This window comes from Rutidosis leptorrhynchoides, chromosome 5 (assembly GCF_046630445.1).
Source record: "Rutidosis leptorrhynchoides isolate AG116_Rl617_1_P2 chromosome 5, CSIRO_AGI_Rlap_v1, whole genome shotgun sequence".
Lineage (NCBI taxonomy): Eukaryota > Viridiplantae > Streptophyta > Magnoliopsida > Asterales > Asteraceae > Rutidosis > Rutidosis leptorrhynchoides.
The window spans coordinates 461,200,747-461,344,925 of record NC_092337.1 but is presented as its reverse complement, the minus strand read 5'-3'; the positions used below and the strand labels follow the sequence as shown (position 1 = coordinate 461,344,925).

At 34.2% G+C, this 144,179-nt stretch overlaps 2 protein-coding genes and 1 pseudogene across 2 annotated transcripts; 2 read left to right on the top strand and 1 right to left on the bottom strand.

Annotated features, from left to right (window-relative positions):
• Window positions 1-28,739: 28,739 nt before the first annotated feature.
• Window positions 28,740-30,108, bottom strand: LOC139850225 (uncharacterized mitochondrial protein AtMg00810-like). The gene is made up of 3 exons (XM_071839810.1): window positions 30,105-30,108; window positions 29,551-29,847; window positions 28,740-29,482 (listed from the first exon to the last, which is right to left on the bottom strand). The coding sequence occupies exons 1-3, from the start codon at window positions 30,106-30,108 to the stop codon at window positions 28,740-28,742; spliced, it is 1,044 nt and encodes a 347-aa protein (XP_071695911.1).
• Window positions 30,109-48,889: 18,781 nt separating this feature from the next.
• LOC139850224 (UDP-glucuronate 4-epimerase 5-like) lies at window positions 48,890-108,600 on the top strand (annotated as a pseudogene).
• Window positions 108,601-115,872: 7,272 nt separating this feature from the next.
• LOC139847275 (uncharacterized) lies at window positions 115,873-139,303 on the top strand. Its single transcript, XM_071836946.1, has 10 exons — window positions 115,873-115,881; window positions 116,169-116,248; window positions 117,438-117,513; window positions 117,653-117,743; window positions 133,308-133,555; window positions 136,042-136,128; window positions 136,435-136,514; window positions 136,814-137,115; window positions 138,257-138,357; window positions 138,965-139,303. The coding sequence occupies exons 2-5, from the start codon at window positions 116,231-116,233 to the stop codon at window positions 133,435-133,437; spliced, it is 315 nt and encodes a 104-aa protein (XP_071693047.1). The 5' UTR covers window positions 115,873-115,881; window positions 116,169-116,230; the 3' UTR covers window positions 133,438-133,555; window positions 136,042-136,128; window positions 136,435-136,514; window positions 136,814-137,115; window positions 138,257-138,357; window positions 138,965-139,303.
• The last annotated feature ends 4,876 nt before the right edge of the window (window positions 139,304-144,179 follow it).

Genomic DNA, 144,179 nt, shown 5'->3' with positions numbered 1-144,179 from the left:
TAATAGCCACTAGAATTATTAAAACAGAGGTGAAATTATGTACAAGGACACACTTGGCATAATTGTTAACAAAGTATTAAAACCTTGGGTTACACTCAGTCGACATCCTGGTGTAATTATTAAACAAAGTATTAAAATCTTGTTATAGTTTAAGTCCCCAATTAGTTGGAATATTTGACTTCGGGTATAAGGATAATTTGACGAGGACACTCGCACTTTATATTTATGACTGATGGACTGTTATGGACAAAAACCAGACGGACATATTAAATAATCCAGGACAAAGGACAATTAGCCCATGGGCATAAAACTAAAAATCAACACGTCAAACATCATGATTACGGAAGTTTAAATAAGCATAATTCTTTTATTTCATATTTAATTTCCTTTTTTTATATTTAATTGCACTTCTAATTATCGCATTTTTATTTATTGTTATTGTATTTAATTACACTTTTAATTATCGTACTTTTTAATTATCGCAAGTTTATTTTATCGCACTTTTATTATTCGCAATTTCATTATCGTTATTTACTTTACGCTTTAAATTAAGTCTTTTATTTATTTAATATTTTATATTTTGTTTTAATTGCGACTAAAGTTTTAAAATCGACAAACCGGTCATTAAACGGTAAAAACCCCCTTTATAATAATAATATTACTTATATATATATTCGTATTTTTATAAATTAAACTAATATAGCGTTAAGCTTTGATTAAAAGATTTTTCCTGTGGAACGAACCGGACTTACTAAAAACTACACTACTCTACGATTAGGTACACTGCCTATAAGTGTTGTAGCAAGGTTTAAGTATATCCATTCTCTAAATAAATAAATATCTTGTGTAAAATTGTATCGTATTTAATAGTATTTTCCTGTAAAAATTTAATAGTATTTTATACCCCTTAGCTTTAACTATCAAGTATTTTTGGCGCCGCTGCCGGGAAACATCTAGCTTAAAAGCCGGAAGCGCAACGCTAATAAATATATAAAAAAAAGATTTTTTTATTTTTAGTTTACTTTTATAAAAATACGCTTTTGTAAAAATAAGTTTTAAATATTCAAAAACATAAAAAGAAAAACAAAAATATAAATATTTTTAAGAGTTTGTTAAATATTTAAGTTTTATAAAGTTTCTTTATTTTTATTTTATATAAAGTTTATTTAAGTTTTAAATATTTTATTTTTATTTAAAACATAATAATAAAAAAAATATATATATATAAATAAATAAATAAAAATCCGAAACCTGTCAAACGAAGCTACCTTATCTGAAATTTGAAACCCCTCGACTCTCGAAGTTTTCCAGCTTCGAGCACCGCAACTCGCGGAGCCGTCTGACACGGGCCACACAGAAACCCTAACAGCATTTATTACGGTGTAATTATTATTTATTATTATTATTAACCCTAATTACTTAATTATTATTATAATTAGTTTTAAAATTTTAAAATAAATTGTATTTTAAATTTTAATTAGTTTAATTAGTTTATAAAATTAATAGTTTTATAAATTAAATAATATAAAAATTATATTTTTATAAAAATTGTAATTTTCACAACTTTTAGTATATTTTTATATTTTGTCCCTTTTTAATTGTTTTAGCTTAATATTTGTATTTTTCGCTCGTATTTAGTTTTAAACTTAGTTTTTGCCATAGTTATTTTTATTTATAGATTTTTAGGCTTTGCCGTAAAATCCCTTAAGTGCTTTTTCTTTAGACTAAGATCTAAGTGCTTTAGAATTTTGCGACGCCTTTTTAAGTTTTAGTACATTTTTAAGTTATTTCCATTTGGGATATAGTTTTACTTGTAAGCTTTAATATTTTTCGACGCCTTTTACCTATGTATCAATTATCATTCCAATTAGTAATCTCAATTTGCGATTATAATTTTAAGTTAGTGATAGCAATAAGGTTGGGTTAGTCGAGTGTTTTTAAGTTCTATAAGTCAATTTTTTTTCTTTCTTATTTTTTCGACGCCTTTTATTTTTCAACCCTTTTTATTTTTCGACCTTTTTCGACGCGCTCTTTTTCTTTCTTATTTCTCGTCATTCTAGTTTTTAGGACTTAGAATTTTTTCTACTTCTTATCTATATTTCTTAAAATTACGAAAATTTATTTTAAGTAGTTAAATTGATAGACATCAAAATTTTGTGGTTCGTAGTAGTAGTTGGATTTGTACGTGGACCGGGTTATTGGAGCCAAACAGTCCTCAATTATATTGAGACCAAACGAATCATGCCCCTCTGCTGCATCTTTTGGCTATTCGAAACGTGGGCAAAATCAGAAAAGTCTATTAATTGGATAACTTATATAATTTTTCTTTCCTTTTAAAAACTAATAGGATATTCAATGAATGCATCGAGCAAGACGTTCACCACCTTTTGTACGTTCACCACCTGTAACTAGATCAAGACATTTAGCAAATATTACCGCCATTGATTTTTCTTTAGAATCGTCATCCAGTCGACCAAGTACTCCAATTCAAATTTCCGATAATCCATTTTTTGAACCCGACCTCACAATTGAGAATCCGGAGAATATTCAGGGACGATTCATAGATCCTGAACCCCTAAATTTTCCTCCGGAACCACCAATCATTCAAACAGAGATTGTTGAGGAACGAACCATTAAATCAGAATCCTCTAGTGATTCGGATTCAACAAATTCAATTATGGAGAATCTGGAACCTTTAAGTATGGAAGACCGAATGAGAGCTAAACGCACTGGCCAAGGTCACGCAATTACTCATCTAGACATTAATGCGCCAGATTATGAAATCAAAGGACAAATTCTACACATGGTGACTAATCAATGCCAATTTAGTGGTGCGACGAAGGAAGATCCAAATGAACATCTTCGTACCTTTAATAGGATCTGCACTCTATTTAAAATAAGAGAAGTTGAGGATGAACAGATATATCTCATGTTATTTCCCTGGACTTTAAAGGGAGAAGCCAAAGATTGGTTGGAATCGTTACCTGAAGGGGCGATTGATACATGGGACGTTTTAGTTGAAAATTTTCTTAAACAATTCTTTCCGGCATCTAAAGCCGTAAGACTTCAAGGAGAAATTGTTACGTTCACACAGAAACCAAACGAAACTCTATATGAGGCGTGGACAAGATTTGGAAAGTTATTAAGAGGATGTCCGCAACATGGTTTAGACACCTGTCAAATAGTACAAATATTCTACCAAGGATGCGACATCACTACAAGGAAAGACATCGATATAGCAGCTGGTGGTTCTATTATGAAGAAAACCAAAACTGATGCTTATAAAATTATTGATAACACTGCTTCCCACTCACATGAGTGGCACCAAGAAAAAGATATCGTTAGATCATCTAAAGCAGCTAGAGCTGATTCTAGCCATGACTTAGATTCCATTTCCGCAAAGATAGATGCTGTCGAGAGACGAATGGAAAAGATGACTAAAGATATCCACTCAATACGAATTAGTTGTGAGCAGTGTGGAGGACCACATTTGACAAAAGATTGTCTCAGTATTGAATTAACAATGGAACAAAGAGAGAATAGTTCATACATAAACCAAAGGCCTGGAAATAATTATCAGAATAATTATCAACCGCCAAGACCGATTTACAATCAAAATCAGAATTATAACCGAAATATTCCATACAACAACCAACAAGGTCCTAGCAATCAACAAGTATCCAATAATACTTACAACCAGCAAAGACCTAATTTTCAAAACAAACCACCACAACCCGATGATAAAAAGCCAAATTTAGAAGATATGATGACAAAGCTAGTTGAAACTCAAACGCAGTTTTTCACATCTCAGAAACAAACTAATGAAAAAAATGCTCAAGCATTTAGAAATCAACAAGCTTCTATTCAAAATTTGGAACAAGAAGTAAGTAACCTAGCAAGGTTAATAGGTGAAAGAAAACCGGGAAGTTTACCTAGTGATACAAATGCTAACCCCCGGAATGAAACAGCTAAAGCCATTACCACAAGAAGTGGTACAACACTTAAACCACCTAAAATACCTGTAACTTCTGATGAAGCTATTTCTACTCCACAAGAACCACAACCTAAACAAGATAAGGAAAAAGAACCGGTAGTTGAAAAGGTTAATGAAGATAACATAGTTAAGGATAAACCTGATGTTAAACCATACCAACCACCACTTCCTTACCCAAGTAAAATGAAGAAAGAGAAACTTGAAGCCGAGCAATCCAAATTCTTGGATATGTTTAAACAGATAAATGTAAATCTTCCTTTCATTGATGTGATTTCAGGAATGCCTAGATATGCTAAATTCTTGAAAGATCTAATCTCGAATAGAAAGAAAATGGAAGAACTCTCGACTGTTACTATGAATGCTAATTGTTCAGCAGTGCTGTTGAATAAGATACCAGAAAAATTATCTGATCCAGGAAGTTTCACAATTCCATGTTTTCTGTGTAGTCTTAGTTCAATAGAAGCATTGGCAGACTTAGGTGCTAGTATAAATTTAATGCCGTATTCACTATACGCTAAACTAGACCTTGGAGAATTGAAACTAACAAGAATAAGCATACAACTAGCCGATCGATCAATAAAATATCCTAGAGGGATAATGGAGAACATGCTAGTTAAAGTTGGTACTTTAGTATTTCCAGTAGATTTTGTTGTTCTGGACATGGAAGAAGATTCTCAAGTTCCTCACATATTAGAAAGACCATTCTTAAACACGGCTAAAGCAATGATAGACGTGTTCGGTAAGAAATTGACCCTAAGTATAGAGGACGAGAGTGTTACCTTTTCAGTTGATAGAGCAATGCAACAACCGCAATCTGCAGATGATACATGTTATTATATTCAAACTATAGATTCACATGCAGAATTTTTAAAAGAATTTCCAGAATTACAAGGAACAGGAGAATGTTCTTTAGGAGAAGGTAATGAACCAATTGATGAAGCTGAAATGTTAGCTACACTAATAGCTAATGGATATGAACCAACAACAGAAGAAATTCAAATGCTAAAAGAAGAAGACAGATATCGATATAAATCATCAATAGAAGAACCACCGAAATTAGAGTTAAAGCCACTTCCAAACCATTTGGAATACGCTTATTTACATGGTGAATCTGAATTACCTGTAATAATATCGTCTTCTCTTACTGAAAATGAGAAATCACAACTCATTTCTGTGTTGAAAGCTCATAAACCAGCCATCGCATGGAAGATTCATGATATAAAAGGAATAAGTCCTTCGTATTGCACACATAAAATCCTTATGGAAGAAGGTCATAAAACGTATGTGCAACGCCAACGAAGACTAAATCCGAATATACAAGATGTAGTAAAAAAAGAAATTATTAAACTACTAGACACAGGTTTAATTTATCCAATTTCTGATAGTCCATGGGTAAGCCCAGTTCAATGTGTGCCTAAGAAGGGTGGCATGACTGTTATCACAAATGAAAAAAATGAGCTTATTCCTACAAGGACTGTAACAGGATGGCGTGTATGTATTGATTATAGAAAATTAAATGACGCCACCAGAAAAGATCACTTTCCCTTACCTTTTATTGATCAAATGTTGGAAAGGCTAGCCGGAAATAGTTATTATTGTTTTCTTGATGAATTTTCCGAATACTTTCAAATTCCAATAGCACCCGAAGATCAAGAGAAAACCACGTTCACGTGCCCTTATGGTACTTTTGCTTACAAACGCATGCCATTTGGACTTTGCAACGCCCCTGCAACCTTTCAAAGGTGCATGATGGCGATTTTTCACGACATGATAAAAGAATGCATGGAAGTTTTCATGGATGACTTTTCAGTCTTCGGTGATACATTTGAATCATGTATAGTTAATCTGGAACGAATGCTTATTAGATGCGAACAATCAAATCTAGTACTTAATTGGGAGAAATGCCATTTCATGGTTAAAGAAGGCATCGTTCTTGGACATAAAATCTCAAAGGAAGGAATTGAAGTGGATAGAGCTAAAGTAGATGTAATTGCTAAACTTCCACATCCCACCAATGTTAGAGGAGTTAGGAGTTTTCTAGGGCATGCCGGTTTTTACCGACGTTTCATAAAAGATTTTTCTAAAATTGCCACTCCTATGAATAAACTCCTAGAAAAGGATGCTCCATTCATCTTTTCAGATGAATGTATCAAATCTTTTAATATTCTTAAAGAGAAACTCACTAATGCGCCAATCATGATAACACCAAATTGGAATCTACCGTTTGAACTTATGTGCGATGCAAGTGATTTTGCAATGGGAGCCGTTTTAGGACAAAGGATTGAAAAACGATTTCAACCTATATATTATGCTAGTAAGACGTTACAAGGAGCACAAACAAATTATACAACTACTGAAAAAGAACTCCTTGCTATTGTCTTTGCTTTTGACAAATTTCGTTCATATCTCGTTCTAGCAAAAACGGTGGTCTATACCGACCATTCTACTCTTAGATACCTATTTTCGAAACAAGATGCCAAACCAAGATTAATCCGTTGGATCTTACTCTTACAAGAGTTTGATATTGAAATCCGAGATAAAAGAGGAGCAGAAAATCTCGCCGCTGATCATCTTTCTCGTCTTGAAAATCCCGAATTAGAAGTTCTAAATGAATCGGCCATACAAGACAACTTTCCTGATGAATATCTATTGAAGATAGATTATAATGAAATACCATGGTTTGCAGACTATGCAAACTACTTAGTATGTGGACTCCTTGAAAAAGGATTATCGTACCAAAAATGAAAGAAATTCTTCAGTGATATAAAACACTATTTTTGGGAAGATCCACATCTGTTTAAAAGTTGTCCAGATGGAATAATACGCTGATGTGTATTCGGAGATGAAGCTAGTAAAATTTTAAACCATTGTCACACATGACCAACAGGAGGGCACTATGTGCCTCAACTAACAGCAAGAAAAGTTTATGATGCTGGATTCTATTGGCCTACAATTTACAAAGACGCACACCTTCTTTGCAAATCCTGTGATGCTTGTCAAAGGGCCGAAAAAATAAGTCAACGTGATGAAATGCCACAAAATGTCATCCAAGTATGTGAAGTATTTGACATTTGGGGTATTGACTTTATGGGTCCATTTCCAAAATCTCATAATAATCTCTATATTCTCGTAGCCATTGATTATGTATCTAAATGGGCGGAAGCACAAGCTCTCCCAACTAACGATGCACGAGTTGTAGTCAACTTTTTAAAACGTCTTTTTGCAAGGTTTGGAACGCCGAAAGCTTTAATAAGTGATCGGGGTACTCATTTTTGTAATAATCAACTTGAGAAAGTTCTCAAAAGATATGGAGTAACTCATAAAATCTCCACCGCATATCATCCACAAACAAGTGGACAAGTTGAAAATACCAACCGAGCTTTAAAACGTATTCTAGAAAAAATCGTAGGATCAAATCCAAAGGAATGGTCCATTAAATTGGTGGATGTACTCTGGGCTTTTAGAACAGCCTACAAAACTCCAATTGGAACCACACTTTTTAGACTCGTTTACGGAAAAGCATGTCATCTTCCAGTAGAAATTGAACACAAAGCATTTTGGGCTTTGAAGACATGTAATCTTGATTTACATGAAGCTGGACGTCTACGATTAAGTCAACTAAACGAATTAGAAGAATTAAGACATGAAGCATACGAAAATTCGTTAATCTATAAGGAAAGAACGAAGAAATGGCATGATAAAAGAATCAGAAGTTTAAAAGAATTTAAAGAAGGAGACAGAGTTCTTCTTTTCAATTCACGCTTCAAGCTATTTCCTGGAAAATTGAAATCAAGATGGTCTGGACCATTCATAGTCAAAAGAGTTTTCCCATACGGAACGATAGAATTGATAAATTCAAATGGGATTGAATTTAAGGTTAATGGTCACAGAGTTAAACACTACATAGATAGTCCGATGGAATTCGACAACGAAGTTAATCACAATTTCGATACCACAGCTAACTAAGTGTGGGAAGAATCAAGTCTTTAAAGGATAATATGTATTTCTGTTAGAGTTAGATTGTCTGTTTTCATGTAGTTCTCGAAAATGGAACCCGAATGGTCTTTCCCTAGCAGACCCTAAAGAACTAGTCTTCTCCCCCCATTCTGAATTTTTATTTTTTTAGGAAATGAAGACTGCCTGTGAACTAAACCATGGTCTAATGCTACACGCTTTGATCACTAAACGTAATAATGACACACTTACGAGTGAAATAGTATCAGTAATCAGAGAAAGATTGGACGGAGTAAGAAAAGAATCCAGATGCGAAGATAATAAGTTACAATTTGGTAAAGGAAAATCAAAATCCGCAGCGAAAAGAAGAGCACGACACCTAGAAAGATGTCACAAATGCGGAAAATGGTCACATGGAGGTAAATGTTCAAATAATCAAACCTATTCAAATACCGAATTTGTTACTTTATGCAGAGACGGACCGTTCATATGTTTAGAAGAAAAAACACTGAATGCTCGAGGTTACGCCTATGTAGCTATGCAAAACCAATTAAACCGACTATCTTATGAATGGGATAGATCATATAACTAAGAATACTATCTCACAGGTAAGTCTGTACAGTTTTTATTTTTTTTATTTTTATTTTTAACCTTTTGATAATAAACGCTAATTTGTTCACTATAAAGTATTAAATTGGTATTGAATAAAATTAGGTTTGGCGACCGAAATTATTGATATCATATAAAAATTTATTACATCACTGCGAAATTTAACGTTTATTCTTAAGGTATAAATATCTTTAATCAATCAACCCAAAATATTTCAAAAATTCGTCATGAGTTAAATTAGGTCATAGAACCGAAATTACTCTACCGAAAAGAGGAGCGCATATTTTTGATAATATTTGATTGATTAAAATGGGATAAAAGCCAAAAAGATTTTTAATTTTATTTTTACCATGTTTTTAAAATTAATATATAAATCTTAAATTAATATTGTAAACTTTGTAAAATCAATATATTTAAGTTTGTCAATATTTGAAAAATTAATATTTTTAATATAAGTTTGTATGTATAAAAATAAAAATATAATACAAGTTTGGTGTGAATTTTTAATTTTATGCATTTTAAATTTAAGTTTGGTGTGAATTTAAAAACAAAAATTTACTTTATTTTGCTAAGTTAAAAATATGATTATTAAAATTCGACGTAAGTTGAAGACTAGGTCTTTGAACCGAAATTGCTTTACCCGAGGGAGGGACGAGAACTTTTATTATCATTATTTTTAATCTTATTGAATTAAAGTATGCCAAAAAACATAAAAAAATAAAAAAAAAAACCCAAAAATCTAAGCATTTAAAACAATCGCTTGAAAAAGACAAATTTTAAAATTTTGTCGAGGGATGGACTAGGACATCGTTCCAAAACGACCTCGTCCTAAAACAAAGGAAAACAAAATTTTAAATTTATTTTATATTTGTTTTATAAGTTAAGGATTGTTAAAAAAAAAAAAAAAAAAAAAAAGAAACCGCGACTCGCGGAGTTTGTAAGCTCCAAATACCGCGACTCGCGGAGGACAAAATTTACAGAAAAAAATATATACGCTTGAAACAGATCAGTTGAACACACCCACAACACAAAACTGCGAAAAACCAACCAAAAACACACACGAAAATCGAATTTTTCACCAAAAATCATCACATTTTTTACTAAAATCATGTTGAGAAGGATGCTATCAAGGAATTACTCAAGAAAAACGGTAAATTTCTACACCTAAACACCATTTAATCTGAAAATTAGTGTTCTTGAGCAATTTTATACCCAATTCGATTTTGATGCTTTTTAGTGTAATTATGCTTAAATTGCTTGTGTATTATGCTTGTATAACCTAGATTGATACTATTTAACATGATTAGAAGCCTTAAACTTCAAATTTTGAGTAATCCAGGGTTTGTGTTCTTGAGCAAATTTGGGGCTTTTTGATATAAACAGGTTATGGCCGATTTTTGTCATGAATTGTTGCTAAATTAAGTAGTGTAACATGTTTAGGTAGTTAAATGATCCAAACTTTGAGCCTAAACATGATTTTGAGAATTAAAGTGGACTTTTTCAAGTCTAAAATTCATGAACTTGATTTTTGAGAGATAATGCCATTTGAAACTTGTTTAATTGCTAGTAATGATTATTTTGACATGTTATTTGAGTTGAATGCTTATGAACTTGGTGAACATTTTCGTATATGCTTATTTGAAAAAGTGTAGATTTGATAAAAATATGAAAATGAGCTTATGTTTGATATAAATTGAACATGTCATTGTAATTATTTTGATTGATGATTTTGCTGACACTAATGCATATTTGGATGCACAAAAATTGTGTTAGATGTATTTTGCAGACTGAAAGGGGTGAATCTTCATCCCAAGCTCGCAATACTCCTGCTGAGAATGCGGAACAACAGGAGGTGGATAACTACTACAAACAAGATATACCTCATCCAGTTATGACATTTTCTGATATGCACTTGGAAGATTTGCACCCGAACTTGAGATTTGACAGACGTTGGATAGATTATCCAAAATACCAAAGGGGTTTGCATACTCTTCATTCTAAAGCTGTTGAAGTACCTAGAGTAATAGAATGGGCACCGTTTGAAGCTGTAGAATTAGCCGGGCCAATTAGGGAATTACTTACACAGAGGTATGGTAATTCTACTTTTAACGATTGGGTACGTTTATTCAACATGACCTGTATATAAAGTATGGTGTGAAGAATTATTATGTAGTATAGAAATAAATGATCGGGTAGTTAGTTTAACCGATCGATCTTTTATTAGATTTTTGTTAGGAGGTTCGATGCGCTACATGTCTTTACTAGACATGGCTCAGGCTTTACGTATATATACGCCTGAGGAGTTAGCATCTGCCGATTGTAGAGGGTTGATACTAAATGGTAGAAAGATAGACGAAAATTTTGATACGCATGGTGTATGGAGTCAAATGACTAGCCATCACCGATTTAAAGGGGGAAATTACTCTTATTTGGATATAGATAGAGCAGAGTTAAGAGTAATTCATAGGTTTTTAGTCAATTCGATTACACAACGAGGTAAGAACAAGGAAAAGGTAAATGAACAGGATTTGTTTTACCACATGTGTATTCGAGACCCACAAAGCGCTGTAAGTATACCTTATTGTGTGGGTTATTATTTATCAGCTATGGTTAGGGGGATGAGACCGCATAGCATAATAGGAGGTGGTATATTTATTACTTTGATTGATGAATATCTCGGTGTGGATATAAGTCGGGGGGATTATTAGTCGAAGAACCAGAACCCCGCGATACAATAGGTTTAAATGTATACCATGGTGCGAAGGTTTTGAAGAGGCGAAATAACGCCGCAGTACAATACCATGGTAGACATCCACAGGTTGAGAAAAACCAACAGCCAGGTAATGTGGGAGGAGGAAATGAAATGACAGAAATGCAAAGGTTTATAGCTTCACAAGAGTACGAAAATGCTAGACATCGAACATTTGAAGATTGGCAAGTTCATTAAAACCAAATCATAGCTTATTGCCAACAAATAGGTAGAAACTATATTCCTACTCCATCGCCCGTATTTCCTCCCTGGTCTATAGAGATACAACCACCGTATCCTACGTATAACCCAGCCGAAGCATTTTATAACACATATGGTTATGCATGGAACCCCTACTGGTATCAGTATCATCCCTAGTCTACTTAGTTTTATTTATTTTATAATTTGTAATGTTGATACATTTAATACTTATATTGGAATTGTATTAGTTTTTATAATTTACAAATTTTTATTTTTAGATTTTAATAATGTTTGAATGTGGGGTAATATACCAAACTTCAAAAATATGTATATATGTTTGCAGTTTATCTTATGTACACAACAGGGTAAAACAACGCATTTTCAAAGACTGGCATTAAGTTCAGCAAAAACAACTAATTTTGACGACAAGATGCAAAATAAATGTGATATAACAACAAGACGGAATGAACAAATGATATGCACCATTTATCATTCAGCAAACAAACGCCAATATGTTTGGAAACTTTGATAAAATTTAATCATTTTCACACAAATCACCCTCAATAATTTAAATTGTTACTGATTTCTTGCAAATGAGGGCATTGCAAGATCTTAAGTGTGGGAAGGGGTTAAATTCTTTCAGATTTTTAAAATTTTTACTTTATACACTTGGTTACCATTAAAAATACTAGTAAAGCAGTAGTTGTATTAGAATTTAGTGCTCTCTGATAATAAAGAACATCCCTAGTCTTATATACTGACTACCCAATTCTAGTAAAATTTTTCAAAATTTTCAATTAAATGAACTCAAAATCATGTTTATACATATTTATGAACGATAAAACTAGGTTTTAACACCGAAATTATTGTTACCTCGGAAAGGACATAAATTGAGAAACAAATCAAAATGTTAAAATTCATTTAAAATGGAATAGAGGACAATAAAAAGGAAAATAAAAGCCAAGTGTGGGAAAATTTACCAAGATATTTTAAACATATGTCACATATTTCTGTAACAAATAACTGAAAATACTTTTGCTTTGGACTAAACTAAACTGTTTTACCCGATGAAAGAAAAGAAGAGATGGATCTACACGATGAATCAATTCCATCTTTAAAAGAAAGTAAAGTCTTCCGAAAAAGAAACGCGCTTCTTGATTTAGGTCATGAAGTTGTCGTCCAGACCAGCTGTAGGTTGACGAAAAATCTAGAAAAGTCATCACTAAAATCAGCAGGAAATCCACGGACCTCAGCATAAAACAGGGTCGCCAAGTGGTCAGATTTATCCTAACCATGAGAAGGATTTATCTCGTAAAATGGGGGGGCACCGTGCAAATTAGCTGGATAAGACTAATGAATCAGATCCCCAGAAAGGATAATCTCCTTAAAGATTAAAAATCAGCTTTTAAGACTGATATTACTCAATCCTAGAGATTGACCTTAAAGATTAAGAATTACAAACTCATGGAATTCAATGATATCTAAACTCGAGCTTGAACGAGAAAATATTTTGATCAAATTATAAACCGATTTGTTTTCTGAAAACTCATTTTCAATGCGTTCATTACCATTGAACGTAAAATCCTAGGAATTCATCTGGAATTCATTAGGTCATCTGAACCAAATCGGGTGTCAACCGTAAGAACGGTGGTTGCATAACATGGTCAAAGACAGGACCTTGTGCCAGACCGAAAAATTATAAGGGTGAGCTTTACTATTGCTCCTACAAAGGATAGTAATTGCGTCCGACACGTTATAGACCATAATTAAAAGCATGTCAGGGGACATTGCCTTAACAGTTGCTTGTTCAACGCTTTCCTTTACAACCGGGCGGTAGTTTACCGAAAGGTAATATACGGAGCAAGTATACTGGACGTGTTGCTTTCCTAATACAAGGTTAGCAAGTGGGTGACACAAAACCGCAAGTTTTGAGCTAAAATTTTCAAATCTGAAACCCACCAAACCCACAAAAATATTTTGCAAACACCGGTGAAGGGTTATTCCGGAATACTTATCTAGGGTAAAAACTAGATTTAAATTTTCAAAAGATCAAATGTTTTCATAAAGATCCAATTTCCTTAATGGATCTAAATTTTATAGTCATGTGGGACTGTAAACCATATCGTTACTACCATTGTTTATATCGCCGTATAGAAATCACTGATGTACAAAGTGTGAAGAATAAAGAAGTGATTCTAGTATTTCAAGACTATATTTCTTGAGGACAAGCAACGCTCAAGTGTGGAAATATTTGATAATGCTAAAAACAAACATATATTTCATAACATTATTCCTCAAGAAAGACAAGCTTTTAGTAGCAATTGTTCAATTTACAAGTGATATTCGTTTAAATAATAAAAGGTGAAGACAAAAGACAGATTCGACGAATTGAAGACGCAAACGACCAAAAAGCTCAAAAGTACAAAATACAATCAAAGAGGTTCCAATTATTGATAAGAAACGTCTCAAAATTACAAGAGTACAAGATTCAAAACGCAAAGTACAAGATATTAAATTGTACGCAAGGACGTTCAAAAATCCGGGACCGGGACCAGAGTCAACTCTCAACGCTCGACGCAACGGACTAAAAATTACAAGTCAACTATGCACATGAATATAATATAATATATAAATAATTCTTAAAAATTATATATATATTATATTAATATTTAAAATCGTCGGCAACAAAGAAGCCAAAGCTGGTGAGCTGGAATTTCAAACTCCGCGACTCGCGGAGTTTGAAGAAGAAAAAGGCCGCAAGTCGCGGAGATCACCTGGACTCAAATCCCTATAAAAGCAAACGCAGTTTGATCGCAAAAATATCCATAATATATCAATCTCTCTATATCTATACGTAATATTTATATTTATAATTTATATTTTAATTTTAATTTTAATTTTAATTCTAATTCTAATAATAAGGGTATGATAGCGAATGTTGTAAGGGTGTAAGTCGAAATTCTGTCTGTGTAACGCTACGCTATTTTTAATCATTGTAAGTTATGTTCAACCTTTTTAATTTAATGTCTCGTAGCTAAGTTATTATTATGCTTATTTAAAACGAAGTAATCATGATGTTGGGCTAATTACTAAAATTGGGTAATTGGGCTTTGTACCATAATTAGGGTTTGGACAAAAGAACGACACTTTTGAAAATTAGACTATGGGCTATTAATGGGCTTTATATTTGTTTAACTAAATGATAATTTGTTAATGTTAATATAAAGATTTACAATTGGACGTCCCTATAAATAACCATATACACTCGATCGGACACGATGGGCGGGGTATTTATATGTACGAATAATCGTTCATTTAACCGGACACGGGAATGGATTAATAGCCACTAGAATTATTAAAACAGGGGTGAAATTATGTACAAGGACACTTGGCATAATTGTTAACAAAGTATTAAAACCTTGGGTTACACTCAGTCGACATCCTGGTGTAATTATTAAACAAAGTATTAAAATCTTGTTACAGTTTAAGTCCCCAATTAGTTGGAATATTTGACTTCGGGTATAAGGATAATTTGACGAGGACACTCGCACTTTATATTTATGACTAATGGACTGTTATGGACAAAAACCAGACGGATATATTAAATAATCCAGGACAAAGGACAATTAGCCCATGGGCATAAAACTAAAAATCAACACGTCAAACATCATGATTACGGAAGTTTAAATAAGCATAATTCTTTTATTTCATATTTAATTTCCTTTATTTTATATTTAATTGCACTTCTAATTATCGCATTTTTATTTATTGTTATTGTATTTAATTGCACTTTTAATTATCGTACTTTTTAATTATCGCAAGTTTATTTTATCGCACTTTTATTATTCGCAATTTCATTATCGTTTTTTACTTTACGCTTTAAATTAAGTCTTTTATTTATTTAATATTTTACATTTTATTTTAACTGCGACTAAAGTTTTAAAATCGACAAACCGGTCATTAAACGGTAAAAACCTCCCTTTATAATAATAATATTACTTATATATATTCGTATTTTTATAAATTAAACTAATATAGCGTTAAGCTTTGATTAAAAGATTTTCCCTGTGGAACGAACCGGACTTACTAAAAACTACACTACTCTACGATTAGGTACACTGCCTATAAGTGTTGTAGCAAGGTTTAAGTATATCCATTCTCTAAATAAATAAATATCTTGTGTAAAATTGTATCGTATTTAATAGTATTTCCCTGTAAAATTTAATAGTATTTTATACCCCTTAGCTTTAACTATCAACCGGCTCAAGAGGCATCCATGTAATGGAACGTGTGATGACTTTAGGTTTAGGACGCATTGTAAAGTCTTGTAAGAGCTAAAGACCCTAAAAAATACTACGTATCAAAGTTAAGTTTCATGGACCTATCATAAGGACAAGCAAAAGTAACTTAACAATGTTCAAGTAACACCTATCACGTAACGTTTTCTAATCTTAGAGAAATAGTCATCTTGAAAGAGTTAGATCTAGACAATAAACAAAGGAACAAGAAAAATAAAAACTCAAACGCTTTTATGTTCGGGGGTATCTATCCCATGTCCTCTTAAGTAAATTAAAAAAAATAAAATAAATAAGAGAAGAGAAGTCTTCTTCTAAACAAGGTTGAAAAAGACGCGACATAAGATCGAGACAATCAAGAGCTTAAAAGGTCAAGACGGGATTTGAGACGGACGTTGACTATTAAAAATTGACAAATGTGCAAATTTAATTCAGATTAATTGAGAAATTGACACGTAAGATTATTGACACGCGCTTTATAATAATGTATAGATGTGTGTGTCTGTGTGTGTATGTGTGATGCCCCGTACAAAACCATCGTGTACGATTCATCAACAACAGGATCATTACAAGGTTAAGTACTACATGCTGTAATAAAAGAAGTTGCATTCACGATAAAAAGATGACATCATAACCAACGTCAATTGTTTTACACCAACAGTATGCTTCTACGAATAGCAAGCATGAATAAATGTATGTGACCCTTAGGTCGTTACCAAACATAGTTTCAAATGTAATTAAGATGCAAGATAAAGTAGTTCATGCGGTGATAACAGTAGAGCAGCGGGTGTCTACGGCAAGACTAGCACGACAGCGGAAGCAAATAACCTTAAGCACCTGAGAAAAACATGCTTAAAAACGTCAACACAAAGGTTGGTGAGCTATAGTTTAAGTATAACAATATGTAAGGTAGGCCACGAGATTTCAGTGCTACAAAGAGCGTTTCAAAACAGTATGATAAAGATATGTTAACTGTGGGCACTTGGTAACTAACTTAACGTTTATACCCCCTGAAAGTACACTTGGCAAGTGCGTATGTTTACGAAGTATTAAACACTCATTAAATTCTAGCGCTACTAGCCCGAGTGAGGATGTCAAACCCTATGGATCCATATCTAAGATTCGATTTCACCGGTTCAAAAACCAATGACTAAACGTTACCGGGCTAAAGGGAATGTTTCTGCCGTTATATAACCCACACATATATAAAGTTTAAGTATTCGTGCCTAGTATGTAAAACATAAAATCCGCATGTATTCTCAGTTCCCAAAATAAGTTAAAGTAAAAAGGGAATGCTATAACTCACAATGATAAAGTAGCGGTAAAGTATGACTCGGAAAGTAAGCAAGTAATGAAGGTTGTCCAAACGGGTCCTCAACCTAAGTCAAATAGTAGTAAGTCAGTAAATTGTCCGAATTGGTTTAAAAGTATGTAAATAAAGTCTTAAAGGTCATCATCATTCATCATTAAACAAAAGGCGTAAAGTAAGTTTCGTTCGTGAAAAGAGTTTAAAACAAATGCTGAGTTCGGTCAGTCACCACGGCCTCTACCCTTACTGAATTAAGGTGAGACCAGTGGCCATGGCTCCGTATATGAGTCCTTTAAGTGTGGTAAAATTTACAGAAGCAAACTTGTCTTCGTTTGACCGTGGCGACGGTCTAAGTGGGAGTAGGTCAGAAATTTCTGCACAACGTTAAAAGGACATAGTGACGATCGGAGGGCCATAAATCCTAAACCGTAACTCGGATTAAGACGAGTCCTATATGAAAAATTATCTACTCGAAAATTTCTATCTGAAAATAAAGGTTACAGTAGCCTAGGTGTACTGGTATGTTACAGAACCCAGAAAACAGTAGGCAGAAGACAGAAAACAGAAAAATAGTGGGTTCCGGTGGTCTTGGTGCTCGATGCTTATCACGGTTCTCATCCTTGATGCATATAGTTTCAAGTGTACAACTCGTTGATGTGTTTGCATCATTTTCACCAAGGTTTGACCATCATAACCCAAGTGTAAGTCTAAGACATGAAGCACAACTCACTTAAGTGTTGCAAGTGTTTTGATGAACCAAAGTTACATCAAAGTCTTAGATTCAACACATACATGAAATGTAAAAGTATTATTAAGTTACAATTTGAAAATAAACTTATAAAATCAAGATCTTAAGTTGTAGAACATAGTTCTTAGTTTGATCTTGAAGATCCAAGACTCAAAAGTCTAGATCTAACATAAGTGTACCAAGTTATAATAATAGAAAGTTTACTTACATGTTCTTGAACTTTTAAAGTTAACTTTAGTTCAAGATTAATGAGATCAAAGTTAACTAGTAACATTTGACCAATAACAACCAAAAAACATGAAATTAAAGTGCATAATGTAAAGAAATAAACTAAGTAAACAAGTAGTTAGTTCAAGGTTGTCCATACTTTAAAGATTCAAGCCTAAGTCTTGATCTTTAGAAAGTAAACTTTAAAGTTTACTTCATGAACTTCAAGTATGATTTACAACCATGAACTTACAATCTTTTGAAGCAACATGTGTAGAACATAAACTAGTAAGTTTAGTTCTTGTGTGTTCTTGAAATTACAAGATAAAAGAAGAATGAAACTAATGAGTTTGATTCTTGTATTTGTAAGTAAGTAACAACAACTAGTAATTACAAGTAATCAAACATTAAACAAGAACAAGTATTGATGATGATGAGATGTATTAGGTTCGGTTTTTAGACAAAAGAAAAGGATGAAGAAATTGTTCAAGTTGCTTACAATTTGAGAGAGAATGAGAGAATGTTGGAAGTGTTTTTGTGTGTGTGTTTGAATGAGAGAAAATATGAGTGAGTAAGTAATGAAAAATGAAAACCAAACTCTCCCCATATGCCTGCTCAATTGACGGTTTAGGGATCAAGAAGGGGGAGGGAAATGTTTGATGGTTACTAGCATGTAAAGTCTTAAAAGTGTGGATAAAAGATGGGTTTACATGGGGATTATATGTTAACTAGATTCCAATTGTTCTTAACTAACTAGTTTCCATTTACAAGTAATACGTACAAGTGATGATGGGCTAATTAATCCATATAAATGGGTAGGGTGGGCTTATAAGCCCATGTTCAAGAGTCCATAACATTAATCAAAGCCCAAGTTCAATTAATTAACAAATAAGTCCAATTAAAACCCAAGTAACTAACTAATAACCATAGTTAATTAAAATGATTAATAAAACTAATCATGAATGTAAATAATACTTGAAAATATTATTTGTGTAAGTTTCGTGTGTCACAAAGACGTTTCGGGCAATTAAAATCAAGTACGGGCAATCATGGCAACATGTAAATGTAATAACATACATTCGTTTAATCACACGTATTAATAATAATAATTATTAATAAATAAACGTTGGAAAATCCAGGGTCGTTACATTACCCACCTGTTAAAGAAAATTTCGTGCCGAAATTTCAAGCTGAGGTAGATGGAGGAGTCGGGAAAAGGTGAGGATACTTCCACATCATTTGATCCTCTCGCTCCGAAGTAAACTCAGGTCCTCGTTTGGCATTCCATCGTACCCGAACGATCGGAATCTTGTTGCGTTTCAAAGTTTTGATCTCACGATCCATAATCTCAACAGGTTCTTCCACAAAGTGGAGTTTGTCATCAATTGTAAGTTCCTCAAGTGGTATTATAAGTTTAGGTGCAGCAAGACACTTCTTCAAGTTTGACACGTGGAAGGTAGGATGAACTGAGCTCAATTTTGCTGGTAGATCCAAACGGTAAGCAACGGGTCCAACACGTTCCAAGATTTCAAAAGGACCAATGTATCGCGGGTTTAACTTTCCACGTTTTCCAAAGCGAATCACACCTTTCCAAGGTGCCACCTTCAACATTACACGATCACCAACGTTGAATTCAAAGTCTTTACATTTAAGATCGGCATAACTCTTCTGACGAGCGCGGGCAGTCTTAAGTCTAGCTTGAATCTGAGCAATCTTCTCCGTTGTTTCATGGACTACCTCGGGTCCGGTGATTTGCTTTTCGCCTACTTCGGCCCAACAAATAGGAGATCGGCACTTGCGGCCATACAACGCTTCAAAAGGTGCAGCATTAATGCTTGAGTGATAACTGTTGTTGTAAGAAAATTCGGCGAGTGGCAAATGCCTTTCCCAGGCCTTTCCAAAATCAATGACACATGCACGCAACATATCCTCCAAGGTCTGAATCGTTCGTTCACTTTGTCCGTCAGTCTGTGGATGATACGCAGTACTCATGTCGAGAAGGGTTCCCATGGCTTCTTGCAAAGAACGCCAAAATCTAGAAGCAAAACGGGGATCGCGATCGGAGATGATCGATAAAGGTACACCATGACGAGATACAACCTCCTTGATGTATAGTTGAGAAAGTCTTTCCATTGTATCCGTTTCCTTCATCGCTAAGAAATGTACAGATTTGGTAAGGCGGTCAACAATAACCCAAATAGTATCATATCCGCCCACCGTCTTTGGTAGCTTGGTAATGAAATCCATTATGATCCTTTCCCACTTCCATTGTGGGATTTCCGGCTGTTGAAGTAAACCAGAAGGTCTTTGATGCTCGGCTTTAACTTTCGAGCAGGTTAAACATTTACCAACATAGGTCGCAACGTCCTTCTTAAGATTCGGCCACCAATACTGTTCTTTAAGGTTGTGGTACATTTTGCCCGCACCGGGGTGAATTGAATATCTCGATTTGTGTGCTTCATCAAGTATAAGTTTCCGTAGATCTCCATAAAGAGGTACCCAAATTCTTCCGGCATAACATCGGAGTCCAGACTCCCTAACCTCGAATCGAGAAACAAGTATGTTCAAATGCTCGTGAGATATGTTCTCCTCCTTGAGGGCCTCATCTTGGGCTACTCTGATCTGGCTGTTGAGGTTCGAATGTATGGTGATGTTCAGAGCCCTAACACGAAGAGGTGCCGTCCTCTCCTTTTGGCTTAAAGCGTCAGCTACAACATTGGCCTTGCCAGGGTGATAACGGAGTTCACAATCGTAGTCATTGAGCATCTCGATCCATCGACGCTGTCTCATATTCAGTTGCTTCTGATCGAAGATGTGTTGGAGACTCTTGTGATCGGTGAAGATAGTGCTCTTAGTTCCATAAAGATAGTGTCTCCACAATTTGAGCGCAAAGACAACGGCTCCAAGTTCAAGATCGTGAGTAGTGTAGTTCCGCTCGTGAATCTTCAATTTTCCGGAGGCATAAGCGATAACCTTTGATCGTTGCAATAGTACACAACCAAAACCACTTTTCGATGCATCACAATAAACAACAAAGTCGTCACTGCCCCCAGGAAGTGATAGGATAGGTGCGGTGGTTAACTTCTTCTTCAAAGTTTGAAATGCTGATTCGTGTGCGGGTTCCCAAATGAACTTCTTGCCCTTGTGAGTCAGTGCGGTCAAAGGACGCGCAATCAGAGAAAATCCTTCAATGAACCTTCGGTAGTAACCGGCAAGACCTAGGAATTGGCGAATATGCATCGGAATAGTGGGGGTCTCCCACTTGCTGATGGCTTCAATCTTGGCGGGTTCAACTTTGATACCCTGGTCGCTCACAACATGACCCAAAAATTGTACTTCCTTCAACCAAAATTCACACTTGGAGAATTTGGCGTAAAGTTGCTCTTGTCTCAGGAGTTCAAGTACTAGTCAGAGGTGTTGCTCATGCTCTTCTTCGCTCTTAGAGTAGATGAGGATATCATCTATGAAGACGATAACAAACTTATCCAAGTACGGCTTGCAGACACGATTCATGAGGTCCATGAACACGGCAGGTGCATTTATCAAACCGAATGGCATCACGAGAAACTCATAATGACCATAACGAGTTCTAAATGCAGTCTTCATTACATCGCTTTCTTTCACCCTCAACTGGGGATAACCGGATCGCAAATTGACCTTTGAGTAGACGCTCGATCCTTGTAGTTGATCAAAAAGATCGTCAATTCGTGGAAGAGGATACCGATTCTTGATTGTCAATTTGTTGAGTTCACGGTAGTCGATACACATACGGAAGGATCCATCCTTCTTCTTCACAAACAACACAGGTGCGCCCCATGGCGAGAAACTTGGTTGGATAAATCCTCGATCTAATAGCTCTTGTAGTTGACTCTGTAATTCTTGCATCTCGGAAGGTGCGAGTCTATAAGGTGCGCGAGCTACAGGTGCAGCTCCTGGCACTAAGTCGATCTGAAACTCTACGGCTCTCGGCGGTGGTAATCCAGGCAATTCCTCAGGGAAGACATCGGAAAATTCGTTCACAATTCGAACGTCATTCACGCTCTTCACCTCAGTTTCTATCGCTTTCACATGTGCTAGGACAGCAAAACGTCCCTTCTTCATAATCTTTTGCGCTTCCACGCAACTAATGAGGTTCAGCTTCGAGGTACATCTCTCTCCGTAGATGATCAGTGGCTCACCGTCCCTTTGTGGTATACGAAGAGCTTTATCTCTACAAATAATATCAGCCTTTATCTTGGTCAACCAATCCATACCAACGATCACGTCAAAACTTCCCAGTTTGATAGGTATCAAATCAATTTCGAAATCAGCGCCAGCTATGTTGATAATAGCTCCTCGACTAATATGGTCAACTTTCTCAAGTTTTCCATTGGCGACCTCGACAAGCATACTCTCTTTTAACGGGACTAACGACCAATTAATCTTATCGCAAAAATGTCTACATAGATAACTTCTATCCGCACCAGTATCAAACAAGACAGAAGCTAAAAGATTGTTGATTTTGAATATACCTGTCACCAAGTCAGGGTTTTCGCATGCGTCCCTTGCATTAACATTGAAAGCTTTAGCGCGCGGTGGTCCGCCATCTTTTCTCTTATTTGGACACGCATTTCTGAAATGGCCCGTCTGCCCGCATTCGTAACACTTCCTTGGCCCTGTGGGGTTCGGCTTCCCATTCAAAGTGGTGACCTTGTAGTCTTTTCCAACATGCCCAGACCGTTGGCACTTCTTGCAGACAACATTACAATACCCAGTGTGGTGTTTGTAACACCTCTTGCATTGAGGTAAGGTTCCCTTGTAGTTCGGGTTGGAGTTGGTGTTGTTGTTGGGGTTGGGTTTTCCACCGTTGTTGTTTCCTCTGAAACCCTCATGTCGTTTCGCCGGGTTTTGTTCAAAGTTTCTTCCCCTGTTGTTGTTGTTGTTGTGGTTATCCCATTTGCGCTTCTCACTAGTACCCACTTCAGACTTAGTTTTCTCCGGTTCATCGATGGTTATTTGATTCATTAAAGTATGCGCCATGCGCATCGCTTCGGGAACATTTGGTGGTTTGGATGAGGTGACGTTTCCCTTAATGCTCTTAGGGAGTCCCCAGAAGTATCTCTCCATTCGCTTGAATTCTGGGGTGACCATTGTCGGACACATCAGGGCTAGTTCCAAAAATCTCTTGTTGTAACCATCAAGGTCGTTCCCAACGGCCTTTAACTGCATGAATTCCATTTCCATCTTTTGGATTTCGGTTCTCGGACAATACTCCTCAATCATGGCACATTTAAATTCTTCCCATGGCGTAGCATACGCCTCATCAATGCCTTGTGCCTGTGCCATTGTGTTCCACCACGTGAGCGCGCCGTCAGATAGCGTGCAAGAAGCAAATTTGGTTTTTTTGTCCTCCGAATAGTTGCTAACTCGGAATACTGATTCAAGTTTCTCGAACCATCTGGTGAGACCAACCGGTCCCTCAGTGCCGCTGAAGTTATGTGGTTTACAGCTCTGGAATTCCTTGTAAGTACACCCATTTCGAACGGGTTGAATAACCGGTGGTGGCGGCGGTGGCGGTGGAGCTTGGGGTTGCATTTCCGCAATGGCTGCGGCTACACGTTCTTGGATCATCTCTTCAATTTGAGCAGCAGTAGGTGTGGATCGACCGTTAGCCATGGTGTTCTATACAAACATTTTGACTCAAGTCAAAATCCAGCATTCAATATATACTAATATAGTATATAGTAACCAACATGGAATCAAAACATCACATGTTATTAAATAACGCATGTAGGTACAAATACCACAGAATCATCGTACAGTAATGTAAATAGAACATCGTGCAAGAATTAAATAACGCAAAGTTCCATTCATTAATAATAATAAGTTTCATACATCTGAATAAGTTCGTACAATACATAAGTGAAATATGAAACTACAACTAGATTACATCATGAAATCTAATACAAAGGTCCTACGGTGAAGGTGGGTGTAGGATGTCTAAAACCTGAGCCAACTGCTCCTCGAGCTCAGTAACCCGAGTTCGGAGGATTCCTACCTCCCTCCTCAGTTCCTTGTTAGAGGGAGATGGTGGGGCAGGCGGTGCAGGTGGTGCGGGTGGTGCATACCGCACGAAACGGGGTGCAGACGTTCCGGCTCCAGAAATAGTCAGTACGTAACGGGGTGTCTTACGCACTTGTGGGTCGGCAGGGTATGGTACAAGCCGCTTACGGGCGGTAACCCTACGACGTCGACCAAACGCGTCAGTGAAGGCTCGTCCTCCGTTGATCCCGTGAATGATGGTACCGTCGAAGCGATACCGCTTCTTCGGCGGGGTGGAGGGTGGCTGAATAGGTACATCAGCAGGGTCCTCATCATCACTGGGGTCGACTGAGGAAGAGTCATCTGATGAAGAATTGGCGGATGATGAGTCATCCGAATCATGTGGTGGTGGCACTGGTGGCTGAACTGGCAGTCCGTGGGCGGCCATCATCTACTGGTAACGAGCGGGTCTGATCGGAATGAGACATCCATCAGGGGCGCGTCGGCACCAATGGCGATACCGGTTACGAAAAGGACCTTCCCCGAACTCCGCGGGAATCACAATCTCACCAGAGCGGGGCTGTGATCCTGAGGGTCTGGGGCAGATGGAGCTGGAATCTCCGAAGGGTCCTGGGCTCCGCTAGATGTAACCAATGGTGCAGGCGCCTGGCTGCTAGTCTCGAAAGATGAAGCGCCGGGGTCACTCGTGGGTAGCGAGATCGGTGTGTCGGCATCAGCAGCAGGTGGGGTGGCTGACGAGTCTAAACTGCCCAAAACGATAGCAGGTGGAACATCCGACATCTGAACAAGGAAAAATAAATTTTTCATGTCAGTAAGTTATAAAGCAAGCACGTATTAGGCCAACAGTTTAAATCATGTATAACAATAAGTAGCATGACAATAATAGCGAATCGTACAGAAGTAGCATGCAATCGAAAGCAAGTGATATTATACAGTAGTGAAATCATGTAGTAGCATACGGCATATAGCAGTAAAAGTAAACAGCAGCATGTAGTAAGTTCAGCAGAAACACGTAAACTAGCAAGTTGTAGATTAGTCCTATTAGTGAATCCTACTCGGGTCGGTCTTAGACTCACTAATGCAACCTAATTCCCTACAACCAATGCTCTGATACCAAATGTGATGCCCCGAACAAAACCATCGTGTACGATTCATCAACAACAGGATCATTACAAGGTTAAGTACTACATGCTGTAATAAAAGAAGTTGCATTCACGATAAAAATGATGACATCATAACCGACGTTAATTGTTTTACACCAACAGTATGCTTCTACGAATAGCAAGCATGAATAAATGTATGTGACCCTTAGGCTGTTACAAAACATAGTTTCAAATGTAATTAAGTTTGAATGCAAGATAAAGTAGTTCATGCGGTGATAACACTAGAGCAGCGGGTGTCTACGGCAAGACTAGCACGACAGCGAAAGTAAATAACCTTAAGCACCTGAGAAAAACATGCTTAAAAACGTCAACACAAAGGTTGGTGAGCTATAGTTTAAGTATAACAGTATGTAAGGTAGGCTACGAGATTTCAGTGCTACAAAGAGCGTTTCAAAACAGTATGATAAAGTATATGTTAAGCGTGGGCACTTGGTAACTAACTTAACGTTTATACCCCCTGAAAGTACACTTGGAAAGTGCGTATGTTTACGAAGTATTAAACACTCGTTAAATGCTAGCGCTACAAGCCTGAGTGGGGATGTCAAACCCTATGGATCCATATCTAAGATTCGCGTTCACCGGTTCAAAAACCAATGACTAAACGTTACCGAGCTAAAGGGAATGTTTCTGCCGTTATATAACCCACACATATATAAAGTTTAAGTACTCGTGCCTAGTATGTAAAACATAAAATCCGCATGTATTCTCAGTTCCCAAAATAAGTTAAAGTAAAGAGGGAATGCTATAACTCACAATGATAAAGTAGCGGTAAAGTATGACTCGGAAAGTAAGCAAGTAATGAAGGTTGTCCAAACGGGTCCTCAACCTAAGTCAAATAGTACTAAGTCAGTAAATCGTCCGAATAGGTTTAAAAGTATGTAAATAAAGTATTAAAGGTCATCATCATTCATCATTAAACAAAAGGCGTAAAGTAAGTTTCGTTCGTGAAAAGAGTTTAAAACAAAGGCTGAGTTCGGTCAGTCACTACGGCCTCTACCCTTACTGAATTAAGGTGAGACCAGTGGTCATGGCTCCGTATATGAGTCCTTTAAGTGTGGTAAAATTTACAGAAGCAAAATCGTATTCGTTTGACCGTGGCGACGGTCTAAGTACGAGTAGGTCAGAAATTTCTGCACAACGTTAAAAGGACATAGTGACGATCGGAGGGCCATAAATCCTAAACCGTAACTCGGATTAAGACGAGTCCTATATGAAAAATTATCTACTCGAAAAGATCTATCTGAAAATCAAGGTTACAGTAGCCCACGTGTAATGGTATGTTACAAAACCCAGAAAACAGTAGGAAGAAGACAGAAAACAGAAAAATAGTGGGTTCCGGTGGTCTTGGTGCTCGATGCTTATCACGGTTCTCATCCTTGATGCATATAGCTTCAAGTGTACAACTCGTTGATGTGTTTGCATCATTTTCACCAAGGTTTGACCATCATAACCCAAGTGTAAGTCTAAGACATGAAGCACAACTCACTTAAGTGTTGCAAGTGTTTTGATGAACCAAAGTTACATCAAAGTCTTAGATTCAACACATACATGAAATGTAAAAGTATTATTAAGTTACAATTTGAAAATAAACTTATAAAATCAAGATCTTAAGTTGTAGAACATAGTTCTTAGTTTGATCTTGAAGATCTAAGACTCAAAAGTCTAGATCTAACATAAGTGTACCAAGTTATAATAATAGAAAGTTTACTTACATGTTCTTGAACTTTTAAAGTTAACTTTAGTTCAAGATTAATGAGATCAAAGTTAACTAGTAACATTTGACCAATAATAACCAACAAACATGAAATTAAAGTGCATAATGTAAAGAAATAAACTAAGTAAACAAGTAGTTAGTTCAAGGTTGTCCATACTTTAAAGATTCAAGCCTAAGTCTTGATCTTTAGAAAGTAAACTTTAAAGTTTACTTCATGAACTTCAAGTATGATTTACAACCATGAACTTACAATCTTTTGAAGCAACATGTGTAGAACATAAACTAGTAAGTTTAGTTCTTGTGTGTTCTTGAAATTACAAGATAAAAGAAGAATGAAACTAATGAGTTTGATTCTTGTATATGTAAGTAAGTAACAACAACTAGTAACTACAAGTAATCAAACATTAAACAAGAACAAGTATTAATGATGATGAGATGTATTAGGTTCGATTTTTAGACAAAATAAAAGGATGAAGAAATTGTTCAAGTTGCTTACAATTTGAGAGAGAATGAGAGAATGTTGGAAGTGTTTTTGTGTGTGTGTTTGAATGAGAGAAAATATGAGTGAGTAAGTAATGAAAAATGAAAATCAAACTCTCCCCATATGCTTGCTCAACCGATGGTTTAGGGATCAAGAAGGGGCAGGGAAATGTTTGATGGTTACTAGCATGTAAAGTCTTAAAAGTGTGGATAAAAGATGGGTTTACATGGGGATTATATGTTAACTAGATTCCAATTGTTCTTAACTAACTAGTTTCCATTTACAAGTAATACTTACAAGTGATGATGGGCTAATTAATCCATATAAATGGGTAGGGTGGGCTTATAAGCCCATGTTCAAGAGTCCATAACATTAATCAAAGCCCAAGTTCAATTAATTAACAAATAAGTCCAATTAAAGCCCAAGTAACTAACTAATAACCATAGTTAATTAAAATAATTAATAAAACTAATCATGAATGTAAATAATACTTGAAAATATTATTTGTGTAAGTTTCGTGTGTCACAAAGACGTTTCGGGCAATTAAAATCAAGTACGGGCAATCATGGCAACATGTAAATGTAATAACATACATTCGTTTAATCACACGTATTAATAATAATAATTATTAATAAATAAACGTTGGAAAATCCAGGGTCGTTACAGTATGCCCTAGAGTAGAGAGAGATGTGCTTTTTCTTCCCGTGGAGTATTCTTTCTCTACAAATCGGTCGAAAGAGACACTTCATCTATTCTAGGATAAATGAAGTATTGTGTACGTCTCACATCTCTCATACTTTTTAAGTGCGAGATTGAGTATTGTTGTTATATATATATATATATATATATATATATATATATATATATATATATATATATATATATATATATAGTGTGTGTGTGTGTGTGTGTGTGTGTGTGTGTGTGTACTTCTCATTCTCATTAATCATAACCGTATATATACACAAGAGTTTAGCCTTATCACCTCCTACAAATATGGAATACAAATCCTAACCATATTCAGTTTGATATGGTTTAGACAAATACAATATTGAACAAATCTATTCTAAATATAATATACGACTAATACTCCCCCGCAGTCGAAACGGGAGGTAGACGAACGTGCAGACTGTCTCGGAAATCCTTAAACAATACGGATGGTAACCCTTTGGTGAAAATATCCGCAACTTGATACCGAGACGGAACATGTAACACGCGAACTTGGCCACGAGCCACCTTCTCTCGAACAAGTGAATATCAAGCTCAATATGTTTCATTGAATAGGGTTACTAGAGAGAAATATAGCACTAACATTATCACAGTAAACAATAGTGGCTTTGTGAATCGGACGATGAAGTTCCAATAACAAATTACGTAACCAACACGATTCAGACACCACATTAGCAACACCACGGTATTCTGCCTCAGCACTAGATCTCGATAGATTCGGTTGGCGTTTGGAGGACCAGGAAATAAGATTGTCACCGAAATAAACACAATAGCCAGAGGTCGAACGTCTAGTATCTGGACAACCAGCCCAGTCGGCATCAGTGTAGGAGATCAAACTGTGAGATGTCGAACATGTCATATGTAAACCAAAGTTGATAGTCCCATGTATATAACGTAAGATGCGTTTTAGAGCACCCATGTGGCCTTCACGAGGTGCATGCATGTGGAGACAAATTTGCTGAACAGCATGAGCAATATCAGGTCGTGTAAAAGTCAAGTATTGTAAGGCACCAGCAAGACTTCGATAATAGGTGGGATCAGAATACGGGGCACCTGCGTTTGCACTCAGCTTCGAATTAGCTTCGATGGGTGTAGTCGCCGGTTTACAAGATAACATACCGGCTTTTTCTAGAAGTTCACGGGCATATTTAGACTGATTCAAGAAAAGACCAGTCTTTGTATGTTCAACTCCAATGCCCAGAAAATAACTCAACCTCCCTAAATCCTTCATAGCAAACTCCGCAGATAAATGTTGAATAATTCGCCTGCGTAAAGTATCAGATGAAGCTGTAATAACGATATCATCAACATATAATAATAAATAGGCCATATCACGTCCATTACGATAAATAAACAGTGAATGGTCACATTTTCTATGAACAAAACCAAGTCGAAAACATATTCCGCAAACCGCTGATACCAAGCACGAGGTGCTTGCTTTAAACCGTAAAGAGACTTATTTAGATGACACACATAATCCAGTCGATGAAGATCTCGAAAACCCATGGGTTGGTGCATATAAACTGTTTCACTTAACTTTCCATGAAGAAATGCATTTTTAACATCCAACTGATGAATAGCCCATTTATTTGAAAGAGCTAAGCTGAGTACAACTCGTATCGTGGCGGGTTTCACCACTGTCCAAAGATCTCCTACAAACAATTTTAGAACCGGATACAAATGCTAAAAAGGCTTGGGATCGTTTGAAAAGTATTTTTCATGATAATAAACACTCATGAGCATTGGCACTTAAAAATCAATTAGCCAATTTGCAAGCTTGGCAATTTTCCAAACGTGAGTGCCTATTGTCAAGAAATTAAAATGTTAACGTTGATTCGAAAGTCGAGCCTGATCGACTTGTGTTGCACCTTCTCGCTGGACTAAATGAGAACTATGCAACAATTCGAACCCATATTAATTAGATGGGACCCTTACCTTCCTTTTATGATGCTCGATCCAAGCTGATTCTTGAAGAATCCATGAAAAATCGACAAACAACAATGACGATTGCACCAGTTACGGACTCTACTGCCCTTGTAGCAACAACCGAGAACAATGAATCTCAATCGCAACACTCTGGTGGCCGTACTGTTGGCACAAAATTATAAGCTATGATTCAGTACAAACAAAAAAAAATCAAGTTACGGTTTACTACAAATGTCCTTACAAATTTCCATTCGTTTGAAACGATCCACAACTCCTTTATCCCTAACTCTAGCTAGTGCTTCTGTTTACAACTATATCATACATTTATACGAATATTTATATTATAAACAACAGGCTACAATACATAGATTCCTTGTTCTTTAAATTATAAACAAAAAGGTCCATTATATGATATTACAAACTGTACCACAAAATTTATATGGAAGCTCAATAAAATTAAAAAGTCAATGTACAATAAACAATTGATAAAAAGTTAAACAAATAACAAACAAACATAAAGAATTGATAAAATAAATAAATAAATAAATAAATAAATAAATAAATAAATAAATATAAACAATCGAAAAGACTATAAACCTGGATGTTAAATGTCAAACAAGATGCGACTTTTAAGCCTATTTACACTTAGTTTAAAGCAAGGTTGCAAAAGACGCGAGACGGGGTCGAGACGGTCGGGTCCTAAAAGGGTCGAGACGGGGTCGATACGGAGGTCTAGACGGATGTTGACTAACGTTGACTTTTAAATAAAAATGTTATATATTATATATATATATATATATATATATATATATATATATATATATATATATATATATATATATATATATTGTACATTACATTATTCCAAACATAAGCATTTCACACATGTTTAAATACTTCAACATTTCAAACATAAAAAAAGACACCCTAAGTAATAGCACAATGTTTAATATTAAAAAAAAAAAAAAAAAAAAAAAAAAAAACTTGAAAAAAATCAGAAAAACCCGTTTTTTCCCGTCTCGGACCGTGTTTGACCGTCTTTTGACCGTTTTTTGGCCGATTTCCGTTTTTTCAAACGTTTTATGTATAAACGGGACGGGGCACTCCAAAATCCGTCTACACCCTCGTCTACACCCCCGTTTTTTCCGTTTTTTACAACACTGGTTTAAAGCCTACTTATACTAACTTGACTTGTGTCACGAGCCACCATAATTTATATGGTATAGCTCCACCCCTATATATATATATATATATATATATATATATATATATATATATATATATATATATATATATACCCCCACACACACACATATACATATATTTTAAATCTAATGAATTTCATTGATCAGCTTACACATATAATTGCTATTACCGCTAATATAACACAAAAAGTAACACTAAACTACGTCAATTTTGATTAATTTAAACGACTTTTGACTGACTTTAACCGAATTTTTTACTTTTGACTGGCGTTGACCCGATATTTCCGACCTTTGACCCTACTCTTGATCGTTGACTGACTTATTAAATTATATCGGTAGTCCTTGTGGTTTCATAAATGCACTTCATTAGTCCTAAAGTTAACACCAGTTACTTTTTTACCGTTAACTAATTACATTGCATTAGATTTAGGACCAAATACTTGTATTTCTCTAACTACAGGGACTATTGGTCCTAAAGTTAACACCAGTAAATCATAGGGACCACCACCACTACCACCACCATTATTAGGATTTTGTAACGACGTTCCATAAAGCTGTCGTTAACGCGTATAAAGGTGTTGTGCAATTCTGTAACCGTCACATTAAAGTCAACATATTAACGTTATGTATGCTATTTATATACATTTTAATGATAGCCATCGTTATTAAAAAATCCTTAATTAATCTATTATTATTATTATTATTATTATTATTATTATTATTATTATTATTATTATTATTATTATTATTATTATTATTTGTTTTTATTAATAATAATATTATAATTATTAAAATTACTATTATGGTTATTATTATTATATTATTATTATAATAAAAAAGCATCCTATATATCTATTTATTTGTCCTTTCATAATCGAAAAATAAAATAAACATATAGTTGTATAGACCATCACTAACAAATGTGTTATCACTATCGTCATTCTTAATTCTTGAAGGCTAACAGATGGCAGTGCCACTTCCTCACTCGTCCTCGATCACTCTTAATGTTTACGTTCACCTCTTCATTATGAAATAATCTGTAACATATTTGAGGGTGAAGCTCTTGAATACATGACTTCTATATTTTTTTTTAATACTTACAAATGATTTAATTAATTTGACAATGCTAAGGGTTACGTTTAAACAATTATTTCAGAGTATTAGTTTTCTATATTATAATGAATTTTTCATACTTAAATTCAGGGGGTCAATTTATTCATGTAACTAGGGGTGTTCACGGTCCGGTTTGGTCCGGTTTCGACTAAATCTCAAACCAAACCGGCATTCACGGTTTCAACATATATGAAACCAAACCAGACCAAGAAAGTTGTCTTACCTCCTGGTTTGGTCCAGTTTGGCCCGGTCCGGTTTGATCGGTTTAACGGTTTCAAGTTCTTTTTTTGGTCTTTTATTTTCATATAAGATATAGTATAATTCAATGAAACAAAATCTATCATATACATGCTTGTAACATATAAGATATAATATTAATTAATGAAACTTACTTTCTTGCTTTATGAAAAAAAATCTATCATATACATTATTGTTGTTTATATACATATAACAATATATGATATTGTCAATAGTTCGGTCCGGTCCGGTTTAACCGGTCGGTGACCTATTAAAACTGTAAACCTGACCGAGTTTCGCGGTTTGGAGATCTTAAAATCGGCGACCGGATCGCTAATATCTTAAACTGGACCGAACCAATAAATCGGTCCTATTCGGCCGGTTTTCGCGGTTTAATGGTTTTGTGAACACCCCTACATGTAACTATATTGTTTTATATTAAAAATATCATATTTGCAGTTAATGTTTAACTATAACTCTAGAGTTATGGTTATAATTTTCTAATGACTTAATTAAGCCCTTGGTCCCTAAAGTTTTATCTTTTATTCATCCTTATCCCTAAAGTATTTTTGTTTCATCCTAACCTTTAAAGTTATAATATGGTTTCATTTAAGTCCCCAGTTAACGGAATGAGTTAACCATGGGGACCTAAATGAAACCATATCATTGCTTTAAGGGTTAAATCCTATGGCGTCTTAAAAACCCATGGAAATTTGATTCTACCATTTCCATGTCGTCTTGTTTTTATTTTTTATCTTATTTTATTTATTTATTTATATTATATTTATTTTGTATTATTGTATTATTTTATTATTTTTTTGACCGGAGGTCCTCACGGAAGCAATCTCTAAATCCTGAAGTAGAGAGATTGCTTTCGTGAAGACCTCCGGCCAAAAAATAATAAAATAAAATAAAATAAGATAAAATAAAATAAAAACAAGACGTCATGGAATATGGTAGAATCAAATTTCTATGGGTTTTTAAGCATACCCGAGATTCAATCTAGGCTCTAAGTGGCAGTCAAGTCTCCAATAAATCAATGTTTGTTGTTGCCTCAAATAATAGAGTCGAAAGACATTGATAAAAAGAACTCAAAAGGCATGCAAGGTGGGAGTTGTTGCGTAAGTAAAGAGCCAACCACATGTAACAGAACAAACACCACTCATGCGCCTTTACGGTTGACATCCTCGTATATAAGTAAGTACGAAGTAATTGTTTTTTATATCCCTAAAATGTCGTTCCCGCTTGACTTAATTACGTCGTTGGTCTTTAAAGTTTTACTTTTTTTTCATCATTGTCCCTAAAGTTTTTTTATTTCATCCTTGTCCCTAAAGTATTTTTGTATAATCATTGTCCCTAAAATATTTTGTTTCATCCTAACCCTTAAAGTAATGATATGGTTTATTTAGGTCCCCATGGTTAACTGCCGCTAACTCAATCCGTTAACTTGGGACCTAAATGAAACCATATCATAATTTTAAGGGTTATGATAAAATAAAAATATTTTAGGGGCAACGATGAAAAAAAATAAAACCTTTAAGTCTTTTCTAATTAATAGTTATTTTTTAATTTTTTTAAGAAATCAAGATGACAGGGGTTCAATTTTCTTTCATTTTCGATAGAAAACGTGATCACGTGATGTTGACAGGGGTTCAATCTAACAGCTAGTATATTCATATGTTCCTATTCTAAGTAATTAATAGTATACGCATCTTGTGTGCTTGTGATGTACAATTCTTAGCCTTTTGGCTTCTTTTTATAGTATCAGTTGCTCTTCAAAAAAAAAAAAAAAAAAAAGTAATCATAAATTATCAACCTCGATTTGTTTAGATAAAGGTAAATAGGGAAGGTGATATTTACAACAATGTTTTTATTAAGTTCACTAAAATTTACTAAACTACTCTTAAATCCTTTTAAATCCTATTAAATCATGTCTTGCACATACTTTATATAGAATATATCGGAAGGTTTTCTGAAATATCATCAAATTAGAGTGGATTTCTATCAAAATTAATTTTGAAAATAACACTTCACAAAATATGAGTAATTGTTATAATTCAGTAGGCTTATAACTACCTTTAGTGGTTCTTGACTGTAGAAGGTATATAGAGATAGAGATACTGTAAAACTGAGAAAACAAAGGTTGAACAAAAGGTATGAGTAATTGATTTTTTATTTATAGAAAAATGTACAATGAGAGTTTGGTGGCATTTGGAATCTAGAGAGAGAGTGTTTTTGTTAACCAAAAAAATACATACCATAAACTCTAACTCAACACACCTATTTATACTCAAAAAAATATACTATGCAATATCTATAATAATAATAAAATTAACATCCAATCTAGATATTTTATAATACAATCTAGATATTTTATAACACTCCCCCTTGGATGATAATTTTATTAGTGAATAACTAGTACTGCCTCGTTAAAAACCTTGCTAAAGAAAACCCTTTGGGATAAAACTTTAGCTAAGGGAAAAAGAGTGCAGCATAGAGTTGACTCCCCCTCAAATAGGCAACGCCTGAGTTGTTACATCTTCTGAACATGCCTCATGCCAATATTATGAACGTGTGTTCTGAAAATAGCAGTTGGAAGTGCTTTGGTGAAAAGGTCAGCAGAGTTTTGCTGGACTGAACATATCTCATTTCAATCTGGTTGTCCTTAATGAGATTTTGAGTGTATGAGAAAAATCTAGGGGGTATGTGTTTTGTTCGGTCACTTTTGATATACCCTTCTTTCATCTGTGTTATGCAAGCTACATTATCTTCATAGATAGTTGTTAAACTTTTATTGCGTTCTAGTCCACAAGAATCAGTAATGAGTTGTGTCATTGATCTCAACCAAAAACATTCCCGACTGGCTTCATGTAATGCAATTACTTCGGCATGATTTGATGATGTTGCAACAAGTGTTTGTTTTTGAGAACGCCATGATATTGCGGTACCTCCATTTAGGAATACATATCCATTTTGAGATTTAGCTTTATGTGGATCAGATAAATAACTTGCATCTGCATAACCAACCAAATCTTGTTTTGATTCGTTAGAATAAAATAATTATAAATCAGTAGTTCCCCGAAGGTATCAAACTATTTGTTTGATCCCATTCCAATGTCTTTTGGTAGGGGCTGAGCTGAACCTTGTCAACAAATTAACTGCAAAAGAAATGTCAGATCTTGTATAATCTATAAGATACATAAGAACCTCAATTGCACTAAAATATAGAACTTCCGATCTGTTAAAATTTTCATGATCTTCGCAGGGATGAAATAGATCAGTGTCAATATTGAGTGATTTAACAACAATGAGTTTGTCTTTAAAAAAAATGTTTTAAAATCTTTTCGGTATAAGTTGTTTGATGTACAAGTAAACCATTAGGCATATGCTCAATTTGCAATCCAAGGTAATACTTGGTTTTTTCAAGATCTTTCATTTCAAAATAATTCTTTAGAAGTTGAATGATTTCATAGATCTCTTTATTTGTTCATATGATGTTAAGAACATTGACATAAACAACTACGATCTCATATCCGAACATTGTTTTTATAAAACATACGTGCAAAATAAGTTTATATTTATACCCTCTTTTTTTTATCAAGTAGTCATTTAATCGGTTATACCACATACGTCCCGTTTGTATAAACCCACTTAGAAATCTTTGTGATTTAATGGAATATATTCCCTTGGGTTTTACATTAGATGCTTATGATACCTTAACTCTTTAGGTATATTCATATATATCACTATCAAGTGATCCATACAGATAAGTAGTAACAACATTCATGAGATGCATTTAAATAACTACCAGGTTGATTAAGTATCTAATAAGTAATTGTATCCATTACAGGAGGATAATTTTTCCTCCTAATTCATTTCTGGTCTTTGTGGGAAATATTGAGTTACAAGTCTAGTTTTGCCTTGTAACTTCATTTGCACATTTCTTTTCGGATAAAAATTCATTTGTATCCCATACGTTTCACATCTTTAAAAGTGATAACGATTGATCCGAAAACTTTTCTTTTATCGAGCGATTCTAATTTAGCTCTTATTGCTCCTTTCCATTGAGCTCAATCATGTCCATTTTGTATATTCAATGACAGATTTTAGTTCCAGATCATCATCTTTATTCATGATGTCATTGTAACATTATATGAAAATATCTCATAGAGATTTTAGTTTCATTTCGGTTCCATAATATTGCATAATTTATCGCAATTTTAGTATTTACATTTATCAATATCCTCTGCAGAAGGAATATTGATTTGTGGTTCTTCTTGAACACTTTCTCTTACCTCATTATCAGCTGATTTTCTTTTTCGAGGATTTTTTTCTTCGGAACCAATTGATCTTCCACGTTTGATGCGTGGCAAAGACTCAACAGTGACATTATTGCCAGCTTTTGAAATTTCAGTTCGAGCTGGAGCATTTATCGATGGTATATATGATTTAGTCACTTTTTTATATCTGTAAATGCATAAAGTAATTAATTTGCAAGTTCTTGCATATGCATTATTTTTGAACTTTCGTTTCACATTCTTTTGTGCGAGTTCAATATACCTTAATTGATGTTCACATCTTGAAGCATCATTTTATTTTTTATTTTTATTTCTCCCCCTAATCTAGGGAACAATGTTTTATTAAAATGACAATCAGCAAAACGTGCTGTAAAAACATCACCCATCATGGGTTCAATATATCTTATGATTGAAGATGTTTTATATCCAAAATATATTATCATCTTTCTTTGAAGAACCATTTTATTGTGTTGTGGTGATACAATTGGAACATACACTGCACAATCAATGTTTTAAGGTAGAAAATATTTGGCTCTTGGCCAAAATCAAGTATTAAGTGAAAATATTTACGACTTCCACATGGTATAATGCGAATTAATGTCGCAGCATGTAAATTTACATGTCCACATATAAATATTGAGAGATTTGTACTCATTATCAATTGTCTAGTTATTAGCTGTAAGCGTTTATCTATTGATTCAGCTAAACCAATTTTGTGTATGCACATGAGCAACTGGATGTTCAACAACAATCCCTGTAGATATATAATGATCATTAAATGCTTGAGATGTTAACTCACCAGCATTATCAAGTCTCATCCTTTTAATGGTGTAATCAGAATAATGTGTTCTCAATTTAATAATTTGTGCAAGAAACTTTGCAAATGCCATATTACGGCTTGATAACATACAAATATGAGACCATCCGCTAGATGCGTCTATTAGAACCATGAAATATCAAAATGGTTCACATGATGGATGAATTGGTTCATATATCTTACCTTGAATTCTTTTAAGAAACATTTGTGATTCTTTTTCACAATATACTTTTCATTAATCACCATATGTGCTTTCCATTAATCACCATATGTGTTTTTTTTTTTTTTTTTTATAAATCACCATATGTGTTTTTTTTTTTATCATATATCCTTTTCACCATATACGCTTTTAATCATATGCGCTGTGTTTTTCACCATATGCGCTTTTAATCATATGCGATTTTCATCATATGCGTTGTGCTTTTCATCATATTCGCTTTTTATCATATGCGCTTATCATATGCGATGCGCTTTTTATCATATGCGCTTTTTTATGTGAATAGTAAATTAATTAATTTCGTTTTACTATTCATATGAATTAATTTAGATTTACTATTTTGTTAATTGAGTAATATATATATACATCATATACTTGTGACTCCGAAGGCTCAAATGATTTTGACCATATAGTTATACGTTGTACCTTGCACATTAATTTTCAGTAGAAGCTTTAGATGCATATTATTTTCAGTAGAAGCTTTAGATGCACTTTTTTTTTTAATCACCAAATACCACAAACACTTTGTTTGCGTTTGTTCATAGTCATCAATGAAAACCATTTTCTTTAATTTTATTTTATACAATAAAATTAACGCATCATTATTCTTTTTAAAAACAATAATCTATTGTTATTGTTCACTTGTGCCATGTTTAACAACAAAAGTCAACAACCTCTGTCTTGTTTGTTGTGGCAACCAAAAACAACCTTTGCTTTTGTTACCGAGAATCCAAGACCAAAAAAACAATTAATTTTTAATTAATCTTTTATCAAAACCATAAATGATTTTATTGATCTACGTTGATATGGCCATAAAGAATTGACGGCTGACCTACTTTTGTAAGTGTATTTCGGCTATCATCCCGAAAATGCACAACGACCTTTTTTTTTTTTTATGAACTATTTGTTTCATATCTAGCTTAGGCAATTATTGTGAACATTTGGTCCCTATAAGAGCATTTATTTTTTAGACTTTTAGTTGATTTGTACTTGTCACAATTAGGGATAGCACCCGCGGGTCGTGGATGCGGATCCATTGGATCCATCACCCGTACCCGCGGATTTTTTTTAAGAGACATCCAATTGAACCCTTGTTCGTTGAAACAATTTGACTATATTTTTACTCCCCATTATTAAACGGGCCATTTTGATGCACACTCTTAAAAAATAATTTGTTTTTTAAGTTTTATTATTCAACCTCCTTTTTTCAACGGTCACGTTTTTAACAAAACATTTGACAAGTTTGGAAAAAAGTTTTTTATTGATTATCATCAAAAGTTTTCTATTGTCACTCTACTGGATGGAATTATGGCATACAACCAAAATTGCAACCCAACACTACATAAGAACAAAAAGGTTGTTTTTAATTAACATATGTATATGTGTTAAACTCGGAATAATAATAACTTATTTTAGAAAATTAACATAAGACATGTTGAAACATTTTTGTCACATTTAGCTCATCAAGTCTAATACTTATCATTGATAGATTTTATCACGTCTAGGAGATGTTTACTTTTTTCTTGTATTAAGTCCTACTTTCATTTATCTTTGTTTGGAAAAAAGTTTTTTTTTTACTTTGCTTTCCCCCTTTCTGTAAAACTCATTTAAACACTTTCTTTGTTTTTTTTTTTTTTAAAAAAAAAAACTTCCTTTTTTTTACGTTACCCGTAAATTATAAATATATAAAAAAAACTTTTTGTTTAAATTTTTTCTAGTTTTTAAAAGGCCACTTGACCAATTTTTTAATTCTTTCACAACACCTGATATCGTGATCGTGACCTTTCACCAAAGCAAGAGATATTCTTGATAAACTAAACACGGACTCGTGTTTGAAATTGTTGGCCACAAAAAAATTCATTTGATAAAAGTATATATTTTTTTTAGTTATAGAAGGAGACCACTTCATTTTCAATACTTCATTTTTGACAAAAAACTATTTCATTTTACCATCCCCTTTTTTTTCTTACTTTAACTTTTAAGATATACTTTTAATAAAAATACAAACTACTTTTTCTTATTTTAACTTTTAAGATTTACTTTTAATAAAAATACAAACTACTTTTTGTATTTTAACTTTTAAGATTTACTTTTAATAAAAGTACAAACTACTTTTTCTTATTTTAACTTTTAAGATTTACTTTTAATAAAAATACAAACTATTTTTTTATTTTAACTTTTAAAATTATAAATTTAAGAATAAACATTAGTATGCATGAAATAAATAATGATTAATTGCATAAGTAATCATAAATGTTAGATAACATATAAAGACCCCGTCGTATTCGTATTGATCGGAATTAATCTCGACCCATGGTACCGTGTTGTCAAATGACGTGGTACCCATGGTACCCATGTGGGATTTGCCTAGGGTGTTACATAAAGTACCGTGTTGTCAAATGACGTGTTGCGTACAATCATGAGGTCTTATTAACATAAATATAAATGTTAGTGAAGTTAATAAGAGTTAGATTACAGAAAATATAATTCAAGTGGTATAACCGACCATATATAACTTAAATAACATAAATATAAATGTTAGTGAAGTTAGTAAAAGTTAGATTACAGAAATATAATTCAGGTGGTATAACCGACCATATATAACTTAAATAACATAAATATAAATGTTAGTGAAGTTAGTAAAAGTTAGATTACAGAAATATAATTCAGGTGGTATAACCGACCATATATAACTTAAATAACATAAATATAAATGTTAGTAGTTCAAAATTTGATATATTCGAGTCTGAAAATTATTAATAATTTCATACCTTGATCAGTGACTCGTGATCGTTTGAGATATCCTTTGATTACACTAAGCTCTTCGTGCTGATAACGTGTTATAATTCAGTAGGCTTATAACTACCTTTAGTGGTTCTTGACTGTAGAAGGTATATAGAGATAGAGATACTGTAAAACTGAGAAAACAAAGGTTGAACAAAAGGTATGAGTAATTGGTTTTTTATTTATAGAAAAATGTACAATGAGAGTTTGGTGGCATTTGGAATCTAGAGAGAGAGAGTGTTTTTGTTAACCAAAAAAATACATACCATAAACTCTAACTCAGCACACCTATTTATACTCAAAAAAATATACTATGCAATATCTATAATAATAATAAAATTAACATCCAATCTAGATATTTTATAACACAATCTAGATATTTTATAACAGTAATAACATTTTTATTTATCTACCAGAACAAACCCACATCATCAGCATCATCGCTCATCCCTTTCTGTTGATAAAACCTCCTAAATTTGAAGCCTTGAAAATCCCTAATTTCACCATTTCCAAACCCTAAACAAAAAAAACAACCAAAATGACATCTTTGAAACCAATTCTTTCTAACATCGATAACATCCCATCAACTCCCGGTAAATTTGAACCGGATAAATTGACATGCCCCGATCATATCGATTATAAACGTTACATAATAATTGGTTTCATTGCGAGGTATTTGACCTCTATATGATACATTTTACAAACAGTGCGTTCGTTTTTAAAAGACAAACTTTCATTTCATCAAAAGTTGACAGACATGCATACCATTTCATACTATAACCAAACTATAAATGACTTAATGATAATCTTGTTGAACTCAACGACTCGAATGCAACGTCTTTTGAAATATGCCATGAATGACTCCAAGTAATATCTTTAAAATGAGCAAATGCACAGCGGAAGATTTCTTTAATACATGAGAATAAACATGCTTAAAAGTGAAATGTCCCATTCATATTGATTATAAACGTTCCATATTAATTGATTTCGTCGCGAGGTTTTGACCTCTATATGAGACGTTTTTCAAAGACTGCATTCATTTTTAAAACAACCATAACCTTTATTTTATCTATAAAGGTTTAAAAAGCATTATGTAGATTATCAAATAATGATAATCTAAAATATACCGTTTACACACGACCATTACATAATGGTTTACAATAAGAATATATTACATCAAAAATAAGTTTCTTGAATGCAGTTTTTACATAATATCATACAAGCATGGACTCCAAATCTTGTCCTTATTTTAGTATGCAACAGCGGAAGCTCTTAATAATCACCTGAGAATAAACATGCTTAAAACGTCAACAAAAATGTTGGTGAGTTATAGGTTTAACATATATATTATCAAATCATAATAATAGACCACAAGATTTCATATTTCAATATACATCCCATACATAGAGATAAAATTCATTCATATGGTGAACACCTCGACATTAACAAGATGCATATAAGAATATCCCCTATCATTCCGGGAAATCCTTCGGACATGATATAAACGAATTCGGAGTACTAAAGCATCCGGTACTTTGGATGGGGTTCGTTAGGCCCAATAGATCTATCTTTAGGATTCGCGTCAATTAGCAGATCGGTTTACTAATTCTTAGGTTACCAAGCAAAAGGGGCATATTCGGCTTCGATCATTCACCCATATAATGTAGTTTCAATTACTTGTGTCTATTTCGTAAAACATTTATAAAACTGCATGTATTCTTATCCCAAAATATTAGATTTTAAAAGTGGGACTATAACTCACTTTCACATATTTTTTACTTCGTCGGAAGTAGGACTTGGCCACTGGTCGATTCACGAACCTATAACAAATATGTACATATATATCAAAGTATGTTCAAAATATATTTACAACATTTTTAATACATTTTACTGTTTTAAATTTATTAAGTCAGCTGTCCTCGTTAGTAACCTACAACTAGTTGTCCACAGTTAGATGTACAGAAATAAATCGGTATATATTATCTTGAATCAATCCAAGACCCAGTGTATACACGTCTCAGGCTAGATCACAACTCAAAGTATATATATTTTTGGAATCAACCTCAACCATGTATAGCTAACTCCAACATTACTGCATATAGAGTGTCTATGGTTGTTCCAAATAATATATATACATGGGTCGATATGATATGTCAAAACATTTGCATACGTATCTATGGTATCCCAAGATTACATAATATATTAAAATACATGTATAATACAATATAAGTTAGCTAGGATATGATTTGTATAGAATTGTTACAATATTTCCCGTAGCTACAACAATAAAAAAATATCCAATCTTGTTTTACCCATAACTTCTTCATTTTAAATCCGTTTTGAGTGAATCAAATTGCTATGGTTTCATATTGAACTCTATTTTATGAATCTAAACATAAAAGTATAGGTTTATAGTCGGAAATATAAGTTACAAGTCGTTTTTGTAAGAGGTAGTCATTTCAGTCGAAAGAACGACGTCTTGATGACCATTTTGAAAAACATACTTCCACTTTGAGTTTAACCATAATTTTTGGATATAGTTTCATGTTCATAAGAAAAATCATTTTTTCAGAAGAAAAACTTTTAAATCAAAGTTTACCATAGTTTTTAATTATCAAACTTAAAACAGCCCGCGGTGTTACTACGACGGCGTATGTCCGGTTTTACGGTGTTTTTTGTATTTCCCGGTTTTAAATCATTAAGTTAGCATATCATATAGATATAGAATATGTTTTTATTTGATTTTAAAAGTCAAGTTAGAAGGATTAACGTTTGTTTGCGAACAAGTTTAGAATTAACTAAACTATGTTCTAGTGATTTCAAGTTTAAACCTTCGAAATATATGAATCGAATGATGTTATGAACATCATTACTACCTCAGGTTTTGTGGATAAACCTACTGGAAATGAGAAAAATAGATCTAGCTTCAAAGGATTCTTGGATGGCTTGAAAATTCTTGAAGCAGAATCATGACACGAAAACAAGTTCAAGTAAGATTTTCACTCGAAATAAGATTGTTATAGTTATAGAAATTGAATCAAAGTTTGAATATGAGTATTACCTTGTATTAGAAAGATATCTTACTGTAAATAAGAAAGATTTCTTGAGGTTGGATGATCACTTTACAAGATTGAAAGTAAGCTAGCAAACTTGGAAGTATTCTTGATTTTATGAAACTAGAACTTATAGAATTTATGAAGAACACTTAGAACTTGAAGATAGAACTTGAGAGAGATCAATTAGATGAATAAAATTGAAGAATGAAAGTGTTTGTAGGTATTTTTGGTCGTTGGTATATGGATTAGATATACAGGATGTGTAATTTTGTTTACATTTAAATAAGTCATGAATGATTACTAATATTTTTGTAATTTTATGAGATATTTCATGCTAGTTGCCAAATGATGGTTCCCACATGTATTAGGTGACTCACATGGGCTGCTAAGATCTGATCATTGGAGTGTATATACCAATAGTATATACATCTAAAAGTTGTGTATTGTACGAGTACGAATACGGGTGCATACGAGTTGAATTGTTAATGAAACTGAACGAGGATGTAATTGTAAGCATTTTTGTTAAGTAGAAGTATTTTGATAAGTTTCTTGAAGTCTTTCAAAAGTGTATGAATACATATTAAAACACTACATGTATATACATTTTAACTGAGTCGTTAAGTCATCGTTAGTCGTTACATGTAAATGTTGATTTGAAACCTTTAGGTTAACGATCATGTTAAATGTTGTTAACCCAATGTTTATTATATCTAATGAGATGTTAAATTATTACATTATCATGATATTATGATATATTAATATATCTTAGTATGATATATATACAGTTAAATGTTGTTACAACGATAATCGTTACATATATGTCTCGTTTCGAAATCAATAAGTTAGTAGTCTTGTTTTTACATATGTAGTTCATTGTTAATATAATTAATGACATGTTTACTTATCATTTATCATGATTAAACATAGTGTATCAATATCTTAATATGATTCATATGTATTTAGTAAGACGTTGTTATAACGATAATCGTTATATATACAGTTTCGAGTTTATTAATTCAATAAACTCAATTTTATGTATATAACTCATTGTTAAAATACCTAATGAGATACTTACTTATCATAATATCATGTTAACTATATATATAATCATATATATGTCATCATATAGTTTTTACAAGTTTTAACGTTCGTGAATCACCGGTCAACTTGGGTGGTCAATTTACTATATGAAACCTATTTCAATTAATCAAGTCTTAATAAGTTTGATTGCTTAACTTGTTGGAAACACTTAATCATGTAAATAACAAGTTCATTTAATATATATAAACATGGAAAAGTTCGGGTCACTACAAAAAGTGTTAACCAAAAGGTTGGTGAGTTCATTAGTTTATCATAATTGATCATTTCCATAATTTTAATAGACCACAAGAATTCATTTTTCCATAAATATACATCTCATATCAGGCATTTCGCAAACTGCATAGAGATAAAAATCATTCATATGGTGAACACTTGATAACCGAACTAACAGGATGCATATAGAATATCCCCCGCATACAGGCATTTCGCAAACTGCATGCTATATACCGGCCATCGCAATCAGTATATATCGATCGAAGTACTAAAGCATTCGTACCCCGAATGGGACTTGTCAAGGTCCATAGATCTATCTTTAGGATTCGCGTCAATTAGGGGTCATTTCCCTAATTCTTAGGCTACCAAGCTAAAAGGGATGATATTCGATTTCGATAATCCGACCATAGAATGTAATTTTCGAGTACTTATGTCTATTTCATCAAATATTTATAAAAACAGCGCATGTATTCTCAGTCCCAAAAATATATATTGCAAAAACATTTAAAAAGGGAGCAAATTAAACTCACGATACGATATTTTAGTAAAAATATGCATACGACGGAACTGAACAATGCATGGTTAACCTTGGATTCACGAACCTATATCAGGTATATATATTAATACATATAATTGTAATCGAACAAATTTATTCTTAATTTATATATCATATATTTTAATTTGTAAATATATATTTAAAATAATTAATATTTATATAGTTTTATATATCTATGTATTTAGTATTATATTAAAAATCAATAATTTTTTATATGTAAATATATAATGTAAATATATAATTATACGTAATATTATGGTATTTGTAATAAATGTATTCTTTTATAGAAAATATTTATTTGTTATAATAATATTGTTAATATGAAAGTAATAATAATAATATTTTATTATATTAATATAGATGTTTAAAATTTAATAATAATACTAATAATAATAATAATAATAATAATATTAGTAGTGATAATAATAATAATAATAATAATAATAATAATAATAATAATAATAATAATAATAATAATAATTAATAATAATAATAATAATAATAATAATAATTAAAATATTAATACTTTTTACTAATGATGATAATAATTCTATTAATAATACTAATAATGATAAAAATGATAATTTTTAGAAAAATTGATACTTTAAATAATAATGATAGTAATAATACTAGTTAGATAATAATAATAATAATAATAATAATAATAATAATAATAATAATAATAATAATAATAATAATAATACTTATATAATAAAAATGTTATATGTGTTAATAATGATAATAATAGTAATAATAGTAATAATAATAAATAATAATTATAATAATAATAACATATCAATAAAGATAATAATAATGATAATATCAATAATTCAATTAAATCATAACTTAATTATAATTTTTAGTCATAACTCTAACAACGTTTTAACCAAATCGTAATATTAATATTAAAATGACATTATGAATAATAATAATAATAATAATAATAATAATAATAATAATAATAATAATAATAATAATAATAATAATAATAATAATAATAATAATAATAATAATAATAATAATAATAGAAGTATTTACTACCTTACAAGCTTTTCCAAAAAAAAAAAAAAAATGCCACGAACCGGGCTCGAACCCGCAACCCCATGCTAACCCTAGAACATACCAAACCACTCCTTCGTTTCTTCTTTTCTATTTTATTTTACGATTCAATTTTATTTAAGGTTGTCTGTTTATCGAATAGCAGTCCAAATCTAGGCCCAATCGTTTAAACCTCACAAGCCCAATATCGTTTACATCAACAGCCCGTCTAAAAGGAATTCAGTAGCCCGATAAAAGTAGCAGGTCATTGTAAAAAAAAATATTTGTGGTTCGTGTCTGGTATAATACGACGGCAGTAGGAGTGCAAGGAAAAATTTACGCGATCATCACAACCCTAAATTTCTATCTTTTCCTAATCATCATCTTTATTTACCATAATCCTTAACAACACCATCGACCTTATTGTATATTACTTATGATCAAAATATTATCATCAGTGAGTGCATCATTAACTCATCTTCATCTTCAATTCATTAACGTGTATCGTCTTCATCATTCTTCATCGCTAATTTACAGTAGCAGCAACTCATCAGCTCAAATGGTTCTGTTAAAAGCAACAAACAGTAGTCGTCGAAGATGGGTTTAATTCGAGTTGGGTTCACGAGGGAAAAATGATATATTTGTGGTAATGGTTTTAGGAATCGAAAAAGACAAAGGCAGTAGCAAAACGATAATAGAAGTGGTTGTAAGTTGATGTCTTCGGCCCACCAAAAAGAAAAAAAAACATAGTCAACAAAACTAAGTGGGTGATTATTAATCGAAAACAGAGAATAGAAAAAGTATTATTATCATCCTTCATCATGACCTTTCTCCTATTGTTATCATCTTTTATTCCTTTACTCGGTGTTTAATGGTGGTGAAAGTGATTCGACTACAACAAAACATAGAACTAAAGTGCAGCCGTTAATCATCATTATTCCATCATCTTTTTTGTTTTTAGAAGTGGAATCATGAGTGAGCATCAACAGCTGAAACAGAAAAGTAGATACGATGCAGCAGCATTACCACTACAGTTATAACAGCATATTGCAGTTACATGGGGTGCTTTTGCAGCCGAAACAGGCACGACAGGAAAACAAGAGCTGCTGCAGTATATAGTTGCTCATTTGTAACAGGAACAGGAGAAGCAAAGGTGACGGTTTGTGTTGAATCAAATAGTATAGCATTAGTAGGTTGTAGTTTTGATCGAGGTGGTTTTGTGGTGGTTTTGGTAATCGAACAGGAACATTAACAGCTCGATAACAAAAGTGGTTCGAATGTGATGTGATCAAGTTGGTTGTGATGGAAGGTGGTCATCGTGATGGTGGTCTTTAAACAAAACAGAAAACGAAAGAAACAAAATAACGATAATATATGGTGGTGTTTAAAACGGGTTTGATGGTTTTTGAATGAAACAAGAAAGATAACAAGTAGCAGCGGGTTATATGGGATTCCAAGGTGGCGGTTATGGATGAGTAGGGATGGCAAAATGACCCGTACCCGATGGGGAAACCCGAAACCCGTTATAATTGGGCCGGGTCTGACCCGAGTCCGTCAGGTCATGGGCCGGGTATGGGGATGGTTACAAAAAAATTTTCGGGTTCGGGTTCGGGTTTGGGTATGGTTTTGGATACAAACCCGTTTACCCGACCCGTATACCCGTATACCCGGCCCGAGGAATTTTAATAATAATTTTTATGTAAAATTTTAGTACTTGTATTATATTGTTAATGTATGAAAGTTTTCTCTTATTTGTTTTGAAAACGAGTATGATTTTATTCAATATAATCATATACAACAAGTTTTTGAGATGTCATATTTTATATACTTTGTGTATTTGAGTATTTAAGAACTTTTCAATCAACTTTTTGTATGTGATATTTTATAATACTTTAAACATGAATTAGTTAAGTTATTTTTTGATATTTTGATTTGGTAACTTATTTAAAAATAAATACAAAATGACTAATCGGGTATACCCGTTTACCCGTGGGGAAACCCGAAACCCGATAGTATGTAAGTAAATGGGACCCGACGGGTTTCGGGCTGGGTTTGGGGCGGGGTTTCTTAATCGGGTTCGGGTCCAGGATCACCTAAACCCGACCCGAACTCGACCCGATGCCATCCCTATGGATGACGGTTGATGAGGGTGATGATGGTCGTTACGGTGATAGTGGACCGAAAGTCATGGGTTTTGTAATCGAGAATAGTAAAAGTGGCGGGTTGTTTATGCTCGATAGTGGTGGCGGTTATCACGATGGTAGGTGGTTGAGGGTGGTGATGAAGGGTGGGGGTGACTATATCTCTGCCTATATCTATATGTATATGTATATTGTATATAGAAAATAGATAGATGAGGTAGATGGAAATTGAAAATGGGTAAGTGCTTCACATTCAATATGCAGGTAATATATATACATATATAATTTAGTGGAGACAATAGACATCAAACAAACACAGTAACTTCATTCAATAATATCGTGCTTCTTTTCAATTCACGGGTAAGTATGCATAAAAGTGATAATAGATGATTGATAATCAAAAACAGTGCACATAATATAATATTACATCACTTAACATAAACGTGTATGAATTTTTAGCAGCCATAAACTTGGATTTTAATTTTGCCGACAGTTTTATTAGAGATAGTATTTCGTACTCCGTCGTTAATCAGTGACGGATAAAAGTATTCTGAAAAATCTTAAATTTCTATATTTATTTATTTTAATCATTATTGTAATAAAAACGGTCATTAATTATTTAAAATTATTAAATAAAAATTAAATCAACTGTTCGCGCTCGATCCTGAGTAAAATATAAAAAGTGTTAAAATTTAATAATTAGATCCTAAATATACTTTTAATAAGCCTAAAATTTATATAACTCATCTTCGGATCACCATTTATTTTAAAATCATATAAGTTCGAATTTAACTTGCTTAATATCGATCGAATGACAATTGAGTGTTACCGTCGTTTATTAAATAGGTTCGAAATCACAAAATATATATTTAATATAATTTATTCATATAGATGTGTTTTAAATTATAATTATCATAATATCATATTTTTATTTTATTTTGCATAATTAATTTTAATAACAACAACATATAATATTTCAAATTATATTTTCAATTATATATAAATATATATATATATAAATATATATATATATATATATATATATATATATATATATATATATATATATATACACACACACACACACACACATATCTATTTACAATTAATTGTCCGTGAATCGTCGGAAATGGTCGAAGTCAAATGAATGTACGAAAATAGTTTAAAAATTTTGAGACGTAACATAACGGACTTTGCTTATCATGTCAGAATTATGAAATCGTATCGTGAGTTTGGTTCAAAATTAGTCAAAATTTTCCGGGTCATGACAGTACCTACCCGTTAAAGAAATTTCGTCCCGAAATTTGATTGAGGTTGTCATGGCTAACAATAAAAATGTTTTCATGACGAATATGAGTTGATAAATAAAGTTTTATCACCATTATGTAATATGGATAAAATAATTCAATTACTCGAAGCGTACGAGTGAAGCTATCACAAAAGAGTGAGATGAAGAAATAAAGATTTGTCCTAACTTTTGATGTAGTCACGGTTATTCTTCCGGGATTCAAGGAAATTAAAGAAGATCTTTTGTAATCTGTATAAGATTTGATTCTTCGGTGATTAAGGAAATTATGATTTTCTTTGATTAAATGCGTAATCTGCCTCGATTGTTATGTCCGTTATTTCGCTATAAATCAACCTCTTCCGTTTCATTATTTTCACCACCCCCATACTTTCTTCCTCAATTCTTACTTCCAAAAGATCCATTAAAATGCTCAATCCTGTATTGATCTTTGCTATTATATTGACCATATATACAGTCATTCTTCTTTTCAATCTTTCACCAGAAAAATATTTTTACTTCTACTATGCTCTAGGGATTATTGTATTTATCATTCTCCCGTGTCTTTATATTGCTATAAGCATTGATATACACGGTTTGTAATTTCCATGTTGTTGTCGTACTTATATTTTCATTTACATTTCAAGGTACCATGCTTTTGTTTTCTCTTCTCAACTTCAAGTGAAGAAAATAATGGTCCAGAATTCATATGAATGAAGTTTTGAATGATCATAATATATTAAGCAGAAATGAGAGGTAATAGCACGAATTGATTTGTAGATTTCCAGAAATCACAAAAAATACAGAAATATCAAGAAATATTTTCTTGATATGTTTAGAGGTTAAGTAGAATGAAAGAGTTATGTAACATAACACATGATGAGGGCATGATATGTGAACCATCGTCACGTTCCATTAGAAATTCAGCATGACTTACTGTAATATAACCATGTTGGCCGGGCGTCATTATATTAGACTAACTCATGCTTCAATTCCCAACATTTCTCCAGAAACCATTCATAAATTAACTCGAATTTTTGCAAAAAGATAGAAACTAAAACAGTTTCTTTTATGATGTAACATAGATAGCATGAGGAGATAGATAATTTCAGACAAAGATATTTATGAAGGTATCTTCATAAATATCGAAGATATTTATAATGAAAGATACGATGATATCTTAGAATTTAGAATATCTAGAATCAAAGGATGTTGCAGAACTTTTCCGTAAGGATTTAGAATAAGTAAGGAGCAAAGTATTCGCTAAAGATTTCATCAGATATTGAATCATATAGATTTTGTAAGTACAGATTTTGTGATTTATCCAGAGCGTCCTTCATAGTCTGCTCAATCCATTTTTCAGTTCCAAAACTGAGCCTTTTCAACACACCATTCTTTATTATTAAGTTTCTGGTCATTAGGACCATCTATAGCTTTTGCTGTTTCATCAGCACTCTCATATCTAAATCATTGGTTATCAATCTGAGGAGTTTTCAAGAGTTTGAAGGGTTTGAATGAAGATTGTAATTGTCAAGATACAAATGATGTTTAAGATGGAATCAAGTGGCAAACTTAAAGGAATGTTTAACTGTAGCATATGTAATTTATTAACGATATTTTAAATCAAAATGTGTTATAATTAATATTTCCTACTCTTTTAATACTTTTTAATTATCCAATGTTAGTAGTCCAATATTAGTAGTCCAATAGTTCAATAGTTCAATAGTCCAATAGTCCAATATATAATCTTTGAATTAATCAACGTATTCTATACACGTGTCCCGATTTATCCAACGATATTTAAAGTGCATAAAATAAATAACAGTAATTAAATGACGAAAAATAAAATTGCGAGTATTAAAATTGCGATAATTAGTTGCGATAATGACAATAAATAAAATGTAATAAGGAAATAGTCATAACGGGTATAGGAACAGTTAGCCAGGATTTGGTTAGTATAGATTTAAAATTTTACGTGGTTAATTAATTGGTTATTAATAAATTTTATTTTGTCCATTATTTTCTTCATTATGCCACTTGTCAAATCTTGACTTGGATTCTGATCGGTCAAAATTCTTATATGAAATTGAATTTGAATGAAAATGGTTGTTCTTTGATGAACGGATACGTATATACGTGGATTTGAGCAGTATTGTTAATGACTGTTGAATTGGAATTGAAGAATGTACAGTGTAACTTATTAATGTGAAATCTAAATATTCCTCGGGTATTACCTACCCGTTAAAATATTTTCACCATTAACAGTTTTACAAAAGAATCTTTTAATTACAATCTTTATGAAAATATATATACATATATATTTTCTTCAGATGTAATTATGGATTTAATGAGTTAATATAATATTAAACTCATTTTATTTATCGTTAGAACTAGAATACATAATCTCTAAAACATTTAAGATTACATAATCGCTATGTCGAACGGAGTTAAATGATGTAGAACGTCATGTAGAACGATGATTATGCTCGAGATATAGATTGTGAGGTTGAGGCGTGTGATGTTGAGGCTTGTGTTGTTGGTGGCACTGGTGCTGATGCTGGTGGTATTGTTGGTGCCGATGTTGTTGCTGGAGCTTGTAAGTTTTGCACCATATTCTCCAAAGCCACTACTCGAGCGCGAAGCTCGTTGACTTCTTCTATTACTTCGGGATGATTGGCGGTTGGAATGAGTAGATGAATGGGGTTTAGTGTTGTAGATATTATGTCATCGTTGCGAGATATCCTGGCAATGAGGGTGAAAATAGTGTTTCGAACTGGTTCGCCGGTAAGTGCTTTCAGGTTCTCCGCCAATAGGGCAATATGATGGGTGGAAAGGATCTCCTTCTTCGCGTCTCCATTAATTAAGTTTACTTTGAACCTATCCCCAGTTCATCCAGAATTGATGATGACTGATTGGTTGATCCATTCCGGTCATACTGTTTTCGGAGCTCGAGTGGAAATCCCTATCGTAATAGCTGTCGGAATCCGAGGAACTTGAACGGGTTGCAGAATTCATCTTGCACGGTTAGATAAAGGATTTTCGATATGAAATAATTTTCGGATATCAGATGATATTCTAATTACAAAGAATACCTAACTCCTATATTTGGTACAGAGGATCCCGTAGATTACGGAGGAAATTAAGGAAACGTGTCAGACAAGGTCTAATGTGATGGAATATGAATTTGTCTGTACACCATCTATGCAATAATTGCAATAAGACGTGTCGAGACTGAAAATGATAGGTAGATATTTTTCGACAAAGAATGGTAAGCAAAAATTTTTACATGCAGACAAGGTCTTAGTCCAGACTCATTAATGTATCCTAACAACTACTAGGTCGAAGTCCAGACTCACTAATGCATCCTAACAACTACCAGTTAGACGCACTAACGCAAGACCTGGTTCGCTAAGACCACTGCTCTGATACCAACTGACATGCCCCGATCATATCGATTATAAACGTTACATAATAATTGGTTTCATTGCAAGGTATTTGACCTCTATATGATACATTTTACAAACATTGCATTTGTTTTTAAAAGACAAACTTTCATTTCATTGAAAGTTGACAGGTATGCATACCATTTCATACTATAACCAAACTATAAATGACTTAATGATAATATTGTTGAACTCAACGACTCGAATGCAACGTCTTTTGAAATATGACATGAATGACTCCAGGTAATATCTTTAAAATGAGCAAATGCACAGCGAAAGATTTCTTTAATACCTGAGAATAAACATGCTTAAAAGTGTCAACCAAAAGGTTGCTGAGTTCATTAGTTTATCATAATCGATCATTTTCATAATTTTAATAGACCACAAGATTTCATTTTCCCATAAATATACATCTCATATCAGGCATTTCGCAAACTGCATAGAGATAAAAATCATTCATACGGTGAACACTTGATAACCGAACTAACAGGATGCGTATAGAATATCCCACGCATACAGGCATTTTGCAAACTGCATGCTATATACCGGCCGTCGCAATCAGTATATATCGATCGAAGTACTAAAGCATTCGTACCCCGAATGGGACTTGTCAAGGTCCATAGATCTATCTTTAGGATTCGCGTCAATTAGGGGCCATTTCCCTAATTCTTAGGCTACCAAGCTAAAAGGGGTGATATTCGATTTCGATAATCCAACCATAGAATGTAATTTTCGAGTACTTGTGTCTATTTCGTCAAATATTTATAAAAACAGCGCATGTATTCTCAGTCCCAAAAATATATATTGCAAAAGCATTTAAAAAGAGAGAAAATGGAACTCACGATACGATATTTTGTAGTAAAAATATGCATACGACGGAACTGAACAATGCAGGGTTGGCCTCGGATTCACGAACCTATATCAGGTATATATATTAATACATATAATTGTAATCGAACAAATTTATTCTTAATTTATATATCATATATTTTAATTTGTAAATATATATTTAAAATAATTAATATTTATATAGTTTTATATATCTATGTATTTAGTATTATATTAAAAATCAATAATTTATTATATGTAAATATATAATGTAAATATATAATTATATGTAATATTATGGTATTTGTAATAAATGTAATCTTTTATAGAAAATATTTATTTGTTATAATAATATTGTTAATATGAAAGTAATAATAATAATATATTATTATATTAATATAGATGTTTAAAATTTAATAATAATACTAATTATAATAATAATAATAATAATAATAATAATAATAATAATAATAATAACAATAATAATAATAATATTAATGATCATAATAATATTAGTAGTGATAATAATAATAATAATAATAATAATAATAATAATAATAATAATAATAGTAGTAGTAATAATAATTAAAATATTAATACTTTTTACTAATGATGATACTAATTCTATTAATAATGATAATAATAAAAAAAATGATAATTTTTATAAAAATTGATACTTTTAATAATAATGATAGTAATAATACTAGTTAGATAATAATAATAATAATAATAATAATAATAATAATAATACTTATATAATAAAAATGTTATATGTGTTAATAATGATAATAATAGTAATAATAGTAATAATAGTATTAATAATAAATAATAATTATAATAATAATAACATATCAATAAAGATAATAATAATGATAATATCAATAATTCAATTAAATCATAATTTAATTATAATTTTTAGTCATAACTTTAACAACGTTTTAACCAAATCGTAATATTAATATTAAAATGATATTACGAATAATAATAATAATAATAATAATAATAATAATAATAATAATAATAATAATAATAATAATAATAATAATAATAATAATAATAATAATAATAATAATAATAATAATAATAATAATAATAATAATAATAATAATAATAATAATAATAATAGAAGTATTTACTACCTTACAAGCTTTTCCCCCAAAAAAAAAAATGCCACGATCCGGGCTCGAACCTGCAACCTCATGCTAACCCAACAACACACCAAACCACTCCTCCATTTCCTCTTTTCTATTTTATTTTACGATTCAATTTTATTTAAGGTTGTCTGTTTATCGAATAGAAGTCCAGCTCTAGGCCCAATCGTTTAAACCTCACAAGCCCAATATCGTTTACATCAACAGCCCGTCTAAAAGGAATTCAGTAGCCCGATAAAAATAGCAGGTCATTGTAAAAAAAAATTCTGTGGTTCATGTCCGGTATAATACAACGGCAGTAGGAGTGCAAGGAAAAATTTACGCGATCATCACAGCCCTAAATTTCTATCTTTTCCTAATCATCATCTTTAATTACCATAATCGTTAACAACATCATCGACCTTATTGTATATTACTTATGATCATAATATTATCATCAGTGAGTACATCATTAACTCATCTTCAATTCATTCACGTGTATCATCTTCATCATTCTTCATCGCTAATTTACAGTAGCAGTAACTCATCAGCTCAAATGGTTCTGTTAAAAGCAACAAACAGTAGTCATCGAAGATGGGTTTAATTCGAGTTGGGTTCACGAGGGAAAAATGATATATTTGTGGTAATGGTTTTTGGAATCGAAAAAGACAAAGGCAGTAGCAAAACGATAATAGAAGTGGTTGTGAGTTGATGTCTTCAGCCCACCAGAAAGAAAAAAAACATAGTCAACAAAACCAAGTGGGTGTTTATTAATCGAAAATAAAGAATAGAAAAAGCATTATTATCATCCTTCATCATGACCTTTCTCCTATCGTTATCATCATCTTTTATTCCTTTACTCGGTGTTTAATGGTGGTGAAAGTGATTCGACTACAACAAAACACAGAACTAAAGTGCAGCCATTAATCATCATTATTCCATCATCTTTTCTGTTTTTAGAAGTGGAATCATGAGTGAGCATCAATAGCTGAAACAGAAAAGTAGATACGATGCAGCAGCATTACCACGAAAGTTATATCAGCAAGTTGCAGTTAAATGGGGTGCTTTTGTAGCCGGAACAGGCACGACAGGAAAACAAAAGCTGCTGCAGTATATAGTTGCTCGTTTGTAACAGGAACAAGAGAAACAAAGGTGACGGTTTGTGTTAAATCAAACAGTATAGCATTAGTAGGTTGTAGTTTTGATCGAGGTGGTTTTGGTAATCGAACAGGAACATTAACAGCTCGATAACAAAATTGGTTCGAATGTGATGTGATCAAGGTGGTTGTGATGGAAGGTGGTCATCGTGATGGTGGTCTTCAAACAAAACAGAAAACGAAATAAACAAAATAATGATAATATATGGTGGTGTTTAAAACGGGTTTGATGGTTTTCGAATGAAACAAGAAAGATAACAAGTAGCAGCGGGTTATATGGGATTCCAAGGTGGCGGTTATGGATGACGGTTGATGAGGGTGATGATGGTTGTTACGGTGATAGTGGACCGAAAGTCATGGGTTTTGTAATCGAGAAGAGGAAAAGAAAAAATAATAATAGTAAAAGTGGCGGGTTGTTTATGCTCGATAGTGGTGGCGGTTATCACAATGATAGGTGGTTGAGGGTGGTGATGAAGGGTGGGGGTGACTATATCTCTGCCTATATCTATATGTGTATGTATATTGTATATATAAAATAGATAGATGAGGTAGATGGAAATTGAAAATGGGTAAGTGCTTCACATTCAATATGCAGGTAATATATATACAAATATAATTTAGTGGAGACAATAGACATCAAACAAAAACAGTAACTTCATTCAATAATATCGCGCTTCTTTTCAATTCACGGGTAAGTATGCATAAAAGTGATAATAGAAGATTGATAATCAAAAACCGTGCACATAATATAATATTACATCACGTAACATAAACGTGTATGAATTTTTAGCAGCCATAAACTTGGATTTTAATTTTGACGACAGTTTTATTAGAGATAGTATTTCGTACTCCGTCGTTAATCAGTGACGGATAAAAGTATTCCGAAAAATCCTAAATTTCTATATTTTTTTATTTTAATCATTATTGTAATAAAAACGGTCATTAATTATTTAAAATTATTAAATAAAAATTAAATCAACTGTCCGCACTCGATCCTGAGTAAAATATAAAAAGTGTTAAAATTTAATAATTAGATCCTAAATATACTTTTAATAAGCCTAAAATTTATATAACTCATCTTCGGATCACCGTTTATTTTAAAATCATATAAGTTCGAATTTAACTTGCTTAATATCGATCAAATGACAATTGAGTGTTACTGTCGTTTATTAAATAGGTTCGAAATCACAAAATATATATTTAATATACTTTATTCATATAGATGTGTTTTAAATTATAATTATCATAATCTCATATTTTTATTTTATTTTACATAATTAATTTTAATAACAACAACATATAATATTTCAAATTATATTTTCAATTATATATATATATATATATATATATATATATATATATATATATACACACACACACACACATATCTATTTACAATTAATTGTCCGTGAATCGTCGGAAACGGTCGAAGTCAAATGAATGTACGAAAATCGTTAAAAAAGTTTGAGACGTAACATAACGAACTTTGCTTATCATGTCAGAATTATGAAATCGTATCGTGAGTTTGGTTCAAAATTAGTCGAAATTTTCCGGGTCATGTGTGAAGACCCGTCCTAATCCATCCGGACAAAGTCCACATTGATTACAAACGATTCACAACAGTTGATTACATCGCGAGGTATTTGACCTCTATATGATACATTTTACAAACATTGCATTCATTTAGAAAAGACAATCTTTCTTTACAATGAAAATTAGTGGCATGCATACCATTTCAGAATATATCCAACTATAATTGACTTAATAATAATCTTGATGAACTCAATGACTCGAATGCAACGTCTTTTGAAATATGTCATGAATGACTCCAAGTAACATTTCTAAAATGAGCAAATGCACAGCGGAAGATTTCTTTCATACCTGAGAATAAACATGCTTTCAAGTGTCAACCAAAAGGTTGGTGAGTTCATTAGTTTAATCATAAATAATCATTTCATAATTTTAATAGACCACAAGATTTCATATTTCAATTTCTCATAAACATACGTCCCATGCATAGAGACAAAAATATCATTCATATGGATTGAACACCTGGTAACCGACATTCACAATATACATATAAGAATATCCCCATCATTCCGGGATCCTCCTTCGGACATGATATTAAATTTTGAAGTACTAAAGCATCCGGTACTTTGGATGGGGCTTGTTGGACCCGATAGATCTATCTTTAGAATTCGCGTCAATTAGGGTTTCTGTTCCCTAATTCTTAGATTACCAGACTATATAAAAAGGGGCATATTCGATTTCGATCATTCAACCATATAATGTAGTTTCAATCACTTGTGTCCATTCCGTAAAACATTTATAAAAACAGCGCATGCATTCTCAGTCCCAAAAATATATATTGCAAAAGCATTTAAAAAGAGATTAATGAAACTCACCATACTGTATTTTGTAGTAAAAATACATAGGAAGATATTGAACAAGTATAGGGTTGGCCTCGGATTCACGAACCTATATCATTCATATATATATATTAACACATATCACATTCAATCGACTAAGTTTATTTATATTATATAATATATTAAAATTAATATCTTTATATATATATATAGGACTATGTTAAGATATGTTTTTATATAACTATTACTTTATTTGGTAAAATAATATTTATAATAGAAAGTTGTAATATTTTTATAAAAATAAGGATACTAATAATAATAATAATAATAATAATAATAATAATAATAATAATAATAATAATAATAATAATAATAATAATAATAAGTGTTAGTAACAATGATGATAATAATATATAAAAATCTTGATAATGATAATAATAATAATAATAATAATAATAATAATAATAATAATAACAATTTTTCTAATAATGTTAATCTTAATAAGATGACAATTTTAATTAATAATAATAATAATATTAATAATAATAAATATGTTAATGATAATAATAATAACAAAAATAATAAAAGTGCTACCTTAATGAAACAAGCTCCAAAAAAAAAATTGCCGCCGCCTAGGCTCGAACCCGCGACCTCTCGATCACTCGCAACACTACTTACCATTACTCCGATTCTATTTCTCTGTTTTAATTCGGCCCTATATTACTTTAACCCGTCGTTGCCATTTCCATTGAGCTGGCCCATTCGGCCCAACAACAGAAGTTCACGGCCCAGACAGCTTTCTTAAAAAAATTTATTATAGTAGTGGACTTGGTTCGAACCCAGGACCTCCAGTTCACCATACACTACTCTTAACCACCTAGTCTAACTTGTTTTTCTGAAAACTCTATCACCCCACATATATATAATTCCGTTTTCTAGATCTTCATCCCAATACAACAACAGGAACGTGGCCCAACATAATATGGCAGTTTTTGTCTCGGCCCAATTAGTAGTCGTAAATAGAATACAGAAGCTGTGTCCCAGACTCGTTGGATTTGGAATCCCATATATCCCAATCATTCCCCACGTGTTATAGCACTACTCAAGAAAGTTTAATTAATTTATGGATCACTTTACCTGCTAATTTAATTATTAATCACTTTCCTTGATCCACAAAATAAATCCACTTCTAAACATGATCGTCATCTTTAATTATTATACATCGTCTGTATTGCAGGTTGATCATGGTTCAAGCCTTAATAGCGAACTTAGTTAATATGATTTGGTTTTAATCTATCGAACAACAGCATGTATCTATGGTTGTAAACGGTGGGTTTTGGTGGGTTGGTAATCGAAGAAAGACAGCAATATAGCAGCAGATATGTGACGGAAATCATGGTGCTTTTTGGACAGAAAATAGTAATTAGAAAGAAAAATGAGCAGCGGTAATAGTTAGTGGAGGTGGTTCATGATAGGAAGAAAAATAGTATTGGGTTCTTGGTAATCGTAGAACAGAAGTAGAAACAGAAGAAGAGAAATCGTTCGTGGGTTTATGAAGGTAACGGTTTCGATGGGTTTCGAATAAGGTGGTGTTTGGGCTGTGATCGTAATCGAAACATACAGATTTATTGGAAATCAATTAATAATACTTTGTATAACTAATTTAATAATTAAGTATGATTATAAGTATCACCTTCCTATCGTTATCAACGTTCCTAATCGTCACCACTATATTCACTGTATTCACTGTATCAATTTTCTGTTTCCACAACATTATCCTTTTATTCACCATTATCCATCATGCTCGCTACACATCAACAACATCACACAGCATAAACGTTTTATCATCACAGCGTAAGTGAAGTAGTAGCAGGTTCACGACGGAGTAAACTATTGGTGGTGGTTCTATGGTTTAGTAACCGGAGCAGAATACCTAAGCAGCTCGATTTGCAGCAGTCACATGACAACAAGGGATTAAAAGATGTTTGATAGCGATTGCTCTAGGTGATAGGGTTGTGATCGGGCACTAACAGATACATGATGATAAGTGATGTTCCTTGATGGTTGTGGTGGTGGTGATTAGGTGATGGTGGTTATCGTTGTTGAAACAAAAATCATAGTGTTTTGTTGATCGATAGTGGTGAAGATTTTTCACGATTTTGGTGTTTCGGTTGTAGAAATATGAGTGAGATAGATAGAGAGAGAGAGAGAGAGAGAGATAGAGAGAGAGAGAAAAGAAGTGATGGTTACCGGTTTTTATGGTGATCATGGTGGTCGTGCAGGGTGGTGATTGGTGGTAGGGATGATAGTGACTAATGGGATGGTGAAGAAGGAGAAGCACAAGTGTTTTGTGATTTCATCTCTAATATCTAATATCTGTTATGTGTATATGTTTATATATATATAATTTATAATTATAATACTATGAGTGAAAAGAAATCAATCATCCAATCATGCACAGGGACCTAAATAGGATAGCCACTTTCTTGATATTTTGCACCGACGATTTTAACATGTAGATTATATCGTGTCCATTGCTAAACGGTTAACGTATAAAAGTGTTCCTAAAAATCCTAAATTTTTAGTTTAAGTATATTTAATTATTTCAGTCATTACCTATTTGAAACTTGATTAAAAAGGTTCGTTAATTATTTATTTTCTGTTCCATTTAACATGTACGGAGTACTAACATTTAATCTAAAAAGATAAAAATATAATTATCAAACCTAAAATCTTCGTAATCGATTTACAGTTAAACTTTTATTTTAAATCTTCGTGAACATGTATTATATCTATATTGTAACTAACGAAATGTCAACCGAGTGTTACTGACGTTTATTAATTAGGCTCGAAATCACTTATTTTTAATATCTTCTCTTTTTATATATATAAACAGTTTTTAAATAGTAAGTTTGACTTACCAAAATAAATATATTATATATTTTTAAACTATTAGGTTTAATATAATTTTATATATTTACAAGTAATATTTATATACATATATATATATATAATAATAGTTTTCATTACCTCGCACATTTATTTTACATATTTATTTTCAATAATTAAATCATATAATAAATCAATTAATATTTCAAATTATATATATATATATATATATATATATATATATATATATATATATATATATATATATATATATATATATATATATATATATACAATTAGTGGTTCCTGAATTGTCGAGAACAGTCGAAGGTCAATTGAATATACGAACACAGTTCAAAAATTTTGAGACTCAATATTATAGACCTTGCTTATCTGTCAAAATCATATAAAGATTAAGTTTAAATTTGGTCGGAAATTCCCGGGTCGTCACAGTACCTACCCGTTAAAGAAATTTCGTCCCGAAATTTGAGTGAAGTAGTCATGGCTAACAATAAAAATGTTTTCATGACGAATATGAGTTGTTAAATAGAGTTTTATCATTATTGACTAATATAGATAAAACAATTCGATTATCCGAAGTGTACGCGTGAAGCTATCACAAAAGATTGAGATAGAAATTTAACTTTTGACGTAGTCACGGTTGAATTTAGAAAATAAGGTGTGTCTAATCTTTTGACGTTGTCTTGGTTGAATTCCGGAATTCAAGGGATTTAAAGAAAATCTTGAAGATCTATAAAATCTGATTCTTCGGGATTTATGGAAATTAAGATCTCTTTAATTAAATACGGTGATCTGCCCCGATTACTACGTCTGATATTTCCAGTATAAATTAAGCTCTTCCTTTCCATTATTCTCACCATTCTTATACTTTCTTTCTTAGTTCATACATCCAAAAGATTCTGAAAATGATTAATCCAGTTCTGATCCTTGTCCTCATCCTTACTATCGCAACAATCATTCTCCTTTTCCAACTTCCACCAGAGGAATCTGCTTTCTTCTACTTCGCCCTCGGGATTATAATGTTTTTAATTCTCCCGTGTCTTTATGTTGCGATAAACATTGATATACACGGTTTGTAATTTATGTGTTGTTATCGGACTTTATATTCTCCCTTATATTTCAAAGCTCTATGCTTTTGTTTTCTCTTCCCGACTTCAAGTCAAGCGAATAATGGTCCAGAATTTATAGATATAGAGTTTCGAATGATTATAATGTTCTAAGCATGAAGGAACGTGATAGCACGATTTGATTTTCAAATTTATCAACATCACGGAAGATAGAACCATCAAGAATACATTTTCTTGATTTGTTACGGAGTTAAGTAGGATGGAAGAGTTATGTAACATGGCACATGATGACGTTATGATCTGTGAATCATCACGTTTCATTTAGAAACTCAGCATGACTTACTGTAATATAATCACGTTGATCAAGTGTCATTATATTATACTAACTCATGCATCAGTTCCCATCATTACTTCAATAACATTCATATTTTAAGCTTGAAAATTTACAGAATATAGAAACTAACAGTTTCTATATGATGTAATACTGATAGCACGAAAAGATTAATGATTTCAGATAAGAATAGTTATAAAAATATCTCCAGAAATATGGAGGATATTTATAATGAAAGGTAAGATAATATCTCAGAATATCTAAGATCAGAGGATGATAGAAACTATTGTCTGCAAGGGTTTAGAGTAAGGAGCAAGTTATTCACTATAGACTTTAGCAGACATTGAATTATTTGGATTCTTTGAAGTTAAACTTATTCTTTGTGATTTATCCACGGCTTTCTTCATAGTTTCGCATAATCTGCTTTTCGGTACTATATTTTCTATTGAATGTTTCCAATATATTGATACACAGGAAGCACGAAGAGGTATATAATTTCGGACGAGAATATTTATGAAAATATCTTCAGAAATATCAAAGATATTAATGATGATATTTTGGAATTTCTAAGTTCGACGGTTGATGGAGAAAGATTTTCCGCAAGATTTTAACATGACTTCGGAGCAAGATATTCTCTAAAGATTTCAACGGATCCAGAATTACCTGAATCCTTTGAATATAGGATTTGGTCCTTGTATTTGTCCTTGGTCTCCTTCATGGGTAACTCAATCTGTTTTTCAATACCCAATTTTCTATCGAGCGTTCCTAACACTCCTTTCTTTATCATCAAACTTTTGTCCGTTTAGACCATCTACCATTTTTCTGTTTCCTCTGCATTTAATGCTATGATATCTGAATCATCGGTTATTAATCCGAGGTGGTTTCAGGAGAATTATGTTTTTAGATGATTAAACGCTGATGGTAATATGATGGAATATGAAAGGTTACCTGGTAACAATAAAGGAGCACGCGTATATATAAACGTTATAATAAGGTTGTTTCGTATGAAAAGTCGAAGTTGACTTGTTGGAGCTGTGACAAAATTGGCTAATTTTGAAAAGGGATCGCAAAGTTGTTTTTGTTAATAAATGCCAAAGGATCTGACGCGGCTACGTGTTGAACTTTTACTCAATTGCCGAGAGTTTCTCAGGTGCATAACTATATGCATAAATCTTTCCTTCCGTAGATGAAGTGCGGTTGATTCATCCTATCGATTGAGGTGTTTTCAAGAATCATGAAAGGTTTGAACGCAGAACGTAATCGTGAAGATACAAATGAGGTTTAAGACGAAATCAAGTGGCAACTTGAAGAATTGTTTAGTTTCATATGTTATAATCAATATTTTAATTCTTTTTAATTGTCCAATGTTATTAGTCCACAGTCGATAGTCCACAGTTGACAGTCCAATAATTCATATATAGTTTAATATATAATATTCGTATTAATTAATACGTGTCGTGACCCGTATATGTCTCAGACTCGAAAACAACTCAAACTATATATATTATTGTAGAATCAACCTCAACCCTGTATAGAGAACTCGATCATTACTGCATATAGAGTGTCTATGGTGATTCCAAATAATATATATAGATGCGTCGATATGATATGTCAAAACCTTGTATACGTGTCCCGATATTTAAAGTGCGTAAAATAAATAACAGAAAATTAAATAACGATAAATAAAGTGCGTAAAGTAAATAACAGAAATTTAATGACGATAAATAAAATTGCGAGAATGTAAATTGCGATAAAATAAATTGCGATAAATAAAATGTAATCAGTTAGCTAGGATTTTGTTAGCGTGGGTTCTTAACAAAATTTCTCATAGTTAATTTGTTTGTTTCTAACAAATTTTATTTTGTACAATGTTTTCTTCATTATGCCACTTGTCGGATTCTGATAGGTCAAAATCCAAATATGTATTTGGATGAATATGGTTATTCGGTGGTGAACGGATTTGTATATCGGTGAATGTAAGTAGGATAGTATATGACTGTTGAAACAGATTCGAAGAACGTACAATGTAACTTATTAATGTGAAATTTAAATAGTCCCCGGGTATTACCTACCCGTTAAAATATTTTCACCATTAACAGTTTGTACAAGAGAATTTTTTTTTAATTACAATCTTTATGAAAATATATATACATATATATTTTCTTCAGATGTAATCATGGATTTAATGAGTTAACTTAATATTAAACTCATTTAGTTTTCGGTTGGAACTAGAATAAATAATCTTTAAAACTTTAGAGATTACATATTCGCCATGTCGCACGAAGATATATGAGGTAGAATGATACGTAGAACGAAGATCATACTCAAGGTACAGATGATGATATTGAAGCATGGATTGTTGATGGTACTGGTGCTGTTATTGATTGCACTGTTGGTGCCGGTGATGTTGCTGAAGCTGGTACATTTTGCACCATATTCTCCGGCTTGATTATTCGAGCGCGAAGTTCGTTGATTTATTACTGTAGGATGATTGTCGGTAACGAGCGGATAAATAAGGTTCAGAATTGTGGGTAGAATATAATCTTGTCGAGTTACCCTGGAAATGGGACTGAAAATGATGTCTCGAATAAGTTCACCGGTAAACGCTTCAGGTTCATTGTCACGAGGTGAATTCAGTTGGTGGAAGGGATTGCCTTCTGTGCGTTTCCATTAATTAAGTCAACTACGAACCCATCAGATGAATTTATAATGGCTGATTGGTTGATTCATGCCGATGACGCTGTTTTCGGAGTTTAAGTGAACATCTATGTCGGAATATCTGTCGGAATAACTATCGGAATAGCTATCAGAATCTGAGGGACTCAAACTGGTTGCAGGATTCATCTCGTACGATCAGATGAAGGATTTTCGATAAGAAATAGATTATAGGGTGTAGATTAGTACCCTGCAATACATAATTTACATATGCATATATAATACTAAAATCCCATAAGTTTCAGAGGAATCTACGAAAGTTGTCAGGCAAAATTACAGTAACAGGTACACTAAGATATGAAGTAGCAGATACGCTAAGATATGAATTTTGTCTATACACTATTCATGCAGTCATTTAGTAAAGCGTGTCTAGACTAAGAATGATAAGTAGATGATTTTCGACTAGAAAAGATAAGCAAAACTTTTGACATGCAGACACGGTCGAAGTCCAGACTCACTAATGCATTCTAACGAATTATCAGTTAGACACACTAACGCAGACCTGGTTCGCTAAGACCATCACTCTGATACCAACTGTGAAGACCCGTCCTAATCCATCCGGACAAAGTCCACATTGATTACAAACGATTCACAACAGTTGATTACATCGCGAGGTATTTGACCTCTATATGATACATTTTACAAACATTGCATTCGTTTAGAAAAGACAATCTTTCTTTACAATGAAAATTAGTGGCATGCATACCATTTCAGAATATATCCAACTATAATTGACTTAATAATAATCTTGATGAACTCAATGACTCGAATTCAACGTCTTTTGAAATATGTCATGAATGACTCCAAATAACATTTCTAAAATGAGCAAATGCACAGCGGAAGATTTCTTTCATACCTGAGAATAAACATGCTTTCAAGTGTCAACCAAAAGGTTGGTGAGTTCATTAGTTTAATCATAAATAATCATTTCATAATTTTAATAGACCACAAGATTTCATATTTCAATTTCTCATAAACATACGTCCCATGCATAGAGACAAAAATATCATTCATATGGATTGAACACCTGGTAACCGACATTCACAATATACATATAAGAATATCCCCATCATTCCGGGATCCTCCTTCGGACATGATATTAAATTTCGAAGTACTAAAGCATCCGGTACTTTGGATGGGGCTTGTTGGGCCCGATAGATCTATCTTTAGAATTCGCGTCAATTAGGGTTTCTGTTCCCTAATTCTTAGATTACCAGATTATATAAAAAGGGGCATATTCGATTTCGATCATTCAACCATATAATGTAGTTTCAATCACTTGTGTCCATTCCGTAAAACATTTATAAAAACAGCGCATGCATTCTCAGTCCCAAAAATATATATTGCAAAAGCATTTAAAAAGGGATTAATGAAACTCACCATACTGTATTTTGTAGTAAAAATACATAGGACGATATTGAACAAGTATAGGGTTGGCCTCGGATTCACGAACCTATATCATTCATATATATATTAACACATATCACATTCAATCGACTAAGTTTATTTATATTGTATAATATATTAAAATTAATATCTTTATATATATATATATATATATATATATAGGACTATGTTAAGATATGTTTTATATAACTATTACTTTATTTGGTAAAATAATATTTATAATAGAAAGTTGTAATATTTTTATAAAAATAAGGATACTAATAATAATAATAATAATAATAATAATAATAATAATAAGTGTTAGTAACAATGATGATAATAATATATAAAAATCTTGATAATGATAATAATAATAATAATAATAATAACAATTTTTCTAATAATGTTAATCTTAATAAGATGACAATTTTAATTAATAATAATAATATTAATAATAATAAATATGTTAATGATAATAATAATAACAAAAATAATAAAAGTACTACCTTAATGAAACAAGCTCCAAAAAAAAAAATTGCCGCCGCCTAGGCTCGAACCCGCGACCTCTCGATCACTCGCAACACTACTTACCATTACTCCGATTCTATTTCTCTGTTTTAATTCGGCCCTATATTACTTTAACCCGTCGTTGCCATTTCCATTGAGCTGGCCCATTCGGCCCAACAACAGAAGTTCACGGCCCAGACAGCTTTCTTAAAAAAATTTATTATAGTAGTGGACTTGGTTCGAACCCAGGACCTCCAGTTCACCATACACTACTCTTAACCACCTAGTCTAACTTGTTTTTCTGAAAACTCTATCACCCCACATATATATAATTCCGTTTTCTAGATCTTCATCCCAATACACCAACAGGAACGTGGCCCAACATAATATGGCAGTTTTTGTCTCGGCCCAATTAGTAGTCGTAAATAGAATACAGAAGCTGTGTCCCAGACTCGTTGGATTTGGAATCCCATATATCCCAATCATTCCCCACGTGTTATAGCACTACTCAAGAAAGTTTAATTAATTTATGGATCACTTTACCTGCTAATTTAATTATTAATCACTTTCCTTGATCCACAAAATAAATCCACTTCTAAACATGATCGTCATCTTTAATTATTATACATCGTCTCTATTGCAGGTTGATCATGGTTCAAGCCTTAACAGCGAACTTAGTTAATATGATTTGGTTTTAATCTATCGAACAACAACATGTATCTATGGTTGTAAACGGTGGGTTTTGGTGGGTTGGTAATCGAAGAAAGACAGCAATATAGCAGCAGATATGTGACGGAAATCATGGTGCTTTTTGGACAGAAAATAGTAATTAGAAAGAAAAATGAGCAGCGGTAATAGTTAGTGGAGGTGGTTCATGATAGGAAGAAAAATAGTATTGGGTTCTTGGTAATCGTAGAACAGAAGTAGAAACAGAAGAAGAGAAATCGTTCGTGGGTTTATGAAGGTAACGGTTTCGATGGGTTTCGAATAAGGTGGTGTTTGGGCTGTGATCGTAATCGAAACATACAGATTTATTGGAAATCAATTAATAATACTTTGTATAACTAATTGAATAATTAAGTATGATTATAAGTATCACCTTCCTATCGTTATCAACGTTCCTAATCGTCACCACTATATTCACTGTATCAATTTTCTGTTTCCACAACATCATCCTTTTATTCACCATTATCCATCATGCTCGTTACACATCAACAACATCACACAGCATAAACGTTTTATCATCACTGTCACCATCTTTCTCGATACGGTTAGTCTCCAACATCACCACCTTCCTTGTTATAAATGGAAAACAGAAACGCGTAAGTGAAGTAGTAGCAGGTTCACGACGGAGTAAACTATTGGTGGTGGTTCTATGGTTTAGTAACCAGAGCAGAATACCTAAGCAGCTCGATTTGCAGCAGTCACATGACAACAAGGGATTAAAAGATGTTTGATAGCGATTGCTCTAGGTGATAGGGTTGTGATCGGGCACTAACAGATACATGATGATAAGTGATGTTCCTTGATGGTTGTGGTGGTGGTGATTAGGTGATGGTGGTTATCGTTGTTGAAACAAAAATCATAGTGTTTTGTTGATCGATAGTGGTGAAGATTTTTCACGATTTTGGTGTTTCGGTTGTAGAAATATGAGTGAGATAGATAGAGAGAGAGAGAGAGAAAAAAAGAAGTGATGGTTGCCGGTTTTTATGGTGATCATGGTGGTCGTGCAGGGTGGTGATTGGTGGTAGGGATGATAGTGACTAATGGGATGGTGAAGAAGGAGAAGCACAAGTGTTTTGTGATTTCATCTCTAATATCTAATATCTGTTATGTGTATATGTTTATATATATATAATTTATAATTATAATACTATGAGTGAAAAGAAATCAATCATCCAATCAAGCACAGGGACCTAAATAAGATAGCCACTTTCTTGATATTTTGCACCGACGATTTTAACATGTAGATTATATCGTGTCCATTGCTAAACGGTTAACGTATAAAAGTGTTCCTAAAAATCCCAAATTTTTAGTTTAAGTATATTTAATTATTTCAGTCATTACCTGTTTGAAACTTGATCAATAAGGTTCGTTAATTATTTATTTTCTGTTCCATTTAACATGTACGGAGTACTAACATTTAATCTAAAAAGATAAAAATATAATTATCAAACCTAAAATCTTCGTAATCGATTTACAGTTAAACTTTTATTTTAAATCTTCATGAACATGTATTATATCTATATTGTAACTAACGAAATGTCAACCGAGTGTTACTGACGTTTATTAATTAGGCTCGAAATCACTTATTTTTAATATCTTCTCTTTCTATATATATAAACAGTTTTTAAATAGTAAGTTTGACTTACCAAAATAAATATATTATATATTTTTAAACTATTAGGTTTAATATAATTTTATATATTTACAAGTAATATTTATATACATATATATATATATATATATATATATATATATATATATATATATAATAATAGTTTTCATTACCTCGCACATTTATTTTACATATTTATTTTCAACAATTAAATCATATAATAAATCAATTAATATTTCAAATTATATATATATATATATATATATATATATATATATATATATATATATATATATATATATATATATATATATATATATATATATATATATATATATACAATTAGTGGTTCCTGAATTGTCGAGAACAGTCGAAGGTCAATTGAATATACGAACACAGTTCAAAAATTTTGAGACTCAATATTATAGACCTTGCTTATCTTTCGAAATCATATAAAGATTAAGTTTAAATTTGGTCGGAAATTCCCGGGTCATCACATCATGACACAAATCATCGTTATATTATCTCCATCACCGCATCTGTCTTCGTACCACTTTCCCCTGAATTACACTTTAGACCCTCGTCTTCCTCACTTTTATCATTTTATTCTTGTTTTTTCACCACCCTCAACCAACCAACCCCACCGCGGCCTTCGTACAACCGCTTCTTACGGAGGATCACGTTGGGAGAATCAACTCAAAGAATCTGCTAAGCCCCGATCATACAACAATCATGTGGTTCTCATCACCGGTGCCACTGGTTTCGTCGGCGCTCACGCTTCTGTCGCTCTCAAACGTGCGGAGACGGAGTTGTCGGACTTGACAATTTCAATTCCTCAACTAGACAATTTCAATTCCTATTACGATGTTAATTTAAAGAAAGCAAGGAAATCGCAACTTCTCGATCACATCGGTGTGGTCATCGTTGACGGAGATATTAAAGAGATATATGAAGATGAAGCAAATCACAAAGTCAAAGCTGTGGTCAACTCACTCTCATCATAATACATGAAGAGACAAAAGCATTTTATTAATTGTAATTGTATTTAATTTATTCACTAAATATGTATTATTGGTTGTTAGAGAGAGTTAGTTACAAATTAGTTAGTAGTTAGTGGTAGTTAGCTGATAGACATAGAGCTGGTATAAAAAGGCTGTATTCTTCTTCATTTGTAATGTAAAAAACATTTTATCATCATCAATGAAATTTATGGCGATTATGCCAAATTCATAATCTTGTTATGGTATCAGAGCTGGATCACAATCAGTGATTCGATCTTCGTTCTATCTAATTCATCAAGCATCACATAAGAGGATTCGATCTTCGTTCTATCTAATCAGTGATTCGATCTTCGTTCTATCTAAATCACAATTTAACTGAAAATCTCACCGAAGAGGACCATAATTCACCCAATCATCCACTATTCCTTCATCAAAATGATCATCCAGGCTTGATTCTCATATCAAAGAAGCTCACTGGTTCTGATAACTATGGCTCTTGGAAGCGATCTATGATGATTGCCTTAAATGCAAAGAACAAATTGAAGATCGTTATAGGTGAACTTGCTAAACCAGAAACTAATTTAAGAACAAGAGCACTATGGGAGAGGAACAATGACATGATTATATCATGGATACTCAATACGATAACGGACCAGATCAGCAACTCACTCAATTTTGTCAACACTACAAGTGAACTATGGAAGGAGCTTCATGAAATGTTCCGTTCTTATTGATTAAAAACATTCCATATTAATTGATTTCGTTGCGAGGTTTTGACCTCTATATGAGACGTTTTTCAAAGACTACATTCATTTTTAAAACAAACCATAACCTTTATTTCATAAATAAAGGTTTAAAAAGCTTTACGTAGATTATCAAATAATGATAATCAAAAATATCCTGTTTACACACGACCATTACATAATGGTTTACAATACAAATATGTTACATCGAAATCAGTTTCTTGAATGCAGTTTTTACACAATATCATACAAACATGGACTCCAAATCTTATCCTTATTTTAGTATGCAACAGCGGAAGCTCTTAGTATTCACCTGAGAATAAACATGCTTTAAACGTCAACAAAAATGTTGGTGAGTTATAGGTTTAACCTATATATATCAAATCGTAACAATAGACCACAAGATTTCATATTTCAATACACATCCCATACATAGAGATAAAAATCATTCATATGGTGAACACCTGGTAACCGACATTAACAAGATGCATATATATAAGAATATCCCCATCATTCCGGGACACCCTTCGGATATGATATAAATTTCGAAGTACTAAAGCATCCGGTACTTTGGATGGGGTTTGTTAGTCCCAATAGATCTATCTTTAAGATTCGCGTCAATTAGGGTGTCTGTTCCCTAATTCTTAGATTACCAGACTTAATAAAAAGGGGCATATTCGATTTCGATAATTCAACCATAGAATGTATTTTATTAAGTCAGCTGTCCTCGTTAGTAACCTACAACTAGTTGTCCACAGTTAGATGTACAGAAATAAATCGATAAATATTATCTTGAATCAATCCACGACCCAGTGTATACGTATCTCAGTATTGATCACAACTCAAACTATATATATTTTGGAATCAACCTCAACCCTGTATATCTAACTCCAACATTCACATATAGAGTGTCTATGGTTGTTCCGAAATATATATAGATGTTTCGACATGATAGGTCGAAACATTGTATACGTGTCTATGGTATCTCAAGATTACATAATATACAATACAAGTTTATTAAGTTATGGTTGGAATAGATTTGTTACCAATTTTCACGTAGCTAAAATGAGAAAAATTATCCAATCTTGTTTTACCCATAACTTCTTCATTTTAAATCCGTTTTGAGTGAATCAAATTGCTATGGTTTCATATTGAACTCTATTTTATGAATCTAAACAGAAAAGTATAGGTTTATAGTCGGAAAAATAAGTTACAAGTCGTTTTTGTAAAGGTAGTCATTTCAGTCGAAAGAACGACGTCTAGATGACCATTTTAGAAAACATACTTCCACTTTGAGTTTAACCATAATTTTTGGATATAGTTTCATGTTCATAATAAAAAATCATTTTCTCAGAATAACAACTTTTAAATCAAAGTTTATCAGAGATTTTAATTAACTAACCCAAAACAGCCTGCGGTGTTACTACGACGGCGTAAATCCGGTTTTACGGTGTTTTTTGTGTTTCCAGGTTTTAAATCATTAAGTTAGCATATCATATAGATATAGAACATGTGTGTAGTTAATTTTAAAAGTCAAGTTAGAAGGATTAACTTTTGTTTGCGAACAAGTTTAGAATTAACTAAACTATGTTCTAGTGATTACGAGTTTAAACCTTCGAATAAGATAGTTTTATATATATGAATCGAATGATGTTATGAACATCATTACTACCTCAAGTTTAGTAGGTAAACCTACTGGAAGTGACAAGAAATGATCTAGCTTCAAAGGATCTTGGATGGCTTAAAATTTCTTGAAGTAGGATCATGACACAAAAACAAGTTCAAGTAAGATTTTTACTCGAATTAAGATAGTTTATAGTTATAGAAATTGAATCAAAGTTTGAATATGAATATTACCTTGAATAAGAAAGATAACCTACTATATATAACAAAGGTTTCTTGATCTTAGATGATTACTTGGAATGAATTAGAAAGCTTGGAAGTAAATTAGTAAACTTGAAGGGATTTTTGAAGTGTTCTTGAAGTGTTCTTCCTATGATGATTATAGCTTGATTCTTGAAGTGATTTTTGATGAAGATGGTGATTAACTACTGGAAAAATACGTTCATAATAGTGTGTGTGTGTGTTGAGAGAGAATTAGAAAGAGAATTGGAAGTGAAATGGAGTGAATGATGAGTGGTAATTGGTGAGTGGTGAGTGGGGTTAAAAGGAGTTCTAGTTAGTTGACTAGCTCATGGTAGAAGTTAAAATTGATTAGTCATACATGACATAATCAAGATTGGAATCCCATGCTAGTTCCTATTGGTATATACTCATAGTAAGTACGTTTTGAAGCTGTGTATAATACGGGTAAGAATACGACTAGAATTCTTGATGAAAGAAAAGAATGGCAAAGTAACTGTAACCATTTTCGTTAAGTATGAGTGTTTTGATATATGTCTTGAAGTCTTCCAAAAGTATTTTAATACATCTAAATACACTACATGTATATACATTTTAACTGAGTCGTTAAGTCATCGTTAGTCGTTACATGTAAGTGTTGTTTTGAAACCTTTAAGTTAACGATCTCAATTAATGTTGTTAACCCATTGTTTATTATATCTAATGAGATGTTAAATTATTATATTATCATGATATTATGATATATTAATATATCTTAATATGATATATATACATTTAAATGTCGTTACAACGATAATCGTTACATATATGTCTCGTTTCGAAATCCTTAAGTTAGTAGTCTTGTTTATATGTATATAACTCATTGTTAATATACTTATGGAGATACTTACTTATCATAATCTCATGTTAACCATATGTATATCCATATATATATATCGTCATGTCGTTTTTACAAGTTTTAACGTTCGTGAATCGCCGGTCAACTTGGGTGGTCAATTGTCTATATGAAACATATTTCAATTAATCAAGTCTTAACAAGTTTGATTGCTTAACATGTTGGAAACATTTAATCATGTAAATATCAATCTCAATTAATATATATAAACATGGAAAAGTTCGGGTCACTACAGTACCTACCCGTTAAATAAATTTCGTCCCGAAATTTTAAGCTGTTGAAGGTGTTGACGAATCTTCTGGAAATAGATGCGGGTATTTCTTCTTCATCTGATCTTCACGCTCCCAGGTGAACTCTGGTCCTCTACGAGCATTCCATCGAACCTTAACAATTGGTATCTTGTTTTGCTTAAGTCTTTTAACCTCACGATCCATTATTTCGACGGGTTCTTCGATGAATTGAAGTTTTTCGTTGATTTGGATTTCATCTAACAGAATAGTGAGATCTTCTTTAGCAAAACATTTCTTCAAATTCGAGACGTGGAAAGTGTTATGTACAGCCGCGAGTTGTTGAGGTAACTCAAGTCGGTAAGCTACTGGTCCGACACGATCAATAATCTTGAATGGTCCAATATACCTTGGATTTAATTTCCCTCATTTAGCAAATCGAACAACGCCTTTCCAAGGTGCAACTTTAAGCATGACCATCTCTCCAATTTCAAATTCTATATCTTTTCTTTTAATGTCAGCGTAGCTCTTTTGTCGACTTTCGGTGGTTTTCAACCGTTGTTGAATTTGGATGATCTTCTCGGTAGTTTCTTGTATAATCTCCGGACCCGTAATATGTCTATCCCCCACTTCACTCCAACAAATCGGAGACCTGCACTTTCTACCATAAAGTGCTTCAAACGGCGCCATCTCAATGCTTGAATGGTAGCTGTTGTTGTAGGAAAATTCTGCTAATGGTAGATGTCGATCCCAACTGTTTCCGAAATCAATAACACATGCTCGTAGCATGTCTTCAAGCATTTGTATCGTCCTTTCGCTCTGCCCATCAGTTTGTGGATGATAGGCAGTACTCATGTCTAGACGAGTTCCTAATGCTTGCTGTAATGTCTGCCAGAATCTTGAAATAAATCTGCCATCTCTATCAGAGATAATAGAGATTGGTATTCCATGTCTGGAGACGACTTCCTTCAAATACAGTCGTGCTAACTTCTCCATCTTGTCATCTTCTCTTATTGGCAGGAAATATGCTGATTTGGTGAGACGATCAACTATTACCCAAATAGTATCAAAACCACTTACAGTCCTTGGCAATTTAGTGATGAAATCCATGGTAATGTTTTCCCATTTCCATTCCAGGATTTCGGGTTGTTGAAGTAGACCTGATGGTTTCTGATGCTCAGCTTTGACCTTAGAACACGTCAAACATTCTCCTACGTATTTAGCAACATCGGCTTTCATACCCGGCCACCAAAAATATTTCCTGAGATCCTTGTACATCTTCTCCGTTCCAGGATGTATTGAGTATCTGGTTTTATGAGCTTCTCTAAGTACCATTTCTCTCATATCTCCAAATATTGGTACCCAAATCGTTTCAGCCCTATACCGGGTTCCGTCTTCCCGAATATTAAGATGTTTCTCCGATCCTTTGGGTATTTCATCCTTTAAATTTCCCTCTTTTAAAACTCCTTGTTGCGCCTCCTTTATTTGAGTAGTAAGGTTATTATGAATCATTATATTCATAGATTTTACTCGAATGGGTTCTCTGTCCTTCCTGCTCAAGGCATCAGCTACCACATTTGCCTTCCCCGGGTGGTAACGAATCTCAAAGTCGTAATCATTCAATAATTCAATCCACCTACGCTGCCTCATATTCAGTTGTTTCTGATTAAATATGTGTTGAAGACTTTTGTGGTCGGTATATATAATACTTTTGACCCCATATAAGTAGTGCCTCCAAGTCTTTAATGCAAAAACAACCGCGCCTAATTCCAAATCATGCGTCGTATAATTTTGTTCGTGAATCTTCAATTATCTAGACGCATAAGCAATCACCTTCGTTCGTTGCATTAATACACAACCGAGACCTTGCTTTGATGCGTCACAATAAATCACAAAATCATCATTCCCTTCAGGCAATGACAATATAGGTGTCGTAGTTAGCTTTTTCTTCAATAACTGAAACGCTTTCTCTTGTTCATCATTCCATTCAAATTTCTTCCCTTTATGCGTTAATGCAGTCAAGGGTTTTGCTATTCTGGAAAAGTCTTGGATGAACCTTCTGTAGTAACCAGCTAGTCCTAAAAACTGGCGTATGTGTTTCGGAGTTTTCGGGGTTTCCCACTTTTCAACAGTTTCTATCTTTGCCGGATCCACCTTAATACCTTCTTTGTTCACTATGTGACCGAGGAATTGAACTTCTTCCAACCAAAATGCACACTTTGAAAACTTAGCGTACAATTCTTCCTTCCTCAATACTTCTAACACCTTTCTCAAATGTTCACCGTGTTCTTGGTCATTCTTTGAGTAAATAAGTATGTCATCAATGAAAACAATGACAAACTTGTCAAGGTATGGTCCACACACTCGGTTCATAAGGTCCATGAACACAGCTGGTGCATTAGTTAAACCAAACGGCATGACCATAAACTCGTAATGACCGTAACGTGTTCTGAAAGCAGTCTTTGGAATATCATCTTCTTTCACCCGCATTTGATGATACCCGGAACGTAAGTCAATCTTTGAATAAACAGACGAGCCTTGTAGTTGATCAAATAAGTCGTTGATTCACGGTAGTGGGTAGCGGTTCTTGATGGTAAGTTTGTTCAACTCTCGGTAGTCGATACACAACCTGAATGTACCATCTTTCTTCTTGACAAACAAAACAGGAGCTCCCCACGGTGATGTGCTTGGTCGAATGAAACCACGCTCTAAAAGTTCTTGTAATTGGCTTTGCAGTTCTTTCAACTCGCTGGGTGCGAGTTTGTAAGGAGCACGAGCTATTGGTGCAGCTCCTGGTACAAGATCTATTTGAAATTCAACGGATCGCTGTGGGGGTAATCCCGGTAATTCTTTCGGAAATACATCGGGAAATTCTTTTGCAATGGGAACATCATTGATGCTCTTTTCTTCAGTTTGTACTTTCTCGACGTGTGCTAGAACAGCATAGCAACCTTTTCTTATTAGTTTTTGTGCCTTCAAATTACTAATAATATGTAGCTTCGTGTTGCCCTTTTCTCCGTACACCATTAAGGGTTTTCCTTTTTCTCGTATAATGTGAATTGCATTTTTGTAACAAACGATCTCTGCTTTCACTTCTTTCAACCAGTCCATACCGATTATCACATCAAAACTCCCTAACTCTACTGGTATCAAATCAATCTTAAATGTTTCGCTAACCAGTTTAATTTCTCGATTCCGACATATATTATCTGCTGAAATTAATTTACCATTTGATAATTCGAGTAAAAATTTACTATCCAAAGGCGTCAATGGACAACTTAATTTAGTACAAAAATCTGTACTCATATAGCTTCTATCCGCACCCGAATCAAATAAAACGTAAGCATATTTATTGTCAATAAGAAACGTACCCGTAACAAGCTCCGGGTCTTCCTGTGCCTCTGCCGCATTAATATTGAAAACTCTTCCGCGGCCTTGTCCATTCGTGTTCTCCTGGTTCGGGCAATTTCTAATAATGTGGCCCGGTTTTCCACATTTATAACAAACTACATTGGCATAACTTGCTCCGACACTACGTGCTCCGCCATTACTCGTTCCGACACCATTTGTTCCTTTTGTTCTATTAACCCCTGGTCCGTAGACCTCACACTTCGCCGCGCTATGACCATTTCTTTTACACTTGTTGCAAAATTTGGTGCAGAACCCCGAGTGATACTTTTCACACCTTTGGCATAGCTGCTTCTGATTGTTGTTGTTGTTGCGGTTATTATTGTTGTTGGGATGATTGTTGTAGTTGCTGTTGTTGTTGTTGTTGTTGGGCCATTTGTTGTAGTTGCGATTGATGTTGCGATTGTTGGGATAATTGTTGCGATTATTGTTGTAATTGCTGTTGTTGTTGTATTGGTGATTCTTATCACCGTTTTCCTCCCACTTTCTTTTGACTTGCTTCACATTGGCCTCTTCAGCAGTCTGTTCTTTAATTCTTTCTTCAATCTGGTTCACTAGTTTGTGAGCCATTCTACATGCCTGTTGTATGGAGGCGGGCTCGTGTGAACTTATATCTTCTTGGATTCTTTCCGGTAATCCTTTCACAAACGCGTCGATCTTCTCTTCCTCATCTTCGAATGCTCCCGGACACAATAGGCACAATTATGTGAATCGTCTTTCGTACGTGGTAATATCAAATCCTTGGGTTCGTAACCCTCTAAGTTCTGTCTTGAGCTTATTGACCTCGGTTCTGGGACGGTACTTCTCGTTCATCAAGTGCTTGAATGCTGACCACGGTAGTGCGTACGCATCATCTTGTCCCACTTGCTCTAGATAGGTATTCCACCATGTTAACGCAGAACCTGTGAAGGTATGCGTAGCGTACTTTACTTTGTCCTCTTCAGTACACTTACTTATGGCAAACACCGATTCGACCTTCTCGGTCCACCGTTTCAATCCGATCGGTCCTTTGGTTCCATCAAATTCCAAAGGTTTGCAGGCAGTGAATTCTTTGTAGGTGCATCTTACACGATTTCCTGTACTGCCAGATCCAAGGTTATTGTTGGTATGTAGCGCAGCCTGTACTGCGGCTATGTTTGAAGCTAGAAAAGTACGGAATTCCTCTTCATTAATATTCACGGTGTGTCGAGTAGTTGGTGCCATTTCCTTCAAAATAGTCAAATGGAACAAGTTAATCATACAGAATATTAAGAGTAGTTAATAGTATTTTGTAGCATAATATGAACTCATTTATAAAAGCTTTTTCTTCATATTAGCGTTTTATAAGTTTAAATTCGGGTAGTACCTACCCGTTAAGTTCATACTTAGTAGCTAATATACAATTCAACTACTACAATTCTATATGAAAAACTGATTGTAATAATATTTCGCGTTCAAACTTTTATACAATATTTTACAAACTTACAATACCGCTTATTTTACATAAAGCATGAAATATAGCACACAATAACTTTGATACAAGATAGTTGTGAAGATAATTCTAGCTAGTACACAAGTCATTCAGCAAAGGCAATAAAGACACGTAATTCATACGTCCAGAAACAAGTCATGCATTCTGGTTTTACTAGGACTACTTCCCATCCTTGGTCTTGTGGAACATAACCGTTATGGCCGTTGATAAGATAGCGTGTTGTAACGTCGTCAAAGGGACGAGGGTTACGTAATGAGCAACAGTCTCGTAATAACCTAAAAACCTCATTTCTTACCCCAATTACCGACTCCGTCACTTGTGGGAACGTTTTGTTTAATAGTTGTAGCCCGATGTTCTTGTTCTCACTTTGGTGAGAAGCGAACATTACTAACCCGTAAGCATAACATGCTTCTTTATGTTGCATGTTAGCCGCTTTTTCTAAATCACGAAGTCCTATATTCGAATATACTGAGTCAAAATAATTTCTTAACCCGTTGCGTAAAATAGCATTTGGGTTCCCCGCAATATATGCGTCAAAGTAAACACATCGTAACTTATGGATTTCCCAATGTGATATCCCCCATCTTTCGAACGAAAGCCTTTTATAAACCAAGGCATTCTTGGAACGTTCTTCGAATGTCTTACAAACTGATCTCGCCTTAAATAGTTGTGCCGAGGAATTCTGACCGACTCTAGACAAGATTTCATCAATCATGTCTCCGGGTAGGTCTCTTAAAATATTGGGTTGTCTATCCATTTTGTGTTTTTATACTGTAAAATAGACAAGAGTTAGATTCATAAAAAAAATACTTATTAATACAAGCAATTTTTACATATATCATAAAGCATAAGCACACTATATTACATATATTACACCACACGAATACAACTATCTTATTCCGACTCGCTCGTTTCTTCTTGTTCGGTTTTGGTTCATTTTGCCAAGTTTCTAGGGATATATGATGTACCCCTAATACGAGCCGTCGTTGTCCACATTGGTTTAGAAAAACCTGGTGGTTTAGAGGTTCCCGGGTCATTGTTACAACTTAAGGACTTCGGGGGTTGACGATACATATAAAGTTCATCGGGGTTGGAATTAGATTTCTCTATTTTTATGCCCTTTCCCTTATTATTTTCTTTTGCCTTTTTAAATTCAGTTGGGGTAATTTCTATAACATCATCGGAATTCTCGTCGAAATCCGATTCATCGGAGAATTGGTAATCCTCCCAATATTTTGCTTCCTTGGCGGAAACACCATTGACCATAATTAACCTTGGTCGGTTGGTTGAGGATTCTCTTTTACTTAACCATTTTATTATTTCCCCCACCGGTTCTATTTCTTTTTCCGGTTCCGATTCTTCTTCCGGTTCCGATTCTTCTTCCGGTTCCGACTCTTCTTCCAGTTCCTCTTCGGGAACTTGTGAATCAGTCCACGAATCATTCCAATTTACATTTGACTCTTCATTATTATTAGGTGAGTCAATGGGACTTGTTCTAGAGGTAGACATCTATCACATAATATCAAACACGTTAAGAGATTAATATATCACATAATATTCATATGTTAAAAATATATAGTTTCCAACAAAAATGTTAAGCAATCATTTTTAAAGAAAACACGGTCGAAGTCCAGACTCACTAATGCATCCTAACAAACTCGATAAGACACACTAATGCAAATTTTCTGGTTCTCTAAGACCAACGCTCGGATACCAACTGAAATGTCCCGTTCTTATTGATTAAAAACGTTCCATATTAATTGATTTCGTTGCGAGGTTTTGACCTCTATATGAGATGTTTTTCAAAGACTGCATTCATTTTTAAAACAAACCATAACCTTTATTTCATAAATAAAGGTTTAAAAAGCTTTACGTAGATTATCAAATAATGATAATCTAAAATATCCTGTTTACACACGACCATTACATAATGGTTTACAATACAAATATGTTACATCGAAATCAGTTTCTTGAATGCAGTTTTTACACAATATCATACAAACATGGACTCCAAATCTTGTCCTTATTTTAGTATGCAACAGCGGAAGCTCTTAGTATTCACCTGAGAATAAACATGCTTTAAACGTCAACAAAAATGTTGGTGAGTTATAGGTTTAACCTATATATATCAAATCGTAACAATAGACCACAAGATTTCATATTTCAATACACATCCCATACATAGAGATAAAAATCATTCATATGGTGAACACCTGGTAACCGACATTAACAAGATGCATATATATAAGAATATCCCCATCATTCCGGGACACCCTTCGGATATGATATAAATTTCGAAGTACTAAAGCATCCGGTACTTTGGATGGGGTTTGTTAGTCCCAATAGATCTATCTTTAGGATTCGCGTCAATTAGGGTGTCTGTTCCCTAATTCTTAGATTACCAGAATTAATAAAAAAGGGCATATTCGATTTCGATAATTCAACCATAGAATGTAGTTTCATGTACTTGTGTCTATTTTGTAAATCATTTATAAAACCTGCATGTATTTTCATCCCAAAAATATTAGATTTTAAAAGTGGGACTATAACTCACTTTCACAGATTTTTACTTCGTCGGGAAGTAAGACTTGGCCACTGGTTGATTCACGAACCTATAACAATATATACATATATATCAAAGTATGTTTAAAATATATTTACAACACTTTTAATATATTTTGATGTTTTAAGTTTATTAAGTCAGCTGTCCTCGTTAGTAACCTACAACTAGTTGTCCACAGTTAGATGTACAGAAATAAATCGATAAATATTATCTTGAATCAATCCACGACCCAGTGTATACGTATCTCAGTATTGATCACAACTCAAACTATATATATTTTGGAATCAACCTCAACCCTGTATAGCTAACTCCAACATTCACATATAGAGTGTCTATGGTTGTTCCGAAATATATATAGATGTGTCGACATGATAGGTCGAAACATTGTATACGTGTCTATGGTATCTCAAGATTACATAATATACAATACAAGTTGATTAAGTTATGGTTGGAATAGATTTGTTACTAATTTTCACGTAGCTAAAATGAGAAAAATTATCCAATCTTGTTTTACCCATAACTTCTTCATTTTAAATCCGTTTTGAGTGAATAAAATTGCTATGGTTTCATATTGAACTCTATTTTATGAATCTAAACAGAAAAGTATAGGTTTATAGTCAGAAAAATAAGTTACAAGTCATTTTTGTAAAGGTAGTCATTTCAGTCGAAAGAACGACGTCTAGATGACCATTTTAGAAAACATACTTCCACTTTGAGTTTAACCATAATTTTTGGATATAGTTTCATGTTTATAATAAAAATCATTTTCTCAGAATAACAACTTTTAAATCAAAGTTTATCATAGTTTTTAATTAACTAACCCAAAACAGCCCGCGGTGTTACTACGACGGCGTAAATCCGGTTTTACGGTGTTTTTCGTGTTTTCAGGTTTTAAATCATTAAGTTAGCATATCATATAGATATAGAACATGTGTGTAGTTAATTTTAAAAGTCAAGTTAGAAGGATTAACTTTTGTTTGCGAACAAGTTTAGAATTAACTAAACTATGTTCTAGTGATTACGAGTTTAAACCTTCGAATAAGATAGTTTTATATATATGAATCGAATGATGTTATGAACATCATTACTACCTCAAGTTTAGTAGGTAAACCTACTGGAAGTGACAAGAAATGATCTAGCTTCAAAGGATCTTGGATGGCTTGAAAGTTCTTGAAGTAGGATCATGACACAAAAACAAGTTCAAGTAAGATTTTTACTCGAATTAAGATAGTTTATAGTTATAGAAATTGAATCAAAGTTTGAATATGAATATTACCTTGAATAAGAAAGATAACCTACTATATATAACAAAGGTTTCTTGATCTTAGATGATTACTTGGAATGGATTAGAAAGCTTGGAAGTAAATTAGTAAACTTGAAGGGATTTTTGAAGTGTTCTTGAAGTGTTCTTCCTATGATGATTATAGCTTGATTCTTGAAGTGAATTTTTGATGAAGATGGTGATTAACTACTAGAAAAATACGTTCATAATAGTGTGTGTGTGTTGAGAGAGAATTAGAAAGAGAATTGGAAGTGAAATGGAGTGAATGATGAGTGGTAATTGGTGAGTGGTGAGTGGGGTTAAAAGGAGTTCTAATTAGTTGACTAGCTCATGGTAGAAGTTAAAATTGATTAGTCATACATGACATAATCAAGAGTGAAATCCCATGCTAGTTCCTATTGGTATATACTCATAGTAAGTACGTTTTGAAGCTGTGTATAATACGGGTAAGAATACGACTAGAATTCTTGATGAAAGAAAAGAATGGAAAAGTAACTGTAACCATTTTCGTTAAGTATGAGTGTTTTGATATATGTCTTGAAGTCTTCCAAAAGTATTTTAATACATCTAAATACACTACATGTATATACATTTTAACTGAGTCGTTAAGTCATCGTTAGTCGTTACATGTAAGTGTTGTTTTGAAACCTTTAAGTTAACGATCTCAATTAATGTTGTTAACCCATTGTTTATTATATCTAATGAGATGTTAAATTATTATATTATCATGATATTATGATATATTAATATATCTTAATATGATATATATACATTTAAATGTCGTTACAACGATAATCGTTACATATATGTCTCGTTTCGAAATCCTTAAGTTAGTAGTCTTGTTTATATGTATATAACTCATTGTTAATATACTTATGGAGATACTTACTTATCATAATCTCATGTTAACCATATGTATATCCATATATATCGTCATGTCGTTTTTACAAGTTTTAACGTTCGTGAATCGCCGGTCAACTTGGATGGTCAATTGTCTATATGAAACATATTTCAATTAATCAAGTCTTAACAAGTTTGATTGCTTAACATGTTGGAAACATTTAATCATGTAAATATCAATCTCAATTAATATATATAAACATGAAAAATTTCGGGTCACTACACTTCAGGAGTAATACATTCAGCTTGATGGCCACATAATCTATCAATTGTCTAATGAAATTGCACAACTTAAACGGAATCAATGCTCAATTGAGGTATACTATCACAAACTTAAAGGATATTGGGATGAAATTGATGCCATAGAGGCACCATATGTGTGCAGTTGTGTCTGTACTTGTGAAAATGGAAAACTGAACATAGAAAGGGATCAAAGGAAAAGGCTCATGCAGTTCTTGATAGGAATTGATGAGTGTTACTCGAATATTAGAGGGCAAATCTTATTAATCCAGCCTCTACCAAATGTCAACAAGGCCTATGGAATGATTAGGCAAGAAGAAAGGCAAAGGGATTCCATAACTACTAAACCAAGCATATCTGTTACACTCTCTGCACAGGGTCAATACAACAACTCAAGATCTTCACAGTAGAACAGATTTAACAATAACAACACCTTAAGATGGAACCCTAGGAGGACCATAACAGCTAATGGACAACAAGAAAGAAAGAGCAACTTCAAGAAAGGAATCTTCTGTGGTAATTGTGGTTTAGAAAGGCATCAGAAGGAAGAGTGCTATAAGAGTGTAGGATATCCACTTGGCCATCCATTACATGGCAAATACACACCACCAGATAAGACATCTCCTCAATACACCACACCATCAAAAAGTGTCAACTTGGTAACCACAAATGATGGCAACACGGAAATGGCAATGAATGCTAGAATGGATCAGTTACAAAACCAGCTAAAATCAAGTGTTAATCATGATGCAGAATTCTTGAAGGGACAATGAACCTGGCACATCTGCAGATACTCATAAACTCATTGCATCACACATTTCATCACAGAAATACAGGTTTATTTCTTCACTTATTGCACATGCTAAAGATGCTTAGGTAGTGGATAGTGGTGCCACAGACCACACATCTACCTCTCTATCAAATATGCACAATATTCACAATAGCCACACACCTATTCTTGTCACTTTACCCGATTGTCAAGACGCTAAATGTCACGACCCTACTTTTTCCGTTATCTTTTTCCGTTAATTATTTAACGACCGTTAACTGTTAGTGTGCCACGTCATTTCCATGACCTATATTATTATTTTTGTAATAATATATATATAATAATTATTATGTGTTATGTGGATATATGTATTCATATTTTAAATTATACGTTTCTACGTTCCGCGGATTTCCATCCGGCGAATCTTTTCGGTTTTTAAACCAACGGTCGAGCTTTCGGGATTTATAAATCCTAAATATTTTAAATATGATATTTTAAGGTCATATTATTATTAGGTGTATTTATATTTATTTTTCGTCGCGCGTTCGTTATCTTTCCGGATTTTAAATCGCGTAAGAGCGTTTTCGCGTTTCGGGCTTCGTTCGGGTTTTCGGGCCACAAGTAATTTAGCATTTGAGTGAGATGGACCCATGGGGCCCACCCCCATGCAATTTTCGGCTGAATTAGGGAGGGGGAGCACTCCCTTGCTTTTCCATTTTTCTTATTTCATTTTTATTTCACAATTTGGAAGCCTAAACCTAAAATTCTATTTTTCTCTCAAACCCTCTCCCCCCCTCTCCTTTGTGCCGTCACCATCCACCACCAACATCACCATCATCATCTAAAATTGTAGCTTGGATCAAGGATTGAATAGCATACACGCGTTCCTCTCTTCGTTCTCTACACATCTATATACTTTGATTCTTGATTAGGGTATAAACCCTAACCCTAGATCTTTTCATTTTTATTTATTTTTCTGTATTTTGATGTTATATGATTAGTATGATATGTATAAGTTGTTGTAATGTTGTTTGGATGCGTAGAATTACTCGTTTGTTCATGTTTTCGGTTTGTAAATTTTGGACAGCAGTTTGAAACGTATATTCTGACTTTATAACTGATATGAATGTTAAAATAAAGTACATAAATGAGTTCCTCTCATCAAGACATTAACTTTAGACTCCGGATTCATGTCGTTTCGATTCCCGGAGCCCTAGATACGCTTAATTTGGTTTTTGTTAAAGATTGAAAGGTGTTCTTGGCATGAACAAGGTTGGGTCCGACTTTGTGACCATCCTTGGTGTCTTTAGGGTGTGTTATTTGGTTAGGACTGATGGTGAGACGAATACTCATGTTCGGGTCACCTAAATCCGAGCCACGGTTCACCCGTTTTGCCCGAATTACTGTTTTGAGTAAAATGATTTCCCAATTGAAGTCATGGCTGATATGCACGACTTAGGGACTGTTCTTGGAGTGTTCTTGAGTTCATAAATGTGTCGGGTGGTTTGAGTAGGTGAAGTTACATATGTGGCTTGCCCGAAACCGACACCCGGGGCTCAAGATACGACCCGGCGAACTTTCAAACTTAAAACTTATGGTTAATGATTAAACTTATGATAAAATTTATGGAATTCATTATTAATTAATTACTTAAGATAAAAGAAGTAATTATTATTATTTAAAACATATGATATAAATATTTATTATATCATTTAATTATTAATTATAATTTAATTAACATTTTAATTAAACTTATAATTAGTACTACTTTTATTATTAAAGGAAAATACTTATGATAAGTATTAAATTTGTTTTTGAGAAACTATTAAAAGACTTATAATAAATATTAAATAATTATTTAATTATTATAAGACTTAATTATTATTTAATTATGACTTAATTATTAAATACTTATGATTTAATAATTTTAATTAGAAACTTAAGATATGATTAATAATTCATTATTAATTAATAATACTTATGATATGATTTAAAATTTATTATAAATTAATAATATTTATATTATGATTGATATTTAATTAATTAATTAAATACTTATGTTATACTAATTATAACATTTCAATTTATATTAACTTTAATAATTCATTTTATTTAATTAAACTTATGTTAAGACATTATTATACACTTTTGACTTTAAATAACATTATAACCTATGTTATTATTATAACTTACACTTTTAAAATTAATGTTGACTATGTTTGACCAAGGTTGACTTTTGAGTTGACTTTCGGTTGACTTTGACTTTCAGTTGACTTCTGTTGACTTTCTAAATAAGGAAACTTTCCTAACTTCAAAACTTTCTAAAAATAGAACTTTCTAAATTTGGAAACTTTCTAAAAATAGAAACTTTCCAAAAATAGAAACTTTCTAAAAATAGAAACTTTCCAAAAATAGAAACTTTCCTAAAATAGAAAACTTTCCAAAAATGGAAACCTGCTAAAAATAGAAACTTTCTAAAAATAGAAAGTGTGTGTCCTTATGCTGTTCCAATCAAACCGATGCTTGTTGAGTAATGTTCTATGCCTACTTGCAACATGTACAATAGCTATCATACTAAGACTTGGCCTAAGTTAGTTATTTATTTCGACCTGCTTTATTTATAGGTCGGCGTTGTGATCTTTCTTGATCACTTTACTTTACTTGCTGTTCGCGTGTTTGTGAGATTTCTTCAGTTGCTATTTAAGGTGAGTTATAGTCCCGTTTTTACATACTTTTCAAAGTATATTTTTGGGATGTGATTACATGCAGATTTTTATTTACGTTTAGACACAAGTAACAGTTAAATTTAATTATTCATTGTGAGTTGGACAAAAATATTCCCTAGTCTGGTAACTGTAATCATTGGTTTCTACCGGTGAACGCGAATCCTACGGATAGATCTATCGGGTTTGACAACCCCATTTCGAGCTAGTCGCGCTAGCAATTTATAATCGGAATGTTTAGTACTTCGTAATTTGTTGTAGATACACTGTCCAAGTGTATATTTTTATTGTGTTTGGCAAGGGTAAATAAAGGGTTAAGTGGTTACCAGGTGGCTCATTGATAATGGAATAATGTTTAATGTTTTCTAACATTTTTAAATCTTGTGGTCTAAAGTTTACTTATTTATTTAAACCTATAATTCACTCAACCTTTGTGTTGACAGTTTACTTGCATGTTTTCACAGGTACTTGAGTTGTTTGATGCTTCCGCTGTCGTTAGAAGAGTCTGCATGCATTTGGGCAGATTTTATGAAACTATTTATGAAACTTAAGTTTGCATTCTATTTTGGATAATTTAAATTGTGGGTTTGTTGGCAACGTTTTGTGTCAACTTTTGGTTTAATATTATGGTTGGTTGGTTTTCAAACTACTTAATTTGGTTTGTTTCCTTTTTGGGGAACATTTTGAAATAAAAGAATGCAACTTTGTTTATTTAATTCATTTAAGTCCGATCAAGCTATGGGACCAACTGACGGATCCGTTAAGTGTTTTGACAGGGTCGTCACATGTGGTATCAGAGCTCTGGTTGTAGGGAACTAGGCGGTCTTAATGTGGTCAACCCGTGGTTATTAGGGTGCATTAGAGTCTAGTCTACAGCCCGACCATTTTGCTATAGCATTATTATGCATTTCATTTCGTATAAGTTATATTATTAGCTTTCATATCTTTTGGTATATGGTTTGCGGTTTTGCTGTTTGCAGATGTCGACTTCGAGCGATAACTCTGTTGCTGCTCCTGCTCCACCGTCTCCTGCTAGACGTCGTGCTAATCAACCGGAGATCGATGATCCTGTTCATTACTATTTTTCTACCATTACTCATATGAACCGGGCTTATAATGAGGTGACACGTATTAACGCCCTTAGTGATTGTTTGCGCACCTTGCCACATAATGAAGTTATGGACGAGATCCGTGCCGACATGCGTAACTTTATCACTTTCAAGCATAGGGTTGAGGATGCGAACCGCAAGCGTGATCGAGAAGTTAATGCTAAGTTCGAGGCTCTCGAGAGCACTGTTCGTGTGTTGAAGGAAGAGTTGGATGTTGTGAAAGGGAAGTTGCGTAAGTATGAGGATCCTGCTGAGACTCATGCTGGACCAGCTTATCACACCCGCTCTAAGCGAATGTGATGTGATTATTCATATTGATTATCTATTTCATCAGACTTAATGTCCTTTTTATACATACATTTTGGGTTATGTACGGCGTTTTGCCGAGGATTTTATTAAGATTTTGTTATGGGATATTTTTCATTATGTATGGATGGTTATTTTTATGACATCTATTATCATTATCATGTTTTATTTCTGATGTTGTGGCTCTTGGCATGTTATATTATGCGTAATATATGTTCATGTATGTTAGGTGCTATGTATGTTGTATGATGTTATCATAAAATATGTATGCATGTGATGGTTATTTCTATAACAATCATAACTGTCATGTTATTACTCATAGTGTTAGTTGACTAATATCTTAATGGTTAGTCTTTTCGTGTTTTGATCTATTCCTTTATGACACTAGTATTATTCTTGGTACTAACGGATGTGTTATTCTATTTTGAAGATCATGCCTCCAAGAGAGTCCACTGAAGCGCGTATGCAACGCCTGATCAATGAAGGAATTGCTGCTGCTATGGCAGCAAATGCTGATGTTAACGCCAATGTGAACAACAACGTGGGATGCTCCCACAAAACTTTTATGGCTGGTCGACCTCAAGAATTCAGTGGTACGGAAGGACCAATAGGGCTTACTCGTTGGTTCGAGAAAATCGAATCTATTTTTAGGGTCAGTCGGGTCCGTGAAGAGGACAAAGTTAGTTTCGCTAGTTGCACTTTCAAGGATAGTGCCTTGACATGGTGGAACAATCTGGTTAGTAGTTTGGGAAGCGATGTAGCTTATGGTTTGGCCTGGAATGATTTTAAGGAAAGATTGATCACCCGCTATAGACCTCGGGGTGAGCTTAAGAAGCTAGAGGTTGAGCTCAAGAATTTGAAAATGCATGGCACCGAGTTAGATGCCTATGAACGAAGGTTTTTCGAGTTAACTTTGCTGTGTCCTAGGGTTTATGCGGATGAGGACCGCAAAATTGAGGCTTACATTGATGGTTTGTCCGAGAAGATTGAACACGGGGTTGAGTCCAGTGAACCCCAGACTATTGAGGCCGCTATGACTATGGCCCATAAACTTAATGACAAGGTGTTGAGAAGAAGCAAGACTACAGTTGTTGAAAGTAGTGAGGAGGTTGTCAAGAAGGCTGATAATGGGAAACGAAAGTGGGATAACAACCGCAATCAAAACCAAAATCAGCAGAAGAAACAGGATACCTCAGGTGCTAACAACAGAAATCAGCGTGTGTGTCCTCGTTGCTATAAAGTTCATGATGGTTACTGCACAGTTACTTGTAAGAGGTGCTCTAAGCAAGGGCACATTGCTAAAGATTGTACAGTGCTTTTGCCGGGGTCTGCTACTCCCGCGACTGGAGGTAATAATAATAATGTTGGTAATAGAGGTGGTAACGGTAACGGTAATGGGAAATCGAATAATGGAGGTAATCCAAGGGTTTGTTATGAGTGTGGGAAGCCGGGGCATTTCCGAGATGCTTGTCCCAACAAGAAGACTGCAGAGACTGCACGCGGCCGAGCGTTCAACATTAATGCTAAGGATGCGGAGGAAGATCCTAAGCTTGTTACTGGTACGTTCTCAGTCAACGATTTATCAGTTTATGTTCTATTTGATTCAGGGGCTGATTTAAGTTTCGTGTCGAGTAAATTAAGTCCGAGAATCAAAACGCCGTTAGCTCTCTTAGACAATACTTATGTTATTGAAGTAGCTAATGGTAAGGAACTTACTGCTAAGACTGTACATCGTAAGTGTAACATTAATCTGGGTGGTAGGGATTTCGAGATAGATTTGATACCGATTGAACTTGGTAGTTTTGATATTGTTATTGGTATGGTTTGGTTGTCCGCGAACCGTGCCGAGATCGTCTGTTATGATAAGGCTATTCGTATTACTGATGTGATTGGAGAGCCACTGATGGTCTTTGGAGATAAGAAATGCACACAGTTAAACCTTATTAGCTGTATGAAGGTTCGTAAACATCTCCGCAAAGGCTGTCATGCTATCCTTGCTCATGTTGTTGATCCTAGTAAAGAAGTGAAGAACGTTGATGACGTTCATATTGTTAGGGATTTTCCCGAGGTGTTTCCCGATGACTTACCTGGCCTTCCGCCGCAACGCGCGGTAGAATTTCAAATTGATCTTGTTCCCGGCGCTGCTCCTGTAGCACGTGCTCCTTATCGTCTTGCGCCTTCTGAACTTCAAGAATTGTCAAGTCAACTCCGTGAGTTGATAGACAAAGGTTTTATTCGTCCTAGTTCGTCCCCTTGGGGAGCTCCTGTTCTGTTTGTTAAGAAGAAGGATGATTCTTTTCGTTTATGCATTGATTATCGTGAACTGAATAAGCTCACTGTTAAAAATCGTTATCCTCTTCCGAGAATTGATGATCTGTTCGATCAGCTTCAGGGTTCTTCTGTTTATTCAAAAATTGATCTTCGTTCTGGCTATCATCAGTTGCGTGTTAAAGAATCTGATGTTTCGAAAACTGCTTTTCGCACCCGTTACGGTCACTTTGAATTTCTTGTTATGCCGTTCGGATTGACAAATGCACCTGCTGTGTTCATGGACCTCATGAACCGTGTGTGTAGACCCTATCTGGACAGGTTCGTTATTGTTTTCATCGACGACATCCTTATCTATTCTAAGAGTGATGAAGAGCACGAAGAACACTTGAGGTTAGTGCTTGATTTGTTAAAGAAAGAAGAGTTGTACGCTAAGTTCTCTAAGTGTGCTTTTTGGTTAAGAGAAGTTCAGTTCCTTGGTCACATTGTTAGCAAACAAGGAATACAAGTTGATCCTGCTAAAATTGAGGCGATTGAAAAGTGGGAAACCCCGAAAACTCCTACTCAAATTCGTCAGTTCTTAGGATTGGCAGGTTACTATCGAAGGTTCATCCAGGATTTCTCTCGTATAGCGAAACCTCTGACTGCTTTAACGCATAAAGGGAAAAAGTATGAGTGGAAGGATGAACAGGAGAATGCTTTTCAGATTTTGAAGAAGAAACTGACTACCGCTCCGATATTGTCTCTACCGGAGGGTAATGATGATTTTGTTGTTTATTGTGACGCATCACGACAAGGCTATGGTTGCGTTTTGATGCAACGAAAGAAGGTTATTGCGTACGCATCACGTCAGTTGAAGATTCACGAGCAGAACTATACAACTCATGATTTAGAGTTGGGAGCCGTTGTTTTTGCACTTAAGATTTGGAGACATTATTTGTATGGGGTCAAGAGTACTGTGTACACAGATCACAAAAGTCTTCAACATATCCTCGATCAGAAACAGTTGAACATGAGACAACGAAGATGGATTGAGACGTTGAATGATTACGATTGTGACCTTTTGTATCACCCGGGCAAGGCCAATGTTGTGGCTGATGCATTGAGTCGTAAAGAAAGGACTGAACCTCGCAGGGTTAGGGCCTTGAATATGACAGTTAGATCAAACCTCGCAAGGCAGATTCTTGAGGCACAACAAGAAGCCTTAAAGGAAGAGAATTTTGTGAAAGAAAACGTAAGAGGTATGGCTAAGAAATTTGAGATTCGAGCAGATGGTACTAGGTACTTTGTAGGACGTCTTTGGGTTCCGAAGTTTGGTGAACTGCGACAACTTGTTTTGGATGAGGCTCATAAGTCTAGGTACTCTATTCATCCTGGTTCAGGGAAGATGTACCATGATCTTAAGGAGCTGTATTGGTGGCCAAATTTGAAAGGTGATGTGGCTACGTATGTGGCTAAGTGTTTGACCTGTTCTAAGGTCAAAGCTGAACATCAAAAACCGTCCGGATTGTTGGTACAACCAGAAATTCCCGAGTGGAAGTGGGAAGGTATCACTATGGATTTTATCACTAAGTTACCAAGAGTTTCGGGTGGCTACGATGCGATTTGGGTGATTGTAGATCGACTCACTAAGTCGGCTCACTTTTTGCCGATTAGGGAAACCGATTCCATGGAGAAACTCACCCGTTTGTATTTGAAAGAGATTGTTTCGAGGCATGGTGTTCCCGTTTCTATAATTTCCGACAGAGATAGTCGATTTGTATCGAGATTTTGGCAATCGTTGCAAGAAGCCTTGGGCACTAGATTGGATATGAGCACCGCTTATCATCCTCAAACGGATGGTCAAAGTGAGAGGACCATTCAGACATTAGAAGATATGTTGCGAGCTTGTGTGATTGATTTTGGAAATGGGTGGGATAAGTATTTGCCGTTAGCTGAGTTTTCTTATAACAACAGCTACCACGCAAGTATTAAAGCCGCACCGTTTGAAGCTTTGTACGGTAGGAAATGTAGATCTCCTATTTGTTGGAATGAGGTTGGGGATGCTCAACTTACAGGTCCAGAGATTATTCACGAGACTACTGAGAAGATTGTTCAAATTAAAGAAAGGTTGAGAACTGCTAGAAGTCGGCAAAAGAGTTATGCCGACAAAGGAAGGAAAGATGTTGAATTTCAAGTTGGTGATCGTGTTATGTTAAAAGTTTCGCCTTGGAAGGGTGTTATTCGTTTTGGTAAAAGAGGGAAGTTAAGTCCTCGTTTTGTGGGACCGTTTGAGATCATTGAAAGAGTTGGACCGGTGGCTTATCGTTTGAAGTTGCCACAAGAACTCAGTGCTGTTCACGATGTTTTCCATATTTCGAACTTAAAGAAGTGTTTGGCTGAATTTGATCAGACTATTCCTTTGGAGGAACTTCAGGTTGACAAGCAATTGCATTTTATTGAGGAGCCAGTTGAGATCATGGACCGAGAGGTTAAGACTCTTAAACAGAGCAGAATTCCTATTGTTCGGGTCCGATGGAACGCTAGACGCGGTCCCGAGTTCACTTGGGAGCGTGAAGACCAAATGAAGCAGAAGTATCCGCATTTGTTCTCAGATGCCGAGTCAACCCCTGCGCCTACTTAAATTTCGGGACGAAATTTCCATAACGGGGAGGTACTGTCACGACCCTACTTTTTCCGTTATCTTTTTCCGTTAATTATTTAACGACCGTTAACTGTTAGTGTGCCACGTCATTTCCATGACCTATATTATTATTTTTGTAATAATATATATATAATAATTATTATGTGTTATGTGGATATATGTATTCATATTTTAAATTATACGTTTCTACGTTCCGCGGATTTCCATCCGGCGAATCTTTTCGGTTTTTAAACCAACGGTCGAGCTTTCGGGATTTATAAATCCTAAATATTTTAAATATGATATTTTAAGGTCATATTATTATTAGGTGTATTTATATTTATTTTTCGTCGCGCGTTCGTTATCTTTCCGGATTTTAAATCGCGTAAGAGCGTTTTCGCGTTTCGGGCTTCGTTCGGGTTTTCGGGCCACAAGTAATTTAGCATTTGAGTGAGATGGACCCATGGGGCCCACCCCCATGCAATTTTCGGCTGAATTAGGGAGGGGGAGCACTCCCTTGCTTTTCCATTTTTCTTATTTCATTTTTATTTCACAATTTGGAAGCCTAAACCTAAAATTCTATTTTTCTCTCAAACCCTCTCCCCCCCTCTCCTTTGTGCCGTCACCATCCACCACCAACATCACCATCATCATCTAAAATTGTAGCTTGGATCAAGGATTGAATAGCATACACGCGTTCCTCTCTTCGTTCTCTACACATCTATATACTTTGATTCTTGATTAGGGTATAAACCCTAACCCTAGATCTTTTCATTTTTATTTATTTTTCTGTATTTTGATGTTATATGATTAGTATGATATGTATAAGTTGTTGTAATGTTGTTTGGATGCGTAGAATTACTCGTTTGTTCATGTTTTCGGTTTGTAAATTTTGGACAGCAGTTTGAAACGTATATTCTGACTTTATAACTGATATGAATGTTAAAATAAAGTACATAAATGAGTTCCTCTCATCAAGACATTAACTTTAGACTCCGGATTCATGTCGTTTCGATTCCCGGAGCCCTAGATACGCTTAATTTGGTTTTTGTTAAAGATTGAAAGGTGTTCTTGGCATGAACAAGGTTGGGTCCGACTTTGTGACCATCCTTGGTGTCTTTAGGGTGTGTTATTTGGTTAGGACTGATGGTGAGACGAATACTCATGTTCGGGTCACCTAAATCCGAGCCACGGTTCACCCGTTTTGCCCGAATTACTGTTTTGAGTAAAATGATTTCCCAATTGAAGTCATGGCTGATATGCACGACTTAGGGACTGTTCTTGGAGTGTTCTTGAGTTCATAAATGTGTCGGGTGGTTTGAGTAGGTGAAGTTACATATGTGGCTTGCCCGAAACCGACACCCGGGGCTCAAGATACGACCCGGCGAACTTTCAAACTTAAAACTTATGGTTAATGATTAAACTTATGATAAAATTTATGGAATTCATTATTAATTAATTACTTAAGATAAAAGAAGTAATTATTATTATTTAAAACATATGATATAAATATTTATTATATCATTTAATTATTAATTATAATTTAATTAACATTTTAATTAAACTTATAATTAGTACTACTTTTATTATTAAAGGAAAATACTTATGATAAGTATTAAATTTGTTTTTGAGAAACTATTAAAAGACTTATAATAAATATTAAATAATTATTTAATTATTATAAGACTTAATTATTATTTAATTATGACTTAATTATTAAATACTTATGATTTAATAATTTTAATTAGAAACTTAAGATATGATTAATAATTCATTATTAATTAATAATACTTATGATATGATTTAAAATTTATTATAAATTAATAATATTTATATTATGATTGATATTTAATTAATTAATTAAATACTTATGTTATACTAATTATAACATTTCAATTTATATTAACTTTAATAATTCATTTTATTTAATTAAACTTATGTTAAGACATTATTATACACTTTTGACTTTAAATAACATTATAACCTATGTTATTATTATAACTTACACTTTTAAAATTAATGTTGACTATGTTTGACCAAGGTTGACTTTTGAGTTGACTTTCGGTTGACTTTGACTTTCAGTTGACTTCTGTTGACTTTCTAAATAAGGAAACTTTCCTAACTTCAAAACTTTCTAAAAATAGAACTTTCTAAATTTGGAAACTTTCTAAAAATAGAAACTTTCCAAAAATAGAAACTTTCTAAAAATAGAAACTTTCCAAAAATAGAAACTTTCCTAAAATAGAAAACTTTCCAAAAATGGAAACCTGCTAAAAATAGAAACTTTCTAAAAATAGAAAGTGTGTGTCCTTATGCTGTTCCAATCAAACCGATGCTTGTTGAGTAATGTTCTATGCCTACTTGCAACATGTACAATAGCTATCATACTAAGACTTGGCCTAAGTTAGTTATTTATTTCGACCTGCTTTATTTATAGGTCGGCGTTGTGATCTTTCTTGATCACTTTACTTTACTTGCTGTTCGCGTGTTTGTGAGATTTCTTCAGTTGCTATTTAAGGTGAGTTATAGTCCCGTTTTTACATACTTTTCAAAGTATATTTTTGGGATGTGATTACATGCAGATTTTTATTTACGTTTAGACACAAGTAACAGTTAAATTTAATTATTCATTGTGAGTTGGACAAAAATATTCCCTAGTCTGGTAACTGTAATCATTGGTTTCTACCGGTGAACGCGAATCCTACGGATAGATCTATCGGGTTTGACAACCCCATTTCGAGCTAGTCGCGCTAGCAATTTATAATCGGAATGTTTAGTACTTCGTAATTTGTTGTAGATACACTGTCCAAGTGTATATTTTTATTGTGTTTGGCAAGGGTAAATAAAGGGTTAAGTGGTTACCAGGTGGCTCATTGATAATGGAATAATGTTTAATGTTTTCTAACATTTTTAAATCTTGTGGTCTAAAGTTTACTTATTTATTTAAACCTATAATTCACTCAACCTTTGTGTTGACAGTTTACTTGCATGTTTTCACAGGTACTTGAGTTGTTTGATGCTTCCGCTGTCGTTAGAAGAGTCTGCATGCATTTGGGCAGATTTTATGAAACTATTTATGAAACTTAAGTTTGCATTCTATTTTGGATAATTTAAATTGTGGGTTTGTTGGCAACGTTTTGTGTCAACTTTTGGTTTAATATTATGGTTGGTTGGTTTTCAAACTACTTAATTTGGTTTGTTTCCTTTTTGGGGAACATTTTGAAATAAAAGAATGCAACTTTGTTTATTTAATTCATTTAAGTCCGATCAAGCTATGGGACCAACTGACGGATCCGTTAAGTGTTTTGACGGGGTCGTCACACTAAAACAAAGTAAAATCCCGATTGTCAAAATCCGTTGGAATGCCAAAAGAGGACCCGAGTTTACTTGGGAAAGACAAGATCAAATGCAAAGGAAGTACCCTCACTTATTCGTAGAATTGGCAACGCAAGATCCCGAGGGAGAAACAACAACCACTACGTCTACTTAAATTTCGGGACGAAATTTCTTTTAAGGAGTAGGTAATGTAATAACCCATCTTTTTTCGTTTACTTTCCATTTATTTATTTTAAAGTCCGTTATTTAATTATAACATCTCCCGTTAAAATGCGTTTTAAAAATAATTCGTTTAGTTAATTCACGCACCCGCTTTTAAACTCGAGGGACTATTTGTACCAAATGACCAAACTTGATCACTAGGTCAACTAGTCAACCATCTTCTCCTCCACTCATTCATTCACCTCCTCACCTTTTTGATACTTCCATTTTTTCTCTCAACTCACACATCAAAGATTCATCATCCATTTCCAATCTAGGAAGCTAACATCAAAACAAATTACATATTTGGAATCCTCTATGCATCCTCTACAACTTGATACCAATTTCATTACTTAGGGTGAGTTTTTCAAAAACTCTATATTTCTTGTTCTTGGTGTTCTTGACTTATAAAAGTGTTAATTAGTGTCTATGGCTCAAGTCTAACATGAGTATATGAATTGTTTGCTCGTTCTTGTTATTTTGGTGTAACTAGCATGAACTTGAAAAATGACCAGTTTAATCTTGAGTTTTGGTTGATTAAATGTTGTTAGATGTTAAAGTTCATGTATTAAATGTGTTACTAGCATCATTAATTCAATTTAATGTGTAGGTTGACTTGGAAAACTTCACTAACATGATTATTGAATTTGTGATTCTTGGTTAGGGTTTAGTAGCCTTAAATGTGAATTTTGATGCATTGAATGCTATGAGATATTGTTGGTAAGTGTTTAGTAGTATTATATACGTAATTAACTTCGAAACGGCATAACATATGTGTGCATTTAATTCCCGAATCATCAAATTGCATTTATGAACTTGAAACATTAATGATGAACATTTAATGATCATTCAATGCGGATTCGGTTGTTGTAAATGATAGATTTGGTTGATGATATGTATCTAGTTGTATTTCTTGTTAAAATACCTTTCCAACGATGTATGCGTTTTTAGCGTTTTCGGATCATTAGTTATGGATGAATGAAGTTTGGCTCGACACTTAGAAAAATTCAGCATTTCAGCACCTGGAGGACCCAAGTTGCAGCCGTACCCCGGGCCATTGTGGCCGTAACCCAGGCCATTTCAGCCGTAACCCAGGCCATTACGGCTATAACAATTACGGCCGTAACATTATGGGCTATCCAAAATTGTTTTGTGTTTTCACAATTCCATTCCCGCTTACTCGCAACTCCGATTAATATGAAACTTGGCCAACATACTTATATATGCTTTCTCATCATGGAAAAATTTTCGGATACCCGACCCGACCCCGTTGACTTTGACTTTGACCAATTTTGACTTTTAGTTAAACTTAACCAAATGCTTATGCAATCGTTCTAACTTGCTTTTATACTTATATCTTGCATGAAACTTGACAATTTGACTCACATGCTATATTAATCGAGTCGTAATGAGTCATAGGACTAATTGAACAACTTTGATCGACTTCATACTTTACCGATATTGATACAACCTATTGTTTAGGTCAAGACTAGCATTCGTTCTTGCACACGTTTAATTTGTGAAGTACCCTTATACTTGTGCACTCGAGGTGAGATCATAGTCCCACTTTACTCTTTTATACTTATACTTGTGATGAGAAAACATAAACGTTTCATTTTACAAAGTGAACACAAGTACGAAAACTATTGTTATCCTATTTCAGTGACAAAGTCTTTTTATTTTTGTGAAAAAGAAATTGCATCCGTAAAATATGAAAATTGAAATATTTAACAATGATATGATATTTATTTTTTGTATTTAGCTTATTTACTTTAACATCATTTCATTGACAATTCGTTTCAAAAAAAGCAAATATTTCTCTTTCTTATGATATAATATATAAAAAAGGGAGTCTTTACTATAAAACTTTACTCAAATAATGATGTATAAGTAGGAACCTTTTTCAAATATCAAGTATCAAGATTTGTAATTTCGAATCATTCCTTATAGGTTTCATCTTTGGGAAGTTGAAAATGGGTCAGTCTATCTTATTGAGTCACTTGAAGAAGCAGAGTCAAATAGAATTTACTTATTCGTGTGATGCTAGTTATTATTATTATTATTATTAAGAAATATAAATGACTCTGTCTCTGTACTGATTGAACCAATGACTATTCATGATTCTATAATTGAATCAATTCCATGCTGGTTCCAAATTCGAGGAATGTTATGGTAAAACTTCGTTTAAAACGATGTGGTAGAAAGCAACGTGCGACTTGAAGGACGCGATCCCTTGTGGATTCTTATCCACCATTTTATATTAGGAATGAGGGTGGTCTTGGCTCGACGTCATTTGTTCTATTCTACTATAAACTCCAAACTCTTCTTTTTTTAGGGGGGGGGGGGTTGTAACGTAAATAGTTCGTGATGGAGCTCGAGTAGAAAGTATTGATTAATTTCTCAGGGGTAACGATCTAGGGTTAATGCCAATTAATAAATTGGAACAACTTCGTAAGTATATCTTCTATATCTATAATAGAATAGATAATAGAAATCAAAAGGATCCGCTTCGAGCAAAATTGAAAAAAAAATGTTGGAACGGCTAAACCTTTTTCAATCCACAGTGTATCAAGCACGAATCAACCGTTGGTATGATTCTTTAATAGAAAGAAATCACAAAAGGGGTATGTTGCTACCATTTTGAAAGGATTAAGAAGCACCGAAGTAATGTCTGAACCAATGATTTAAAACAAAGCTAAAGGATCCCAGAGCAAGGAAACACCACTTTAATTGTCTCACGGATCTGAATAAAGAATCTAAATATATTTTAAACGAGACAAAAAGGGTGGGTTAAAGACCACTCAAAAAAATATATATTCAAAATCAAAGAAATTAAAGAAAAATCTTTCAAAATTTTGAATTATTGAACTTGAGTTATGAGTACAAATGATTTTTTTTAAGGAAGGAAGCGAAATAAAAAAGACTGACTTTAATTATGGAATAATTTATTTGATGGTTTCCTTTCCTATTTATTCTAATTTTATCCATAGGCAAAACTTCGAATCATTTTTTCTCGAGCCGTACGAGGAGAAAACTTCCTATACAGTTCTAGGGGGTTCTTTTTCATCTACATCTATCCCGATGAGCCGTCTATCGAATCTTTGCAATTGATGTTCGATCCCGAAGAGAAGGAAGAGATCTTCCGAAATTAGGTTTTTATGATCCGATCAAGAATCAAACTTATTTAAACGTTCTCGCAATTCTGTATTTCCTTGAAAAAGCTGCTCAGCCTACATAAACTGTTCAGGATATTTTAAAAAGGGCAGGGGTTTTAAAGGAACTTGGCACTAATCAAAACAAATCCAATTAAATTAAGGAAATAAAAACTAAGGGTAGGATAGTGATTTCTATATCATTTTGGATATCTTTTCTATACTTTGTTTTTTTATTTCCTTCTTTTCTTGCTCTATTCATATCTATTTATCATATCATTGATAGTAATAATATTTTTCTAAAGAAAACCTTATTTGAATTTGATTTATCCTCACAAAATAGCAAATTCCTGCAATTGGGCGGTTTTCACTCGAACTCTATTACCAAGTAAGAAACAAGGACTCGAGGTTATTTTATATGGATTGGCTACACTATTGATTGCAGAAATCCTTTTCTACTTATTTTTTATTTATATTTATTCTCCATCTAAACTCAAAATTTTAGTAGATATGCAGTGCCAATCCAACACAAGTCCTTTTTTTACTATCACTTTACTATTATTTTATTATAATATAATATTATTTCAATTAAAGTTCTTGTTTTTTTTACATTATACGTTCTATTCTGTCTATTTTGCATTTACTTTTAGCTAGGATCTAGCCGAAATGAAATGTATTAGAATTAAATGTATTTTATGACATTTCAATCTAACAATAGCAACATAATAAGATCACCCCAATTTTGATATAAAAAAAAGCAAAATTAAGGGGGTCAAGTCAAATAGTCTTCTTCACAATCTACATATTATGGCAGGAGTTTCGTACAAGGAATTCCCGGCATCTCAGAGAAAAAGAGTATAAACGAAAGGCTTTTTATAATTTCATTTTTTATCATAGTTATAGATAATAGATAATCATAATTCCTAAAAAGAATTTGGTTCTTTTTACAAACTTGATGTCGATTAATCCGCTAGTCTAGAAATTCATTTCGGACAATTGAACCTTCTCGAACTGTTTCTTTTTAAGAACCAAAAATACTTGTGCCAAAATAACAGATGCGAAGAAGAACAAAAGGCCTTGTACACGTAATGGATCTTGAAGTACTATTTCTGCATCTCCATGACCAAATCCGCCTACATTAGGATTACTTGTCAATGGTTGATCCAATTTGATAGATTCATCTTCTGAAACAAAAAGTTCTGGCCCGGGAGGGATAATATCAACCACTTGACGTCCATCCTCCGCTATGGTTATTTTGTATCCCCCCTTTTCTTTTCGTAGGATTTTCTTACTCTACCTGATGCTGTAGCATTATAAACAGTATTGTTACTCTTGCTCCCGCCAGGATAAATTTGGCCCCTTCCTCTGTTTCTGCCTACGTATATAGGATATTTTAAGAAGTGAATGTCTTTCTTAGTAGCGGGGTCGGGGGAAAGAATAGGAAAGGTTATATCACTATATTTCTGACCAGGAACAGGGCCTATGACAAGAATATTTTTTTGGTTGGGGCGATAGCTCTGAAAAGACAGATTGCCCATCTTTTCTTTTATCTCGAGGGAAATACAATCGGGAGGCGCTAATTCAAAACCCTCTGGTAAAATAAGAACCGCCCTCACATTCAAACCCCCCTTTTTACCACTAGCAAGAACTTGTTTCACTTGCATATCATAAGGAATTCGAACAACTGCTTCAAATACAGTATCAGGAAGGACCGTTTGCGGTACCTCATTATCCACTGGTTTACTAGCTAAATGGCAATTGGCGCATACAATACATCCAGTCGCTTCTCGTGGATTTTCATAACCCTGCTGTGCAAAAATGGGATATGCATTTGAAATGGATGTACGAGTTATTATATATATCATTAGCGATATGGAAATAGATCGAGTAATCTGTTCCTTTATCCAAGAAAAAGTATTTCTAGTTTGCATGGTCCAACCATTGATCCCGAAAATTTCTACAATAAATTGGGGTAGGTTACTAATGGATTTTCCTATCCACGATTCTGTTATTTACTGGAATAAATTGACTGGATTAATATATAGGAATATAGGATGAATCCCCGGAATGGGTAGAAATCTAAAGCGATTTTCAATGCTTTGCTTATGTTGCAAAGTAAGAAACATTCTAATTGGATTAGGTAGATAATTTTTCAGTCATTCATTGAATGATAAATCACTACCAGTGACGGAGATACGCGATTTAAATAACGGAAAATCCAATACTTTAAAATTATATCTAGAATGACTGGAAAAGTGGAAACAAGGCCAGATATAATTTGATCATTATGAACAAATCCAAAATCCTTGTAGACAAAGCCAATTAGCAGTTCCCAACCATGGGGTGAATGAAATCCGATACATAAATCAGTTAATAAAAGAAGAGAAAAAGCTTTTATTGTGTCACTTAAGTTATATAGGAATTCCTGAGCCCAAGAGTTAAGAATAACATGTTCTTTATTACCCAAAATAGAATAACAGCTTAGAATAATGAAACAGATTATATTTGTCGAGAAGTGCAAAATAGTATGAATATGACCCTCACTGTGTATCTTGATTAATTCGATTGTTTCTTTGTGAATTCCTATACGAAGGTTTTGTAGATGTGTCTCCGAGTATTCCTTGATCATTTCCTCTAAGAAGAGGACTTCCTCCAATTCTCTGAATTTTTCTAGAATACTCTTTTCTTCAATATCATTCAAAACAATTTCGGATTGCCTAGTATTCCACCAATAAGTAACCCATGATTCCAGACTTTTTTGAAATGAGAGAGAAATCTACTAGGGCAAAAATACTAAAGATGCAAGATATAAAAGAGGAGTGAATGCTTTCTTTTTTTCCATTTTTTTCGTCTGTGAATTGTTAATGAACCCATTTCATTCGTTGACTCTATGTAATCTAATATTTATCTCACGCATCTCTTCTATTCCAAGTTATCGAACCTATGAATCTATTCATTCGAATTTTTCATCTATTTCGGTATTCTTTTTTCTAGATTCAAGGCCTAACTACGAAATCACAAATAAAAAAGAGTGAATAGAATAAAAAAATTGTTTACCTATATTTCAATTGGTCAAATTCAAAGCACATATCTCCTTTCGATAAATGCCCGGAAAAACCACTTTAAATTTAAACTTTAAATTTAATGATTTTGATATGAAAGAATTTTCTATCATTATATCGTAAAAAAATAGCTAATATTTCAAAATTTTAACTGACTATGCGTAGTCAGGTATAGATAGACTAATTGAGGGAATTTTCTGAAGAATATTGTGAAAATTGAGTGGAAAAAAATGACAGAACTTGCCTAGTTTATATTTATAAGAGATCCAATTTTTTGGTCATTAAGGAGCACAAAAAAAGCTTCAAAAAATGACAAGATATGATCTATCTGAAGTCTCAATTCCGATAAGTAAAAAGGGAGGGAATTTCCTTATTTCGAAATGGTTGATGATGAGATATTGGATTTGTTTCTTTTTGAATTGGGTTGTCTATATTTATATTTTGATACATATAAAAGATCCCTAAAAGAGTTTTTTTATACTTATTATCTTATTATTATACTATTCTTTTTATTAAATATTAAAAAACTTCAATTGGTACACGCAAGAAATAGGCCAATTCAGCAGCTTTTTATTCCATTTCACGTGGAGTAAAATTCTCATCAGTACGAGTCAAAGGAATGGCTCCCTGGTCTCTGATATCCATATAAAGGACACGGCGAGCAAAAATACCCTCTTTAACTTCTATTCTGACGGACTGAATATCTTTTATAAGAAATTGGAGGAAGACCCGACAATTTCGTGCGAGTTAGAACAAAAATCCTGAAGTCCAATTATCATTAGTTACACTTGTAGAGTGTAAGCGAGAACTTATGTTGTGTGGCCATACGGGTTTGACGAACCCTCATTCGGACGGTTCGCTACCGTTAGCAGATGAAATATATTTTCGGGTATAGTGTAGGTTCTAACACTATGATTCAGAGGTAGCATTCAGTTAAGCTTTAATAATTGGGTGCTCGTGATACAAACAACAACTTTTTGAATGTAAACGATTTGGATAATCAACTTATACTAAATCTTGTGGTTCAATACAACTTACTTACTAAACCTATGATTTCACCAACATTTTTGTTGACAGATTTTCTATGTTTTTCTCAGGTCCTTGAATGCTAAGTGATACATGCTTCCGCACACTATTTTGATACTTGCTTGGATGTCGAGTATACATGCATACATGGAGCATCTTTTGACTTTACTTTAAATTGTGTCGCATAGGTTTCATTTGTACTTTAAACGTTGTAACGTAACTAGTTGTTAAACTACTTTTGTAAACCTTGAAACATCCTTACATTTGAAATGAATGCGACATATTTTGGTCAAACTTTATTTTAAAGACTTATGACCACGTTATGGGACCTAAGTTGACGACGCCGTCAATGACGATTTTGCCGGGTCGTCACAAACTAACACTTCTACATCTGCAACACACAATACATCTCCAATCAATCCTCAACTCCATACTGACACTAACCCTGATACTGACCACACTTCCACTCCTACTCAACCCACCAAAAGAACATCTACCAGATCACACACAATCCCAATCAAATACAAAGACTATCATTGCACACTTCCAAAATCAAAAGTAAATTCCATTTCAAAATTCCAGCAAATTCCATTTCAAAATTCCATCACTCTAAATACCTTAACTACTCAAACATTACCTCACCTACCACTAGACATCTCATTGGCACTATTAACTCCCTTGTGGAACCACATTCCTATACACAAGCATCTAAACATGTAAAATGGGTTGAAGCAATGACAAAAGAGCTGCAAGCCCTTGAATACAATAATACTTGGATAATTACACAACTACCCACAAATAAAACTACCATTGGCTGCAAGTGGGTTTACAGAATCAAATCTAACTCAGATGGTTCTGTGGAAAGGTTTAAAGCAAGGTTAGTAACAAAAGGCTTCACTCAATAGGAAGGAACAGATTATAAAGAAACCTTTGCACTTGTTGCAAAAATGGTAACAGTTAGGGCACTAAATGGTATATCCTTTTCATCTATGTTGATGACTTGCTTCTTACTGGTAACAATCCCACACTCATTTCTGATGTTAAACAGCAGCTTGATGTAACCTTTAGCATCAAAGACTTTGGTTCCATACATTACTATCTAGGAATTGAATTCCTTAGAAACTCACAAGGTATCACAATGTAACAAAGGAAATATGCCTTGGAACTTCTTCACTTAGTTGGTATACTTGATGAAAAGCCATCTAATATCCCTTTACATCTAACCATTAATCTCACAGGCAACACTGGTGAACCTTTACCTGATGCTACCCAATACAGAACACTTGTTGGCAAACTAATTTACCTAACTATCACCAGGCCTGACTTGTCCTTTGCAGCTCAAATACTTAGTCAGTTTAGTCAATCTCCTAAAACAATTCATCTTCAGGCCTTATACAAAGTACTTAGATACATCAAGTTGTCTCCTGGACAAGGCTTACACTTTCCACAACGTACTTCATTATCTTTACAGGCATACTGTGATAGTGATTGGGCCAAATGTTCTACTTCTAGAAGGTCTGCTACACGTTACTGCATTTACTTGGGTTCTTGTTTAATTTCCTGGAAATCCAAAAAGCAGACTTTGGTGTCTAGATCATCCACTAAAGCAGAGTATAGGGCACTTGCAGACTGCACTTTTGAAATAACATGGCTACAGAGTTTATTACATGACCTACATGTTCCTACTACCACACCTGTCCCTATTTTCTGTGATAATGCCTCCACAACATCCTTAGCAGCAAATCCTGTACAACATGCAAGGACCAAACACATTGAAATTGACTGCCATTTTGTCAGGGATAAAGTCAAAGTTGGTCAACTTTCAATTCATTTCATCCCTTCTACAGCACAAATTGCAGATGTTCTCACCAAGCCACTCAGCAAAGCTCCATTTCATACTTGTATCTACAAGTTTGGCATATGTGACCCATCTTGCGGGGGGGAGGGGGGGGATAAAGAGATATATCAAGATGAAGCAAATCACAAAGTCAAAGTTGTGGTTATCTCACTCTCATCACAATGCATGAAGAGACAAAAGCATTTTATTAATTGTAATTGTATTTAATTTATTCACTAAATATGTATTATTGGTTGTTAGAGAGAGTTAGTTATAAATTAGTTAGTAGTTAGTGGTAGTTAGCTGATAGACATAGAGCTGGTATAAAAAGGCTGTATTCTTCTTCATTTGTACTGTAAAAAACATTTTATCATCATCAATGAAATTCATGGCGATTATGCCAAATTCATAATCTTGTTAGATATAAATGACGTCGTTCTTCTTAAAAAAACTATTCGGTTTGGTTCACTTCACTCATGCTTCATCTTCGCTGCACAAGCAGGTGTTAGGTATGCAATGGTAAACCCTAATTCTTATGTAAAATTGAATATTGATAGGTTTGTTAACATTTTAGAAGTTTCAAAATTGATAAACCCCCAACCAGTGATTGTTTGGGCGTCTTCTAGTTCCATTTACGGGCTTAATTCGAAAGTGCAGTTTTTAGAGAAAGACATGACTGATCAACCAACCAGCCTTTACGCGGCTACAAAAAAAGCTGGTGAAGAAATTGCACATACTTATAATCATATTTATGGTCTTTCGATTACTAGATTGCAATTTTTTTTTACTGTTTATGGACCTTGGGTAGACCAGATATGGCATATTTCTTTTTCACCAAAGATATATTGAAAAGAAGGCCAATTTCGATATTTGAAGGGCCTAATCATGCTACTATTGCCAGAGATTTTACTTACATAGATGATATCGTAAAAGGTTGTTTATCTGCTCTTGATACTGCGAAAAAGAGTATGGGTAGTGGTGGGAAGAAAAAGAGTGATGCACAATTTAGGAAAATTAATTTGGGGAACACATCACCGGTTTTTGTTAATAAGTTAGTCAGGATATTAGAGAAGTTGTTGAAAGTCAAAGCTAAGAAGAAAGTGGTTTTATTGCCGAGAAATGGAGACATGCCGTTCACACATGCTAATATTAGTTTGGCACGTAAGGAGCTTGGGTACAGACCTACAACTGATTTGGAAATAGGGTTGACCAAGTTTGTTGATATGCCTTAATTCAAGATAGGCAATCTTTTTAAGAAATTAAGAGAAGAATTGAGAATTTTATTGATTATGAAATTGATAAAATGAGCTATACAATTGAATCACTGCTATATAGCCCTAATCTATTACAACATTAACAACTTCTTAACAACTAATCCAACTAACTAAGCTGGTAATCAGTTAAATGTCTTGGTGGACCAGCTTGCCTCTCAGGCCTTTCCTTAATGGGCTCATCTACATCTGCTGGTGGACTATCTTCTAGTCCAGTGTTATCATTGCATCCTTCTTTCAAACGAACCATGTCCTCATGGTCATGAGCCTCTTGTAATTTTACAAACTCAGCTTCATCTATCCAAGTTGCTTCAGAATTCGGTATCAACTCCCATTTAACCAATACCTGTGAAACAATAACCCCATCACGCAAAATCTGTCTAGTTTCTAACACATGCTGTAGAAACAACACTGGACCACTGCGATTGTCAGCCTCAGGTAAAGGACAACAAATTACAGCCTCATTACCCCTAAATTTCTTGAGTAAAGAAGCATGAAAAACATGATGAATGCGAGATGCAGATGGTAAAGCTAATCTATAAGCCACTGGACCAATCTTCTTTTCAACTTTGTAAGGTCCAAAATATCTTTTACTCAACTTTTGGTTGATTCTTTTCAACACTGAGATTTGTTTATAAGGATGTAACTTGACCCATACCAAATCCCCAACTGCAAATGACATCTCAGTTCTATGCCTATCAGCTATAATTATCATCTTGTCATTAGCCTGCAACAATACTGATCTTAATACCTTTAACTTCTCATGCATTTCTTGTAAAATATTATCCAAGGCATCTACATCTGTGCTAGCACTCAAATAGTCAAAGAGAACTGGTGGGGCCCTACCATACATAGCCTCAAAAGGACTTATACCAGTAGTTGTATGCACATAAGTGTTATAGTGATATTCAGCTAAAGACAAAAACTTGTGCCATAATTTTGGACTCTCAGCCACACATCTCAAGTATTGTTCCAAACTTTTATTCATTACTTCAGTTTAGCCATCTAATTGTGGTTAGTATGAAGATGATAACCTCATCTTAGTTTGACTTAATCTACACAGCTCAGTCCAAAACTTACTCAAAAACACCTTATCTCTATCAGATACCACAGATTTGGGCATTCCATGATATTTAAACACCATGTCAAAGAATAAAGTGGCCACGGTCACAGCTGTATACTTTGTAGTTAACCCACCAAAATGGACCCCTTTTTACAACCTATCAACCACCACACAAATTACAGTATACCCCCCAGAGTTTGGCAACCCAGTAATAAAATCCATACTCACCTCTTCCCATACATTTTCAGGCACATTTAATGGTTGCAATAAACCATAAGGAGCAATGTTTAGGGTTTTTACCTGTTGACATACAATACAATCTCTGACAAACTGCTCCATGTCTAACTTCATACCTTTCCAATAAAAATTGGCAGCCAACCTCAAATAACTCCTTTGGATCCCTGCATGACCACTAATTAGAGTAGCATGAAATTCTTCTAATAATGCTCTTCTGACTGACATCACTGCAGGAACAAAAAGTCTATGTTTGTAATACAACAACCCATTTGTATATGTTTGTAATACAACAACCCATTTGTATACTTCCAATTCTGCAATTGTGGTGAGTTCTTAGTAATATCAACAATCAATTGTTGAGCTTGTGAGTCATCAATTAATTTTTTTTAAGATCTTCAATTAATTCAAACTGTACAACAGTGATTGCAAGGAATGAACCACTGGTACCATGCATTCTAGACAATGCATCTGCCACAGGGTTAGTCACCCCAGGTTTATACACAATTTGGTATTGATACCCCAACAATTTTGTGAGGTAATGCTACTGCTCAGGTGTTTGTATGGTTTGTTCCATCAAATGCTTTAAGCTTTTATGTTCTGTAAAGATAGTGAATTGATTGCCCAGTAGTATTGTCTCTACTTAGTGATGGCTGAGGTCATAGCATATAATTCTCTTATATAAGTAGATGAACTCTGCATCTTCAAACTCATTTTCTTGCTATAATAATCTATGGGGTGCTTATCTTGCATTAGCACAGCACCAATTGCTACCCCACTAGCATCAATATCCACTTGAAAGGGTAATTTGAAATTGGGTAAAATTAATACTGGAGCTGTAACCATCTTTTCTTTCAAAGTTGCAAAAGCTAAATCAGCTTCAGAGTTCCATAAGAAAGCATCTTTCCTTAATAGTTCTGTCATAGGTGCTGCCACCCTAGCATACCCTTGGATAAATTTTCTGTAATATCCAGTTAATCCCAAAAACCCTTTTAGTTGTTTTGTATTTTGTGGTGAGGGCCAGTCAATCATGGCCTGAATTTTAGTAGGGTCAGGAGCTACACCTTGTCTAGTAATAACATGCCCAAAATATTCGATTTTTGACACAACAAAACTACATTTACTAGCTTTGACAAAGAACTGATGGGTCTTTAATATTTGTAACACATATTTCAAGTCTTCCACATGTTGCTCCAGACTCTTGCTATACACCAAAATGTCATCAAAAAAGACAATTACACACTTTCTTAACAACCCGGTAAAAATGGTATTCATAGTAGCCTGGAAAGTAGATGGAGCATTTGTCAACCCAAAAGGCATCACCCTAAATTCATAGTGACCAGAGTGTGTCCTAAATGTAGTTTTATGTATGTATTTACCTTGCATTCTAATCTGATGGTAACCAGCTCTCAAATCCAACTTAGTGAAATAACTAGCCCCATACAACTCATCTATTAATTCATTAATAGTTGGAATTAGAAACGTGTCTCGCATGGTTACTGCATTAAGGGCTCTGTAATCAATACAAAACCTCCATGCACCATCTTTTTTCTTAACCAAAAGTACAGGTGAGCTAAAACTACTAGTACTTGCTTGAATTACCCCAGAGGTCAACATTTCATTCACTTGTTTCTCTATCTCATCTTTTTGAAAATGAGGATACCTCTAAGGTTTGATATTGACAGGTTTGGCACCAGGTAATAAGTTGATCCTATGTTGTAAAAATCTAGTTGGAGGTAATTCCTTAGGTTCTGCAAACACCTCTGCAAAATACTGCAGAACACTAGCAATTGCAGGGTCTAATGGTTCATAACCATGACTACCTCCAATTTTATTTAACACATCTGTATCAGTACCCATTGAATTCAATTCCATTGGTGATGTGGTTTCTTGCACCCACAACATGTAGCAACCAGATGTTGTTTCAGTCCTTACAACTCTCTTAAATTGTTTGCCAGAGATTGACTCTGCTACATTGTTCTGTAAACCCTTAAGGGTTACAGTTCTACCTTCAACCTTAAAACTCATGAGCTTAGTTTTATAATTGGTTGTCACATTACCTAATGTTTCCATCCAAGAAATACCCAAAATGGCATCAGCCCCATGTAAATCAATTACAAAGAATTTAGTTTGAAACTCATGAACCTGTATATTCACTGTTACATTAACACATTTGACTAAACAATCCAAATGTTGCCCATTTCCCACCATTAAATGAAATTGATCAGGTGGAAGTAAAGTCGGATATAAGTATCTTACCATCATTTCTTGAATAAAGTTGTGACTGCTTCCACTATCTATCATTAACTGAATTCTTTTGTTAGATATGCTCCCTTCCATTCTTAATGCTCTAGGGTTAGTTTGACCCCACAAGGCATGTAGACTAATTACAGGTTGTGATTCAGATCCAAATTGAGGGTCTGAATCAGGATATTGTGTTAAAGCTTGACAATCTTGACTTTCTTCATCGTCTATCTCTTCTTCATCTACTTCAATCATGTATAAATTTGGTTTAACCCCATATCTGTGACCCCTATTCCATTTCTCCTTACAATTATAGCATTCCCCTTTTGCATCCTTTTGTGCTCTCTCAACATCAGTTAAATGCTTCACTACTCGTGAAACCCTAGGTGTGGTATTCCTGTAATTACTAAAATCACCACTTCTTGAAGATACTGGTGTGGGTAAAATTCCAGCATTTCGATTCCAAGAACTAAACCCACTTTTATCATTCAACTTGTCTTCATACATTTTATCCAAGCCAATAGCTTGACTTAAAGAAAATGGAGTTTTGGACTTAACCTCCCTACGGATTTCTGGTTTCAACCCTGCTATGAAACAACTCTTTAATGTTTTATCTGACAGATCTCTAGTTTTGCAGCACAAAGTTTGAAACTCCAGTTGATAATCAGTGACTGACCCTCTCTGGACCAATCTTGTTAGCTTTTCCATCGGATCTTCATAGGCTGAAGGCCCAAATTGCACCTTTAGGGCAATAACAAAATCCAGCCATGAATGTAACTGATTGGTCATCTCCATTCACTAGAACCAACTATTTGCCAGACCATCTAAATGCATGGACGCATATAATAATTTCTGTCCATCAGCTACTCTGTGAAATTCAAAGAACTTCTCAGCTTTGTACAACCATTCAATCGGATCATTTCCCCCCACTGAATCTGGGAAAATCAATTGTAAGTTTCTTTGATTGCAAAATTGAATCTTGTGATTGAATTGGATTGTGAAATTGAGTGGCGGTATTATGTGTAGTTTGATTTTGTGATGCAAGAGCAATCACTGATTGTAATGTCTGAATGATTCGATCAGCTAATCAATCCAGTACATCACTTTGAGTTGAAGATGATTCTGCCATTGTTAAGAACAATGAAAGCACCAAAATGATATGCCTTAATTCGAGATAGGCAATCTCCTTAAGAAATTAAGAGAAGAATTGAGAATTTTATTGATTATGAAATTGATAAAATGAGCTATACAATTGAATCACTGCTATATAGCCCTAATCTATTACAACATTAACAACTTCTTAACAACTAATCCAACTAAATAAGCTGGTAATCAGTTAAATGTCTTGGTGGACCAGCTTGCCTCTTGGGCCTTTCCTTAATGGGCTCATCTGCATCTGCTGGTGGACTATCTTCTAGTCCAGTGTTATCATTTGTCAATTGGTATAAAGATCGGTATGTTGTGAAAAAGAGGAGTGCATGGTAATAATAAAAAGTATGAAGATAAACATGTTAACCTATGAACCCTGCTTCAGTTATAATCTTTCATTATGTTTGGTTTTAGCGACTTAATGTGCTCTTTTTAGAGAATGTGTTCAAATACTTCTTAGTGGAAGTTATTAGATTGACTTATTTGTTAGGGGAGTGTACAGTGTGTCGACTTAGTTCCATCTAGATTTGTAGTAACTGGTGTATTTTGTTGTTTCCTATCCATCTATTTTAGCTATAGAATGATCTAAATAAGTTACTAGCTTTTAAGGTTTATCAGTTTAAGTTTTTTGTGGATTGATCTGGATTTGCATTTTTTTTTTTGTTTTGCATTTTTTTAACTAGATATGTGTTGGCTTCATCTTGTTCTTGATTATTCTTTCTTCAGTTCTCTACTGCAGTTTTGGATAGGTTCTTAGTAAGATTGACTCTGCTTTTGTTTTGAAATATTGCATTTTGCCATTGTTTGGTATAGAACATAGATTCATAATTGTTGTTAGATAAACAGATAACGTGGATATGTGCAGTGCTTATATTCTATATCAAATGTTTAATGTTGATGTACACTTATTAATAGTATGGTTGATTCGTCGCAGTGCCATTATACTTAGGTGAAGCTAAATACTGAAAAAGACCATTGTTATAAGTCCAAATATAAACGATATTCTTGGATTCTAGTTTAAATTGTTTGCTTAAGACATGCAGAATAAGACTTGTATTAAACTCACGTGTTGTACTTTTCATCCATGGAAGAAAGGAGATGAAATATTTAAGCAGTGGAGTTTGAAATCATGGCTTCGTTATATTGTTATTCATGTGTTTGTGTAAGCCTTTCGATGGCTTAGATAAAGAAGGGAGTTTTGATACATATGATGCACACTGACTTAGTATTGAATGTGTGTATGAATTCAATGTGGAAGAGTCATGTTCTATCTACTGTATTCATTTTTGGCAATCACTATCATTTATGGAAGTGGTTCTCTACTGCTAAGTTACAAAACCTAGGTACTTGAGATGGAAATTGAAGATTACATAGAATTTGATATGACTTTTGATAGATATTTAGATAGATAAAGGTGATTGATTGATTGATTGATTGTAAGTAAGTATTTTTGTGATTAGCTGCTTGCTTACTATGCTTGTTAATTGTGATCCTTCCATTAGTTATATTTATGTTATTCATGCCTCTTGGTTAGTTAATAAATTATGGAATTTTAGTTAGTTTATATCTAACATATATAAATCAAGGGATGGATAGCCTATGTGGTGCCATCTCCTTGCATCCTACTTTTTCGGAACACATGGCAGCCTTAGAAAAATCGGATTTTTTTCAACCTAAAGTTTTTATAACGTGCTCATTGACTGCCACGTGTCTTTAATATTTCACTGAGCGGTTTTCATCCTCTCAAATACCATCCCTAATTCATCGATGTATTCAGTTTTTTAGGTTTCAAATTTCAAATCGACATCTCAATCCTTCATTCATCATCCAATCGGTTATGAACAAATCAATTCAATCAGAATTAACAGATCGATTCAACAGATCGATGAAACAGATCGATTCAATCAGACTAAATCGATTACTTCAAATTTTACGATTTGAAATAGATGCGATCGATCCTTATTGTCATCATGGTCATCATCGTCACATGTATTCGGCGACCAACAGCAGAAGATTAGAACATAAAGGTGCATATAGAATCAAAGGTACGCTTCGAATCACGTTTGTAAGATCGTATTATAATCATCGTCACATGTTTGAGGTTTTGCAGATCTTCAATTACGCATTCTGACATCAGGTGATTTATGTTTCTTTTAGTTAGATATACTTGATTTTGTGTTACCCTAAATGCGTGTTTGGGTTTCCTTATTTTTGAGAATGGATTTCCTTACTCGTCAATTTTATTCTCTTATAGGTTTCAAGTTGAATATGCAATTGAGGCCACAAGATTGAAACTGTTTATTTAATTTGATGTTGTGAGTACCATGAAAATGACACATGTGACTTGAAGGTATTATCTTCATATATTGCTTTCTTGTCATGATAGTTCCATTATATTATTGTGTTTATAATTCTTACTCTTGCGGTATGTAATAAAAAAAAAAAAATATGGTCAAGATGGGCGATAATGTTGTTTGTTTTGGATTTTCGATTTTTTTTTTTTTTGGTTACATGTTGTACACACTTTTGTTTGAAGACGGTAATCTGTTCAGGTATGTGTTTCTTCATAAATTTATTTTTAAGTTCTAAAGTGTTATTACCTTTTAGCTTTGCATGTTGTTAGAAATCGAATAGTCTGTATTTTTTGTCATGTTTATTTTATGATCGTTAGCGGCTGTTGTTGTTGACATTGGTGATACTGTTGTGGATCACCTGTTTATAGTTACTTTTGTTTAACGTTGGTTACTTACTCTGCAACATGAGTGGTAGAAAGAGGGTAAGAAACTTTGCTATGTTTGTTGTTCGAATGATGGATGAACTATAATATTTGGTTTGTTAGTTGTAGGCAATTATTATGGCAGTGGATATGGTGTGCTAAGACCTACGGTATCATTAAATGGAATGAAGAAGGCTGACGAGGTATTAAATGGAATGAAGAATTTGTTACAGTTTGTAGCTTTATAACACTGGTATGGCATTTTCATCAATACCATGTTAAGCTTCTTTATGTTGCTTTAAACTCAACTAATTTAGGATACAAGTAAAGCTATGGACAAAACATATGAACACTAAAAAAAAAGCAGATTTTAATGTTGGATCAAATTTATGGAAAATTACTACCTTCCAGTTGCATATGTTTAAATCTTTGTAAGTTTAACAATCGTTATTTTACTAATTTGTTCATATTTTAATTCCGTATCTGGTGATTTTCCATATTGTAATTTTTATACGATATTTTCATCATCAAGACCAAAACGATTTTTGTGGTTTTCAATATCACAGATTATTATCATTATATTAACCTTCAGGCACACATACACATAATGCACTAATATGTCTGTTTGCAAATACATCACTCATGTGGTATTGGGTTATTTCTATTATTTATTTTTTATTTTTATTTTTATTTTTATTTTATCTTTATTTTTATTTTTAATTTTTAATTTTATTTTACTATTAAAAAAAAAATTCCTACTTTTTGGCCGGAGGTCTACTCGGAAGCAATCTCTTTATCCGTCGAATGAGGAGAGGGATGACTTTCTCTACTTTCTGTGGGAGAAATGACTGGTCCTCTATTTCTCGGATAGGGGAAGGATTGTGTACATCTCACCTCCCCCATACATCACTCATGTGGTATTGGGTTTCGTTGTTGTTGTTGTTGTTGTTGTTGTTGTTGTATGTCTGTTTGCAAATCAAACTTGTGTTTATATAGTAGTGTCAAAGTGGGCGGGTTAGGTGACGATTCAAGAAGTTTTGTTCATGATTTTTTGTTCGGTCAAACTGGGTCACAAATGCAGTTTTGTAGATATGACAGAAATGCATTTTTATAGATCCGACACAAATGTGTTGTTTTATTCATGTATTCAGGAAGTAGAACCTAGAGATAAAAACTTGAAATTAGGGTCTAGATTGCAAATGTGTTGTATTGAAAGAAATCAATAGTTGAAGCATCATCATCTGATGTTGAAAAAGTTTGGCTTTTTATTTTGTTTAGTTAGGTTCTTATTTATATATTTTTGATTTTTAATGATGATGATTTAAGATTTGTGTGTTGAGGGTAATTTGCTTCATTTGATTTGATTGTATGTACATTGATGTAAATGACTAGACTGGCCAAGATGGGATCAAGTTCATTCCTTTCACTGATTTGGTAACAAGTCAAATAGCAGAAGGAGCAATTGCAGGTATTATTTTTTAAACATAATAAACTGTAGTTGTTATATTTTTATCATAATATATTACAATTATTATCGATCAAAACTATCATATTTATCATTAGGTTATATGTTATTTACCGTGTTAACCCACTAGCAAATGTGATAGGAAGGGGTTTTAATTACAGTGAAGCAAAGAAGTTTGGTGAAGGTGATGAACTCAAGAATAAGTACAGGAATCTAGATTTGAAGGACTTAGAGTAATATTTTTTCCTTATTTATATTCTACGAACTTATATAACTTATGTTGGTGCATAATTCCGAGTTCTATGATGTAATAAGTTCTATTTGTATTATCGTTTACATTTCAGTCGTGTATAAACATTGTCATTGATACTGTGTGTTTGAATTGATTAAGCAATGACGTAAAATGGTTCGAGCTGTTTGGTTGGCAGCTCAGACCATCAACCGATGGTAGAGACCGTCGGTCGAGGGACTATCACCATCGGCCGTAGGTCAGAGACCACCGGCCGATGGTCGCTGTAACTTTATATAAATACGGGTGTTGTGTTACATTGTTAGTTTACACACCCTACACCCTCTAACCGCTGTATTTCGCTGTTACCATTGTCCCAGACCAAACCCCAACCGAATACAATCATCTAGGCGTCGATTCTATCAATATTTCGTTGGTTAGATTGATCCCAAAGTGAAACTCGTATTCGAATCATCTTAGTTTATTGTTTTCCGCCTTTAATCTAGGTATAACGTTTAATCTAAGGTCCTAGATCGTCTACAAAGTGGTATCAGAGCGTAGGCTTGTTGATCTAAACGTTTTTGAGTCGAATTCATCGTTTGAGTTTTTAGGGTTTTTGATCAAAATGGGTTTTTGATTAAAAATTGATATTTTTACGTTTGAATCTCGTGTTTTTGTGTTTCTTTGTGTCTCTGGTGTATTATCTAGGTTTCTACCGGTTTGATTTAAGTCTAGAACGTTAAAAATCGATCAAAATTGTATTTTTAGCGAAAACCCTTGTTTTTCCTGCCCAGCATTCGTAAGAACTACCCTCGGCCGATCGTCTTTGACCATCGACCGTTCGTCCCGACCCTCGACCGTTCGTTAGACACAATCGACCGATCGTCTCATATTGAACCAGAGGACAGTTTGTCATATCATATAACCGTTTGTCTTTACCATCGGCCGTTCGTCTCTTGACCCTCGACCGATTGTCCACTACCATCGACCGATAGTAGCTTCCATCGACCGAAGGTCTTAATTCTAAGATTCAGTTCCAAAGTTAACACCATCGGCCGTTAGTCATACACCTCCGACCGATTGTCATAGACCTCCGATCGATTGTCTTGTCCTTCGGCCGATCCTCTTTTGAGACAGAATCTTATAACTACATTAATTTAATACTCAATCAGTTAAAATGTCTGACACAAACGAACATGTGACAAATGAATACAGTGCGTTAGTAATTGCACCTGGACTACAAAAAATATTACTTAATGAAAGTGAATCTGGTTCATCAAATAAAGTACCTAGACTCGACAATCTTAAAGACTTCTTGGACTGGAAAGTTAGGTTTGTTATTTACTTAAACGGTGTCGATTCTAGACTTTGGGAATGTATTGAGAATCCGTATGTATGGCCATGCGGAGCAGATGGGGAACCCAAAGAAACTACACAGTTTAGTCCTGTAGAGCATGAAGAGTACAATCTTGAGTGTAGATGTTATGTTTAGCTAACCCAAGCTTTGTCAAAGGAGATTTTTCAACAATTTAAGAAAAGAAACAAAACCTCGTATACTATCTGGTTGGCTCTTCAATCTGCTACAGAGGGTACAGCTACTTATCGTGCGACTAAGGGTAAGGTTTTGAAGGATGAATGGAGGGTGTTTGCCGCTCTTCCATCAGAATCTCTAGGACAAACTTTGGAGAGATATCGGTTATTGGTTGCTGAGATGACAGACTATGGGATTGAGGTGCCTGATGATAAGGCAGTCAAGGTGTTGAAAGATGGTCTTCCAGAAAAGTGGGATTATGAGATAGAAAAGATTCAGAACAGGTACAGTTCATCAGGTCGTACGTTAACACTGACAGCTTTTACATCGAAGTTGATGGAGAAGGACATTCAGGTTGAAGCAAAGAGAAAGAGACTTGGTTCTATAGCTGCTGCTGCATCCACTATTGGGACATCTTCTGGTACTCATGCTCCACTACAGACATCATACATAACAGCCAATGCTTCACAAATGTCTGCACCATCGTCTCAGTCCGGCTACTTTAATGCTAAATTACAAGCTCAGAATTCTACCATTAAGATGATTGAAGCTTCTCCGATTCAACAGACTCAGACTCCTGTGTTTCAAACTGAGAATATCAAGAAGAGATCTATCGAATCTATTCAGGACGATATGGCTTTGGCAGCTATCGTTGTTAACTCATACAACAATATGATTAGTGGACAAGTGCTTAATAGTCATCTTGAAAACGAAGACTATGATCAGATTGATGAGGACAAGCTTGAGAGGATGGATATACTCTACTGTATGGGTAGCACTGTGAGACGTGTGACAAAGTACTTGAAGAGAACAGGACAAAGGTCGTTGAGTTTAAATCGCGATTCGAAGTTTGGTTTTGATATGTTAAAGGTTAGGTGCTACAATTGTGATGAATATGGTCACTTTAAGAAAACTTGCACGAGACCACCCAATCCCGGTTTTCATGATCCTTTTCACAATACAACCATCTCAGTTACTCCACAACATGTAATTGTAGAGAAAGAATCTTCGGGTTCTGTTCAATCTAAGGCTTTAACTACAACGTATGCTGATGAAGTATGTGACTGGTCTATCTCGGTAGATACACAGAAAGCTAACATTGTGTTTGTAGGTAAAAGTGAAGCTGAAATTGAAGAAGAGAGAATTGTTCGGAAAAATGCAGGTTGTACTGGTAAGGATAATCCGAATTGCACATGTTATGTGTGCAAATGTGATGCAAGGTTGAAGAGAGCAGAAGAGCTTATGAAATTCTGCTTCACGAAGAGGATTAAAGATCAGTTGTATGATAAGTTTCGCAAAGCTAAAGACTTATCAGATCTTGAGTTTACTACTGATTCGTCTGATGAAGAAGAAGGGATGAGTTGTCATGTTGGTACTTGGTTCAGGAAAGAGCTGGAACATTTGCTCAACTGTGATCTTAAGAGTGGTGATGAGAAGATCGTTACGGTTCAGAGTCCAGTTTGTTCAGTTCAAGGTGAAGGTAAAGGAGGTCATGAGGCTGATTACTCAGATAGTACGAGCTCAGAGTCCGAATCAGAATCAGATGCAGATTCTCAGGTTGGAAGAAATGACTATGCATTCATGGCTAACACGTCTGGTAATGAGAAGGTGTGAAATGACTCAGTTTCTAATTGTTCTAAATGCATTGGTTATGAACAGGAAATTGAGAGGCTTGAATGTATTATCACTAAGCTTAATGAGATATCTGTTACATGTGAGACCTACCCTAAGCTTAGAATTGACCTTAAGAGCCTAAGTTTAGAGAATCAGACTAATAAAAAGAACTATGAGGATGCACTTTTCTACCTTAATAAACAGAAAGACTATGTTAATGAGATTAAGTCTTTAGAAAATCAGGTTGGTCACTTAAAATCAACTGTTATAGATGATGGAAAAGTGATCACTATGTATTTGGGACAGATAGAGACTCTTAAGGCAGAAAAGGATTCCTTTAAGTTGAAATATGAATCTGAGAAAGCTAGGATTGGCAATTGGCAGAGGATGTCTTATGTGAAACCGACTCTTAATCATCCTAACCAGCAGGGTTTAGGTTATGACCAGGTTGCCCCACCACTTATGGGTGAGTATATTAACAAACCAGTTGAGAAATGTAAGGGTCCGGTTGTAGAACCAAGATATGGTAAGCCTAAGGAAACACCTGTTAAGAGTTCTAGTAAGGTGGTTGAGTCACAGAAACCTATAGATGTTGTCTATGAAACAGAGTCAGATACTGATATCGACACTAAGAAAGACAGCAAACCTTTTAGGCTTGTCACTAAACTGGTTACCATCCTGAAAAACCCTGCTAATGCTAGTAAGGTGACTGAAAGTCAAAAGGATCAGTCTAAGAGCACTGTGATACCCAAACAAATTAAGAAGAAGAACACTCAGGGAGTGTCACCTAATTTTGTTAGTTAGGGAGTGTTAGACGGAACAGGTCCTAAGGTAGAACAACCACCAAAGGGTGAGAGTTCCAATTCTGGTAATGTGTCCAAGTATGTTACGCCTGGTCGTCAACAGACTGTTAAGCAACAAGTCTCGTCACCCTCTACGACTAGACAACATACTGAACCACCTAGGAGACAGTTTTCACCAATTAGATGCAAATGGTTTCATTCTAATGATTTTGATAATGTTAACTGCTTCAATTGTGGGATGTTGGGACACAGGGCTGTAAATTGTAGACCCATTCGACAGACACCCCGAAGGGAGGTTGATCTTAGTACAAATCGTTACTTTGATAGGAGATCACCTTCACCAGTGTTTAAATCTTCTTCTGTGAAAATAAATGAAACAAAAGTTTTTCAAACTAATGATTACTATAGAAAACCATTACCGCATAACACAGTTTGGAAACCTAAATCAGAAGTTAAGGGTGTTCAAAATCCTGAAGGTCCTTCTGGATCTAAAGGACAATGGGTGGAGTTGCCAGTTGTTGGTGTTGATGGGAAACCCACTGCCATTAGGGCATGGGTGGCCCTTTCTAACTAATCCTCTTACTTTAATGTGAAGGTCGCCTACAATCCACGCTGCAGTACTTAGATTGTTGATAGTGGGGCATCCAGGCACATGACAGGGAACTTGTCTTTGCTTTCTAATGTGAAAACAGTGGATGGAGGACCAGTTTCTTTTGCAGGTAGTGAAGGAGGATTTATTACTGCTCAGGTGTTATTGCTAATGAGAACGTTAGCTTTGATAAAGTTAATTATGTAGAGCAGATGTCGAACAATCTGCTTTCAGTTTCACAAGTTGCTGACAAAAAGTATACTGTTGCTTTTGATGATAAGTTTTGTTATATTTTGAGAAAAGAGTTTGTAATTCCGGAAGACATGATTCTGATGACGGCTCCAAGGTGCAAGGATCTCTATATCCTTGATATGCGTAAGGCTCATGTTAAAGCAGCTACAGGCCATCAGGCCTTCGTTTCTAAGGCTACTGAACAGGAGTCGATTATCTGGCACAAGCGTATGGGTCATCTGAGTCTAAGGAAGATGAATAATCTAGTCCATAATGAATTAGTTGAAGGTGTGAATGTTAAGAGTTTTCATATTCCTGAAGGTTGTCTTCCGTGTAAGCAAGGGAAACAGACTAAAAAGTCACATACTACCAAGAAACATCATTCAGTTAATATTCCTTTAGAATTGTTGCACATGGATCTATTTGGTCCAGTTAACTGTAAAACTCTCACCGGATAGTCTTATTGCTTGGTAGTTACAGATGAATATTCCCGTTTCTCGTGGGTTGTGATGTTGAAACACAAGTCAGACACTTTTGAGCATATTAAAGTTTTGATTCTAAAGCTAGAAAGTTTGTATAAGTTGAAGGTTAGAAAGATTCGTACTGATAATGGTACAGAGTTTAAGAACAATCAGATGTTGCTGTTTTGCAATGAGAGAGGGATACAACAACAGTTCAGTCCTGCTTATACACCACAGTCAAATGGTGTTGCTGAAAGGAAGAATAGGGCTCTAATTGAAACCGCAAGAACAATGCTAGCTGATTCATATCTTCCAATTGTTTTCTGGGGTGAAGCCGTGAGTACTGCATGCTATGTGATGAACAGGGTTCTAGTGGTTAAGAGACATGGTAAAATGTATTATGAACTATTGCACAAGAGAAAACCGAACATTAAACATTTTGAACCCTTTGGTGCTCCTTGTACTATTCTAGTACGAGACGCTGGAGGAAAATTTAATTCAAAGGTTGTCTCTGGGATCTTCTTGAGATATGGGAATCCGAACAAAAGAGTGTATAATACTGAGTCAAAGTGTGTGGAAGAACGGTATCAGGTCGATATTCAATGCAATGCTCCACCTCGTGTTAGTAAAGGGTTCGCATGGCAGTTTGAATATGATAAGTTATTTGATTCCTTCAATCTTCCACCAGATGCTACAGATGAAGAAATCCTGACTCAGATATTGTTTGATTCTCAAAACTCTTCAGAGAATGTTATCACTATTCCAACGCAGGTTCAGAATCCGGTTTCTAGCTCGCAACCAAGTCCGCAGAGTGTTAGAGGTAATTCTGATTCAAATGAGAACGGTTTAGTATATACAGATGAGGATAGTGAGCTTGAAGATGACGAGGAAGTTAGTCGAACGCAACTGACAGAGGAACATCTTAATCCTCTATATAATCAACCACCAATTATAACAGTGCCTGAATCGCCAACTGAAGCAGGAGGTGTACGTAGATCCAATCGTGTTATTCTGCCACTTAAACGTCTTGATGATTATTATGTAGATTCAAGAGGCATTCCTCACATTAGTATTTCTCAAGCGAAGTCTAATGAAGCTTCTACATCTGGAGTTCCGACTACATCAGAGGTTCCCGTGACAAGTGTAAGTTCAACAGTAGCAGACGATGTTCAGACAGAGAGTGCGAATGTGGTAACAACTTTTTATTCATCGTTGAATAAGACAGGAAGAATATTTGTGCATGCTCACTCATGTTATGTGTGTCAAATCGAACCTAAAGATGCTTATGAGGCATTGAAGTATGACGAGTGGGTTAGTGCAATGCAAGAGGAGCTGTTACAATTTAAACATTTAAAGGTTTGGAAGCTAGTCAATCTACCACATGGTTGTGTGCCCTATGGTCTTCGATGGGTGTTGAAAAATAAGAAGGATGAACAGGGTATTTTTATCAGAAACAAAGTTAGATTGGTGGTGAAAGGATATCAACAGATCCCTGAAATTGACTATGATGAGGTATTTGCTCCGGTAGCGAGACTGGAGGCTATTAGGATTTTCTTGGCCTTTGCATCCTTCATGGGATTTAAAGTTTTTCAGCTGGATGTTAAAAGTGCATTTTTATACGGAGAGATCAATGAAAGAGTGTTTGTTGAACAACCACCCAGTTTCGAAGACCCGCATTTCCCAGAAAAGATTTATCGACTTGAAAAGGCACTTTATGGTCTTCACCAAGCTCCGAGAGCAAGGTATGCAACGTTGTCCAACTATATGCTTGAAAACTATTTTAGGAGAGGTGTCATTGATCAAACACTTTTCATCAAGAAGAAGGGACAACATCTTATGTTAGTGCAGGTTTATGTTGATTATATTATCTTCGGGTCAACAGATCAGGGAATGGTTGATGAGTTTGAGAAGGTCATGCAGCAGAAGTTCAAAATGAGTTCAATGGGAACGATAAAGTTTTTCTTAGGTCTGCAGGTAGCTCAGACGGATAAAGGCATCTTTTTGCATCAAACTAAGTATGTAGCTGATATTCTGAAGAGGTTTCAAATGGAAGCAGAAAGACCAGCTAAGACTCCGTTGTCTGTGAATCATGGGATATCACCTGATTGTGAGGGTGCTTCAGTGGACCAAACGTTATACAGGGCAATCATAGGTTCTCTAATGTATCTTACAGCTTCTCGACCAGATATCATATTTGCGGTTTGTCTGTGTGCCCATTATCAGGCGAATCCTAATGTTCATCATATGTTAGTGGTTAAGAAGATTCTGAGGTATTTGAAAGATACACCGAGCTTAGGGTTATGGTATCCGTGTCAGGATGGTTTTGATCTCACAGCGTATAGTGATTCTGACTATGGAGGTTGTAAGAAAGATTTTAAGTTAACATCTGGGGGTTGTTAATTTCTGGGAAGCAAACTAGTTACCTGGCAGTGTAAGAAGCAGACAGCCGTGGCTCAGTCCACTTGTGAAGCAGAATACATTGCCGCGACCAGCTGTACATCTCAAGTCATCTGGATTCAACAGCAACTACGTGACTGCGGTTTGAAAATTTCTAACACTCCTATTTATGTTGATAATACTGCTGCCATGGCTGTCACTAAAAATCCCGTAAATCATTCTAAAACGAAACATATAGGGATTAAATACCATTTTATTAGAGATTGCCATGAGAAAAAGTTGATAGATGTAGTGCAGATAGACACTACACCCCAAAGGGCTGATCTATTCACGAAAGCTTTTGATAAACCACGCTTTGATTTTCTGTTAAATGAAATAGGTATTAAATTGCTTACTGACGTGGTTCCTGAAATAGAGATTCCTAACACAGAGGAACCTAACCAAGAGACTGAGTTGTGAAGAACTTAAAACTACGTGTATAATATGTGTAGCTTTGCATAGTAGATTGTAGATCATTTGCATGTTTACTTTTCTTTTGCATGATAGGTTAGTTTTTGCTAATATTTCTGCATGTTTGCTTATGTTTTTAGATGGTTTTATGCTTTTGTACTGAGAAAATCAAAAAGCCATAAAAATCAGAAAAACCAGAAAAACAAATAAAAATTGAAAAAAATGAAAAATAAATAAAAATTGAAAAGCCTGAAAATGAGTTGCTTATTATGTTTATGGGGAAGTGATTGCAATACTGAACTGACATGTAAGTTGTGAAAAACAATTAATACAGGATGACTGATAATGTGTTAGTGGACTTTATTGGCCTAATTCTAGATAGAGATGATCTCACTAACAAAACATAAATATCATGATGAAGAAATCATGGAAAGATTTACAGCGATTGAGGGTAGTCACCTACTTATCACTGGATGTGTACTGAGAAATGATTGTTCAGAAACTCAACAGACGGTTGAGGTCTCCCCTACTACGATTTATACTCGGTAGCAAAGGATAATTTTGTGAGTCCCCAAGGTGAGCATATTTTGTCTAGGATGCATACTTGTTTCTATTTACCTTTATTACTTGGACCGAAATTCTACAACATACATATCGGGTACCCAAAGGGAGGTGTTTTCTCTTGAAGGGTTGATAAGTGCAGTCTTGTATCACAGACACAGAATGATTTGTATCTTGCAACATCATTGGGTTCTAGATTTCAGCATCAGAAGACTGTTTTTCAGTGCAGTTTCTACTAAAGTCGAAGACAGTGTTGCATCATCATCATCATGTATAGTTGTATTTATTTATTTATTTTGTTTGTTTCATTTATGGAGAAAAGGCAACATCAGAAAATCCAAAAAAAAAATGTGTTTTGTTTATGTTTATTTATTTGAAGTTGTAAATAACATGACGCACCACCTAACTGCAAGAGAATCCTGGATCAAGAATTGAACAAAGCTTCAGCGATTCCTATGTTATCGACGTCTGAGACAACAGATATTCCAATCAGAGAATTATTTGAACGATTTAGTTATCTACATCCGAGGAGGAGAAATTAATCAAATCATCAGATATAGAGAACTTAAATCATTCAGTTCACATCTCATTTAGTGAACTTTACATCTTTTATCTGTGGTATGGAATTGTACCTATTGACCTGGATAGAGAGAATATCTTCTGGAAGGTATCTTAGCGTTCCATCACTCAAATATATATATATATATATATATATATATATATATATATATATATATATATATCACTTCCATCCATCCAACATCATACATCATACTATTTCCGTTTAAGTATGGGGTTTATAGCGGCCGGTATGCGCCTTAACAAAGTATGCAATAAATTTGAGATTCACAAGGTTATCTGAAACGAAAAGTGTAAATTTAAGGTAGAAGCTCATGGCTGACAGGGTTGCTAGAAACATAGTGAGATGGTTCTGTCCAATCAAATTGAAAGTACATTGATGTGATAAGAGGACAGCGTCAACATGTTGTGCTCAATTGTTCTATCTGAAACATCGTGCGATCTCAAATGAGGACTGACTTCGTGATCAAAATCTAACATTGAAAAATGTTAATGTAATTAATATAACGTGATCATCGAAGTCTACAGTGAAAGTTGGTAAACGTTTACTGATATATTTGAAAGTTGTTTTGTATATGCTTTATCAAATGAATGAATGAACTGTGGAATAACATGTCAATATAGTTCAGTTCTGATCCTCGAATCAAAAGATTTAATCAATTGGATATGTCAACTCACAAAAAGATGTGTTGTGCCCCTTGCAGTGTGATTCATGATAAGTGGTATTACCTGTTCCTATGCTGATAACATCATATACTCTTGTTATGCTATTATTTAATGAAACTGATGTTAGAAGTTGATTTGTTGCAGATCTAAAAGGTTAAATGTTACTGAATATGTCTGTTATAATATTGCTAATCATGACACACTGGATCTTGTACAGTAATTTGATTTGTGTATTTGCATATGCATGCATATCTGAGATTGTTTGCATTCATAAGGTAGTAGCATGTGGATTTCTGTTTCATATAGTAAGCTTAACAACTCAGTTCTCGGAAAGGTTTACTGTGAAAGGAATCCTATGTTTTTCGTTAAAGTTGAAAATAAGTTGTATTAGAGCTTAAAGGAACAAAGCGTGTTGATTTATACTGTGGAGATCAGTCTCAGGGGGAGTGAATATGAAAAAGAAGGTAAAGTTTGGGTATGAACAGTGTTAAGTTTTTAAATTTTCCTAAGCCAAGACCACCGGCCGACTGTGATTACCATCGGCCGAAGGACTCGGCCACTCGACCGAGTGTCTGGACCATCGGGCTGAAGGATTAGACCATCGGCTGATGGTCACTGACAGGGTATAAAAAGACCAGAAGTCGATCGGGTCAGTTACTTGGTGCAATTTGTGAGATTTTACCTTCGATTTTCAAGTGAAAGAGAAAGGAGTATTTGTCCGATAGTTTTGTGCATCTTTTCTTTGTGATTCCAGCGCCATTAACGAGGTAATCTAACTCGTTTTCATTTGTTTTAAATCGTTAATTTTAGATTCGAGGTATAAATTGCTAGTCGAGTGATTTTTGGCCATTAGATGTTAAAATTGATGATGTATTTGTGTTAATCGGCCTCTTTAGACACTATTGTGACCAGGAATCGAACCAAAAACAACAGATTGATCGATTTAAAAAGTTGGGAAAACAGATCTGATGAACTACCCTCGGCCGAAGGTCATTGACCCTCGACCGATGGTGTCTTACACTCGGCCGTAGGACTCTACACTCGGACGTAGGTCCTAAGTTGATCAGTTGGTGGATTATGGGTGGTGTGTTTAGACCAACTGCCGTAGGTCTAGACCATCGGACCGATGGTCTAGTCCATCGACCGATGGTCACTTTATTGGACCGATGGTGCAGTTTTGTGTTTAATTTGAATGAATTTTAGGTCTCTGGTAATTGTTGTTATGCCTATCTAATGCTAGTGCTTGTAGTTTGTATTAGAATGTCAGGTGGTTCCTTTGTTGGGCAATGGATGTTTAACATCGACCGTAGGAGAATTCTAGCTAGTGCACGACCCATCTTAGTGGAACAAAAGGTCATTGCGACTCGACAAACCTATAGCCTTTGGGAACAAATTGGATGTCAAGCTTTCTTAAACATTGAGGATTACTTTTGTCCTGATTTGTTGTGGGAATTTTATGCCAATGTTGCCTTAGAAGATAGCAAGAAGAAATTTGTCCACTCAGGCTTATTTGACCAACAGTATAAGTGGACCATAGAGGAATTCTCAAACCTGTTGAATGTTCCTTTCACTGGGTTAAAATACTATATCCTAGCAAAGATCTACGAAAGATTCCCAACAGATTCAAACTGTCTGACATAGTTGCAAGGTTATGCAAGCCAGGGAAAGTAGTTAATGCTGGTAGGGTTGAGATTAGTGATGATGAGGTGTTACAACAACATGAGATACACTTGAGAATAATCAAAAGTAATGTGAACTTTAGGAGAGAAGGAGATAATCTGTTGTCTGGTACTGAAGCTCTGCTTTTGTATTGCCTACTAGAGGGTATTCAAGTGAATATGGGTCACTTTCTCATTCATGTGATGAAAGATTTTCTTGAGATGGAAGAACCATTTCCGTATGCAGCCTTATTGCATAATGTGTTTGAGAAACTTGGTATGGTTCAATATGAGGAAAAGCTAGTGCCAGAGAATCCCATTGTATTATAGGTGATTCTGTTTTCTCGTGTCTGTGTTTGATTATGTTCTTATGTATTTCCAGCTTGGTATGTAATTTGAGGATGCTAGTCTGTTAGCATTGATACACTATTCTATGTCTGTAATAATCATACTTCGGACATGTAATTGTGATCTTGATCTTATAGACTGAATGATGTAGTATAATCTGTTATGACCACACTGTGTTGTCTAATAAGTCATGAATACTCTGTGCTGATTTGAATTGTGTTTGTAGTTATTTTCATAATGTCAGGTGTTCAAGTTGATCCAGAAAACGTTGCACATGAATCCGATACTGAGTCATCAGGGGGTCCGCTTTCTATTGATCTTCCAGGGTTGAAAGCTAACAGTGGTTCCAATCTTACTGCGTGTCTAAATGAGAAAGATCCTAATGCTGGTAAATACAGGGGCATAATCGAGTTTTTGAAACGTTCAAGAGTATTTGCAGCTATCTCTATGCCCTGTACGACATATTACTCACATCAGAGAGAGTTCTGGGAACATGCAAGGGTTGAGACCGTAGATGACAGGAAGGTTATTGTAAGTACTGTTTGTGGTTAGGAGATTAAAATATCTGAAGATACGATTCGAAACACTTTCTTGTTCGAGGATGATGAGAACATGCCGAAGAAGTTGTCAAAGACAAAGATTACTGGATGTGTGTTAAGATGCAAATATACTAGTGATATCACGAGAGCAACGATTAAAAGAAGTGGATTCACTCCTCCGTATAGATATTTGTTGCTTGTTGTGCTGAGGTTTTTAAGTCCGTTACAAGGAGGGTTTGATGAACTGAGCGAGATCTATCAAGGAATGTTTGCTGCGTTGGTTTTGAAAGCCGATTTCAATTTCTCGGGGGTTATCTTTGATCTACTGGTGGAGAATGTGACGAGCAAGTTATATCTGATTTATCCGAGGTTCTTACAAATTATGATCAACCGTCAAACTGTTGATTTGCCAAGATTGAAGAAAGATGTCATTGATTTGAAGCATATGACAGATCTTACCTTCAATCGACTGAATCAGAAGAAGAGTGCTAATGATGGCAAGCTTGTGTGTCATCTTGCGAAAGAAACTTATCAGTGTCCTCCAGGGAAGAAGTGGAGAAATGAAAATAGCTCATCTGATCGAGAGCCTGATTTTGAGGTAGCGAATAGTGATGAAGAAGTGGAACAACCAGTGAATACTCAAGCTGCTGGTGGGTCAGGTGCTGGTGGATTAGTTGATGAGATTGGTGATGTTAATCCTAATGTTGGTGTTGAGGAAGCTTCAAGGGGATCAAAAAGGAGAATGGTTGAATATGAGAGTTCTCAGGTCTCAACAAAGCTGAAATTGAAAAGGAGGTTCAAGCTGGTTTATAAGGATGCTGGTGGATAATCAGCTGGAACTCAACTGGTGACACTGACACCACAGACTCAAGGACAACAAACTTCACAACAGCAACGTCCATCAACACAACAGTCACCACCTGTGGTTCAACAAGTCTCCCAAGAGACTATTTCTACTCCTACTCCGGGAGCTCCGACTCATGCTGGAACAGAAGGAGGTGTTAGTTACTCGACTCTCCGCAATTTGAATGATTTATATGTTCAAGCTATGGCTGATAACTTGAGAATTAGGAAGGAAATGGATGAGAATATTGAGCAGCTGAAGGAGGAGAATCGTGTTAAGTCTGAGGATGTTACACGGCTATCGTTGCAAGTTGACCTGTTGCAAAGAAAAGTTGGTGATCAATCGTTGTTATTAACTGATGCAAAAAGAGAAGCTTCTCAAGCTAATGAGTTGGCTGCATCAGCTCTTGCTAAGATGACTGCGTGGGAAGAGAAGTTTGATCTGGTTGAGATACCTGAGGATGAGACTGATAACCGAACGGTGGAGGCTCCTGGTTCCTCCAAAGCTACATCACTGTCAGTAATTCCTCTTAAAATTGATTATAGTTTTAGTGATTTCTTTTCTAAACAGGATGAGCTCAAGCATTCTGTTGTTTATGATGAACTCGAAGATGGAGAGATCCCTCACAACCTCTCTAGAGAAGAGTTGGACGAACTGGTGCGTCTAGAGCAAGAGGAAGCTAAAGCTGCTGACGCACAGTCCGACGATTCTCCATCTGAGGATGATTCTTTTGGCCCTGAGGTTACATAGGGTTTTAGCGATAGAGATGTATATGATTTAGTTGAGGATGTTACTCATGAAGATTTTCCTACATATCAAAATGATAAGAATGAAGATCTTCCTGGTTTTGATGAATTGTTTAAGACTGATGATGAGATTTCGAACAGAAGATGTAAAGAGAAAGAAAGAACTGAAGTTTTGCCTGAAGGTTTCTTGCCTGTTAAATATAATGATAAATCAGTTGAGAAGTTGGAAGCTGGTTGGAGAGATATCTTGAGGATTAGAAAGTATTGTGAGAAACCGAAGCTTGAGCCGAAGTATTTGAAGATGATTAATCTGAGAAAGAGTGCAAAAGGAAGAATTCTTGCCTGGGCTTACATTGAAGAATTCAACATGTTTGCAGTTAAGTGAGAGTTTGGCGTTAATTATTTCAAACATGGTCACGAATTCAAGTCACTACCGTAATTTGAACTAATGCAGATTGCCAGGTTAAGAATGCTGTATTGTGGAATGAACGATCGATCTTCGTTGCTGGTGAAGAAGATTCGAATTGCATTTAATTCGAAGACTTGGGAAGGTTTTAGGCCACAGTTTCCTAGGATCAGTTACAAGGTTAATCCTAGAACTGGTGAATCTCGAAGAATTGTAAAGTACAAGCGGGCAAAGACGATGAAAAAGGTACCATTGAGGAAATTGCCGTAAAATTGGAGTCAGAGGTTCAGATGGTGGTTTTACGATGATCGTTCTGAAGAAGCTGTGATAGTTTTGGATAAGATGAAAGAGGATGATATTGAGTGCATTCGTGTGTTGGATCCAATTTGGTTAAGAAACTGTACCGAGACTGATATTTTCACGTTGTATTATAATCGTATGCTCTATCGACGAGAGAACACGGTGCAGGCTGAACAGTATGTGAAAGTAGCTAAGCTGTGCTACTTGAACAACATGGTAATCGAACGGAACGAATGAGTTGGATGACGACTGAAGACTTTTGATATAGAACTAGGTCTTAGGGGGAGTTTGTTGGTGCATAATCCCGAGTTCTATGATGTAATAAGTTCTATTTGTATTATCGTTTACATTTCAGTCGTGTATAAACATTGTCATTGATACTGTGTGTTTGAATTGATTAAGCAATGACGTAAAATGGTTCGAGCTGTTTGGTTGGCAGCTCAGACCATCGACCGATGGTAGAGACCATCGGTCGAGGGACTATCACCATCGGCCGTAGGTCAGAGACCACCGGCCGATGGTCGCTGTAACTTTATATAAATACGGGTGTTGGGTTACATTGTTAGTTTACACACCCTACACCCTCTAGCCGTCGTATTTCGCTGTTACCATTGTCCCAGACCAAACCCCAACCGAATACAATCATCTAGGCGTCGATTCTATCAATATTTCGTTGGTAAGATTGATCCCAAAGTGAAACTCGTATTCGAGTCATCCTAGTTTATTGTTTTCCGCCTTTAATCTAGGTATAACGTTTAATCTAAGGTCCTAGATCGTCTACAACTTAGATTTATATGGTGGTCTATTATCCAATTTTTAATTCATTATTTATTTCTTATTCATAGTGCTGTGGTGTTGCCTTGCACATGGTGGGGTCAATTCATGGTGAATTTTCTAGATTATATGAACAAAGCTTCTGATAAACAATGTGTTATATTGGTTATACAATTTTCAAGGACGAAAAAATTTCGTTGATGCTTTGGATGACACGTTATTCCGCATATATAAAGCGAGGATTTTGAGAAACATATGCATTTACAGTGGGGCAGATTCGTTTCAACAACTAAGAAGCGTGGCCACTGCTGCACCTATTGTAAGTTATTTACTCAAAAGGATCCTTTCATTTCCAGCGGTACGATAAATTAGAGGTGACAAAATGGGCGGGTTGGGTAGGAGGTCAAAAGGATCCTTTCATTTCCAGCGGTACGATAAATTAGATGTATGATCCACCATACATCTTTATTCTTTACGTTTTATATTTTATTTTATTTTATTTTATTTATATTTTTTTTTCGGCGAAAAAACGGAAACTTGAATTAAACAAATGAGTGCTTCAACAAAATTGAAGACTCACAAGAAACTTACAACCAAAAAAAAAAAAACCGAGCCCAAATAAACCTAAACTAAGCTCGCAACAACCTAAAATAAACAAGGGATACATCAACAAAAGGCCAAAATAAAAATGGAAGGCAATCGAACGTAGACCAAACGAATAAAAACCATCTTCACCACAACCCATCTACCTTACAAAGGAAAGAAAGAGATCAAGCGTCCTTAATAAATTCACCAAACTTCTCCCTTTCCTCACCTTGAACCCGATGTCTTCTTTTCAGAGCCTTTAATCTAGTCACCTTCGAAGAGGTTACACCGGAAGAGGTGGGAATGTCATCACCATTAACAGTTTCGGCCGCCAAATTAGTCATCAAAGTATAAAATTCGGCGTAAGAATTAACCGGCCCCGAAAAGTCCTCATCCGTATATGAAACCGAGGGTAATATAACCGAACTAGCATAAGGTTTACCAAATTTGGATGCAACCGTCTCAAAATCAACCGTACTACTTTTATCACAATCCTCCATCGGGATTGATTCGGAAGAATCCAAACCATTCAAACCCATCGAAGAAGAAGATCCATGTAACACAACAGGTGGATTAGCCACCTCACAATCAACCTCAAGTACGTTGTCCAAATCAACAACTGGGGTACAAATTGGGACAGTACCCACAAGCAACTCCCTATATGGTGACTTTGAACCCGACAACATGACATTACGATCCGATTCAGAAACCACTTTAGGGTTATCCTCAATGACAGAATCAAGAGGTTGTGAATTACAACCATTGAAACAAACTTTACCACACAAACAATCGAACTTATTAACCGAACCAGAATTACCTTTACGAGACAAACATTCAAAAACAACGTTATGATCAAAACAAAACTTCCAGGCCCGTGAACATTTTTTTTCACATATTTTACCTAAGCACGGGAAAGGCCCACGAGTATCAACAGGAGCGGAATTCGTTTGAGCAGGATGCGAATCTTGCAAAAGGTCGGGGTCAGGCAATTCAAAAACCGTTTCACACTCGGCGGCAGAAGTATCACCATGCACAATTGTATCTGAAACAGGGGCTGAAGAGTCCTCATTCACGAGGTTGTTGCCATCAGCCATCTCTCGATTAACGTTTTGAGTGACCCGTTCCAAATTAACGGGATAAGGAACATTGTCAACAACCCGATCATTAGCGGTATATCCACGAACGGAACCAAAGAGATTATCACCCTCGGCTATTACATCACCATCGCAAATAGCGCGGTTAGAATTAGCCAAAACCGCCGATGGGACATCATCATTAAACACACGAGAGCAATCGTTAGGGTCGACTTCGCTAACACGAATAAAAAATGAATCCGACCCCAAGTTATTTCTTATTTCCTTAATAACATCGACTAACAAACAAGGGCTATCCATTTCCATAAACGAATAGGCTGTTCCCATTTGTTTCATCTCGACCGATGCACGAGCGACACAAAGGACTTTACCAAAACCCGCAGCCAATTCTTTAATGTTACTTTCCGAAAACAAATTTGCCGGGATACCGGAAATTTCAATCCAAGTAAACCGGAAAAATCTATCGGCTCGAGAGGAAAAAGGTGAAATAGAGATTAAACCATCCTTAACAGGATGATCAGAACAAATCTTGTTTAAATACTCTTCATCGATGCACATAACAATGTAATCAAAAGAACCCCACTTGAAAACTCGGTTTGCAAGCACACCCTTTACGTTTTATATATAATTAATGTGCTAAACATGCAAAAACCATGTTGTCACAGTTATAGTCTAATCGTCGGTTAAGGCAAGCTAAATCAGCTAGCTACTTAATTATTTCGAAATGAAGTGAATTAATAGTTTTCTTGACTGGATGAAAATGTACTTTATAATTCTGTTACCTGTTGCTCAAGTTTAGATATATTCCAGCTTTGGTTCCCATTTGTTAGGTTCATTAGTTATTTTATTCTTCAAACTTTTTGTTTAATTATTTTTTTTTTTTATTTTTGTTGCAGCCCCACTTAGAGATTGGTGATTAAAGTGAGTAGCATTTGTATTTGAGTGTTTTTATGTATCTTATATAAGCTTCCAGTGAGATTATATGAAACTTAAAAGTGATACGATTAACTCACACTTGGCAGTAGCGTATCTACTTTATAGTTTACTTGTATTGTATATCAAACTATAGTCTGAGGGTTTTGGATCTTGTGGTAATTATCTGAAAATCATTTGGTATGCTTGACAGGGAAGATTGAAGAAGTAAGGTTACCTAAATGATCATTACGCTGAGATAATTTATGGAATTGTTAGAGGCTAACGTAGGGAGATTCAGGTACATTTTATGTTTGTATTATCAGCAACCCACATGTTTTCAAAGGTTGAATACAATTAATCTTATTTTATTTTGGTAATAATATTAGGTTTTGTTTAAATGTATATCATGTACTGTTTTTTGGTATGTATCTGTATACATGTATGTACCTGTATACATGTATGTTTTATTCTTCTTGTCTTCGTATTATCGTAGTGATGATAACAATCCTTATTTTGTATAGATTGGAATTGGTTTACTTGCAAACATGTCTTTCTACACGTACTCAAATAGGAAGAAAATAATATTCTTTGTTGTATGTATTAGGTATGTTCTATGATGTGAGTGGTCTTCACAATGTTAACTGTGGTCTTATGGACCAGTAGAAGGCAGATTGGATTATGAAGGTGATGACACTCAACTTTCGCTATTGAGTTACGACCCTCGAGTGTATTACTATGTCGACGCGATTTTTGAGTCGAAGAGTGCTCTTTTGAGGTACATGATTATCTTAATAGCATGTGGTTCATGTTTGAATATGCATTTAGTGATACTAATATAATATCCATAAGCTCCATTGGTGTTCGTGGCTGTGGAATTTAACTTTTTTCTAAATTACTCACTTTCAAATGGGTCAAATTCGGATATAATGTATGACTTAATTATCATCACACTAATAAATTTTGCTTTGTAATGAATAAAATAGCATTGAGGTTCTTAAATATCATTCCAGTTGTTATCTGTACATCTTAATCATCAGTACATTTGAACGACTACTCACTATCTACATGATCTAAAAAGATATACATGTGGATGTACATTCAAGACTGTTAGGAGTGTACAGAGGTGATGCTATCTACTTTTGGATTTTCTATATCTATATTGATTTCTCTTTAAACATTATGTAAGCCTCTTCTTTAGTACTCCGTAATTATTTACTGATGTCACCTGATATATCAAACAAATGTGCAGGCTCTTGATATGTTCTTAAAAACCCATGGCTGCAAAGTAAGTATATTTCAGTTAGTTATTACCTACATTAGTAAAATATACTTGGGCAATATTATTTTTGTAATTCAAAAAATTTTAAGATAATTTTGGTTGAAGGTAGTAGTGATTGTGATCATTATTGATCAAATACTAAAAATGTACCTTCAGCTTATTAAACAAAAAATAGTAAAATGATGTTTCATATTAAGTGTATTAATAGGTTTTCATGTTATTGAAAATGAGTTGTGGGTATAATACATAGATTCATTTGTAAAACACAAAAAGACAAGAAAATTGCACTATTCATTTGAAAGTTTTTTGCAATTTTGTCACCTTACACCCCGGTCTTTACATTATGTTAAATTTCACCCCCTTTTGAGTACCTTTTTAATTTTGCTCAACCCTCTAATTTTAAGGGATATATATTAAATACTGTAAAATAATAACACAAAGACATAAGTGGCTGGGTGGCTTGGTGGCCTTTACTGTTTCCAGATGGGTGCACGTTCGATTCTTGCAGGGGGTGGTTTTTTTTTTTTTCCTTTCCTTCCAGGCTAGCGATTTTGGGCCCAGCGAAGAGGGCCGACCCGAATACTTGTTTTGAATACATGGGCAACTTTGACCCATTTAAGATCAGTAGTGAACATTCAAATCTGTTAAAAGTAATTTTAGAAATTCAAGTTACTTGCAATCCCGTTGGGTCACGGGACACCACTATTTTAAAATATATTGGTAAAAAAATACTTTTTAAATTGTATAGGACACCATTAAATTTATCTGCAGGTTCCCATATTTTTTTTCAAATTTAGAGTTTTTCTTTTAAATTTTATAGGACACCACTAAATTTAACTACTCGGACCCCATATATTATTCGTATTTGTAGTTTTTCTAAGGTAAACTACCACTATAATAACATTCAAATATAATTAATAATTAGTACTGGAATTGTTATTTGGGACCCATTGAATTATACTCCTCGAATCGCTACTGATTGTGTGTCTTCGAAGTTTGTAAGGATTATGTTTACATGCTAATGTGATCATACTTGTCAAATGTATGTGGTATATATGCTCACCTTCATTCTACTCTAAAATTGATCTTTAATTGTGGTTTGTTTTTATATTAAATGTTTTTCCAGTGTTCTCAAATCCTGTGCTAGATGGATTTTTTGGAATTGCGCTGCTTTGCTGTTGCATTTAACGGGTTCAAGTCATGGTATCGGTTTATGGAACTTGTGTCCTTAGTGGTGACTTATTAAATGTAAAGTTACCTTTTTCTCTTTTTACCTCTAACTAGTTATGGAGCTCTCGCTTCGCGTCGGGAATTTCGTTTTGAATGCGAGTTAAAAAAAGTCTTGATCTATTTTGTAAAAAAAAAAAAAATTTCGACATTTTGTGAAAGTTGTTTCTTTTAGCGTTAAAGTTAGTTGATCTATTTTGTAAAAAAAATGTTTTTCGACATCTTTTGGTAGCATTGAATGGTTGTTCCTTTTAAGAAAGTTGCTTCCTTTATCGCTGGAGACAAAAAAAAAATAGTGTAGCACAGTAGTGGCCTATGTGGGTCCTACTGTTTGAGAGTAGTGTACAAGTCAGTAAAGCGTGGTGGGTGTTATTATTCAGTATTTTTGGTGTTAGTGATGGGATAAATAATAATTTAGAATAAGGTATAAAGTGGGGAGTTCGATTTGTATTTTAATGGAAGTTAGGGGTTTAGGTTTGTGAAAAGTGAAAAACTGAATAGTCCTATTCATAACAAATAAGACAAATTCTATGTATTAGTTATATTGGTAAATATCAAATTATTCTCTGCTTGAACACTATTTTGATAATTTTAGTTATATATTCACAGTTGTCTGTTATAATTTTAGTTTGGCTCAATATCGTGGAGAAGACGTTGAATCTGGGACATTAGCACTTGCACTAACCCCCGATCACCACCGAATGGGTTAAAGAGTGGTAAGAAATATTTATTTATTTGGTTATTGTTTGTAATTTTATACTAAATCATTTTAACTGTTATGAACTTCAAATACGATATTATCAAAAGTTTATTTATGTAGAAACACGATTGTCTAGGCCTTTGAATACACTTAGGAGACATTTTTTTAACCAGTTAGACCCTTTTTTTCCAGGTCCACTGTATACGTTGTCGACAAAGAAGTATCACAACATTTGTAGATATTGAGCCAAATTCGATCCACTTTTTTTTTTTTTTTTTTTTTTTTTTTTTTTTTTACTTTTTACATTTTAATTAAATCATATTAGACAAAGTATGTTTTCTTATTTGTTTTTGGCATTTATAGCAAGGTTGGGTATTGATTGGTGAGTACGTGAACCGTGATAATAATGGTTATAAACAATTTACTGTTGCATTATAATTGTATTCATTCATATCGTTTACAATAATGATATTTTCAATACATTTGGTTTCAATACAAATACAATTTACATTGAAGGGTTTCATCATTGTAATTTTATCATACAGTTTATCGGTTACCAATACTAATGTTTTCGAATACTATTTTATAGAGCCGTCGTGCAACAAATCATGTTTACAACAATTCCTAACTTAATATTGTGTAACCAATCTATGTATAAACTATAATTTATCAAAGTTTTACTAATGTGTGTTATTTACAAAAACATATTTTTACTAATTCAACCACAACAGTATTTTTGACATTTTTTTCTATAATATCGTTATTTTATATATAAGTTTAAAAACCAATAATGTTTACGGATGAGTCCCCGTGCAACGCACGGGCTCATAAATCTAGTAACTTTATATTTTACTACTAATAATAATATCTGCTTCTGCTTTTGTGGTGAAACGTTTGCATTTTATTTTGGTTTATGATTGAATAGAATGAAATGAAATGAAATACCTGCTCATGGTTGGAGCTTACTTGCATTCATTCTGAGTTGATGACGGCCAATATAATGTTCATTTTTTCAATATCCTTAGCTCATCAAATAACTTGGCCAAAGATGAAGGCAATAAATAAAGTAGACAAATAACATGATAGTTTGTATAGCTTATAACCTGAACAAAGTCGAATGAAAGGAAGGGTCTTAGTAACCTTGATTCGTTTTGGATCATTGAGTGAAGTCTTGTTACATTTTTATGTGTTTTAGAATCAAACTCACATATTTTTTTCGACTGTTACAAGTCATTTTTTTCAAATGATAAATTTAAGACCATTTGTTGTGGTAAATGTAATTGTGGTGATGTGTGGGTAATTTATGATCACATGTCATTGTTGTGGGACGGAGGTGGCGCTCGGGTAAATGTTTTGTTGTGGTGTTGTGCAATGTTGTGGGTGATGTGATAAAGTAAATTGATAGTTGAATGAGTAAATAAACTAAAATATTTTGGCCAATAAGAATTTATCACGTTCGTTGTGTTATGTTGTGTTGCATGTGGTTTGCCCACATGACTAGACCACGGTATCCACCACAACTACAACACAAGGGATGTTGTCCAAGTTGTGGGACAACAAAATTGGTCATTGTCCATGCACAGTGTGTAGTCTAAATAAGATCATATTCGAGTGTACTAAAGAAGTAAAGAATACAGGAGCGAGGTGCACCATGACAACATAATATGTGGGGGTGATGGTGGGTGCCGTAACCCAAGTCCTAATAATATGTAGTGTGTGTGTATATATATATATATATATATATATATATATATATATATATATATATATATATATATATATATATATATATATATATATATGGGCAGGATCAATGGGGAAGTAACCAATCGGGGGAAGCAAATTTTTTTTTTTTTCGTTTTTTGGAATTTTTTTTTTCCGGCATCAAGATCACACGAAAATATGAACATTTAGAAGAGACACTTCGTGATGAATGTTATTATTTAGGCGGGAAAACGATTGACAAAAATAACATTCAAGATAATATTGTTCATGAAGAATATGAACGTTTTTTTTCTTCATGTTTTGTGAAGTAAAATTTAGCCCGATTTAGAGTTTAGGGTTTAGGGTTTAGGGTTTGGTGTTTTGGGTTACCCTAAACCCTAAACTTTAAACCGTTCGTGTTAAAAACTCAATCTAAATCCTAAATCTAAACCCTAAACCCTAAATTTCTAAACCCTAATATCTAAACCCTAATATCTAAACCACAATAGCTAAAACCTCAACATACGCTCGAAAAACACGATAATTGTTATATATTACTTCTTCGAGCGTTTTCCCGCCAAAATAAAAACATTTATGATAACGCCATTTTCGTACATATATTTTGGGCGTTATCTTGTTCCATTTGCTAGTATTTTGAAGACTTTGATTAAGATATCGAGTTATTTGAGTTTAAAATGAAGAAAGTGTCAAGATATGGTTCGTTGGCTCATTATTGTTGATTTTATTGAAGATATAGCCAAAACGAAGTTAGAGTTGAAGATAAACGTGCCTCGGGTGAAAAAATCAGTTTCCATCGCTTCAGGATGAGGTTTATCGCGTTTTGGTCATCATGATACGTGATGAAGTGCATCAGAACACGACATGGAAAAAAGGGCATTCTGACCATTCTGTCGCGTTTCAATGGGCTTTGTCGCGTCCTGGTCATCGCGTATCGCGATGTTGTTATCGCGGATCGCGATGGGATGTCGCGGATCGCTACGTGGGTCGGTTTCAGCTGTTTTTCCAGCTTCTATAAATAGACGAATTTTACCCCAATTTAGGGCATGCAGTTTTATTTCCGAACATTAGCCTACAGCAACTTTACTTACAAATTTCTTTGTCTTTCTTCATTATTTTACAAGGGTTTAAGCCACAATATCATTCTTGGTTAGTTTTGATTATAAATTATAAATTTACTTTATTTGCTTTTAATTAATTCAATGTTCATGCTTATTTGTTCTTCTTATTTATTTGTTATTTGCTTTACCATGAGTAGCTAAATATTTAGTATTCGCTTAGATGCATGAACCTAGGTGATGGATTGCGATCTTTTGGTTAACAACAATTAATTAAAATTGCATAATTTTATGTCTAGCTAAGATCCACCGTTATTAAAGCTTATTGATTGTTAGATCACGGAAGTTATTGATTAACTAACGACAGTTAAATTGATTAATAGCTTTTACTAGATTATTGAACGTGAATAATTTAGAAATACGTGAGATTTTATGAGGGACACCGATAATAAAATTAATCGTATAGTGGTTGAGCTTGAAATTAGTTGCAATAATTGTGAGGTTGTAAGGGACACCAAACCAACCTAAGTTAGATTATAATCTTGAGTAATATCATTGTGAATTTGTTAGTAACTCTAGGTTAACGACAGTTATACTTAGGTTGCTAGTCTTAAACTGTAGGAATCGACAGATAAATACTGTGTCACATCTTTGTAATTGTTTAATTAACGGGTTTAAACGAGCAATCCTAGCCTAGGGAATTGAATCTAAGTGGATACGTTTGCTTCTTATTGAGTTAAGTTTAATTTACTTTCGCGTTTAATCAGTTTTACAACAAAACTCCCCTTTTTAAATCTTAGAATAATTAATAGTTCAAGTTTTCAATTACCTGCTCTCTGTGGAACGAATTGGTCAAATACTTGTTTAATTACTACACGAACTGGTTATAGTTGCCTGTATTGTGTGATAATCGATAGGTATTTAGCTAATAATTTAGAGTACGAAATTACACATCAACTTTTTGGCGCCGCTGCCGGGGAGCGGTGTAATTATTGGAAATTTGGTTAAGCTTTTGATTATTCGATCCTTTTGTGAGAAGCAATTCTTGCAAAAGTTATTTTTCTGTTTTATTATTTTTGTTTGGATTTACGCGCGGTTTTGTTGTGGTGTGATCGCAGGTTAGGTACCAATAACTCTGGAACCGTCTAGAGTTTACTACACACGCAGCAAAGCTAAAGAAGAACAGGAAATCGCTGAGGATTTCGCTGAGTTACCTTTTTATATTCCAGATTTTGAGTATATTAAGGAAGAAGTTAACATGGCTGAAGGAGCAGCAGGACAGACTATGGAAGCATTGATGAAAGCCACAAGGGCTGGCAACGGATACGCTATCAAGCAACCACCAGTCACTACAGATTTTGAAGTCAAGGGACAGATTCTTAATATGATAACTCACCAATGCCAATTCAGAGGTACACCGAAGGAGGATGCATTTGAGCATCTCCGTTCCTTCAAAAGCATTTGCAACTTGTTCAAGATTGCAAATATCGCGGACACAGTTATCTATTTGAGGGTTTTTTCTTGGTCTTTGAAAGATGATGCTAAGGATTGGTTAGACTCATTGCCTGAAGGTGAAATTGATAGTTGGACTACAATGGAAGATAAATTTTTGCAACATTTCTTTCCAGCTGCATAGGCCGCTCAACTTCAGAGCGACATTAATCACTTTGTTCAGAAGCCACATGAGACACTTTATGATGCTTGGACACGGTTTGGAAAAATGTTACGAAATTGTCCTCAACACGGGTTGAACAACTTCAATAAGGTCCAAATTTTCTACAAGGGGGTTAATGTGCCGACAAGGATAGAACTTGATATTGCTGCAGGTGGTTCATTGATGAAAAAGACTCCGGATGACGCTTATGAAATCATCTCAGATACTGCCACGCATTCGTATGATTGGCATCAAGAATTAGATCTTTCTCGCTCTTCTTATGTTGCTAGTACCGAAACTAGTGACGAGCTCGCTGCAGTTAAGGCTCAACTTGCAACTTTCAAGAGACAGATGGAGTCAATGACTAAAGAGATGCACGCTATGAAAGTGGGTTGTGAATTATGCCAAGGACTGCATCTTACCAAAGATTGTGATCAATCGTCAATGGAGGAACAGGCTAATTATCTGGGTTACGTTAAGAAGGGTGATTTTGCCCTTAGTGAATTTCCGGGTGGGAGACAGTTTTTCAATCAGGCGAATAACATGGGCGGTAACAATTATCAGAGTGGTAATCCGGTTTATCAGGGCAATCAGAAGGTATATCCGTACAGTCCACCTGGGTTTAATAACAGAAATCAGCAAGCACCACCTAGGAATTTCCAGCAGCCTATGCCACCAGTTCAGCAGCCAGAGAATAAGATGCCTCCTT

What these genes read in the sequence shown, in the direction of transcription:
- LOC139847275 (XM_071836946.1), top strand. An exon ending in AGCAGAAGGAGCAATTGCAG is followed by an intron (nt 117,514 to 117,652) that starts GTATTATTTTTT and finishes CAAATGTGATAG; the next exon opens with GAAGGGGTTTTAATTACAGT. An exon ending in CTAGATTTGAAGGACTTAGA is followed by an intron (nt 117,744 to 133,307) that starts GTAATATTTTTT and finishes TCTTATTCATAG; the next exon opens with TGCTGTGGTGTTGCCTTGCA.
- LOC139850225 (XM_071839810.1), bottom strand. An exon ending in AGAAAATGTGACCATTCACT is followed by an intron (nt 29,483 to 29,550) that starts GTTTATTTATCG and finishes TCGTTATTACAG; the next exon opens with CTTCATCTGATACTTTACGC.